The following is a 144179-nucleotide window of genomic DNA, read 5'->3' on the forward strand; positions in this document are numbered from 1 at the left end:
TGTACAATTTTGCATTCCTGTCTGAAATGTATGAGAGTTTGAGTTGCTCCACATCCTCATCAATACTTGATTTTATCTGTCTTTTTAACTTTAGCCATTTTAGTGGTGTAAAGTACAATTCCACTGTGCTTTTAGTTTGCATTTCCTTAATGTTTAGTGATAATGAACACCTTTTCTTGTTCTTTTTGCCATAAATATCTCTTCTTGAGTTAAGTATCTGTTTCAATCTTTCACTTATTTGTTAACATTTGGGTTGATTACTTTTTAATTATTTGTTTCTGAGAACTTTTTATATGTTCTGGATACAGGTTATCAGGTATAGGTTTTACAAATATTTTCTCCCAATTGGTATCATTTTGAGTTTCTTTAACAGTGCCTCTCACAGAGCAAAATATTTTACTATTGACAAAGATCCTTTAACACTTTTAATTTTAAAAATTTTATATATATATACTTTTTTGAAACAGAGTTTTGCTCTTGTTGCCCAGGCTGGAGTTCAATGGTGCGATCTTGGCTCACTGCAACCTCTGCCTCCCAGGTTCAAGCAATTCTCCTGCCTCAGCCTCCTGAGTAGCTGGCATTACAGGCATGCACCACCACGCCTGGCTAATTTTGTATTTTTATTAGAGATGGGGTTTCTCCATGTTGGTCTGGCTGGTCTCAAACTCCCGACCTCAGGTGACCTGTTCACCTCAGCCTCCCAAAGTGCTGGTATTACAGGCATAAGCCACCTTGCCCTGCAGATCTTTTATCACTTTTAAATAAATGTTTTAATGATTTATATATATTGCAGAAGTGGAAAGGTGGTGATTTTTTTTCTTCCACATTTTAAGGGTCACAGGCAATATTACTATAACAGAAGACAGGTTAACAAGAGAAAAGCCAACAAATTTATTAATGTGCGTGAGCCTGGGAGCCATGCAAAAAATACAAATACTCAAAGAAAGACCAGATGGTTGAGGTTTAAAAACCATCTTAATGGGGGAAGGAAGTAGGAATGTGGAAGTAAATTATTTTTAATGGAAATGGATGATCCCAGGGAACAATGGCCTGGGATGAAGTTTCTCTGAGCTCTGGGGAGATGGTGGTAAGGTGAGGGGTGGAAGTTTACTGTGAACAAAGATTATTTTATGATACAGATAAAATGCCCCAGGTAACCTCTTGGAGCTGTTGTCAAAAGAATAGATAAAAGTTTGTTGGGGCTTGGTGAAGTCCTCCAATCTCTTCTTGAGTGGCTAATCTTTCCTGTTTATTTGATGAGATTCCAGGGATGAGGGTTTAAGACATTTGCATTTGTTTTGAAAAGAAATTTTCTGCCAGGCATGGTGGCTCATGTCTGTAATCCCAGCAGTTTGGAAAGCCACAGGACTGCTTAAGACCAGGAGTTTGAAACCAGCGTAGGTAACATAGCTACACCCCTTCACTATAAAAATTAAAGATAAAAAAATAGCATGGTGTAGTGGTGTGCACCTGTAGTCCCAGCTTCTTGGAAGACTGAGGTGGGATGATTGCTTGAACCCAGGAATTTGGGGCTGCATTGAGCTATGATTACAACACTGTACTCCAACCTGGGCAACAGCACAAGACCCTGTCTGTCAAAAAAAAAAAGAAGAAGAAGAAAAAAAGAAGGAAAGAAAGAAAAAGGAAGAAAGAAAGAGAGAAAAAGAAAGAAAGAGAGGAAGGAAGGAAGGAAAGAGGAAGGAAGGAAGGAAAGAGAGGAAGAAAGGAAGGAAGGAAAGAGAGGAAGGAAGGAAGGAAAGAGAGGAAGGAAGGAAGGAAAGAGAGGAAGGAAGGAAGGAAAGAGGAAGGAAGGAAGGAAAAAGGAAGGAAGGAAAGAAGGAAGGAAGGAAGGATTTTCTTAGTCAAATAAGGAAATTTCAGAGAGAGTCACTCCTAGAGCTTCAGGAAAGAAAGAATATCTCAGAAACAGGGAGGTGGGAGAGGGTCAGAAGGAGACCTTGAGGCTGCTTCTTTTGTTCAGTATGTCAAAATGTCATATTTTGGGGTGTTTTTTGAGCCCAACATTATACATACAAATGCATATGTGTGTGTAGGGGGGTGTGTGTGTGTGTGTCTGTGTCTGTGTATATGTGTATAAATTTATATCCAGTATGGTAAAATATTGGATGAAGAAAAATAGTAATTGTTATCTCAGATTTAACATTATTGTAGGTTATTCTATTGTGAAAACTTTCTCAATTGTAAGAATATTTTATATTGGCTTAAAAAGGTTTTTTTTTTTTTTTTTCTTGAGACGGGGTCTCGCTCTGTTGCCCAGGCTGGAGTGCAGTGGTGTGATCTTGGCTCACTGCAAGCTCCGCCTCCCAGGTTCACACCATTCTCCTGCCTCAGCCTCCTGAGTGGCTGTGACTACAGGCGCCCACCACCACACCTGGCTAATTTTTCGTATTTTTAGTAGGACAGGGTTTCACCATGTTAGCCAGGATGTTCTCGATCTCCTGACTTTGTGATCCGCCGGCCTCGGCCTCCCAAAGTGCTGGGATTACAGGCATGAGCCACTATGCCCAGCCAAAACGTATTTTTATGAAGATATTGACTTATGTTGAAAGACCCCTACTGAAAATGGACAGTGTATACCACTTCACACCATTTCTCTAAAGAAAATGTATAAATGGCTAGTAAGTACATGGAAAGATGCTCAGCATCACTAATCATTAGAAAAGTGGAAGTGGGTGGATCACCTGAGGTCAGGAGTTCAAGACCAGCCTGGCCAACATGATGAAACCCCATCTCTACTAAAAACACAAAAAATTAGCTGGACGTTGTGGCACACGCCTGTAGTCCCAGCTACTCGGGAGGCTGAGGCAGGAGAATCTCTTGAACCCAGGAGGCGGAGGTTTCGGTGAGCTGAGATCGCACCACTGCACTCTAGCCCAGGCGACAGAGCAAGACTCCATTTCCATAAAAAAAAAAAAGGAAAGAAAAGTGGAAATTACATTTACTTCTTTTCCTCAAGTAAGATAGCTATTATTAAGAAAACAGACAGGAAATAACTTTTTGAGAGGATGTGGTGAAATTAGAATTGTGTCTTGCTGGTAGGAGCATAAAATGGTACAGCCACTAGAGAAACAGTAATACAGCTCTTGGAAAAAAATAATAATAGAATTACCATGTGATAAGCAATTATACATCCGGATATATACCCTCCCAAAATGAAAGTAGAGACTCAAACAGATATTTTTACATTTATGCTCACAGAAGTCTTATTCACAGTAGCTAAAACATGGAAGCAATCAAGTATCAATTAACAGATGAAAGGTATATACCTAAAGTAGAATATGACTGAGCCTTAAAAGAAGGAATGAAATTTTTAAATATACTGTAAGAGGGATGGACCTAGAAAACATATCCTTACGCAAATAAGCCAGACACTAAAGGAAAAATATTGTATAATTCTACTCAAATAAGGTACATAGAATAGGCAAATTCATAGAGACATAAAGTACAAGAGAAGTTACTAGGGGGAGTGGGGAGGAGTGAGGTTATTGCTTAATGGGTATGGAGTTACTGTTGCAGATAAGTTTTAGGTACAAATGGTAGTGACGGTAACACAACACTGTGGCTATATCTAATGCCACTAACAAATGGTTAAAGCACACTTAGGAGTGGTCAAAACAAGTATTGTATATATTTTACCATGATAAAAAATTTCCAAAGAAAGTATCCAACAATGAGATACTTTCTATTTGCCCATTAGATTAAAAATTAAGGAGAAAAAATGGAGAAGGAGAAAAAATGGAGAAGGAGAAACAGGAGGACAAGAAGTGGTGATGCTAAAGGGTAATGGGTATGCCCACACACTCTTAGTGTCAGTACAATTGTATATACCTTTTTTGTATAGTATTTAGAAGTATCTATCAAAATTGTAAATGTATATAACTTCTGACATAATCATTATATTGTTAAGGGTCTGTACTATAGAAATAGTCACACAGGTATGCAAATATGCACATAAATATTCAGAGAGAGAGATACTCGTTACAGAATTCTTTTAATACTGAAAACTTAATACTGAAGTAATCTAAAGTTAATTAATAGAGGACTATGAAGTAAATGTTACTATGTTCACATGGTAGAATACTAAGATAAATTGATTAGCTTTTAACTTAACCCGAATATGTATATCTAAACATTTTAGGGATAACCACGAAAAACAGAAAAAGAGTGTAAGATTTCCAAACTGGTAGCAAGAAAAAGGAAGAAAAGAAATCATTCCACAAGAGGCAAGAAAAAGAGGAAGTTTTTCAGTTAAAAATACAGAATAATATTGTTAAAGTAAATTCAAATATATCGGTAATTTTAATAAACGTTAACAATCAAAATAAAAATGGACAATGTACAAATATATTTGTATTTTAGGTAATTTTTTTACAATTTCTCTTTTGTTTTCTTTTCTTTATTTTAATTATTATTCTTTAAGTTCTAGGGTACATGTGCACAACGTGCAGTTCTGTTACATATGTATACATGTGCCATGTTGGTGTGCTGCACCCATTAACTTGTCATTTACATTAGGTATTTCTCCCAATGCTAGCCCTCCCTGCTCCCCCCACCCTACGACAGGCCCCAGTGTTTGATGTTCCCCACCCTGCATCCAAGTGTTCTCATTGTTCAACTCCCACCCATGAATGAGAACATGTGGTGTTTGTTTTTCTGTCCTTGCGATGGTTTGCTCCTAGTTCTTTCCATTCCAACACAATTACTCTCTATTGTTGTATAACTTTTGGCTAGTCTTAAAACATACCTAGTGGTATGTTTTAAGGTTTGAACCTAGTGGTATGTTTTAAGACTAGCCAAAAGTTGTACAACAACAGAGAGTAATTGTGTTGTAATGGAAAGAACTAGAGTTACTTAAAGACCAGCTATGCATTTATCATCTTACTATGTGTTCTTAGGCACAATCCATCACTTTTTAGAGCCTTCTCTTCCTACGTGTACACTAGGCGTAATATATACTTCACAGGTATTTGGGATGATTGTTTACAGAGAATGAAATGTAGCTAGCACAGTGTCTCATTTATATATTAATAGAATAAGAATATCTCTATAAAATTATGACTAAAATTTACTATTGGTATATGAACACAACCCAAATTAGTAAGTTCACTCACAGGGCTGTCCAATTTATGGAGGGTGCCCTTGGTTCTTTTTTAAGGCATAGCATGCATTTTCAAACATTGCCTTCAGTTTTATAATAGAAAAGGTTAGTATTACTTGGGTGAACATGAGATGTATTATCTTTAGCAGTTAGATTCACAAGATTCTTTGCTATTGGCATCATTCCTTGAAAATAATTAAGGTGATAAAACACCCATTTGGATGTACTAGTAATAAGTTGGGAGGATTAGATATATAGTTGAGCTGGGATTAGGGGATTTTGTCTCATTCTGTGTATATTACAGTACCTAGCATATTTTTGATACTGAATGAATATTAATAATGAGAACTTAATAATTTCAATTTAGTGTTCTATGTAGAGTACAGATGTAGCAGAAATTCCTGCTGAACTTTTTCTCCTAATGCAAATTTTGAGTATTACTCCCAATTTACCCCTGCTATTGACTGAATCTATGTTCTTCAGCAAATTATTTAATATCTCTATACCTATGATTCCATCTATAAAATGGGGATAATAATACAGACCTATTTAATTATTCAGTTCTCCAAAACGCTGATACACTTTATTCAAGTTAATTAAATAAAAGGTACTTCAAGTTCAGTCTATTATTAAATCTATTTCTATGATTTTGTGCAGTATGACCTACCAATTATACAGACACTAAATTGAACACAGAGAACAAAGATAAAATGAGTTTAAGATGGGTGTCTGTTGCAGGCTAGCAATAGAGTTATAGGTTTTTTTTTTTTAACATAATACGTAATAGATTATTCTAAGTTGCTAGATATGAGCATTTAAATATGAAAAAACTTCAAGATTGTTATCTTTTCCTTGATATAGTTTAAGTTTAGCTAAAATAAAAATAAAATGCTTTGTTTTAACGTTTACATGTTTTACATGAATATTGATATAGTTTTCATATATTACAATATTTATTAAAACTAATGTATTAATAACTAATAATGATGCCTTGATGTTTATGTTTGTTTCACTTTAAAATACTATCTTGAAGAAATAAAATGTCTACCATAGATACAAAACACAATTAATAAAAGTAACAGTGTTTTTCATCTTTAAAATGAAAATGATGATTGAACTAGTATCTATTATATGTCAGACACTGTGTTAGGCAGTTTAAACATATTACTTGTAATTCTTCGAAAAAAATGCTGTGAAGTAGGAATTTATAATTTAAATAAAGTAATTTGCCCCAAGTCACATAGCCAGTGATATAAGCCAGCTTTTTTGATCTTTGTGAATCCAGCCTAGACTCATTCTTTAAAATATTCTTCACGTAATTGACCTCACTTTTTCTTCTATTTTTTACCTAACATATCTCCTCACTAATGCAGATATCCTCTCCACGTGTTTCTTTCTCTCTTTTTGATATATATGTTTCCTTAGGGAGAAATCTTTCCCAGTATGTCCAGTTTTGTGCCACTTTGCCACTCATTGATTCCTCCCAGCCTTTTATTCTTAATTTGTATGGTAGATGTAGCAAGTTATGTCCCAGTATCCACTTTTTTCTTTGATAAGGAAACCTATAAAATTTAGCTGGTCGTTAAAGATGTTGTATCCCAGCTTCTCTTGCATTGGTTGTATTTATATGACTAAATTCTGATTTACCATAGAAGGCAGAAGAATCTTGTCACATTCATCTTAAACTCACCAAAAGAGAAAGCACTGTGTGTTCTTTACCTTCATCTGTTTTGGCATTGTGTTTCATGTGAAGTTGATACTGCACCGTTACAGTACGGCCACAGATAACGCAGCAAAAGGATAGAAGAAACTTGGGTTCCCGACACTGTGGGGCACCGTATCAGTACTGGCAAGGCTGGCTTTGCAACTTTTGGGGCCCTGTGCAAAATGAAAACGTGGGATCCTCTTGTTAAAAAGCAGGGGAAAGGGCCAGGCTTGGTGGCTCACGCCTGTAATCCCAGCACTTTGGGAGACCGAGGCCAGCGCATCACGAGGTTAGGAGATAAAGACCATCCTGGCGAACACAGGGAAACCCCGTCTCTACTTAAAACACAAAAAAATTAGCCGGGCGTGGTGGCAGGCGCCTGTAGTCCCAGCTACTGGGGAGGCTGAGGCAGGAGAATGGGGTGAACCCGGGAGGCGAAGCTTGCAGTGAGGAGAGGTCGCGCCACTGCACTCCAGCCTGGGCGACAGAGAGAGACTCCATCTCAAAAAAAAAAAAAAAAAAAAAAAGGGAAAATGTCATTAGAGGTACATAAATACGAAACTTTTTCCTTTCTTCCTTCCTCTCTCTCGAGACTTGTTATGCTGTTTTTACTTACTATTTAATGTGATTGTAAGTAAAAAAAAAAACCTAGTAAATTATTTGCATAAATTTTAGTGTCTACTTTTGTATTGTTTGGAATGCCGGTTTTAAATGAAAACATAAGAGAATTTAACTTATATGCATAATTACCGAAATTACATAACTTTTATTTAATATCTTATGCATCCTCATGCCAAAAGAGTGAAAATGCCAAATAAAACTAACACAATTATTTTTATTTCACTTCCGGATAAGTTCACACTGTGCCAACACTATCCACATTGGCTTATTGATGAGTAAGAAGGGACTGAAAGAAAGAGGAACTCTAGCTTGCCATATCTTTCCTTTTCTTCTATACCATCCTTATCAGTGTAAGTGTTAGCTAATACAGGTAAGTGACCTGTGTAAGAAAGAATTCAGTAGGGTTCCTTGGTAGTTTGCATATTTTAGAAAGTCATTGCCTTTTTTTTTTCACATTTGAAGCAAGTTCTGCTTTGAGCAGAAAGCATGACCTCTGATGCATAAGCACCTCCACCAAGTCTTAGAGATAACACTTTTATGTTCTACTTGCTTTGAGTTTCACTGAACTTAAACATACAGTGGATTTGCTTGGATTCTGTTCTTATTAGATATCATAAAGGTTATACACAAATGAGGCAAGGAATGGCAGGCAGTGCATGGATCTCCTCGGCTTATCCACATCTGCCGTTTTCCCCTTGGACTTCATGTACCAAACATAAATTCCTTGAATCCTTGAATTTATGTTTGGTACATAAAATAAGAATTTTAATATGGCTCCTGAATAGTATGAAACTAAGCAGGACCTTGTGTGACTGTCCAGGCCACACGCTTATCAAGCTGGCTGGCACTGATTCTAGTCTGCTCTCTCAGACTTTTACATTTCAGACTCTGTTTAAAGCTCTCTTATTTGAGGTCTTCTGTCAAACAGATAAAAGGTTTTAGTTAGACAAAGCACCCACCTTAGATTATAACATATAATAAAGACTCAATAACAGTTGTAGTTATTATTAATAGTAGTGGTATTAATTATTCCTATTTATAAAACATTCTCTTTCTCATGAATACCCTTTGTTTATAACTATTTTAGTGTTGTCAGCTATTTTAATTGCATACTCAAATGATGCACCAAAGTTCCATATGGATAAACTTACTTCTTGAATATAGTTAGGTTGACTGGGAAAATCCAATTCAAAACAACTGCATTGCTTTTTCATGAGATTTAGCCTAAATCTCAAGGCAAAAACAAAATCATTTGTTTTGAATCCTTGTGACCAAAAACTGTTTTCACAATAAAAATGTTTTTACTGTTCTATTCTCATCAGTTTGAACAAATTACCTCATGTAGACCAAGATTAGAAGAGTTATTGATGACATTAAATTTGTTAGGAAAATGACATGAAATTTGGTAGGAAGAGCTCACCAGCCTCTTTGCTAAGTATTAGAGTAGATGGGATTGATGGCTTTGCTTAGTTAGAATACTGGGTAGAAGACAGGGCACCAATATGCCAGCAAGCCTGGTAAGAGGGAAGTAGGTTAAAAGGAGTCACACAGACTTATTCATCCTAACATAAAAATAGTGAATTTATAATTATAGAATTAAATAATTAGTACTAAGTGGAGTAGCAGAAATTCAGAAAGGATACAAGAGAGTTAATCTAAATTGTAGCGGTCAATTTCTTAGACTCTATAAGAAATGTTGACAAATTCTATTCTCCTTTATTTGTCTGAATTCTTTAAGAGGAGAAAACAAGCATTATATTGTCCCCCTGATGCTTAGCACAGTGACTTGCACCCAGTTGGCACTTCTTAGATGTTTGTTTTATTCTTTGCATAGGAAAATGCAAGACAAGATCAGGCAAAAATGAAATGAATTGAGAACATACTGACACCCTCAAATAGCTGTCAAGGATTTAGAGGCCATGTCTTAAATGGTTTGGACATCTGGTGAAGTAATACAAAAATAGAAACCCCAGTAGGGTTTTTTGAAACTGAAGTAGAAAGCAAGAGATCTAGAAGCAGCCCTTGAAATCCCTGTAGGAACATAATAAAGAAAAGACTTTAAATAGAAGCCTTGAACAGAAAACTTCATATGCTACAGGAGTTTAAAAAGGTGGAAGGAGTTTGTACCTCTGATAATACGATGAAGGTCTTTATTCTATATAGATATAGGAATTACAAGATTCATAAGAATAACTACTCACTTGAAAATATATGCAGTAAAACCCTGACCATTTAGAAACTATTTTCTGCATCTTCCTTCAGTATTTTTACATTTGTCTATGGGTAGAATTGTCTACTTAAGTAAGACCTGTAACACTCTATTCTTTAGGCATTTCAGAAACTAAGAATTTTTTGAAAAAAATCTGAAAATACAAATAATATGTATTAACAAGTACTATGCATTATACAGATATAAATTAATTCACAAAAATTATAATTACAATGATATCTGCAGAAAGTTTTCAAACTAATAAATTTGTCACAGAATGTAAATATAATGATAATACTTATTAAGTCTCAGTCCTAATTTACCTTTTTGCAACTCTTTTGTTTTGCCACAAATCTTTTAAACAAATGTTTTAAACAAAAACTATAAATGCTATATTTTAAGGAACCAAGGTGTTCTTAGAATTCAATTCTAGTCCATTTAAAATCAAGAAGCGTAATATGCTTTAATTTCAGTGATAATAATTAGCAAAGGTGTTTTGCTTGTATTTCTCATGCCTGAAAATCTAAAGCAAAAACAAAAAACAAAAATATCTGGTGTCAACAATTTGGTTAAAAACTAAGCAAAGGACCTAAATAAACATTTCTCTACATTCCTCAGCAAATAAATGCGGAGAAAGTTTGAAACTCACTGACCCATCCAGGACGTTTCAGTTCAGAACTAATTCAGTTCTGTTTTTATTTCAGATGTTATTATTTTTTTTCTTTCTATACTTTGTCACATTTTTGGTATCTTTGAGTTCCCAGTGCCTCCCAAGCAGTGAGATGTGAAACCTTTTGAGGCTGTTTGACAATGGACTATTGAACTGAAAAGAGAAAGTTTTACTGTTTTCTCCTATGATGACATCCTCATCTTTTAGTGACTTCGTGTTCTGTTTACATAGGGGTTTTGACAAGTGTACCTTCTGAGGACAAGGAACTCAATGTGCTTTCTCAGCCATCTAACCAGCCAGGCGTCTGTACACATGAAAACGGAACTGGCATTACAGTTAATGATCAAGCTCCCTGAGGTGAAGAGTGACTAGAAGATATTTTTAAAATGACATTTATCTATTTTTTTAAAATTCTATAAATGTTTGTGGAAAATATGGGGTGAAAAGTTACCAGTCACAGGGGATAGAGTATTTTTTTTAGTTAGCTCAGGTTGCTATAACAAATAACCTTAGACAGACTGGTTTAAATGATGAACATTTTTTCTTACAGCTCTGGAGGCTGGGAAGTCCAAGATCAAGGTGCCTACAGATCTGATGTCAGGGAAGGGCACTCCCCCTGGATTGAAGTCAGCCATCTGCTTATTATATCCTCATATGGCAGAGAGTAGAGAGCCATCACCTCTCTCATATATCAACTTTATTTACTTTTAATTCATCTTATAACTGAAAATCTGTACTCTTTTGCCAACATCTTCCTATTTCCCCCACCCTTTAACACCTGGTAACCACCCTTCTACTCTCTGCTTCTATGAGTTCAATTTTTTTAGATTCCAAGCGTAAGTGAGATCGTGCAATATTTGCTTTTGTGTGTCTGGCTTATTATACATAACACAATGTCACTGAGGTTCACCCATGTTGTTGCAAATGGCAGGTTTTTCTTCTAAGGCTGAACAATATTCCATTGTGTATATATGACATTTTCTTTATCCATTCATCCATTGAAGGATCCTTAGATTGTTTCTACAATTTGTCTATTGTGAATAATGCTGCAGTGAACATGGGAGTGCAGATATCTCTTAGAGATAGTGATTTCTTTGGGTATACACCCAGAAGTGGGATTTCTGGGTCATATGGTAGTTCTATTTTTAATTTTTTGAGGAAGCTCCATATTGTTTTCCACACACCCAGAAGTGGGATTTCTGGGTCATATGGTAGTTCTATTTTTAATTTTTTGAGGAAGCTCCATATTGTTTTCCATAATAGTTGTAACCAATTGACATTCCCACTAACAGTTTTCAAAGATTCCCTTTTTTCCACATCTTTGCCAACACTTTCTATTATTAGGCTTTTTGTTAATGTCATCTAACTGTTGTAGGGTGATAGCCCATTGTTTTGATTTGTATTTCCCTGACAATTAGTAATGTTGAGCATTTTTTCATGTACCAGTTGGCTATTTGTAAGTCTTCTTGGGAAAAATGTTTCTTTAGGTTCTTTACTTATTTTTTAATTGGGTTATTTGTATGTGTGTTTCTTTATTTGATATTGAGTTTCTTAGGTATTTTGGATATTAACCCCTTATTGGATATATGGTTTCAAGATATTGTTTACTTTGCTATGCTGACACCATTCAGCTTGATATAATCCTACCTGTTTATTTGTGATTTTGTTGCCTGTGCTTTGGTGTGGTATCCAAAAACCATAGACCAGTGGCAAAGAGTTTTTCTCCTATGTTTTCTTTTGGGAGTTTTATTGGTTTCAGGTCTACATGTAAGTCTTTAATCCACTTTGAGTTGATTTTTGTATATGGTTTAAGACAAAGATAGAATTTCTCTTTCTTTTCTTTTTTGCATGTGGATATCCAGTTTTCCTAAAACAATTTATTGAAGAGAGGATTTTTTTCGTGATTGTGTATTCTTGACAGTTTTGTCAAAAAAGTGTCGATTGTATATGTGTGAGTTTATTTTGGTAATTTCTATTCTGTTTCCTTTGTCTTCATGTCTGTTTTTATGCTAGTAGCATACTGTTTTAATTATTATAGGCTTCTGATATAATTTGATATCAGGAAGTATGATGCCTTCAGTTTTGTTCTTCTTGCTCAAAATTACTTTAGCTTTTTGGAGTCTTCTATGGTGCCATATAAATTTTAGGATTGTTTTTCTATTTCTGTGAAAAATATTATTGACATTTTGATAGGGCTTGCCTTGAATCTGTAGATAGGTTTAGGTAGTGTGGACATTTTAACAATGTTAATTTTACCAGTCCATGAACAGAGGATATCTTTCCATTTATTAGTGTCTCCTTCAATTTTTTTCATCAGTGTTTTATAGTTTTCCATGTACACATCTTTCATCTCCTTGGTTAAATTGATTACTAAGGATTTTATTCATTTTGATGTTATTTGTAAATGAAATCATTTTCCTAATTTATTTTTTGTATAATTGGTTATTAGCATATGCAAATGCCCCTGATATGTTGATCTTGTATCCTGAACTTTGCTTAATTCAACTATTAGTCCGAAAAGATTTTTGGTGAAGTTCTTATGGCTTTCTAGATTATGTCATCTGCAAGAGACAATTTTACTTCTTTCTCAATTTGTATGCCTTTTGTTTCTTTTTCTTACCTGATTTTTCTGCCTATAACTTCTAGTACTATGTTGAATAGAAGTGGTGAGAGTGGGCATCTTTGTTCTGTTTCTAATCTTAGAGGCAATATTTCAGGTTTTCATTGTTGTATACGATGTTAGCTGTGGGCTTGTCATATATGGCCTTTATTGTGCTGAGGTACCCTTCTATACTTAATTTGTTGAGAGTTTTAATTATGAAAGGATGTTGAATTTCATCAAATGATTTTCTACATCTAATGAGATGATCATACACTTTTTGTCCTTCATTCTGTTAATGTGATGTATCACATTTATTTATTTGCACATGTTGAATCATAAATCTCATTTGAGCATGGTGTACAGTTTTTTAATGTGCTGTTGAATTTGATTTGCTAGTATTTTGTTGAGGATGTTTGCATCTATGTTTATCATAGATGAGCTGTAATTTTCTTTTCTTGTAGTGTCTTGTTTGGTATCGGCGTCAGGGTAATGTTGACCTTGCCAAATCAGTTTGAAATTGTTCCATGTTTTTCTACTTTTTGGAAGAGTTTAAGAATTGATGTTTGTTATTTAAATGTTTGGTAGAATTCAGCAGTGCACCCATCCCTCAGCTTTTCTTTAATGAGAGACTTTTTATTAGTGATTCAATCTCCTTACTCCTTATTAATCTGTTCAGATTTTCCGTTTCTTCACGACTCAGTTTTGGAAGGTGTTTTTTTGTTGTTGTTTTGTTTTTAAGAATACATTTCTTCTAGGCTATTCAATTTGTTAGAATATAGTTGTTCATAGTTGTCTCTTATGATCCTTTATATTTATCTGATATCAGCTGTCAGGTCTTCTGTTTCATTTAGAATTTTATTTACTTGAATTTTATTCTTTTCTTCTTTGTCTAATCAAAGGTTTGTTAATTTTGTTTATCTTTTCAAAACGAACTCTTAGTTTCATTGATCTTCTAATTGTGTTTCCCGTGTGTTTGTCATTTATTTCTGCTTTGATCTTTGTTATTTTCTTTTCTTCTACGAACTTTAGGCTTGGCTTTCTCTCTCCCTCTTTTTTTTTTTTCCAAATTCTTCAATGTGTAAAGTGAGGTTGTTTATTTGAGACCTTTTTAATTTTTTTAAAGAAGTACGTATTTATTACTATAAACTTCCCTCCTATAACTGCCTTTGCTGCATCTCAAAATTTTGGTATCTGTATTTACGTTTTCATTTGTTTCAAGATATTTTTGTTTCCCTTTCAATTTCTTCTTTGACTCATTGGTTGTCCCAGGAGTGTGTTGTTTAATTTCCACATAATTTTTCCAAAATTCACTTATTTCTGGTTTCATACTATTGTGGTTGAAAAATATACCTGATACCATTTTAATTTTCTTAAGTTTGTTAAGGCTATTTTGTGGCCTAACATATTATCTAATCTGCAGAATATTCCATGTGCACTTGTAAATAATGTACATTTTGCTGCTTTTGGATGGAATGTTCTGTGTATGTCTGTTAAGTTCATTTGACATAAAGTGTATTTTAAGACATATATTTTCCCTTGATTTTCTGCCTGGATGATCTATCCATTGCTGAAATTGGGGGTATTAAAGTCCTCTACTATTATTGTATTGCTAAAATAATAGTATTGAAGTGGGGTATTGAAGTTTCCTATTATTATTGTGTATTTCTCCCTTCAGATCTGTTCATATATGCTTTATATATTTAAATGCTTTGATGTTAGGTTCATATATATTTTCAACTGTTACATTCCCTTGATGAATTGACCCTGTTACAATTATATCATGAGACTCATTGTCTATGTTTACAAGTTTTGACTTAAAATGCATTTTGTCTAACATATTTAGCCACTTCTGCTCTCTTTTGGTTACCAATTTCATGGCATATCTTTTTCTATCACTTCACTGTCAGTCTTCACTATGTGTCCCTAAAGCTGAAGTGAGTCTTTTTAAAGCAGGACTTAGTTGGGTCTTGTTTTTTTAAGCAATCAGCCACTGTATGTTTTTAGATTGGATAATATAATCAATTTATGGGATTAATCCATTAATCTTGTGTCTCTTCTTATAAGAGCACTGATTCCATTTATGAGACCTCTGCCTTTATGACCTAGTTACTTCCCAAAAGCCCCACCTCCAAATACCATCACATTGGGTATTTAGACTCTCACATATGAATTTTGGGGGACACAAATAGTCTGTTGATAGCAGACTATTTTCATAAAAAGTATTCTATCAAGGCCTCAGATATTAGAATAAAAAACAATATATTATCTAGTCTTTAGTTCTTTAATTTTTAATCACAGTGGTCATACCCAATGTGGCCATATGCAAGCAAAAAGCAAACAAACAAACAAAAAAGAAGATTGTTTACTATTTTTTATGATGCCTTTGAACATTCCTAGTCATTCAAATATTTGAATATCTAGTTTGAGAAATAAAGGAGAAATGTTTGTCATGTTTTTTAAAGAATGAATTTATTTAACACACTCATTGAATATTTATGATGTGCAAAGTTTCCTGCTGGGTACTCCGGGGAAGGTACATTGTGAATAATGCTTACTCTCTTAGGAGTTTAATTTCAATTGGAAGAAGACAGGGCCACAACAATCCAACATACAATATAAAAGTTCACAAAAGAATATATAATTTGAGACAATGTGAATTCAGAGAAATAGAAAACTCTTAGAAATTTTAATTTATACATTTAAATACTTTACTCAGAAGAGAAGTATGGTTTTCATTTGACTGGATGGGTAAGTGAATCTGTGCTATATTCCCAGTGAAGTGAATGGTAACAGCAAAGATAAGAATGTTTGAATGGGAAGGAAATTTATTATAGCACAATGACTATGTGCACTGATTCCATTTAAATCATCTTGTATGAGGAAAGAAATTATCTTCATTCTATTACATCTTTATTGTGTGCAAACTATTGCACTAGAAAATGTAAGCACTATAAATACATGCAAGACTCAATTCATGCCCTCAAACAGCATCTTTTATTGTAACTTTTGACACTAATAAATGTTTCATTTCAAATATATTGTTTTTAATTCTTAAGGTTCTCAGAGGATACAGTCAAATTAAAAACAAAAAGGATTGAAGAGTGACAGAAGACAAGTTGTATGGAGAAATATGGATTTACGGATCTAAGACCTTCTCAGAAAGTAAAGTTGATTTAAGCTTACAGTCTCAAAGTTTGAGAGCAGTCAAAGAGGGAAAGATCCATGCCTAAGAAACTACACAGGTTTTTTTAAAGTTTTTTTTTTTCTCCCCTTCTAAGTTCTCAGCTGAAGTCTGTGTAATGTTCCTGTCTCTATTGCCCTGTATTATTAAAGCTCAGACTTTCTATCTATGAAGAATTGGCTGGTGAGGAAATTAGAAATAGAGGTGGAATTAAAGTCATCTCCCTTGGAGATCATATTGTTGGCATTAATTGGGGATTGCAGGCTAAGTACAAAGTACCTTGTAACGGCCCAGAAAAAGAAATAGAAAAAATTTTTTCCCCTGGGAGAAAAATGACACTTAAAAAAAAAAAAAAAAAAAAAAAAAAAAGAACAAGCGCATAGTGATTGTCAGTTTCCCCAAATATTTTCTTCTCTGGCAACTCTTTCAATACTGTTCTATAAAATTGTTCTCACATTTGAAACTACTAAAATGTGAACAATAGAGAAATAACTAGGCATTTACTTTTTTACTGATTAATTTAAAATAATTATATATTTATTTATAAAAATGTGCTGCTTAACTAATTTTTTTATTACACAAATCTATTCCTTCATATATATTGAAATGGTTGTTTAGAATTTTTCTATTTTTTACTTAACTTTGACATTTGCTGAACTCAGAAGTAGGTAAGGATTTGTTTGACATAATAATACATAATTAGATTATTTCCTTCAAGTTCTTAGATGCAAAAACAGAATAAAAATTCAAAGTCACCTAATCAGCCTAATTCCCTGGCACTTAGACTTGTGTCCCTCCCTTCTAGGAGAATATATTGCTATTGCCCTCTTAAACATGAGTTAAGAACTGTGAATTATTTAAATTATTCATTTGTTTACTCATTTTTTTCAATCACTCAAATAAGCAAGAAATTAAACATGAGTTTTAGTTAACTTTTTGGATTGTAGTAATTCCTTCTAGGTTGCCAGTAAATCATTTTTCTTACTCACTAACGATGGAAAAAAAGTATCATGGACATCAGAGCCCTCAGATACCATGCCATTAACCAGGGATTCTATCCTAAAACAAGGCCAAAAAGAATTAAAGCTGAAGAAAAATCTCTTCCAGAACAGAGAAATGGGTGGATAGCAGGACTGATAAGATATGGGCCAACTCCGTTCTGTCAGTGAGGACACAAGTCAGCCACTGTCCCAGTCTTCCTGCATCCAGTAGAAGTAATGAGACAAGTTCTCACTAATTGAGAGCAGAAGTGAAGCCTAGAGCAGGGGTCTGCCCAAAGTCTATTGTGTTGATTAGTAAGCTGAGAATGTTTTCTATTGTGAATGGTCAGTGAGCTGAGACTTTTTTTTTGAGACAGAGTCTCGCTCTGTCTCCCAGGCTGGAGTGCAGTGGCACAATCTCGGCTCACTGCAACCTCTGTCTCCCAGGCTCAAGCAATTCTCCTGCCTCAGCCTCCCAAGTAGCTGGGATTACAGGCATGTGCCACCACACTTGGCTAATTTTTGTAATTTTAGTAGAGACGGGGTTTCACCATGTTGGCCAGGTTGGTCTTGAACTCCTGACCTCGGTAATCTGCCCACCTTGGCCTCCCAAAGTGGTGGGATTACAGGTGTGAGCCACCGTGCCAGGACGAGAAATTTTTTCAACCCTTTTCAAAGGGTTGAAAAAATGTCTTATACATAATATATTAAATATACATACCAATATGCGTATACATATGTGTATATACACATATATACATCAGAAATAATACATAACTCACAAAGTCTAAATTTATTATTATTATTATTTTGAGACAGGGTATCACTCTGTCGCCCAGGCTGGAGTGCAGTGGTGCTATCTAGGCTCACTGCAACCTCCTCCTCCTGGGCTCAAGCGATCCTCTTGCCTCAGCCCCCTCAAGTAGCTGGGACTTCAGGTGTGAGCCACCATGCCCGGCTAATTTTTTGTATTTTTTGTAGAGATGGGGTTTCGTCATGTTGCCCAGGCTGGTCTTGAACTACTGAGGTCAAGTGATCCACCCACCTGGGCCTTCCAAAGTGCTGGGATTACTAGCATGAGCCACAGCACCAGGCCTATTAATTAATTATTTCCTATTTATCTGTACACATACACACACACAACACATGAAAAACTGTGAGTTTATATTGATACTTCTGAGTCCAAACTGATACCATGGAATTCATTTTAGCCTGCTAACTTTCTCTGATTTATATAGTTTTTCTCCAACTGCGACAATCCCTTCTCCCATTATCTACAATTGAGTTACTAATTTTCTCAAACCTAGTAAACACGTAAAATAATTTCAAAGTTGCTGGGCCGTTTTCTTGTGAGAAACACTTTGCTAAGTATCGTACAGCCTGTCTTTCATCTCCACTACTTTCTCGCTGACTTATTTTATTTTTTGTTAATGTTGTTTTCATTCTCTTGGTTTTTACCTGCCTTAGATGCTACTTACTAAATTTTTACTTGAGTTTATTCCCCCTTGTAACTTACTCTTCATTTTTGAAATGATTTTCTTTTCTTCCATTTATTTTCTGATTTCAATAAACTATTTTCATTTCTTCCTGTTTTTTGTCCATTTCAGTTATTGGTTTTCGAACTTCTGATTTAAAATGTTCTTGTTATAGTCTCAGATGTTTGAGAATATTTAATTCTGTTAGGGGTGTAGATTTATAGATTTCTTGTGCTTCATAGCTGTTTATTTTGTGGGGGCAGGGGATTCCTCAGTAATCTGTGTGAAAGTTCATTTACTCTTTTTCTGCCATTGTTCTGTGTAGATTTAATTTCTGCTTGTTCATCATTATGGTAGTATGGTGTTTTCCAAGATTCCTAGTTTAATGACATGCTTTTCTGTCAGCCTAATAAAATCCAGTACTTTTAGCAGGTTTGCTTGATTTGGGAGAGGCACATGGCCATTTATAAAATTTTCTTTGGCGTGTCAGGACCTTAAAACATTCTCTCTTTTCTTTTATTCTTTTTTCATTTTTATTTTTTGTTTATTTTTTTTTTATTATACTTTAAGTTCTAGGGTACATGTGCACAACGTGCAGGTTTGTTACATATGTATACATGTGCCATGTTGGTGTGCTGCACCCATTAACTCATCATTTACATTAGGTATAGCTCCTAAAGCTATCCCTCCCCCCTCCCCCCACCCCACAACAGGCCCCGATGTGTGATGTTCCCCTTCCTGTGTCCAAGTGTTCTTGTTGTTCAATTCCCACCTATGAATGAGAACATGCGGTGTTTGGTTTTTTGTCCTTGCAATAGTTTGCTGAGAATGATGGTTTCCAGCTTCAGGGTATTCAATTAGGAAAACAGGAAGTCAAATTGTCCCTGTTTGCAGATGAAATGATTGTATATCTAGAAAACCCCATCGTCTTTTATTCTTTTTACCACCCAATTGCGCATGGAGCCATCTTCCTTCCTTTTCCCCCTTTTTCTCTGCCAGAAGCTGCATGTTTGTATAAACGACTGTCCCTTTAAGATCATGCTTCTGCCTTTAAACAAAGTCTATCTTTTCCAGTGCTGAACTTGGCCCTTCAAGTGGCTCAGACTTTTAAATCCTTTTCAGTCGGCTGCTCCATTTGCGTGGTTACTTCTTAAGTGGTTCAGATTCAGGGTGGATTAACCTTTCTGGCGGTCGCTCCACCTCTTCCCCAGGACCCCTGGCCAGCCATCCTGCCCGGTCTACCCTGCAGATTTTCCATCTGCCTCAGTTCCCAGCAGGACAGGACAGTGGGACTCACAGTTATTTCTTGGTCTGGGCATTGCTTGAGGCCTAGGGATGCCCAGGTTGTGGGTCTGCCAAGAAATTCCATAACTGAAGTTATTTCCTATCATTTTTGGAGAAGACTTAGAAGGTTACCTACTTCACACTCCACATCCACCATTGCCTTTAGCTGCTTCACACATTATTATAATTATTTCTAGACCAACAGTCTAGTAGGAAAAGAGCAAAAGGATAAAGGCACTATTCATATAAAAACCAGTAAAACAATAATAAACCATATCCATTAATCAATAAATACAAATGAGATACCATCTCATGCCAGTTAGAATGACGATCATTAAAAAGTCAGGAAACAACAGATGCTGGAGAGTTTGTGGAGAAATAGGAACACTTTTACACTATTGATGGGAGTGTAAATTAGTTCAACCATTGTGGGAGACAGTGTGGTGATACCTCAAGGATCTAGAACCACAAATACCATTTGACCCAGCAATCCAATTACCGGGTATATACCCAAAGGATTATAAATCATTCTACTGTAAAGACACATGCACACGTATGTTTATTGCAGCACTATTTACAATGACAGGGACTTGGAACCAATCCAAATGCCCATCAATGATTCACTGGATAAAGAAAATGTGGTACATATACACCATGGAATACTATGTGGCCATAACAAAGAATGAGCTCATGTCCTTTGCGGGGACATGGATGAAGCTGGAAACCATCAGTCTCAGCAAACCATCATTCTCAGTTCCTGTGTTAGTTTTCTGAGAATGATGTTTGCTGAGAACAAACACCACATGTTCTCGCTCATAAATGGGAGCTGAACAATGAGAACACATGGACACAGGGAAGGGAACATCACACACCAGGGCCTGTTGGGGGTTGGGGGGCAAGGGGAGGGAGAGCATTAGGACAAATACCTAATGCATGCAGGGCTTAAAACCTAGATGATGGGTTGATGGGTGCAGCAAACCAACTGGCACATGTATACCTATGTAACAATCCTGCACGTTCTGCACCTGTATCCCAGAATTTGTAGCCAAATAAAAAAATAAAATAGAGATACAGTTTTTTATTCCATTATATTGAGAAACATCAACAAAGTTGATATCAAATACTAACAAGGTGTGAGGAAACCTTCATGCATTACTGATGAGAGGATAAACTGGTGCAATATTTTTAGATGACACCTCAGCTGTGACTTTGAAAATTAAAGTGACCCATAGTTTTTGGCACAACAATGGCAGGTCAAGATATTTACATTTTTTAAGTTTATTTGCATATGTGCATAAAGACAGAAATGTTAGTTTATTGCAATATAGCAAAAGTCTGAAAATAAACTCAAGTTTAACAAAGTGAACTAATGTAGTTTGGTTTGAAAAAATGGAAGCTGCCTTAGGCACTTAGAGATGTTATTCCGGTATATCCTTAGAATTAAGTGTCTTAGAAATATTTATGAAAGAAATGTAGCAGCAGAAATTTCTAGTCTGCAAGAACCAAAGGTATCAACGGTTAAGCAACATAAGATAAAGATTTTACACATTAAACTTGGTTTGGGGCTCCTTTTGTCTGTTAGGGATCATGGCATTGTTGTATGCTTAGTCTCAAGCATGAAGTGTATGAAGCAAAACAAGAATGATAAAGGCTTTGATATAATTAGATATTGTTTTTTAAAAAATCTTTAAAATATTAACATATGGTTTTATTTTAAATATCAAATGCATATTATATTAAGAAGAAAACAGAAACAGCCTTGTATGCTCATAATTTGGCGATTTTCCAGGCAGCCCTCTTTTTTCTTCTATTTTTTATACACAGTGTGTGTAATTATGTCTCGTATCACAGATACATTTTTATACTTTTCCACTTAACATTGACTGCATCATCATGACCTTTTTCCAATATCATTAAATGTTTTACAAATGAATAATTTTAAGAGCTGCTTATTTTTCAATATATATTTAACACCAAATTGTATTTTGCACTTTGGTACATGTTGGACATATGAGTTGCTTCTGGCTTTTTTTCCTTTCTACATGCTGTAGTACATGATGGAACAATATTCATCTCTGAGTATAAAGTCCCCATCTTTAAATGTTTGGTATGAATATGTGGTAAAGTCATAGGAGTCTGGTTCAAAAAGTACAAATAATATTTCTGAGAAAGATTTCCAAACTGATTCTATAAAGATGACAGCAATTTGTAGTGTGTAGATCAGTGATGTTAGAGTAAATGTTACAGTAGGTGATGTTGCTTAACAGATCATAGTGGATAGAGTTTTGATTTAAGCTAAAAACAGTGGCTGATTGTGTAGGGTAAAAACAATTGATTAGCTTTGGCATTTAGAAAGACTTGAGCTATAATCAGACTTCAGTTATTGACTGTGTAACTCAAGATAAGAAAATAAACAACCATTGTGGAAGACCGTGTGGCGATTCCTCAGGGATCTAGAACTAGAAATACCATTTGACCCAGCCATCCCATTACTGGGTACATACCCAAAGGATTATAAATCATGCTGCTATAAAGACACATGCACACGTATGTTTATTGCAGCACTATTCACAATAGCAAAGACTTGGAACCAACCCAAATGTCCATCAATGATAGACCGGATTAAGAAAATGTGGCACATATACACCATGGAATACTACGCAGCCATAGAAAACGATGAATTCATGTCCTTTGTAGGGACATGGATGAAGCTGGAAACCATCATTCTCAGCAAACTATCACAAGGACAAAAAAACAAACACCACATGTTCTCACTCATAGGTAGGAATTGAACAATAAGAACACTTGGACACAGGAAGGGGAACATCACACATCGGGGCCTGTTGTGGGGTGGGGGGAGGGGGGAGGGGGGAGGGAAAGCATTAGGAGATATACCTAATGTAAACGACGAGTTAATGGGTGCAGCACACCAACATGGCACATGTATACATATGTAACAAACCTGCACGTTGTGCACATGTACCCTAGAACTTAAAGTATAATAATTAAAAAATAAATAAATAAAATAAAATATAGACTTCTAAAAAAAAAGAAAAAAGAAACATCTTTTAGCTTCCTTATATTTACTCAAACAATGATTCTAATAATAATTACCTAAAATGTGATTGTGAGAAATAAGTAGCAAACATAACACCATTCAGTTCCTGGACCATTCTTTGTGTTTAGTAGAAGACTAATTTTATTATCATAATAGTAGGTAGGTAGGTGGAAAAATTTATGAGGAGTGAACTTATTCCAGTGTCATGTATCTATTAACTACAATTTTAAAATATATTAATTTAAAAATGTTAAAGTCTATATTAAGTCTATTCAAGGCTGGCAGCAGTGGCTCACGCCTGTAATCTCAGCATTTTGAGACGCTGAGGTGGGCAGATCACTTGAGGTCAGGAGTTCGAGACCAGCCTGGCCTGCATGGTGAAACCCCGTCTTTACTAAAAATACAAAAATTAGCTGGACCGTGGTGGTAGGTGCCTATAATTCCAGCTTCTTAGGAGGCTGAGGCAAGAGAATCACTTGAACGTGGGAGGTGGAGGTTGCAATGAGCTGAGATTGTGCCACTGCACTCCAGCCTAGATGACAGAGTGAGACTCCATCTCAAATATATATATTTGAGAATGAATAAAAATTATATATAGATAGATAGAGACAGACTATTCATTTATGTACCTGTTACTAAAATTTGCAATTTAAAATATTTTTATAAAGAAGGCATATACTATTGTGATCATGATCATCTTACTAATCAGATGTTATTGGAATACAATTTACAATTTTCCAATAAAATATATCAAGTAAGAACAAAGCAAAATTTCTTGAATAAGGTCACTTTCAGTTAATATGTACTGTGAAAGTGAACATGATCTTCATCAGAGTACTTCACACCTGTATACTATAGTCCTGCAAGATTCACAAGAAAGTTTCACTGATTATTTTATTTCCATCACAACATTGAGTGTAATTGAAATATAGTGTGGGTGAAGCTATTTTCTCACACTTTATAGATGAGGTAAGTGAGGAATGAGCAGAGGAGTGACTTATATAAGGTCATAAAGTGACATATTCACTAAAATATAATATTCTGGAGTCTCTTTCTACCATCTCATATTTTATCCTGCGTGTGTCACCATTTTTCAATAATCATGGAATTGAGCTGAGTGTCAGAATGTTCAGAAGACTCAGATAAACTCTCTTAATAACATATTTCTGATTGGAGCAATATGTCAATAAGGCAAGCAAAATCAAAGAGGGCAGGCAGAATGAATAAAAGTTAAAAATGTCCATTTGTCCATAACTGATGTTCCCCATACCTATTTCTCAAAGATAACTGAACTTATCTATCTTTTTACATACTTCCAATTCATATGCCAGACCATATGTGTATATAGATACCTACAGAATTATTTCTATAATATGTGGTGTAATATACAGTCTATTCTGTACCTGGGTTTATTCTAGTTGATGTATCTTGAAAACCTTTTATTACAAGAAAATATAGCATATTATACTTTCATATTGCCTACTCTTTTATGTAAGAGTGTGACAGAATTTATTTACCCAGTCCCCTGTGAATGGGTATTCTGGTTGTTTCCCTTTTTTTCCCCTGAGGTTTTTTTTTTTTTTTTTTTTTTTTTTTACTGTGTGCTATTGAATTAAAGAAATTTTATGAAGAAATACTTCTTAATGAAGTTTAAATTGATATATGAGTATAATTTTGAGGTAAGTGTAAAACAGAAGTAGAAAAGGAAAACTAGAATTTTGTAGGCAATGCAGATTTTTAGCCAATGTAAGAGATTGGCACATAAAACTACATTTTGATCTTTCAGTACTCATGCAACACAAAGCGCAGAAAAAAAAAAATTGCAGTGCATTGACACCTGTGTTCTCACAGGCTTTCCATGCCATAATTGTTAGAAGAACAATGATTTCTAGAATTGTGAAGAGAATCCCAAAGGCAAAGCTGTTGGCCAACACAGCAGCATCTTCTCCTATAATATCGAAAACAAACCTGGAAATGGAAACTGTAATGGAGACTGTGTCAGAGAAAGGAAAGGTCAGAGGGAAAAATCCTCCCAGAGTTGTTGCTTGGAAATGTACAGATTTGGACTGTTTAGATTGATGCATCTGAAAAGCAATAGTGCTGCATAGAAAAAGCTGCAATGGGAGTAAAGTGGCAATGCTTGGACCACTGTATGAAGCAAAATAAATTGTTACTCAGTGAGAGGAGAAAGGTCTTCTCTAATGCATCCAAGAACTTCTGCTTTCACAGTTCCTTGTATGGAAAGAGCACATTAGAGGGCTAAAAACCTTGCCAGGTTACCTGCAATTTGACAATACCAGGCTGTTTGTGGAGCTGCACTCTGAGGGGCTTTTAGCTTCCATATGAGGTTCGTGATGGCTTTTTAAAGAGAATTGTTTTAACTTTAGTCTACCAGTCCAGGTAATCCAATGGTCTTCTATTCAAGACTGAAAGTTATGGAAATACAGCACCCCTTTGGCAATCATCAAAGAAGCGCCTAACAATATAAATATACCTAAAAATAGCAAAAAATTTCCCTTCCTATTTTTTTGAAACTCTACAGTGGCTCTGATTTATGAATATCTGATATATCTTCTTGCCAGATATCACTCATGGGCTTGGATTATTATTTATTTCAGCATCTAAAAATATTCTAGGCTACAGTAATTAAGATAGAATTAAATATCAAGAATAACTTGACTAGAGCCAGAAAATTCAAAGTGAAGTAATTTTGTATCTTGGACATGTCGTTTATTTTTTTACTGTGAACTATTATAACTCATGAGGTTTTTTTCAAAGAACAATTATTGTTGATTATTGTGTTCTCTTTTGGGAATTTTAGGGTGGAATTGTTTTATATGTTGATAAATTTTTGTTGTCTTAAATTGAAGCCAGAAACTTGTCTTATTTTTATTTATTTGTTAAAAATAGCCTTTCTGTTTTGTATTCGTCCTATTAGAAACATTGCTCCAACTGAAATGGCACAAACCTGCTGCTTTTGAAATTTTGAGGGTTGCCCTCTCCTGTATTTTAGGACTGGCCCAGATTCATTCTCACTCAGCAGTTCTGTGAAAAGAAAGAAAATAATCAGAATTCTTTAAAAATGTAGAACCCAACAGATTCAGATTAGATCTAACCTATTGTCAAACAATTTTCATTTTAAATTTATTTTTAAAAAATCAAGCATGTTTTCAAAAACCAATACTTTAAGCAAGGATTTGCTATTGTATGAATTATGGACAGAGAGTGTGTCTCTCATTTCTGCTGATTGTGGTGGTATCAAATAGAAGGATGCTCTGATGAAGTCAAGATCGAAATTGTGGTATAGATTGAGATAAAATGAAACCATCTATATATTCTTTCACTTTGGAAACATTAGGGAAATACTAAAGGGTTGGTACTGAAGGAGATAACAGGGGGAATAAAAAGGAAGAGCTTTAGGAAACTGTATTGATCCAACCTGGCTGTGAGGCAACGGATTTGCCATTAGTGGCTGATTCTCCACAGCCCCTTGAGGGACCAAGGTAGGCCTCCTGACAAAGAATTACCATGGAAAAGGCTCAGAATTATCAAAGTTAGTTCTCCTCTGCCTTGCTTCATAGTCTTTTGCCTCTTTCTGTTTCCTAGACTCTGCGTTGATGAATCTTTCCTAAATTCAGTGCAGTCTTTCCTCCTACTAGGATGATTTGTACCAATTGACTATCCTAACTTTTGAACTATCACCCTATTCATTTGCTATTTTTACCAGCTTTTGGTAAAAGGATGCCTGAAGAAGACCACTTAAAAAATGGCTTTTGGTTCCCAATCCTTGAAACCTCTTACCCTTAAAAAGTGTTACGGAAACTGTCATTCACTTAGGTGAGATTAACGGTTAACACATCCTTTTCCACCCACTTTATTCTAGGGCAGCACTTTCAGGTAGTTAAAAAAAAGGAAAAAGAAACACAACTGACTTTTAAATCATCGTTATTCTGTTAACACATAAAGTTAAAGGCAATTACTTTTTCTATTTCTTTTTGTTTTCTTTTTAGAAAAATCATAGGCATTAAGATGTGCTACATTAATGTAATTGTTTCAACTTACAGTTTATCAAATCAGCAAATGCAAGCTTTAAATCAGTGTCATTTTTTAGCCTTAAAATAAATTGTTCTCTGAATTTGGGCAGCTTATTTCTGGCAGTTTGCAGATGGACAGCCTCATGGCATTACTGAATGTATGCATTAGAACATAATTAGCTACATGTAAAGATAGGTTTAGCTCTTTCTAAATGGGTTAATCAGTTCTCACTGAATTCAGGGAAATATAAGGGAAATTCAATGCTCAATGTGTTTAGATTTGTTGGCTTAGACTTTAAGTAAGCTGGATATAAATAAATACATACCCCAATGGGAACTAGTTCTGTCATGTTCAGCCTTTCTATCAAGTTATCAAAGCATGAGTATTGCTTGGTCATTTTCCAGGAAGCTTCTTTGTTTTGATTTAGTTTGTTTTCATTTGTAATCTGGAGTTTTCTGTTTGCATCATTAAATAGATGCCTTTTGTGGTGCACTGCCTTTGCAGGTGGGTTGTGAAAGGGCAGGGCTCATTTAGTTAGTTAGTAGAATACCTTCGGTAAATGAGTTGTAAAATATAACACAATTCAAAACAAGAAAACTGGGCTGCATCTCTGCCTTTCATTCCATACCCCAGGTGGCTGGGATTTTTTATTCCTTCTGCTCCAGGTGACATCTAAAGTTGCTGTTCCTCTAGGGCTCTTCCTGGGATGTCTTTGTCTCTATCTTCTCTGTTAGATGTCCTTATCTAGTTCTATACCTTTAAACACTATCTATATGTTGATGGGGTTCCTTAATGTGTATATCTAGGACTGATCTCTCCCTTGTGTTCTATCTTCATCCGGATGTGTAATAAATGTCTCAAACTGAAAATAACAGGGGAAATAAAAAGGAAGATCAAACAGAACTCCTGATTACCTCTAACCCCAAATTTTCATGTGACTATCCCTCACTTCCCAGTCTTCTCAATCTCAGTAGAAGACATCACTATCTACCTAGACATCAGAAATTCTGGGAGGTATTCTGGGTGACTCTTTTTTCTTCAACCCCAATCCAATCAATTAGAGGTACAGTTGATTCTACCGTGTCTAAATAGATCGAATCCCTTCAGTTTAACTCTTCACTGCCAGTCACCCAGTAGTCTAAACCTCTGTTCTCTCTCTCCTGCATCACTGCAGTAACCTAACCAGTCTTCCTGCTTTCACCTGTGCCTCTCTTCAAAATTTTCCAAAGGTAAGCAAGGTCTTCCCAGGTTCCTTATATCTTTTTGTCTTGCACAATGTAATTGTAAACATTTTTAAATGTTCAAAAGTTTAAAGAGAGACTAGTAAAATGAATCCCTATGTACCCATCATTTGGATTGAATAATTATCATTTACTCTAACTATATCTTCATGTGCCTTTCTCCCCAGACACACTCTTAAATACTCTCAGATGAAATCCAGACATCATATTACTTTATCGGTGAATACTTCAGTATATATTGATGAAAGATAAAAAATCCTTAACAAGTTTATAACTACAAATATCTATTATGTTCAAATTTCCATGAAAACCTTAAAATATTATTTTATAGTTTCAAGCAAGTTTCACACAGGTATTTGGCTGCTTATTTCTTAAATCTTTTTTTAATTTATATATTCCCCTTTCCTCTCTCTTCTTTTATCTTCCACCTTATCTGTTGAAGAGATCTGCCATTCAATCTGCAATCTGTTGTTCAGTTTGCTTCTGTCCTTCAATCTGCAGACCTCTTTCTGAATTTTCCCAATTGCATGCCTTCCAACATGGTGCCTTTTAACATTTTCCTCTGACCTAGTGATTTTCTGAAACCTAGTGGTTACATTAGGGACTAGATAACATTCACACTTATACTGTGGCAATAATAGTTCATAGGTGATGTTTGTATTTCTTAGCGTAACACATCAAAAGGCACGTAATTTTTGATTGCATCATTCTTTTTGAGACATTAAAACCAATTAGTAGGTTAAGGTATTGTTATCAGCTTGATGCATTCATAATAATGTTTCCATCCATAACTCAATTAGGAATTGTAGGTACTGTTCATATTTGTAGCCTGAATCTGTTTTTTGTTGTTGTTGTTGTTGAAGGTTTCAAATGCTTATATTCTAACTCTACATTCTTTCTTCACCTATTTTCTTGAAAATGTCTAAAGGGAAACACTTTCGTCATCTAGTTGTTAATACTGAGATGAGTTTGTACACGGAATACAGGATAAATGAGAAATTTTTCTCCTTATTTACAGATTTTAGAAGAACAAATTGGTTTTTTAACATCTTTCATGGAGATTGTATTTTTTATTATTATTTCATAGATTTAAATCTATGAAATCATAGATTTTAAGATACGTAAAGTATTTTAAACACTTATTCATTGCAACTATTATTACAGCTGTTCAAAATATTTTTTGTTTCTTTCTCCTTTTTTTTTTAGCCACTGAGCTACTTCAAATTGGCTTTGTTGATGTAACCCAAAGCCTTCCAACTCTCTGTTAAGATCTGTGCTCTTCTTATGTATTTCTTGTCCAACACCTGGAAGCAGCCAGTTTTCCAAAAACTCTGGCTTCTTTAAGAAGAATGTGATTTTTAAAGACCTTAATTTAAGGCTGGAGATGCTCATCTCTACTGTACTGGTCAGTGTTTCCAGACTTTTTCACTGGAAGAGCTTGGAAAAAAAGTGAAGATAAAAATATACCGTGAGTTGATATTCAGATTTGATTCCAATTTTAATTTGAGTTCATAAATACTACATTTCCATATATTCTAGGGTGAAAACCTTGGATCCTAATAACTGTATATAAGTACTTTTTACTCATCCAATGTGTGTGTGTACAAATGGTTTGCTTGCCAAATACAGACACACGTATATATACACTAGCTACAGAATAACAACATGATTAGAAAAAACAGTTTGAGATCTTTACAGTGTTTTTGTCCTTACCTTATATCCCATTGGATAAGTAAAAATTACTATATTTTAAAATCATTTGATATAATACCTGTTTGTGAGGTTTAGCCCCCTGATATGCAGTTTATTTCATTTGTTTTATTTGGCTTTTATTTCGTAAAGATTTATTTCTGCTTATATTTCATATAGTTTTTTTGTATGATTATAAGAGCATTTACATGATTCAAAAATCAAAACTATAAAATCAGGGGCAGTCAGAGAAGTCTCCCTTCTAACCCAATCCCGTTCACTTTAGTCTCCTCTTCCCCTCTAGGTTACCTAATCCTTAAATTAGCTTTTGGTTTATTCTCTATTTTCAATATAAGAATATTTGTATGCAGGGGTGTACTTTTGTGATTTATGCCCTTTTTAAAGATAGCGTACAGCATACACTTTTTGCCACCTTCCTTTTTTACTTAATGATATATACTATGTATCACTCAATAGCAGTTACAGAACTGTTTCTCATTCCTTTTTCTAGCTACATAACACTGTATTTTATGTATATGTCATAATTAATTAAACCAGTCACCTATTTATGGATCTTTGGGATGTTTCTAGTCTTTTGCTTTATGAATATTGCTCTCTTCCCACTTGAAACCTTTCTATGGCTTCCCATTGTTTTAAATAAAAATTTGAACAACTTTCCATAGCTTACATAGCCCTGCATATTGGGTTTCTCTGAATTCTCCGATCTCAACTCACACCATTTTCTGTCTAATTATATTCCAGCTTCTCTAGACTTCTTTCCATTTGTCAAATACACTCCAAGATTTATCTTTCAGAGTTTTGCATTTGCTAGTCTCACCTAATACTTTCTCAGCACCTATTTTCATGACTGACATATTACACCCTTCACATTAGGGGAATTCAAATGCTACTGGCTCAGAAATATCTTCTGGAACAGCCCTACCTTAAGTGACACTACTAGTTATTCAAGCTAGTCACCTATTTATTTTTTTCACAACACGTACCACAATCTGTAGCAGCATATGACAGATCACATTGTTTTTACTCTATAACATCCTATTGTGTTAGATTATTTGTTCATTTGATGTTTGTTCTCATCACCTAAATGTCTTTCTGACTATTGAATCTTTCACATGCTGTATAGTGTCTGACACTATATAGTATGGGCTCAAAAAGCATTTGTTGAACTAATGATTGAGTGAATCAGTTAATAATATCAAATGTAAAATATGCTACAGATGAAAAAATACCTCCTTAGCAGCTTAAAATTGAACAACCTGACTCTTTTTGTGTATTTCTGTAATGTACCCAAAATTGTATGTCTTTCCCAGTATGCCACATGTCATGGAATTAATGTTTTGCGACCTCACTTGAGTGTTGTCATACCAGACTGTAGGATCTAAATTTTTTATTGTTTTAGGGATCAAAGCAATAACACTTATCTGTGATGTGTAACTCCAGTAAGCTGTGAGGGCTTTACATTTGTTTTGAGATTCTAGCTAAAGTTTTAACCATAAACCGCAGATCGTCGCCCACAAGTGAGAGAAGATATCAGACATATGGTTGTCCTAACTAGAGAAGTAGTGTTATTTCAATTTTAGAGATGAAGACTGGACCTCAGAATTGGTAAGCAAGCTGAAAATGTGACATATTAAGTGACTTTGCTGGAATTGAATCTTACGAGTCCTTAATTCCAAATCTGATGTTTTGTGTCTGTATACACTGAATATGGAGACATAACTAAATAGGATTTTTATAATTTCTGGCCATGTAAAAATTTATAGCTTAATAAGAAACATTAAAAACTTTTATATAAAGTTATATTTGTATAGAGAAAATCATCCATTTTGGTGTATTTTCATCTACCTCTATTTACTTAGCCAGGAATGTTCTCAGACTCCATGACTCAGACACCTAAAATTTACTCATGTGATAAATTTTTGACACTCTCTACAGTGTTAAAAGTATTCATAAATACTCATAAGTTTTTGGCCTAGTTAAGCCTTATAACTAACTTAACTAGTTTTGAGATGTTTTCTTTGTTCTGTTACAAAACAGCCTACTCAGCACTACACCATCCTCACACTTGCTACATCTGTCAATTTTCTTCTACAGTTTCTTGTCAAACTGCCATTTTCCTCAACAGCCTCTATTAGACTCTCCCCACCCCATGCCTGCACTGCACAGAAATGGCCTAAAATTCTAAACTGACAGAACCTTTAAATGCTCAGGCACATGTATTTTTCATTATTGCATTTACAGCGAAAATATCCAAAGCATAAAGATTATTTTAACAAAAGACTATAACATTTACATCATTTTAAAAATCATAATCCTGTTTAGTTCTGCATAAGGGAATGATATAGCTACCATTATTTATTGACGTCATGACATCACTTATTCTTTTGCTTGGTTAGGACTTTTGGTAGAGGCAAATGTTGAAAAATGTAGTCTGTGTTTCACTTTATTTCTTAAACTTCTCTAATTGTCTATTATATGTCCACCTGGAAGATGTCATAAACATACAAATGCCCACACTTCATGCTTGGAGGAGTTGATTGGCCACAGTGGGAATGGACTCTGGGAGTCTGTATTTATAATAAAGAGCATGTGATTCTGATGCCAGGGCCAATTTGGAGTTGTCACAGGTCTAAATGCTCTACTGTTTACTTTCAGAATTCCTTGAAGGTGAGAAATACATCTTTGTCAACTAAAGAATGTCCTAATACTTAATTGTGCATATGAGTCATCTGGGAAAGGTGTTAAAATGTAGATTCTCACTCTGTAGGTCTGGGGCAGGGACTGAGAGTCTGCATTTCAGAAAAGCTCCCAGTTGATGCCAGTGTTGTTCATCTGTGGAACACAATTTGAGTGCCTCTCGCCTATATGGCTTTTAGAATAACCTTGAGACTTAAATATATATATATATATATATACAGTTCAATTAAATCAGAATCTTTAAGAGGGAGAAGTTAGGACATAAGTTTATTTAAAACACTTCTCAGGTGACTCTAAATTCACAGGTGATTCCATGTGTAACCAGAGTTCAAAACCAGTGTCCTAAATGAAAATGCAAGTGAGAAAGAAAACTAAAATTTCCCTTTTTTAGTTATCAGACTTATAAAACTCATGCCACTTAAACTCCAGTGGTAGGCAAAGAAAACTTAGGCTGCCTAAATGCATATTTTTTATGCCAAGTAAAAATTTCTGTGAGTTATTCTCTACTTTAAGTTCAGATTCCAGGATTCAGGCATCTGCCTTTGTGTGTGTGTGTGTGTGTGTGTGAAAAACTACAAACAATCAACTATAGTTATCATAATCCTCTTTTACATATCATTGGTAGGTGAGTGATAGGGCAGATGTCTAGCGGCAGAGCCTTAATATTTATTTTGTGTGACTACAAATACTCTGTGCTAATGAATTACAAAGACTTGAATTGCTGTCCATGGTCCTGGTGCTATGACCAATTTGTTTTCCTCAAATATAGTTGTTAACAGGTTGTCAAAGACTTTCATTTATTTATTTATTTTTTACCTTATTGGCTCTTTCTTCATGCCCCTTTCTTATCTATGTATGAAATAAGAGAATATTATATTGTATATATTCTTGAAAGTACCAAAAGAGAGGGAAAGAGAGCTAGAAATATCAGGATATCACGAAGGGTTCTTTAGAGTAAAAGCAAAATAGTAATACCATTTCTCCCTGTCCACAGAGCATTTCATGATGTGGAAATTTATAGTGACATAGGTAAGCTTGAACATGTCATTGTATATTTTGTTTTTCATAAGATTATTCATAAGATTATTCATAAGCTATTAACAGATATTTTTATAGCTGCCACTATTTATCAGAAAATTGCAGTTTTACTTTTTTTTCTGTTCAAAAGCAAGTTCTTAAAAAGAAATTCAGAATTCTATTTTTGGACATGAGAGTCCTGAACATGCCCTCCTACCGCAAACTAGAAAACTGTAAAATAGAAGAAAGAACCATTCTCAAACATTGGAAACAGTTTAAGGCTGTTATCCATGATTTTAAAAAAAAAGAACATGATGGGCAATATGATATTCCCAGATTTCTCCCTGGAGATGTAGTCTGGACCATGACCCGGAAAGGGGGCTCCCAAGCAGAGCACATCAGTCTTGCTAAAATGGGATGACAGCAGTCAAGAGCTTGGAGAGGCTAAGGTAGCTGGTATTTGTAGGACAGAAAATGACAAGAAGAGAGAGAAATACAGAAAAGGAGCTTCATGGATCTGTATAGGAGTCACCTTGAGTCTATTGCTGAATATTAATCTGCACAGGCTAGCACAAAATTTCATCAGGCTGGTAAAGAATTACCAAACATATATAAGCTGAACACTTATCAGAGATTACATAGGACTGGGAGATATACAAGTCACAACAAGCCAGATTGGAGACACTTTGTAAGCGTGCCTCAGGGCATTCAACAGAGATTCCTGAAGGATAATACTTTAGTATTGGAATAAAGTAACACTAGAGGAAAGACATCTCTAGAACAACCACCACAAAGCAAAAATAAATAAAGGCCTCAAAAATATGAGACTGACTCACAAATTACTTAACCGACTGCAAAATAAATTGCAATATTATTTAAAAGAAGGCAACATGCAAATATGTAATTTTACAATATCTGGCATCCAATAAATTATTAATTAAGATCCAAAGAGGCAAGAATAACATGCCGTATTTACCAGGAGAAAAATTCAACAATAAAAAGAGACTTATCAACAACAGTAATAATACTAGCAGACAATTTTAACCTAGTTATTATAAATATGCTCAATAATTTAAAAATATAAAAAATAATGTATAGATAAGTAAAAGATATGGAAAGCAAAATGAAAATTCTAGAGCTTACAAATGCAATATCTCATTTTTTAAACAAAATTCAAATTATTTCCAATATTCTTTACATCCTCTCACCATCCCACCTTGGAGACTTCAGTTGAATGTTTGAAATGGTCCCTCAGCTCACTGATGATGTTATCCACCACTTTCATAATTTCTTCTTTCTGCTTTTAATTTTGGTAGTTTCTAATGTTATGTAAGTCCACTACTTTTTCTTCTGTAATGCTAAATCTTCTGTTCATCTCATCCAGTGTACTTATCATTTCAAACATTGTAATTTTCATATATTGATGTTTGATTTGAGTCTTTTAAGTATTTTCCATGTATCTACTTAACTTTCCAATCTTTCCTTGAATATATGGAATGCAGTTATAATTACCTTTTTAATGTTCTGATATACTAATTCTATCATGTGTCATTTCTTGGTTAGTTTCAAATGAATATTTTTTTCTCCTCGTTATAGGTCATATTATTTTGTTTCTTGTCATATCTTGATTGGATGACAGACATTGTGAATTTTACCCTGTTGGTTGTTGATGCTTTTGTATTTTTTTATTTTAAAATATTTAGTTGACAAAGATTAAATATATTCAAGGTGCACAATGTGATGATAAAGTATACATACATATGTGTAAGGATTACCACAATCAAATTAATTAATACATTAACCACCACTTATGCCTTACTTTAAATTCCCCAGAACTTGTTCATCTTATACCTGAAAGTTTATACTTTTTGACCAACATCTCCCTATATCCTTTTCCTCCCATCCACTGAAAACCACCCTTCTATTGTCTGCTTCTATGAGTTCAATATTTTCAGAGTCACATATAAGTGATATCATACAGGATTTATCTTTCTATGTCTGAGTTATTTCACTTCGTATAATGTCTTCCAGGTTCAGATGTGTGTTGCAAATGGTTAGGATATCCTTCTTTTTTATTATTGAATAATATTCCATTATGAATATGTACCACAATTTCTTTATCCACTGTACCATCGATCTTTATCTCTGGATGGAAAATTAGGTTGTTTCTATATTTTGGCTATTATGAATAATGCTGCAATAAATGCCAGGGTGCATACATCTCTTTGAGATCCTGATTTCATTTCCTGTGGATACATACCCAGAAGTGAGGTTTCTAGACCATGTTGTAGTACTATTTTTATTTTTTTGAGGAAGCTCCACACTGTTTTCCAAAATGGTTGTACCAATTTACCTTTCTACCAACAGAACAGAAAAATTCCCTTTGTTCCACAACCTAATCAAAACTTGCCTTTTTCATAATAGCCAGCCTAATAGGTGTGGTGTAATATCTCACTGTGATTTTGATTTGCATTCCTCTAATGATTAGTGATATTGAGAAACATTTCATATACCTTTTTTCCATTTGTATGTCTTTGGAAATGTATCTACTGAAGTTATTTGCCCACATTTTAGTTGAATTTTGGGTTTTGGGTTTTTTTTGTTTGTTTGTTTGTTTTTTTGCTATTGAGTTGTATGAGTTCTTCATGTATTTTGGATATTAAATCCTATTAGGACATATGGTTTGCAAATATTTTCTCTGATTTAATTGATGACTTTTTATTTTGTTGATCGTTTCCTTTGCTGTGTGGAAACTGTTTTAGTTAGATGTAGTCCCACTTGTTTGTTTTGGCTTCTGTCGCCTGTGCTTCTTTTTTGTCATATCCAAAACATCATTGCCAAGGCCAAAGGCAAAGGGCTTTTTCCCTATGTTGTCTTCTAAGAGTTTTATAGTTTCAGACCTTACGTTTCTTTTATATGGTATAGGACAAAGTTCCAATTCTTTTGCATGTGGATATCCAGTTTCCTCAAAACCATTTATTGAAGAGACTTTCCTTTCCTCATTATGTATTATTGGTGCCTTGGTATTAGTTAAATATCATTTAACTCTGTTCCTGAATAGCTTAGAAACAGTTTACTTTTCAGTTGTTAGGTGGAAACGGACCTGTTCAATCGGGAGCTAATTTTGCCCCATTAATGAGGTAAATGTCTTTTGGGAACGCTCTCCAATGCCTTTTGAATTATCAGGTTGTCTGGTGTGGTTGATGAGAATGGGAACTATTTCAAGTGTGAGTTTCAGGGCTTGATCTCTTTAACCCTTCAGGTGGTTCTATCCCCAGGCTTGGATAGTTCCCTCACATTTGTGCATTCAACTGAAGACTCTAGAGGAGCCCTTTGCAGATCTCTGAGACACTCCCTCTGCACAACTGTCTCCTGTCAGGCATATGCTCTGCAAAGTTTAGCTGTCTGTGCCTTTCTGAACTCCCAACGTCATCTTCTCAACTCATAGAGAAGGGTAGGCTCCTTTTGGGAATTTCCTGCCTTTGCCAAAGACTGTAAACCCTGTGGCAAAGAGTTAAGGTGGTATGCTGGGGCAACTGCAGGCTCACCTCCTTTATTTCTCATCTCTGAGACTGCCATACTTTGTTGCCTGATAGGCATTGTCTTAAACATTGTTGTTTTATATTTTTTATTTATCTCTCTCTCTCTCTCTTTTTTTTTTTTTTTTTTGTAGTAGTAGTTTTGAGTGGAAGTGTATATCCAGCCCCTGTAGCTTCCTTAGGCTGAAAGTGGAAATTCCTTCCCCTCTAAAAAAAAATCAGATTAAAGAAAAAAATCCCACTCCTTTTTCTGTAACTTATCTTCTATCATTAATTTTACATCTTCTTTTCTCAATTTGAGAGTAACACATTATAAAAATATAGCTTCAACAGGGAGCCTTTTTCAAAGACTCTTATTGTCTATTGTTAACTATTGACATGAGTTTTCTATTCATTCACTTCCTTTTATTCTAAAACAAAGTTTTGTTAGGCTAATATACTAATGGGTCCTTATGATAAAAATATAGATAATACAGAAAGAAATTAAAAATAAATTTTAAAAATGTTTCTCTATAAATTGGTTTATAACATCTTTTCAAAATACAGCTTGGTCAAACAGAAATATTCCTAGTCACCACACAAAATAATTAATTAAAAACAGACAATAAAATGTCTAATTGGTGCCTTATTACACAAAAAGTCTATACTAAAATATAGACATTGAAGCCAAAAAAGGATTTTTAAAGAATCAAAGCAGATTAAAAACCAAAATTTCTTAGAAAATTGTATTCTACATTATCAAAAAATCCAGTTAAAATTATTCTGATGTATACAAAACTTGGTATGTTAAATAGCATTAAAAAACTGAATTTTTAGAAAATATATTTTATATATTCCACTGAAAGCAAGAAGCTGAATAGTTATTTATAATTATGAATTCAGAATCTAAGCAAAGAAGGCTGAAGGTGGAAATAAGCATGAAAAATATACTAAAAATGTCACATATGCCATGCAAGTGGTTGGATTGTTCTAAAACGATTCCCTGATTCACAGAAATCATCACTGTTGTGAAAAAATATTAGAATGCTTTCAAGCACCTCATTGTTTTGGATACTGTGTCAGAATCAACTAGTTTGGGGCCAATTTTTATTTGTCTTTATTGTTTATTTCTAAAAATGCTTCACAATGTTTATCCCCGTGAGAATCTACTTTAATCACATTAATTCATTTTTTCTTTTTAAAAGAATTATAGGCAAATTATATAATATATAAATCATATTACATACAATTTATTCAGAACATACACATTTTAGGAAAATATGATGACCATCCATTATTTACCTGCCATTCTCCCTTCATTAGTAATTTATTAAAAAATTTGTTATTGTAAATACTTATTGAATCATTATTTGCAATTTAGGTTACGCCCTTTTTGTATTTCTTAAGTAGAACTTACTGGATTCAGTTTTAAGACAGTTTTTCATCTGTTTTTCATATGTTATAAAGTGGCTTTTCAAAATGTATGGACTGGCCCCAGTGAGCACATGTTTGTTTCACTGTTCTGTCTACAGAATGTCACTTCTTCAATGAATGCTAGTAGCTATCTTAAGTGTAGTTTCCCTTTGTACAAATAGCATTACCTTTCTTTGCTGTTGACCTTATAGTTCACTTTTGTGTAAGTTACTCATACATTAGAAAAATTCCGTTATGAAGGTGACTTCATTGCTAAATCTTTCTAAATATGATCTACAAAATTTATAACACTGCAGAAAGTGATTGATAAGAGATAATCTTCTAAAGAATGTCATCCAAAGAAGGTTAGTTTGGGTATTGAAAGATAAATAGGTTGATTTTTATTTTATATGTATTTCTTCACCATACCAAAATTTGTTGACGTCTTAACTGCCCAGTGAAAAAATAATATCACTCCTGTTTTATATTTCCAGGTAAGTAGCTCAAGGAAGTGAACTAACAGAGAATGCCACACCAGAGGATATTAAATGCTCCTAGAAGTGGTTGTGGAAGAGAAATACTGAGCGTTTCTCTTATTAAAACCCTTGGTACAAATATTCTGAAAGAGAAAGCAGATAGAAGTAGATTTATTATCTTCATTTTAAAATAATTTCAGGAATTTCCTTGGAAGCTGCCTTTCGTGATGTTATTAAGGTCACTCATCGTATTTCCTGAAGTGCTTTTCTTCCTTCCTAGTTTCCTCTTTATTTCCTACTTTATGGCTTTTGTATATTGCTGGGCTACACTCTTTGGCCAAATTTTGTTTTTAAAACCGAGAATTATAAAAGCAAAAGCTCACGTGAAAGTTAGTGATGTAATGGTTTTATGAATATTAATTAATTTAACCTTTAAACATTACTATGGGATGTGTACTGATATTTTCGTTTAACAAAGAAGGAAATTTAGCTAGAAAATCTAAGTAACTTACTTAAGATTGCACATCTCTAACTGGTAGAGCCAGAAATTGAATTCATTGAGCCCTGACTCCAGAATTTATGTTCACTGCTACTATACTTTTCAGGCTTTATGATTGTTTTGATAGTTCTTAATTCCAAGAAAATAAGGGAGGGAGGGTGAAAAACAGGAATAAAGGAAATAAGAAAGGAAGAAAAGAAGAACAGACAACTGATCTACACTTGTGATGGAAAATTGCTTTTTTTTTTGCCCAACATCCCAGTTATCTATCATTTTAATGTCACAGGACACAAACTGATTCTTCAGTTTGTTAACGTATTGATTTCTTTAAATTTCTGCTGTGGTTGTTTCCAAATAAGATATTAATATTTAACAGCCATCTAAAGGAAAAGAGGTAGACAGTTTGAGAGAAATTAAACTGGTGAGTTTGGAGGTGGACTGCAGCGGCACCACAGTATTCAAACTGGTTCTTGTTTTGTTCTGTGGTTTTTTTGTGTGTTGTTGTTTGTTTTTGTTTGTTTTCTTTTTTTTAACATTGACTTTCTTATTTTATTTTAATATGCTTAGCGTAGGCTTACTGAAGAAATTTTGAAAAAAATCATACACACAGATTTTTTTTTAATTGCTGGCGTCTTCATTCCTACTTTTCTGGGGGAGAAAAACAGTGTGGAATACATATTTGGAAATAAATGTGTACACCTAGACTCAGTATGTGAGACATGGACATAATAAAGTTCCACCCAATTATTAAGCATCAAGGTTACACAGTTTCAGTTCCTAAAAGCAACGTGACATTGGAAGTAACGAATGCAGATTTCAGTAACTAACCTATTCAACCAAGGAGGAAAAATCCAGATTTTTTTGAATTATGGTGTATTCTAAGGAATGGTATTTTTAACTTTATTTTGAGATATTGTATTATTTTTCTTTCTATTAGGAAATACTCTTTTTACCTTTCCAGAGGAGCTTGTCTTCATTTAGCTTTAAAGCTAGCTAGTTTTCCATTTGATATAAGATACTATTTCATTACTATTTTCAGTGCTGTTCAATAAATAGATTGCTTAGCTAACATAATATATTCTCTGTTAAATGATACACCTCAATTTTATTAAAACCTTGATTGATAAAAAGCTGCTTTTGTGGGTTATTTTTTCCTTTAAAGTGAAAAAAACCTAATTCTGTTTTGGGAAAAGAATATAGAATTAGTAGATTCTGATTTTGTAGAATGTTGAGGGATATCATCCAGTAGCAATAATAATGTATCCTGTTAAGTATGTTTAAACAGTAGACTGTATGTTAACACTGCTCCTCTTGAAATTACAACGTTCTCTTTACATCACGTGATTTATTATGTAAACTTGAGTACACTGACCATACAGATTTTTCTTATCTCTGTAGTAATTCACAAGAATGGTTTTTCTTTAATAATGATAGTGTATAGCATGCTGTCAAATTTCTAAAGTTGATTTACAATTATTCCCATTAACCTCCAAGCTTACCAGTAAGGTAGGTGATGTGAGCTACCTAGCCACTGGAGGCAAGTGAAACAGAAACATGAAAAGTGGCTATTTCTAGTTTCTCCAGTAAGTGGCAAGAACTAGTAATGAAAATCTAAGCCTATGGAACCAGTTAGTATCTGCACCTTAACATATTCCTAACACAATAATCTTAAAGTTATTTGGAAAACACAATTTGAGGACAATGTGAAGTAATAATAGAGCAAGACTCTTCTGACCTTCGCGGGCACCTTTTGTCTATTAAATTGTTATCCTTACAGAGTTTCTCCAACCCCATCCATTTCATAAAGATCAAGTCATGGTTTTCATAAAAACCTAGCTGGGTCAAAATACTCATGATTATTTAAAACTGAAACAGTACTCACAGGCCATACTCATTTCTTACTTGATATATTTATAAATATACTTCGACATTGGTTATCTTCTGCTTCTACCACTAAACATCTGACTTGTTTAAACTCACATTTGAGCATTTGGAAGCAAGAGCAGGCATGCAAAATATGTGATAGAATGTGATGTCCAAAATAACAAATTTTGAGGCTAATTTTTTTTTTCTAAGTTATATATAACAATGCTTAACCTATTTGGGGTTAAGTATCACTGTAAGACTAATTAGAGAATAAATTTAGGTAAGATAAATTTTACCAAGAAGTAGAGAGTAATATCTATGATAGAAGAAAAATACAACTTGTATTTATTTCTTAATGGTTGAGATCAATCTTTTACCATGAAATATATTATTTCAAAATATACTCATTCAAAATATGTTGTCATAGCCTTAATTACTTCCTATTTTGTTAAAGTAACTGGGAAATAATTTTGGGTCAGAGTTACAGAATAGTATTGAAATACTCTATCAGACTTTATATCTTTTATGCAATAATTTATGGAGATTTCCTTTCGAGAGAGCAAATTAACATTCCTAAAAACAAGGGCTAGCTTTTCTTTTGTTGTTAAAACCTAACATTCACTCTTGAAATTTTATCATAGTTTTACAAGTTACAATTAATCAAACCACTTTGCCACTAACTGGCAGTTGTTGCTAAAGTTTTATGGCAAGTATTTCCATTTATTAAAGGATGTACACATTCATTTCTCTTGAATATTTATTTATTTTATAACGTTCATCTAACAGCAATTCAATGCCTGTCTGCTTCCCTTTTTTTCATAAAGTGGATTCCTGTGTAATTAGTAATTTCTAAGAGTACAAAGACTTAGGAGAGCAATGAATTCTCAAAGCTGAGGTTATTCACAGCTCGGCTAACACACTTGTACTAACTGAACAAGTTCTCCTTCCACATTTTCAAATATGTCTCTGAGTCTCTAACCACTCCTGTCCATTCACCCTCCCCCAATATTATTTATCTTTCCACTCCCGCACCCTTTCTCATTGGCATCTTATCTATTCTTACAGTTCCAACCGCCATCTGTTGATATCTTCCTAATCTGTATCTTCAAAATAGACTTCTATTTCAGACTTGTATAATTTAATGGGAAGCAGATGTCTCACAGACACCTCAAGCTCAACGTCCTGTTCCCACCCTCTCACTTTCTATTGAAACTGTCTCTGCTGTCTGTACTCCCTTCCTTGTTCTTTTGCGCGTAAGTACGATCATACAAAACCCTATTTAATAGACATGATGAGACCCTTTAATGTCTGTTACTGACCACATTTAATTAGTCACTGAATTTTGATAAATTATATAACCTGAAATGTTTCTGTTTCTACTTTTTATGTCTTTGGGTCAGTCCTTTATTTTTGTGTGTGTGGACATTAATATAGGATTTCTTGACCTCGACAATATTGACATTTTGGGCTGGATAATTCCCTGTGGCGGCAGGCTGTCCTGTGCATTGTAGTATGTTTACAGTATTACGGGCCTCTACTCAATAGATGTCAGTAGCACCCCCATCTTTTTCAGTTGTGAAAATAAAAATATCTCTAGATGTTGATAATTGACCCCTGAGGGGCAAAATCACCCTTTACTGAGAATAACTAAAATATTATAATACAATTACTTATTAACTTGTCCCTACATTTTTTCCAGTCCATCTTCCACAAAAGTTAATTTTTCGAAATTAACTCCCCTGTTTAAAACCTGTCAGTGACTCCACATGGCCTAAAGCCATTGCCCAAATGTCCTCAAGCCATTTATTGCCTCACTGATCCATTTTCTTTTGACTTGTGAATGTTACTCAAAGAGACAAGAGTTAACTCTCAAAACTTTGTATTTAATACAATACATGGTACAGACATCCTAACAAACATTCTTACAAACATTCTTAATGCTAATGTTTAACTTCTAGGTAGCTTTGACTAAATTTAGAAATATATTTAATTACCCCAACTCTTTCTTTCCTTGATTTATTGTATTATATTTCTATATAGCTGGACCAGACAGAAGACTACAGTTCAATAAGGGAACACATTCATTTTCAGTATTGTTAATAAAGAAGCTTACCTAAAAGAAGGAAATCAAAACAAGGTCTGTAAGCTGTAAATTTTAATTCCTATTCTCCTTTCCAAATTATGTTGAGAAAACAGAGAAACAAAAACAACTGCCCTACAGAAAGAACAGCATATATTTCAATGTACAATTCAGAAGCACCTGCATTAGTCAGAAATGCCATAGCAGTAACCTGCCCTATTGTTAGAAATCTAGCAAGTACATTTTTCATTGTTCCCCAGTGGGACTTTATGCCAGCCAGTATTGATTGTGAGAGTTTCAAACTTCTATTAGATTCTACTGTCACTTAGTTGATAATTATTTCAGCCCAACAATAAGATGATTTAGTATTGTGAAAATAAATGGACGGAGGCTATGCAGACTGGGTCAAACTGCTCAATACTTGGGCAAGCCTTGTCTGAGTTCTCGTTCTCATTTGATATCAGGGCATGAAATCTTCCCAATATAGATATTTCTGCAAGACTTTTGCATTCTTAACTTTTAATTAGTCATGGAAACCATTGCTTTAATTTCTTTAAAGTATGATATGTTCAGTTGCTATAAGAACTTAATGTAACTCAGTATAGTTCAGAGTGATACCTAGAGTTTGCACAAACGTAGACATAAAGTGATGTGAAGCAGGAACTAAGGTAAATGGGAAAGAATAAGTAGGCATTGGTAAAAAGGAGCATACACAGGAATAGAAATGGGATGTCACCTGGTTCCAATAAGTATATAGGATTTTACCTCTTTGAAATAGAGACTAGTAGAGATATTTTGTTTTGCTTCCTCTAACATAGCATTTCTACTAAGCTCCTGTAAGCCATCTATTTCTTCCTCAGTTGGCAAGTGCATTTACAACTTTCATCAATATAGTGTGTGGTAAAAAGGGTGGGCTTTGGAGGCAGGCTGCTTATACTCAAATTCCAACTGTACCACTTGCTAACTGTGTGGTGTTGGGTAAGCCATTTAACTTCTCTGTGCCTAGGTTTTCTTATCTGAAAATTGTGGTGGTAATAATGCTACTGATCTCATAAGATTGTGATATTGAATTAATGACCCATGTAAAATGCTTATAACATTGCCTGCTAATAAGCAGCCATTCAATAAATGCCATCTCTTACTATCCAGCACAGACTCATACAGCTAAATATTAATACAAAGACAAAGGCAGGTAGCACCTCAGTAGTCAATCTCAGATGGCCAGGGCATTCTTGACACAAATGGGAACGACTTCAAATAACTCTTCTTTCTTTCTGTTCTACCTTCTTTCAGGTGTCTGTTTCCTCTTCATGTGAAATTTGTAGTACTCAATTGTCTCCTAGTTTACCTTATGGTTTTGATGCCTTCAACACTTGGCCTAAGTTCAGAGCTTGAAATAAGAAAAAATAAAGTCAGTTACATCTTTTACTTGTAATTTTAATAGGTCCTGGATGATGGCTTTCAAATATGAATACTCCGTAATGTGTCAAGATTTTTCTAAGAAAGTTTGGCCAAGGAGAATGGATTTGTCTGCTGTGCTCACTAGCTGTTAACAGGTAATTTCATCTTTTGATTTTCCCATTCTATTTTGTTCTAAATCATCTCTTCCTCCCTTGTTTCCTAACATCTTATTCTTTTTTCACTAACTTGACATTTTGCAATGGTTATTAGATAAACGTTATTCACATAATTTGGAAGCTTTTGCCTGATATCCTATAGACTTCAGGAGAAAGGTACTACGGAAAATATTACTGTAGTTATTATTAACAATAGCAATAATAGCACACCACAGCTGTGAAAGAAATGGGAGGAAGTGCATCCAAGTGCTTTTGCAGACATTTTAAGGTTCACACAGCAGAAGCTTAGAAATAGATCTCCTCTTGTATTTTGGCCAAACCAAATCTATCTCTCGATTTATGTTAATTATAACTAAAAACCCAGTCCCCAAGGTCTTGGTCTTTTCATCTCCTCATTTAGAGCTCATTCTTTTTCACCAGCTAGTAATTACCGTCCAATGTCCTGACCACCCAGCTGTGCTCTGACAATGTTACCTAGTTTTAGCAATCCCATCTTCTGCTGAGGTGAGCACTCTTTCCTGCTGCTTAGTGACTGTTAAATCATCCCACAAAGATGCAAATACCTGGCTCCTTAGTGCAAAAAGAGATGGCAGTATAAGTCATCTATTTTTGCATGATGCAAGTAAAACTTACATATGAGGAGGAAATGAATTAGATTTTTCTGGATATTTGTTTCTCAAGATTGTATTTAAAGGTTTAGATCATATGGCCAGGGAAGGCACCTCTGTAGCTTACCACAAATGGTTCTAAATAATTTTCCAAACAAGTGCTAAATTGCTAAAGGAAGAAATTTCATGTTTCTTAAAAAAGTGTGAGAGGAAATAAAACCCTGATACATGTCACTTTAATAATCACTTAAAGTAGAGTCTGGAGTTCTGTTTTTTAATTGATAGCTTCTCTTCATTCTACCATTTGCAAATTGTACAAAAGAAGATGGTCATTACTTTTGGAGCCAACAAATCACTAACTTTCAGCATGACCCATTGACTCCAGGTAAAGCAACCCCAAAAGTGTGATTTTTAATCATGTATAAGTGAGCCCTCATAACCTTATTTCATTTTATCATATCTTTCTCATCTTCAAATTCTCCCCAAAAGAAAGTTAGTTTTCAGCTAGTCACATGATTAGGAATTTAGACACATGATTTAGCCCATAAAGAGGAAGATATAAATGACTAAAAATAAAGCTTAGGTATCCACATTTTGAGATGCGTTAGTGGAACCACTTACCATGAAATCATGTTTTGGCATTGGTAAATATTATCATTTTTGAAACACTTGATGAGAAATTTGGGGTATAAAATCTGTTAAAGGATTCTACCCTTTAAAGGAAATTTCAGAATGATCAAGCTACTTCTTGTAGCTAGAGCTTTCTCTGTTTGATGCTTCTGGAAGCCTTGTCTTTAATATGTTTATGTTAATTATAGATATCAAAGATAATTATACAAAGGTAAAAAAGTGAAATATCCGTTCATCTGAAGAATGAAAGTTACATTAAGTGGTAGTAATTTACTGTTATTTTCCAAGAAATTGTTCAGCTATTTTCAATTTATGTAAGTTATAGTCTTGATGGAAGATTGTTTTAGCAGCTACTTAGGTCAAATGGGGTTTTTGGCTCTTTAGAGCTGCATTGTCCAGTGTAGTACCAGTAGCTGTACTTGACGATTAAGCACTTGAAATATGACCAGTCTGAATGGCAATTTGATGTCAGTGTAAAATAGACACTGGATTTCAAAGACTTAATACCAAAGAAATGTAAAATATCTTATTAATAATTTCTATATTGATTTCATCTTAAAATAATTATTTGGATACAATGGGTTAAATAAAATGTATTATAATTTCATGTGTTTCTCTTCATATTCTCAAGGAAAAATTAAAATTTTAAATGCATATCTAACTCATTATATTTCTACTAAATTATTCCGCTTTGGAGAATTAAACATTGTTGACAGCAGAGATCCCAGGAGAAAGAAGAGAAAAGAATGAAGAGGACAATATGGGTTTGTGTCCAAATGCATCTCTTTATTCTGGTATCTGAACGATATATAGAGAGAGCTACCAGTAGGAGCAAAAAAAAAAAAAAACAAACAAAAAAAGAAAAAAAACAAATAAAACAAAAAAAACAGTTTTCAAGAGGAACTTTGAGGATACAATCATCTCTGCTTGGGAGCCACTGCCACAGAATACAAAAGAAATGAACATGAAGAGGTTTGTATTTTTCTTGCTGCACATTAGGCTATTAAACATCCTGCACACCTTCTGTGGCTTCTTTCAGATATTCTTCTACACTGCAACTAGGGGAGGCTATTGAATGTGATGGTCCCCTCAGATGCCTAGAGGAAGATGAACAATGGTAATCAGATATCCTAAAGTTATCTTCAGGGCACTGGCAAAATAGCAGCAATGCCCGGTGGAAGCTGACTTTGTGCATACACATGAGAGCCCACAGAAAACTTCATACTTCATGGTGGGCTGCAGAAACAATTTGGGAAGACAGTAGGAAGAGCCAAATTCCTATTGCCATTATGTCACTCCATAGGTACCTACAAACTAGGGAAACTTGGAAAAAAATTAGAGTCCCCAGATTTACTCTTCAGTGGTCAAAGTAAGAAGGAATATTGAGATTTGAATTTTAATCACTACCTTCTGTTTTCTTTCAAACAATAATTTTTCAATTATCATTAGGTTTTTTTTTTTGAGCTACTAGCTGCTATTTTAAAATAAAACATTACTTTTGGATAACTTATTTCTTTTCAACAATTGAAACTTTATTTTCATATACAATATTTGGGAAAATTCATTTCTCCCTGTGGGTTTATTTTGTTCCATTTGTTCTCCAGTGCTGGGCCTGGTTAGGAAACTTTTCTTTGACCTTTTTGGACATTTATTTCTCTCAGCTCCTCTTACAATTATTTAAGGCCCAATTCTTATTGTAAGTTCCTAATTGATGCAGGTAGTTGAATGAAAATCACCCCTTGCCACTCCCCCAATTCGCTTTCTGAATTGGAGAGAGAGGATAGCTGGAGGTGTTGTCCGTGTCTGTGGATGTGGTGGGGAGGAGTCAGAAAGTGGAAACATGGACATATTTTTGTTAGAGCTCTAAATCTAGTGATACATCATTGATTTTATCTCTGCCAGGAAATAAAACCTTCAGCTGCAGCTAAGAATTTGGAGGTTACTGAAGGAGGTTACTTTTTCAAGAGCAGAAGTAAGGATTCCACTGAATTTGCTCACCAAAGATAAGTCAGCAAAGAAAACTTACTGAAGGATACAGGTTGTCTACTGTGTTTTTCTTATTTTTTTGTGGAGGTTATTTGATCATGTTTATTTGAAAATTGACCCCTATATGACAATCCATTCTGTTGAGTTTATTGTTAAAAGAGCAGGAATGATTAATGACTATAGTGAAATTATGGATTCCTATTGTTGCTAGGCTAATATTGTAAGAACCAGCTAAGTCTTATAATGTGTGATACATTTATGTGTGGCATTCTTTGGTATAGAAATGATTGTGTAAATGCTGACGCTATGGGGTTTACCTTCTGCCTAAATCAACATCAGTGCTAAAAATACATATAAATAAGGTGAATATTTTGAATTTATTTAAGGCCCTTCTCCAAAAAAGAATAATAATTTAAATTTTTTTGTAGAACTATGAGAAAAGCTGACTAATTTGCATGAACTGAGGAGCACAATTGGAAATAGAGCAAAATTATTTATTATTTTTAAGTGAATGCAAGTTTATTAAGAAAGTAAAGGAATAAAAGAATGGCTACTCCATAGGCAGAGCAGCAAAAATTATTGAATTTTTAAGTGAATATAATCATATTGCTTTGACTTATTGTCATCTATTTATAACAAATAGCTATTCCACAATCTTCTTAATGTTTAAATATTTTGTAATAAACATATTAATATTTTATATTATGTTATTCATATATATTAATAACTAATAAATATATATTTCTTATTATGTACCTGATATTGGAGTAAGTATTGAGCCTGTGAGGTGAGTAACATTATTACCTGATTTAACAAATGAGGAAACTAAAGTCCTTAAAAATAGTGGCTTTTGTTGACATATGTTATTTTGAATGCTTTCCTTCCTGTTCCCCATCATTTGGCAGGAGTTCCTTGGGAAACGACTCCTCCACTGAATGCAACCAAGTTAACACTATCAAGCCATATACTTTTCTGCCTTCTATAAGAATAAATGATGGTCAAATGTTCTTTCTTTCAGGAATATAAATCTTAAGCAGACTTACATAAGGAAGGGAAGTGGTTGAATCTGAGGTATTTCCATAGTGGTCTTTGAAGACAGCCTTCCATGAGTTCCCAGTCCATATCCTCCAAAGGGTTTCTTGGATATCCTTTATTTATGCCTAATTTTCCAGTTTTCTCTTTAATATTGTGTGCTCTAATATTTTATTCTCTCTCTTTTTTTTGCTTCACTTAGTTAGAATTTCTTTCAGCCAATGAAGAATTCTAATGAGAAACAAGAATCTGTAATTTTGAATATTCCAGAATAGTTATGATCTAAACATTACATCCTGCTGTATCCCTAAGTACTTGAAATCGGGATATTCCAGTTTCAACAACGAGATCTTAAAATTGTAATTCCCGTACCATGTTATACATAAAGTACCAGGCGATCACTGTACTTTGTTAGCCTACTTGCAGGCTTTGAATTATTATGTTGGAAAATGTGGTCACTTTGAGTACATTGCCTTTGAATCACGAGTAGCTGGAGATTAATTATGTTCTTCCAACTTATTGGGCTTTGTGACCTTTACTTATTTATTCATTTATTTGGTACATTTCCTTTAATGATTTCAACTTCTGTTCCTGTGAACTGTACTGCAGTCTTTCCCTTTATATGCAAAGATTCTGCAATCATTGGATACTTTTGCATTAGATTTTTAAATTGAGATGCAATTCACATACCTTTGCATAATTTTTATTATTTTTAAAATGTACAATTCAGTGTTTTTTATTATAGTATATTCACAATGTTCTCTGCAACCATCATAATTGTCTAATTCCAGAATATTTTTATAACTTCAAAAAAACCCTATTCCCATTGACAATCACTTTCCATTCTCTTTTTCCCCCAGCCTCTAGAAATCACTAATTTGTTTTCAATCCAGTTACACCATTTAAATATCTTAACATTATTCCTTTTATAAGACAATTGTTCTTTTATTTCTTCAACTTAATATTAAATGCTTAGGCATTCTCTATTTTTATCCACTGACAAAAAAATCAAGACATGTTTTCCTAATAGCAATTGAAAGAGAGAAAATAACTACAAAACATTTAATCCCATATTTTTTTTTCAGACCTCCTTAATTCTCCTTTTAAAATTATTAACTTATTTCTGAGCTTGGGAAATTGTGTAACATTATAATTGAATTTTATCTGATTCTGGACAAATAAAAAATGACAACAGATTGAAAAGATATGAAAAGTCAGATTCAATAACCTTCCATATAGTCATTTGGGTTTTTTTCAGCTTCCAATCCCACACTTCCTTGACCTAAAATAGATAAGAAAAGTCTCATCTTTAATTAAACAACTTGAAGTAATTTGGATTTTTTTGAATATACACTATTTCTCATGATCTTTCTAAGGCCACTTCTGAAATAAAAATATTTTATTGCAAGCTTTGGATAAATATTCAGTTAAGAAGTATGACATAATTATGTCCATTAACCCATGTATGGTTATCAAGTAATAATTATTGTTTTCCCCTGCCTATACTAGAAAAGATTTTAAGTAGCTGTGTTTTTAAATTTAGTAATTTTTAACTTGAATCTCCACTGTTCTCAGACAGCATATCAACTCCTGCTTTCCAGACAAACTTCCTGGGTCTTGGGAAAAAGAAAGCCTCAGACTAAGAACTCTCTCTGCAATCAGACAGCCTGAATTCAAATCCCGTCTCTATTCTTACTAGTCATATGAACACAGGCAAGTCATTTAACTTCTTTGTGTCTCAGTTTTCTTATATATAAAATGGGAATAATATAACTTACCTAGAAAATTTGTTGTCAGTATATGAATTAATAAGAGTAAAGTTCTTAAAATTGTGAGCAATATATTCCAAGGGCTCATTTTATACTAGCAATTATGAATTAGAGCTATCCTTCCTTATCTCATCAACTCAATTATTGAGACAGCAACAGTTTAATTAAAATACATCTAAACCAACCCCACACCAAAAATTAGTTGTTCAACGAAATTGTTGAACAACTGTTAAGTGATGAGCATGTTGATATGTTCTTTCCTTGTTTTCTTTCGATTTCCTGACAACCCTGTAAGTTGGGTAGTATTTTCATTTTACCAATGAATAAGCCATCTTTCCGAGTGGCTAGGTAATCTGCTCATGGCTTGGATATTCTTTACATTACTTTCTTTCCAAAAATTCCCCTGTTGAAGTGATTCCTAATGACTGCGAGAATTCCAAAAGCCCAAATAAATAAACTTTCTGGTGTTTTTAAAGTCTCATTCTTAATGTGATCTCAGATTTTGGTCCTATCATTTGGTCTTGTCATATCTTCTTTTTAGCAAAGTTTAAGTAGGAGAGCACTGTAGGACCACGTGTAGAAAGCATATAAAAACCAGAAAAACAATTATATAAAATTCATTTCAGGAAGCAAGAACCTATGTTTTTAAAAATTTGTCACATGGCCAGTGTTAGGGTTCTTAAGGTATAAACTAAAGGTATCTCATTCAAAATTTTAATTCTATATTTATTTCTAAAAATGGAGAAGGTAGTGAGGAATGAAAGAGAAGCCAAATCGATCCTGCAGGTTGTGCTCACCACGGTGAAAGTCATTATTTGCAACTCCCACAGGAGAACCATATCCATTCAGCTCACTTTGGACCACCTGTGGAGCCTGATAACCAGGGAACAGAGAATCTGTTGAGATCCAAATTTGTGTGCCAGGTAATAAACTCCCCAGGATAAGCATCACACATCATCCTAAAGTAGCAATTTTACCAACTGTAAGCAATTTAGAACAGTCTTTATATTAAAATCTATTAATGTCTTAAAGGAACACATATATTGAATCACTTTAAAAAATATAACATCAGGGTCCCCGTTGGAAAGAGCTATTATACCCTGTATTAGTCCATTCTCGTGTTGCTAATAAAGCTACATCTGAGACTTGGTAATTTATAAAGGAAAGAGGTTTAATTGACTCACAGTTCCACATGGCTGGGGAAGCCTCACAATCATGGCACAAGGCAAAGGAGGAGCAAAGTCACGTCTTACATGGCAGCAGTCAAAAGAGAGCTTGTGCAAGGGAACTCCCATTTATAAAACCATCAGGTCTCATGAGACTTATTCACTAACAAAGAACAGTATAGGGGAAACTTCCCTCATGATTCAATTATCTCCACATGACCCCATGTGGAGATGGACATGTGGGGATTTTTACAACTCAAGGTGAGATTTGGGTGGGGACACAGCCAAACTATATCATACTCTAAAGTATTTAATTAAAAAATTAATGAAGAGACTGTTTACAGAAATGGGTATAGAACAACAAAGGATGGTGAAACACCCAGGAACTGTCAACAGTAGGGAAGTCATTGCCAAATTCAGAGGGATTATTTCTCACTCATCTTTACATTAGTGTCTAGCACAGTTACCATCACATGATTGCTATTGTGATCATCATTATAATTGCTATCATTTATATTAATTTTTATTAATCATTTATATTAATAATTGCATTTATTAATGCTTTCCATATCCTGGCCACTAAGCTAAACTCTACACATACCATTTCAAATGTTCTTAGCCACTTTGTGAATTGGGAACTATTGACTATATTTTATATAAGATGAACAATAAAACACAAGAACCAACTAATAGGTAGAAGGTCATATAGGTAATCTGAAACAGAGTCAAAAATCAAGCTTCACTGACTCAGAGGTCTGTACTATCCAAGTTATCATAAGTAAAATCCTGTTTTAGACATCAAATAAATGCTTTCTACTGTATTTACTGTTAAATTTTTACTATTCCAAAGACCAGTAGACCAGTAGTTTGCCATCTAAACTTCAGGAAATTGTTAATTGTCGAGTTGTTAATAATATATAACTCTGTCATTTCTCTTAGTGATTGTGAAAACACTGTTTATGTTTTGTCTCCCAAACAGATCACAAACTCATCAGAAGCAGATGCCACGTGTTATACTGTTATGTATCTCTCAGAGACTCCAGCACTTTGAAAGTACTAGGCCTTGCTTATTGAGATGAATATTTTTTTCTAGGCATGTCTCAAAGTTCTCAGCATAGCTACAACCCTGATTTTCACAGGATTTTCATTAAAATTAGGTTCTAGAGCATTACTTCCCTAATGTGCGATGCAACTTATGTTTAGTTTTCAAATCAAAATTAGTTTTGTTTTTCCACTGTCTTTATCTTTGAAAATTTTGAACTTGGGATTTCCAAAATTATAATTAGCAATTATTTTTACATATCTTTTATATACATAACTTTTACAATGGCTGCCATTATCATGTAGATTGTTAGGAAGTGTTTCTGATCCTTGTAAATAAAAATGAAAGAAGAAATCTTTACTGCTTGCTGACCCATGTGACTAACCTTGAAATCAGAGAGGAAGATTCATTTAAAACAAACTTGCAAACTGTTAAACAAAGTACTGAATCTCTGTGACTTGACCAAAAGTAATTCAGACTTGACTATTCCAGGCTCCCTTCTATCTCTGTAGCAACCCATGCATCATAGATTCCAGTTGCAAAGGATGGTCAAGGAATCTGCTGTGCCTTTTGAGTCTCTCCGTATTATATTGCCAAATTTATCTTCCTTTAATACTTCACTTCACATAAGACACTAAGATAAACAAGGATGCAACTCACTTATATTTCAAAATAGAACCTAGTGGTTAAAAGTACTTGTTCTGAAAGCAACTCTATTTTTCTAGTTCTAACATGTCTCCAACTAGTTATCTCACCTTGAGCTTGGCACATAATCACTCCATCTTACTTTTGCATCTGTGACACAAGAAAAATACCACCCACCTCAACATAGATCTTATGAAGATTAAAGTAAGATTATGAAAGTAAGATGCTCAGCACAATGTCTAACTGAAAATAAATGCTCAGCAAGTAGGAGCTACTATAATTATTATCCAGATCAAATATTTTCTCCTCTATGAAGCTTTCTTATTCTTCCCCAGCTGGAATTACTTATTTTCTTTCTTGCTTTCTATACCACACTTTAGTCACCACCATGCTGGCACTTGTCTCACTGCATTATAATTATTTATGTGCCTGTGTTCTGTAACCAGAATATGGGACTTAAGCTTCTTTATAACTCCAGCATAATTGTTTCATGTGTGCTCTTAGGTAATGGAATAAAATGGATGAATGAATGAATGGGACTATAGTACTAAATGCTCTTAGATAAAGATGTAATTATTCTTAAGTGATAAAATTGTTCTAACATGAGTAGTTCAGATAATGAGGGACTGTCATAGAATTACTTGATAAAATCTAGTCAATAAAATGGCTTGACAATATAACCTTTATGATTTCTTTAAACAATCATTCATTTCTTTCTGAAAATGAGAAGAGGAGATTCCTTCTCCCATCTTTATATTTCAACAATGATTAGAAAAGAAATTGATCTCTGGGATCAGTGCCCAATACCATTAAAGTGGTATACGTCTTACAATTCTTAATTAATTTGTGGCATACACATACCAGTCTCCACAGCCAGCTTCATCTGCATACAGCAGCATAATCACTTTTTTCCTTATAGTAAAGACATATTATGAGTCATAAAAGTCTTCTCCAGGGGGTGTGGTTATCATCTGGTAATCACACCCTTGGGAGGTTAAAAACACTTATCTTTGGATCATGACTTGCAATGCCCCAGGGGTGTGATTATCTCAGGCAACTCACACTTTCTGTTATGCCTAATTGCTTAATTATTATAGCTGTGAGTTCACACCACCATACAGGAACTCATGTTGTGTCAGCATTTCCACTATAAATTCCTTTTCCAAGAGTCTATAACTCAGCCATAAAAAAAAAAAAAAAAAAAAACCTGTAGTCCATTGAAGCACTGCAGTAAGAGTCTTATTCCAGGAAATATTTCTGTAATAGGTTAATTGTATCTTAAAAATTGGGTCCTGATTCTCCTAGTTAGTTCACCAAAGAAATAAATGATAATTAAATGTCTCTAAATTATATATTTTCTGCATGGCTGGGAAAATAATGTAAATCCTAAAGACATAAATATTATTTTTTAAATTTAAACAAGAATGGCGCATACAATTTCCAGTTTTTTGGAAATACACTTACACATATGTATAAAATATTATGTAAGTAGAATGAGCTAAACCATAGTTAGAGAACATTGTCATATGCAATCATGTGCTACATAATATTTCAGTCAACAGACAGCATGTGGCAGTGGTCACATAAGATTATAACGGAGCTGAAAAATTCCTGTTGTCTAATGACATCATGGCTGTCATAACTGTCATGGCGGTCATGGCCATCTGAACATTGTAGTGCAATGTATTCCTCATGTGTTTGTGGTGATGCTGATGTAAACAAGCATCTGCACTGCCAGTTGTATAAAAGTGTAGCACATACAATTATGTACATACAATTATGCACACACAATTATGTACAACACATAATATTTTATAATGACAATAAACAATTTCGTTACTGGTTTATGTATTCACTGTACTATACTTTTAATCATTATTTTAGAGTGTACTCTTTCTACTTATATATTAAAAAAAGTTAATTGTAAAACAGCCTCTAGCAGGTTCTTCAGGACGTATTCCAGAAGAAGGCATTGTTATCATAGGAGATGACGGTTCCATGCGTGTTATTGCCCCTGAAGACCTTCCAGTGGGTCAAGATATGGAGGTGAAAGACAGTGATGTTGATGATCCTGACCCTGCGTAGGCCAAGGTAATGTGTGTGTTTGTGTCTTAGTTTTTAACAAAAACAGTTTAAAAAGTTTTAAAAAATTAAATTTTAAAATTAGAAAAAAAGCTTATAAAATAAGGATATACAGAAAAAATATTTTTGTACAGTTATACAATGTGTGTTTTAAGCAGAGTTACTACAAAAGAGTCAAAGAGTTAAAAATTTTAAAAGTTCATAGCATAAAAAAGTTATAGTAAGCTAAGATTAATTTCTTATTGAAGAAAGGAAAATTTATAAATTTAGTGTAGCCTAAGTGTACAGTGCTTATAAAGTCTACAGTAGTGCGCAGTAATGGCTTAGACCTTCATGTTCACTCACTACTCACTGATTAACCTAGAGCAACTTCCATTCCTTCAAGCTTCATTTCATTTTCAGTGCCTTATATAGGTGTACCATTTTTATCTTTTATACAGTATTTTTTATTATCCATTTTCTATGTTTAGATATGTTTAGATACACAAATATTTACCATTGTGTTACAATTGCCTGCAGTATTCAGAACAGTAACATGCTGTATAGGTTTATAGCCTAGGAGCAATAGACTATACCATATAGCCTATGTTTGTAGTAGGCTAGACCATCTAGGTTTTGTAAATACACTCTATGATATTGGCACAATGACAAAATTGCTTAATGATGCATTTCTCAGAACATAATCCCATTGTTAAGTGATGCATGACTGTATATGTAAGTTCCAAACCTCAGCCAAATATTTTCTTAGCTCATATACTGTTAATTATCTAGAGGATTGAGTAAAGAGCACAAAACTAGATAATGGGAAAAAAATGTAGCCCAAACACTGTAGTTGTATATGACCAGGTGCCTCAGACTGTGAATGTCTCAAAGCCTGGAAGAGGCAGACTCAGGTAGATCAATTCACAAGAGCCCCAAGGTTATAAACTACTCAACTAATGCATTAATATAAGAGGCATATTTACCCTGGTAGCTGTAATTCATCCATAGTAACACCATCCCAACAACAGCATTTTTGAGATGCTAATAAAATGTTTTGCTATAAGTATGGAATCAGATCAAATAAAATGAGAATGTTGAGTGGTGTTTCATACAGATTGTGCTGAGAGCTAAATGCTCTTGTTTTTTGCACTGGGGGATACCCCTCTTCTGTTACCGAACAGTCACTAGAATTTCCAGAATTTGACCTTCAATTTTGTTATGCTACAGCCAATGTGACTCAATGTATGCATTTGAAAAACATATGACTTGGATTGAAATCTCCCAAGAAATTAAAAGAAAATAAGTTATTACTAATTCCTTAATTCCTCACTCATCCTTTCAGTTTATTTTTGTAAGTTTCTTAGTCATCGTTTTCTTTCAAGAGGTGCTGCAATTTCTTCATTAAATGCCACAGAGTTGATGAACACCTGACCCTCCAACAGAGACCATCTTTGCCAGACTATTACTTTTTATATCAGTCCTGTCTTAATCTATATTTTTTTCTTCAAAAAAACCCTGTGTAATGTTTTATAGAACTTAGAACAAAATACAAATATCACATTTTCTTTAAACAAAACTAAAATATCTCTGGATAGTAAAAGTATGTGTCCACTTTTCCTCGCGAAAAATGAAACGGTTCTCCTCATATGTAATCAGACCATCTGACATTGTTGCATCCGAGATCAATAAATGCAAGTGCATTTCATGATTTTTCTTAAAAAGTTAAAATGTTGAATCCTATCTTACTTTTCTTAACACATAAGCATATGCTCCAAATGTTTTGTTTTGTATTGTTTTTGTGATAATAAAGCACTAAGTAATCCATAGGGGAAATAGAAGAAAAAGAAAATCAAAATAGAAACTCAAAACTTTGTTCTTTTTTATTATTTGAAATATAAATTTTGCAGTAACTCCTACTTGGAAAAGTGTCTAATCACTTTACAGGTATATATGTTGGCAGCACCCACTACACAGTTATTAGTGATAAGGTAACAGCAGATGAAAACACAAAATGGAAACATTTTGTGACTGTGGAGATCAAAGACGGTTTCTTACAAGATGAAAGAATAACAGTTGCTAAATGTTAATCAGTATAGAAGCCAATGTGTATATGTGTTTATGTTAATGTTTTATTTTATGTTGTGTTATAAAACAAAAAGAAAAAAATAGATTCGCCTGTATTTGAAGATGATTTGGAAATATACAAATGAAAAAAAATGAGGTATTGAGAGGAAAAATATGTGGCAGAATATTACACAACTATTCTGAAGCAAAAAAGTTATGACTTTATCTTGTTTAGTATTCCTATATATGCACAAAAATATATCAAGAGTGTTGATGGTAGACATTTTTAAGGTTAAGTAAGAAGGAAAAATAGGTTATTTACTACTACTCTGTGAGGCTTTTAATAGGGGGAGAGACTTCCTAATAATATGTGGTTAAACATAAAATATAAAGTAGCCAGGATTTTTTAAATACAAGGAATTTATTTTTTAACGTTTTGGGAGGTCTGGAGGTCTGGCAAAAATAAGTATCTATATATGGATACATACAAAATTTAGCGTGTAATTTCAGAGGGCTCATAGATTCTTTAGCACTCATCCAGAGCCATAAGTTAAAAACCTCAACTACACAGAGAAAGCATACAATATATAGTTGTTACTGATGACTAATGTAGGCAAAATCTGTCCCCCTTGCTCCCCCACAAAGTGGTTCAGGAAGATAGTACTTACTTGAGTTTTGGTAAATGTATGCAGCTACTGAACTGCCACCACAAACATGATCTTGGACATCTTCATCACTCCAAAAAGTTTCTTCATTCCCCTTTGCAAGCAATTTCCACCCCACCACCACCCCTAGATAACCCAAGACCTACCTTCTGTTCTTGTTAATTAGATTTGGCTTTGTCTAGAGTTTCATATAAATGAATTCATACAGTTTGTACTCTTCTCTGTCAGCTTCTTTTGCTCAACATAATGTTTTTGAGATTCATTCATGTTGTTGTATATAACAGTAGTTTGCTCTTTTTGTTGATAGTAGTCCAATGTATGGATATACTATTGATGGATAATTGTGTTACTTTCAATTTTGGGCTATAACGAACAAACCTGCTATGAACATTTGTGTGTAAGTTTTTGTGTAAACAGATGTCCTCATTTTCTTGGGTAAAGATCCAGGATTACAATTGTTAGGTCATATGATAAAAGTAGATTTAACTTTAGGAGAAACTGCCAAAATGTTTTCCATAGTGGCTGTGCCATTTTACATTCCCACCAGCAATGTATGATAATTCCAGTTACTCCACATCCATGCCAATACTTGCTATTGCCGGTCTGTAAAATTCTAATGGCCAAAATTAAAAACGAAAGGGGACATACACTGCATCTCATTGTAGTTTAACTTTGTATTTCCTTGATGGCTAATGATGTTGAATGTCTTTTTATGTGCTTATTGGCCATTTGAATATTTATTTTTCATGAAGAGTCTGTTCAAATATTTTATTCATTTTAAAATTGGATTGTATGTCTTATTTTTGAGATTTTAGAGTTCTTTATTCTGGGAAAGGATCCTTGGGAGATATCTATATCTATATCTATCTATATCTATCTGTATCTATCTATATAAAATGTTATTCCAATTTGAGACTTGCATTTTCATATTGCCAATGATAAATTTTGAAGAGCAGTTTTTCGTTTTATTTTATCAATTCATAAATTAGTCTAAATATTACTAATTTTCTTTATTTTACACTCATTTTGTGTCCTTCCAATAAATTTTAGGTAACTCAAGGTCAGACAGATTTCCCCCTTTGAGAGAGATAGAGAGAGAGAGAGAAGAAGAGAGATAGGTAAGTTAAGGGTTGAAGTTCATTTTTCATCTTATAGATATCCAAATGTTCCAGATCAATTTGTTGAAAAGACAGTCATTTCCCCATTGAGTTGACTTTACTCCTTTAGCAGAAGTCAATTGACAAAATATTCATGGATCTGTACTGGCAGACTCTTGATTGTCTGCCATTAACCTGTTTGCTTGAACTTACATAAATATTATACATTTTAGTATACTCTTATCTTGATAGTAAATTTTAAAGTCTGGTAGTACATTCCTGAACTATGTTCTTTTTCAAAATTATTTGAATTTCTGTATGAACTTTAGAATTAACTCATTAGTTTATGAAAAATGCTTTTTAGAGTTTTCACTGGAATTTTATTGAATCCATAGATAAATGTGGAATTTTGTTGAATTCATGGAATTGAATGAAATTGTATTGAATCCATAGATAAACGTGAATAGAATTAACTCTGACCAACAATAGTCTTCCAATTCATGGAGAGCATACATTTCACCATGTACTTAGGTCTTGAAGTTTCTACCATAATTGTTTTATAGCTTGCAGTGTATAGGTCTTTCAAATGTTTTATTAGATCTATTCCTCAGTATTGCTTATTTTTTAAATGCTATTGTAAATAGTATTAAAGGTCCATGTCCATTTTTAATTGTTTGATACTAGTGTATAGAAATAACATTTGATTTTTGTATACAGATTTATTATCCTGTAACTTTGCTTTGCTAAACTCAGGTACTAGGTCTAGTAACTTTTGGTTTATACTTTTTTGTACTTTTTACGTATAGAATCAAGTCATCTATGAATAAGTATATTTCATTTTTTCTGTCTGCTTTTTATTTATTTTTCTTGCTTTAGTGTAGTAGCTAGGAAGTTGCATAAAATATTTAAAGGAAGTAGTGAAAGAGGACATCTTTAATGTTTCCTTGACTTTTCAGGTAGGATATTCTGTATTTTACCATTAAGTACGATATTAACTGTAGAACATATTTCATAGATGTCCTCTATTAGCTTGAGACTATTCCCTTTTTTCATAGTCTGCTGAGATTTTTCCATCAAGAGTGCTGAATTTTTCAAATGCTTTTTCTGCATCTATTGAAAAAATACATGTCTCTCCTTATTTCATTTACTATGATTAATTATGCTGATTAATTTTGAATATTAAACCAAATTTGTATTCTTAGAATAAACTTCATTTGTTCATGGCATGCTACTCTTTTCATACACTGATAATATTGATGGATTCAATTTGCTAATATTTTAGTAAGATTCTTTTCTGTGTTCAGGAAGCATAGTCTGTAGCTTATAATTTGGCTTTGTTAATTTTTTGCTGTTTAGGCGTTTTTTGGAATTTTTGGAATTTTTGCCTGGTTTTAGTATCAGGGTAATGTTGGTTTCATAAAACAGTTGGTATATGTGCTTCCATTCTCTAATTTTTAAAAGTATTTTTGTAAGAGAGTTATTATCTTTTTTGAATTTATAGAATTTATTGTGAAGTCATTTTTCTTTGTGGGAAGGTGTTTCATTAGGAATATATTTAACTGAAGTAGAAATATGCACATTCTACTTCTTCATAAATCAGTTTTTGTAATTTTTGTCTTTCAATGAATTTTCTCATTTACTCTAAATTGCTGCATTTACTGGCAATATACAAATATATTATAATGTCCCCGTCTCTTTGTCCCTGCTCCCCCTGTGCCTTTTGCCATGAGTGAAAGCTTCTTGAGGTCTCACCAGAAGCCATTTATTTGTATAAATTCTTATTATTTTACTATATGTAACAGGGCTCAGCAAACTTTTTCTATTAAAAGCCAGTTAGTATATACCTTAGGCATTGGAGGACATATGGTCTCTTACAGCTTCTTAAATCTGCTACTGTAGCATGGAAGAAGTCTTAATGAAACTGTATCTATGAAGTGGTTGATAGGACAAGATTTTGCCCATGAGCCACAAGTTTGTGATTCCTTCATCTGTAGGATCTGTCATGTGGTATATGCTTTATTCACTAATGTTGGTAATTTCTGTCTTCTCTCCCTCTTTTTTTTTTTTTTGATTACTCTAGTTAGAGGTTTATCAACTTTATTGAATTAAAGAAGCAAGCTCTAAATTTTATTCTTTAATTTTCATTAATTTCATTACATATTTGTAAATATCCATTTTATTGCATTAATTTCTGCTGTTTCTTGTTTTCTACATTCTAATTATTTTTAGTTGAATTTTCTCTTCTTTATCTAGTTTCTCAAGGTTGGTACTTAGACAAATTATCTTAAATATTTAATATTTTCTAATACAACCATTTAAAACTGTAAATTTCATTCTAAATACTGCCTTATGCAGTACTTACGCAGATTTGATGAGTTCATATTTCCCTGAATTTTCTTGATGTTTGTGGACATATGTTGATGGTCGGGCAATAAAAAATTATATATTTATTCCAATCTTTGTAACAGTCTTTATTCAGAGGGCCTTCCAGGAATTCAAAGGAGACTGACTGTTGGGTGCCTGTAGTAACTGCAGCCCTTCCAGCACAAGAGGACACCCTAAGGCCGAGTTCATCGTGACTCTGGCAGACTCTGAAGTTCCTGACCTGAATGGGCCTGGGGGAGATGAGGGAGGGTTTTCTGGGTTCCAAGGCAAAGTCTCTCATTCACTTTCCTCCCCTTTCCCCAAGGGAAAGAAGTCTGTTATTACACTGTGCTGCCTAGAGTTTGAGGAGGGGTAATGCAGTCAATGCAAGACTGTTTTTTCTGTCCTCTTTGATGTGTCTTTTACGGTTATGCTAAAACAAGGTCCTGTTTATTTAGTTCTTGTGAAGGTATTTTCTTCAGTGGTTGTTTCAAATTGATGTTTCTGTGGGGAGATGATCATTAGAGGTTTTTATTCTGCCATCTTCCAGTGGGAGAAGATCATTTGTTTAACAATTTGAGGAAATGCCAAACTGTTTTCCATAGCAGCTGCATCATTTTGCATAATTTCCAACAACATAGGATGTTTCTCATTGTTCCACATTCTTGCCGAAACTTATTTCTTTTATTGTTTTTTAATTATAGCCATCCTAGTGGGTATAAAGTGGTATCTTCTTATGATTTATGTTTGTATTTTCCTGATAAAGATGCTGAGCATCCTTGTATTAGCTATGACCATTTGTATCTCCCTTAGAGATATGTCTATTGAAGTCTTTGACTATTTTTTAAGTGGGAAGTTTGTCTTTTAGTTGTCGAGTTGTAAGAATTCTTTATACATTCTAGATACTAAACTCTTATCAAATATATGGCTTGCAAATATTTTCTCCCATTCTGTAGGTTGTTTTTTTCACTTTCTTGATAGTGTTCTTTTCTGCACAGAAGTTTTAAATTTTGATGAAGTTCAATTTAACTATTTATTTTTATTTTGTTGCATGTGTTTTTCATGACATTTCAAATAATCCACTGCCAATGCCAAGGCCATAAAATTTTACCTCTATATTTTCTTCTAAATTTTATAGTTTTAACTCTTTGATTTAGGCCTTTGATCCATTTTGAGTTCATTTCTGTATATGGTATGAGGTACAGATCCAACTTCATTCTTTTGTATGTGGATATTCAGTTGTGTCAGTACCAGTTTTATGGAGAAATAATTTTTCTCCATTAAATGATTTTGGCACCTGATATGGTTTAGATATTTGTCCCCTTCAAATCTTTTTTTTTTTTTTTTTTTGAGACAGAGTCTCACACTGTCGCCCAGGCTGGAGTGCAGTAGCGCAATCTCGGCTCACTGCCACCTCTGCCTCCCAGATTCAAACGATTCTCCTCAGCCTCAGCCTCAGCCTCAGCCTCCTGAGTAGCTGGGATTACAGGCACCCACCACCACACCTGGCTAATTTTTTTGTATTTTTAGTAGAGACAGGGTTTCACTATGTTGGCCAGGCTGCTCTCAAACTCCTGACCTTGTGATCCACCCGCCTCTGCCTCCCAAAGTGCTGGGATTACAGACGTGAGCCACTGTGTCTGGCCTTCAAATCTTATATTGAAACTTGATCCCCACTGTTGGAGGTATAGTCTGGTGGGAGCTTGGGTGGTGGGAGTGGATCCCTCATGAATGGCTTAGTGTCCTTCCCATGGTAATGAGTGACTTCTCACTCCATAGTTCACGAGAGTTTATTTTTTAAAGGATCCTGATACCTCCTCCTCTCTCTTTCTTGTTCCTGTCTCTCTGCAGAGCATGCCTGCTCCCCCTGTGCCTTCTGCCATGAGTAAAAGCTTCTTGAAACCTCACCGGAAGCCAAGCTGATGTTTGCGCCATGGTTGGACAGCCTGCAGAACAATGGGCAAATAAGACTCCTTTCTTCATGTTACTATATTAGTCTATTTGCACATTGCTATAAAGATACTACCTGAGATTGGGTAATTTATAAAGGAAAGAGGTTTAATTGACTCACAGTTCTACATGGCTCAGGAGGTCTCAGGAAACTTACAATCATGGCAGGTGAAGGAAAACAAGGCACATTTTCTCATGGCAGCAGGAGATAGAGAACCAAGAGGAAACTGCCACTTTAAAACCATCAGATCCTATGAGAACTCCTTCACTATCATGAGAACAGCATTAGGGAAACCATCTCCATGATCTAATTATCTCCCACCAGGTCCCTACCTCGATAGGTGGGGATTACAATTCCAGATGAGATTTGGGTGAAGACACAGAGCTGAACCATATCATTCTGTCTCTGGCCTCTTCCAGATCTCATGTCCTTTTCACATTTCAAAACCAATCATGCCTTCCCAACAATCCCCCAGTCTTAACGCATTTCAGCATTAACTCAAAAGTCCAAGTCCAAAGACTCATCTAAGACAAGGGAAGTCCCTTCTGCCTATGAGCCTGTAAAATCAGAAGCAAGTTAGTTACTTCCTAGATACAATGGGGTTACAGGCATTGAGTAAATGTTCCAATTCCAAATGGGAGAAATTGGCCAAAACAAAGGGGCCACAGGCCTAACGCAAGTCTGAAACCTGGCCAGGCAGGGATTGAATCTTAAAACTTCAAGTTCTCCATTCCATGTCTCACATCCAGGGCACGCTGATGCAAGGAATGGGTTCCCACAGCCTTGGGCAGCTCCATTTTGGTGGCTCTGTGGGGTACAGCCCCTATGGCTTCTTTCACAGGCTGGCATTAAGTGCCTGTGGCTTTTCTAGTCACATGGTGCAAGCTATTGGTAGACCTATCTTTGTGGAGTCTGGAGGATGGTGGCCCTCATCTTACAGCTCCATTAGGCAGTTTCCCAGTGGGGACTCTGTGTGGAGGCTCCAACCCCACATTTCCGTTCTGCACGGCCCTGGCAGATGTTCTCCATGAGGGCTCCCACCCATACATCCTGTGAAATCTAGGCAGAGGTTCTCAAAGCTCAACTCTTGTCTTCTGCACACCTCCAGGCCCAACACCATGTGGAAGCTGCCAAGACTTGGGGATTTCACTCTCTGAAGCAATGGCCCCTAGCTGCACCTTGGCCCCTTTTAGCCACTGCTGGAGCTGGAACAGCTGAAATGCAGGGAACCAAGTCCTAAGGCTGCACAGAGCAGCCGGGCCCTGGGCCCAGCCCACAAAATCATTTTTCCCTTCCGGGCCCCCAAGCCTGTGATGGGAGGGGCTGCCATCAAGATCTCTGACATGCCTTGAAGACATTTTCCCATTGTCTTGGCCATTAAAATTAGGCTACTTATTACTTCTGCAGATTTCTGCAGCCAGCTTGAATTCCTCCCCAGAAAATGGGTTTCTCTTTTCTACCGCATGGTCAGGCTGCAAAATTTCTAAGCCTTTATGCTCTGCTTCTCTTTTAAACATAAATTCCAATTTCAAAACATTTCTTTGTGAACACATATAACTGAATGCTTTCAGAATAAGCCAGGTGACATCTTGAATTTTTTGCTGCTTAAGAAATTTCCTCCGCCATTTCTCAAGTTCATCTCTCTCGAGTTCAAAGTTCCACAGATCTCTGGGGCAGGGGCAAAATGCCACAAGTCTCTTTGCTAAAGCACAGTAAGAGTGACCTTTACTCCAGTTCCCAATAAGTTCCTCATCTCCATCTGAGACCACCTCAGCCTGTACTTCATTGTCCACATCACTATTAGCATTTTGGTCAAAACCATTCAACAAGTCTCTAGGAATTTCCAAACTTTCCCACATCTTCCTGTCTTCTTCTGAGCTCTCAAAACTGTTACAACCACTGCCTGTTACCCAGTTCCAAAGTTGCTTTCACATTTTCAGGTTATTTTATAGCTGTACCCCACTCTGCTGGTACTAATTCTCTGTATTAGTCCATTTTCACACTGCTATAAAGATACTACTTGAGACTGGGTAATTTATAAAGGAAAAAATTTAATTGACTCATAGTTCCACATGGCTGAGGAGGCCTCAGGAAACTTACAATCATGGTGGAAGGCAAAGGGGAAGCAAGGCATATCTTATGGTAGGAGAAGAAACAGAGAAGATGGGGAAAATTGTCACTTTTAAACAATGAGCTCTCCCAAGAACTCCTTCACTATCCGAAGAGCCAGGGGGAATCCTTCCCCATGATCCAATTGCCTCCCACCCAGACCCTCCCTCAACACGTGGGGATTATAGTTATCCAGTCTCAGGTATTTCTTTGCAGCAAGACCAAATAGACTAACCCAGTGTCCTTAATGATAATCAACTGGTCATAGATATCTAGATTCATTTCTGTAGTTTCAATTATATTCCATTCCTTTATGTAACTATACTTATTCTAGTACTATACTATTTTGTTATCACATGGTAGCTTGGTAAAACCTTCAAATAGGAAAGTGAGTACTCTAAACTTTTCTTCAAGTTTGCTTTGACTATATGTGGCCCTTTAAAATTCCATATGAAATCAAGGATAGGCTTTTCTATTTCTGCAAAAGAAAAAAAAGATTATTTCAATTTTGATAAAGATTGTGTTGAATTGCTTTGAGTAATAGTCTATTAAAATTTTTTTTTTAACCTTTGTGGGTACACAGTGGTGTATACATTCATGGAGTACCTGAAATATTTTGGTAAAGGTATGCATGTCATGGAAAATTGGGTATACATTTCCTCAAGCATTTATCCTTTGTGTTACAAACAATTCAGTTATATATTTTTAGTTATTTTTAAATATGCTATTAAATTATTATTGACTATTCTTTCCGTGTTTGTTTTTGTCTTTTTCCCATTAACCACCCCTACTGCCATCCATGTTTCCACTAACCTTCCCAGCCTCTGGTAACCATCTTTCTACTCTCTATCTCTCTATCTTCATGAGTTCAATTGTTTTGATTTTTGGACCCCACGAATAAGTGAGAATATGTGAAGTTTGTCTTTTTCTGCCTGGCTTATTTCACTTAACATAAGGACTTCCAGTTCCATCCAGGTTGTTGCAAATGACAGAATCTCATTTTTTTTTTCCTTTATGGCTGAAGAGTACAACACCGTTTATATGTACCACATTTTCTTTATCCATTCATCTGCTGATGGACACTTAGATTCCTTCTAAACCTTGGCTATTGGGAATGGTGCTGCAGCAAATATGGCAATGCCAATGTCTCTTTGATATACTGACTTCCTTTCTTTTGGGTATATACCCAGCAGTGGGATTGCTGGATCCTATGATAGCTCTAATTTTAGCTTTTTGAGGAACCTCCAAACTTTTCTGTATAGTGGTCCTACTAATTTACATTCCCACCAACAGTGTACAAGGGCTCCCTTTTCTCCACATCCTCACCAGCATTTGTTATTTTTGTCTTTTTTATAATGAGCATTTTAACTGGGGTGAGATGATATCTCATTGTAGTTTTGATTTGCATTTCTCTGATGATCAATGATGTTGAGCACGTTTTCATATTCCTGTTTGCCATTTGTATGTCTTGTTTTGAGAAATGTCTATTCAAATCTTCTCCCTATTTTTAAATTGAATTATTAGATTTTTTTTCCTCTAGAGTTGTTTGAGCTCCTTTTATATTATAGTTATTAATCCATTGTCAGATGGGTAGTTTGCAAATATTTTTTTCTTATTCTATGGGTTGTCTCTTCACTTTGCTGATTGTTTTATTTGCTGTGCAGATGTTTTTTACTTGATGTTATCCCATTTGTCCATGTTTGCTTTGCTTGCCTGTGCTTACTGTGTATTACTCAAGAAATATTTCCCCAGATCAATGTCCTGGAGAGTTTCCCTAATGTTTTCTTGTAGTTGTTTCATAGTTTGAGGTCTTAGATTTAAGTCTTTAATCCACTTTGATTTCATTTTTGCATGTGACAAGAGATAGTGGTCTAGTTTTGTATTTCTGCATATGGATATTCAGTTTTCTCATCACCATTTATTGAAGAGACTGTCTTTTCTCCAATGTATGTTCTTGGCACCTTTGTCAAAAATGACTTCACTGTAGATGTGTGGATTTAATTCTCGGTTCTCTATTATGTTTCACTGGCTTATGTATCTGTTTTTATACCCATACCATGCTCTTTTGGTTGCTATTGCTCTGTAGTATAATTTGAAGTCAGGTAATGTGATTCCTCCAGTTTTGTTCTGTTTGCTTAAGACAGCTATGGCTATTCTGGGTCTTTTGTGGTTCTATGTAAATTTTACAATTGTTTTTTCTTTTTCTGTGAAAAATATCATTGGTATTTTGATAGGGATTGCATTGAATGTGCTCTGGGTAGTATGGACATTTAAACAATATTGATTCTTCCAATCCATGAGTGTGGGATATCTTTCCCTCTTTTATTCCTCTTCCGTTTCTTTCATCAGCATTTTATAGTTTTTATTGTAAAGATCTTTCACTTTTTTGGTTTATTTTTATGTTTTAAATTTCATTTGTGGCTATGACAAATTTTTATGAGACTTTTTACATTTCATTTTCAGATTGTTCACTGTTGGCATATAGAAATGCTACTAATTTTTGTATATTGATTTTGCATCCTGCAACTTTATTGAATTTTTTTATTAGTCCTAATAGCATTTTTGGTGGATTCTTTAGGTTTTTCTAAATATAAGATCCTATCATTTACAAACAAGGATAAATTTGACTTCTTCCTTTCCAGTTTGGATATCCTTTCTTTCTTTCTCTTGTCTGGTTGTTCTAGCTAGGACTTCCAGTACTATGTTGAATAACAGTGCTGAAAGTGGTCTTCCTTGTCATGTTCCAGATCTTAGAGAATGGTATTTTGTTTTTTTCCCATTCAGTATGATACTAGCTGTCGGCCTTTTATATATGGCTGTTATATGTTGAGGTATGTTTGTTCTGTACCCCATTTTTTTGAGGGTTTTAATCATGAAAGGATGCTGAATTTTAACAAATGTTTTTTCAGAATCAACTGAAATGATTATATGGTTTTTGTCCTTCATTCTGTTGATATGATGTAGCAAATTTATTGATTTGTATATGGTGAACCATCCTTGCATCCCCTGGATAAATTCCACTTGATCATGAGGAATGATCTTTTCAATGTATTGATTCAGTTTGCTAGTATTTTGTTGAAGATTTTTGCATCAATGTTCATTAGAGATATTGGCCTGTAGTTTTCTTTTTATGATTTGTCTTTGGTTTTGTTTTCAGGGTAATACTGGCGTCATAAAACCAGTTTGAGATTATTTCCTCCTCATCTTTTTTAGAACAGTTTGAGTAGGATTGGTGTTAGTTCTTTAAATATTTGACAGGATTAAGCAGTGAAGGCATTGAATCCTGAGCTTTTCTTTACTGGAGACTTTTTATTAAAGCTTTGATCTCGTTGCTTGTTATTGGCCTGTTTAAGTTTTGGATTTCTTCATGGTAGGTAGTAAGTGTCTAGCAATTTATCTATTTCTTCTAGATTTTCCAATTTATTGGCATATAGTTGCTCATCATAGCCGCTAATGATCCTTTACATTTCTGCAGTGTCAGTTGTAATATCTTCTGTTTCATCTTTGATTTTATTTGAGTCTTCTCTCTTTTTTCCTTCATTTTTCTGGCTGAAGGTTTGTCAGTTTGATCTTTTCAAAAAATCGACTTTTTGTTTCATTGACCTTTTTGTTGTTCTCTTCATTTCAAAGTCATTTATTTATGCTCTCATATTTATTATTATTTTTTCTACTAACTTTGGTTTTTCGCTTACTTTTCTGGTTCTTTAGGATGCATCATTAGGTTATTATTTGAAGTTTTTCTTCATTTTTGATGTAGGCACTTCTAGCTATAAGTTTCTCTCTTGGTATAGCTTTCATTACACCCCATAGGTTTTGGTATGTTGTATTTTCATTGTCATTTAGTAATGACATTTATTAATGAATAAATGTTTCAATTTATCTAATTTTTTCATTGACCCAGTAGTCCTCCAGAAGCAGATTGTGTAATTTCCATGTGTTTGTATACTTTCCCAAATTTCTCATATTATTGATTTCTAGTTTTATTCCATTATGGTAAGTGAAGATGCTTGATGTTATTTCAATATTTTTTAATATTTTAACACTTGTTTTGTGACTTAACATATGGTCTATCTTTGAGAAAGATCCATGTGCTGAGGAGAAGAATGTACATTCTGCAGCTGTTGGATGAAGTATTCTGTAAATATCTATCAGGCCCACTTGTTCCATACTACAGATTAGGCCCAGTGTTTCTTTGTTGATTTTCTGTCCGGGAGATCTGTCCGGTGCTGAAAGTGGGATAATGAAGTCTCTAGCTATTATTGCTATTAATGCATTGAGGTCTATCTCTCTCTTTAGCTCTAATAATGTTTGCTTTATATATCTGGGTGCTCCAGTGTTGGGTGTATATACATATATAATTGTTATAGCTTCTTGCTGAATTGATAACCTTTATCATTATATAATGAACTTCTTTGTCTCTTCTAACAGTTTTTGTCTTGAAATCTATTTTTTCTGATATAAATACAGCTACTCCTACTCTTTTTTGTTTCCATTGGTATGGCATATCTTTGCTCATCTCTTTATTTTCCGTCTATGTGTATCTTCGTAGATGAAATATATTTCCTGTAGGCTACAGACAATTGGGTCTTGTTTTTTCCGTCCCTTCAGCCACTCTATGTCTTCTGATCAGAGAGTTTAGTCGATTTACATTAAATGTTATTATTGGTAAGTAGGGACTTACTCCTGTAATTTTGATAGTTGTTTCCTGGTTGTTTTGTGGTCTTCTCGTCCCTCTTTTTTCCCTTCCTGTCTTTCTTTTAGTGAAGGTGATTTTCTCTGATAGTATGCTTTAACTTCTTGTTTCTCATTTTTTGTGTGTCCTTTGTTTTTTGATTTGAGGTTAGCATGACGTTTTCAAATAATATCTTTTACCCCATTATTTTAAACTGATGATGACTTAACACTGATTTCATAGACAAACACAACAAACATGCAAAAATACAACTAACAATAACTCTACAGGTTAACTTTGTCTGCCTGCTTGTTTAACCATTTTAAATTTCTCTTCATGTCTAATTGTACTGTCAATACCCTGAAAAGTGGTGGTTGTTATTATTTTTGATAGGTTCATAGTTTGGTCTTTCTACATATCCTAAGAGTAGTTTACACACCACAATTACAATGTTACACTATTCTGTGTTTTTCTTTGTGCTTACTATTACCAGTGAGGTTTGTACCTTCAGATGATTTTTTATTGATCATTGACATTGTTTTCTTCCAGATTGAAGAACTCTCTTTATCATTTCCTGTAGGACAAGCGTTGTGTTGATGGAATTCTTCAAGTTTTTGTTTGTCTGGGAAGGTCTTTATTTTTCTTTCATGCTTGAAGTATATTTTTGCCAGATATACTATTGTAAGGAGAAAGATATTTTTTCCCTTTAGCGCTTTAAATAGGTCATGCCACTCTCTCCTGGCCTGTAAGGTTTTCACTAAAAAGTCTGCTGCCAGACATATTGGTGCTTCATTGTATGTTATTTGTTTATTTTCTCTTGCTGTTTTTAGGATCCTTTCTTTTTTTTTTTCTTTTATTATTATTATACTTTAAATTTCAGGGTACATGTGCACAATGTGCAGGTTAGTTACATATGTATACATGTGCCATGCTGGTGTGCTGCACCCATTAACTCGCCATTTAGCATTAGGTATATCTCCTAATGCTATCCCTCCCCCCTCCCCCCACCCCACAACAGTCCCCAGAGTGTGATGTTCCCCTTCCTGTGTCCATGTGTTCTCATTGTTCAATTCCCATCTGTGAGTGAGAACATGCGGTGTTTTGTTTTTTGTCCTTGTGATAGTTTATTGAGAATGATGATTTCCAATTTCATCCATGTCCCTACAAAGGACATGAAGTCATCATTTTTTATGGCTGCATAGTATTCCATGGTGTATATGTGCCACATTTTCTTAATCCAGTCTGTCATTGTTGGACATTTGAGTTGGTTCCAAGTCTTTGCTATTGTGAATAGTGCCGCAATAAACATACGTGTGCATGTGTCTTTATAGCAGCATGATTTATAATCCTTTGGGTATATACCCGGTAATGGGATGGCTGGGTCAAATGGTATTTCTAGTTCTAGATCCCTGAGGAATCGCCACACTGAATTCCACAATGGTTGAACTAGTTTACAGTCCCACCAACAGTGTAAAAGTGTTCCTATTTCTCCACATCCTCTCCAGCACCTGTTGTTTCCTGACTTTTTAATGATTGCCATTCTAACTGGTGTGAGATGGTATCTCATCGTGGTTTTGATTTGCATTTCTCTGATGGCCAGTGATGATGAGCATTTTTTCATGTGTCTTTTGGCTGCATAAATGTCTTCTTTTGAGAAGTGTCTGTTCATGTCCTTCGCCCACTTTTTGATGGGGTTGATTGTTTGTTTCTTGTAAATTTGTTTGAGTTCATTGTAGATTCTGGATATTAGCCCTTTGTCAGATGAGTAGGTTGCAAAAATTTTCTCCCATTTTTTAGGTTGCCTGTTCACTCTGATGGCAGTTTCTTTTGCTGTGCAGAAGCTCTTTGGTTTAATGAGATCTCATTTGTCAATTTTGGCTTTTGTTGCCATTGCTTTTTGTGTTTTAGACAAGAAGTCCTTGCCCATGCCTATGTCCTGAATGGTAATGCCTAGGTTTTCTTCTAGGGTTTTTATGGTTTTAGGTCTGACGTTTAAGTCTTTAATCCATCTTGAATTCATTTTTGTATAAGGTGTAAGGAAGGGATCCAGTTTCAGCTTTCTACATATGGCTAGCCAGTTTTCCCAGCACCATTTATTAAATAGGGAATCCTTTCCCCATTGCTTGTTTTTCTCAGGTTTGTCAAAGATCAGATAGTTGTAGATATGCGGCGTTATTTCTGACGGCTCTGTTCTGTTCCATTGATCTATATCTCTGTTTTAGTACCAGTACCATGCTGTTTTGGTTACTGTAGCCTTGTAGTATAGTTTGAAGTCAGGTAGCGTGATGTCTCCAGCTTTGTTCTTTTGGTTTAGGATTGACTTGGCAATGCGGGCTCTTTTTTGGTTCCATATGAACTTTAAAGCAGTTTTTTCCAATTCTGTGAAGAAAGTCATTGGTAGCTTGATGGGGATGGCATTGAATCTATAAATTACCTTGGGCAGTATGGCCATTTTCACGATATTGATTCTTCCTACCCATGAGCATGGAATGTTCTTCCATTTGTTTGTATCCTGTTTCATTTCATTGAGCAGTGGTTTGTAGTTCTCCTTGAAGAGGTCCTTCACATCCCTTGTAAGTTGGATTCGTAAGTATTTTATTCTCTTTGAAGCAATTGTGAATGGGAGTTCACTCATGATTTGGCTCTCTGTTTGTCTGTGTATAAGAATGCTTGTGATTTTTGTACATTGATTTTGTATCCTGAGACTTTGCTGAAGTTGCCTATCAGCTTAAGGAGATTTTGGGCTGAGACAATGGGGTTTTCTAGATATACAATCATGTCGTCTGCAAACAGGGACAATTTGACTTCATCTTTTCCTAATCGAATACCCTTTATTTCCTTCTCCTGCCTAATTGCCCTGGCCAGAACTTCCAACACGATGTTGAATAGGAGTGGTGAGAGAGGGCATCCCTGTCTTGTGCCAGTTTTCAAAGGGAATGCTTCTAGTTTTTGCCCATTCAGTATGATATTGGCTGTGGGTTTGTCATAGATAGCTCTTATTATTTTGAGAACGTCCCATCAATACCTAATTTCTTGAGAGTTTTTAGCATGAAGGGTTGTTGAATTTTGTCAAAGGCCTTTTCTACATCTATTGAAATAATCATGTGGTTTTTGTCTTTGGTTCTGTTTATATGCTGGATTACATTTATTGATTTGCATATACTGAACCAGCCTTGCATCCCATGGATGAAGCCCACTTGATCATGTTGGATAAGCTTTTTGATGTGCTGCTGGATTTGGTTTGCCAGTATTTTATTGAGGATTTTTGCATCAATGTTCATCAAGGATATTGGTCTAAAATTCTCTTTTTTTGTTGTGTCTTTGCCAGGCTTTGGTATCAGGATGATGCTGGCCTCATAAAATGAGTTAGGGAGGATTCCCTCTTTTTCTATTGATTGGAATAGTTTCAGAAGGAATGGTACCAGTTCCTCCTTGTACCTCTGGTAGAATTCGGCTGTGAATCCATCTGGTCCTGGACCCTTTTTGGTTGGTAAGCTATTGATTATTGCCACAATTTCAGATCCTGTTATTGGTCTATTCAGAGATTCAACTTCTTCCTGGTTCAGTCTTGGGAGACTGTATGTGTCGAGGAATGTATCCATTTCTTCTAGATTTTCTAGTTTATTTGCGTAGAGGTGTTTGTAGTATTCTCTGATGGTAGTTTGTATTTCTGTGGCATCGGTGGTGATATCCCCTTTATCATTTTTTATTGCGTTTATTTGATTCTTCTCTCTCTTTTTCTTTATTAGTCTTGCTAGTGGTCTATCAATTTTGTTGATCCTTTCAAAAAATCCACTCCTGGATTCATTAATTTTTTGAAGGACTTTTTTTGTCTCTATTTCCTTCAGTTCTGTTCTGATTTTAGTTATTTCTTGCCTTCTGCTAGCTTTTGAATGTGTTTGCTCTTGCTTTTCTAGTTCTTTTAATTGTGATGATAGGGTGTCAATTTTGGATCTTTCTTCCTTTCTCTTGTGGGCATTTAGTGCTATAAATTTCACTCTACACACTGCTTTGAATGCGTCCCAGAGATTCTGGTATGTTGTGTCTTTGTTCTCATTGGTTTCAAAGAACATCTTGATTTCTGCCTTCATTTCGTTATGTACCCAGTAGTCATTCAGGAACAGGTTGTTCAGTTTCCATGTAGTTGAGCGGTTTTGAGTGAGTTTCTTAATCCTGAGTTCTAGTTTGATTGCACTGTGGTCTGAGAGACAGTTTGTTATAATTTCTGTTCTTTTACATTTGCTGAGGAGAGCTTTACTTCCAACTATGTGGTCAATTTTGGAATAGGTGTGGTGTGGTGCTGAAAAAAATGTATATTCTGTTGATTTGGGGTGGAGAGTTCTGTAGATGTCTATTAGGTCCGCTTGGTGCAGAGCTGAGTTCAATTCCTGGGTATCCTTGTTGACTTTCTGTCTCGTTGATCTGTCTAATGTTGACAGTGGGGTGTTAAAGTCTCCCATTATTAATGTGTGGGAGTCTAAGTCTCTTTGTAGGTCACTCAGGACTTGCTTTATGAATCTGGGTGCTCCTGTATTGGGTGCATATATATTTAGGATAGTTAGCTCTTCTTGTTGAATTGATCCCTTTACCATTATGTAATGGCCTTCTTTGTCTCTTTTGATCTTTGTTGGTTTAAAGTCTGTTTTATCAGAGACTAGGATTGCAACCCCTGCCTTTTTTTGTTTTCCATTTGCTTGGTAGGTCTTCCTCCATCCTTTTATTTTGAGCCTATGTGTGTCTCTGCAAGTAAGATGGATTTCCTGAATACAGCACACTGATGGGTCTTGACTCTTTATCCAATTTGCCAGTCTGTGTCTTTTAATTGGAGCATTTAGTCCATTTACATTTAAAGTTCATATTGTTATGTGTGAATTTGATCCTGTCATCATGATGTTAGCTGGTTATTTTGCTCGTTAGTTGATGCAGTCTCTTCCTAGTCTCGATGGTCTTTACATTTTGGCATGATTTTGCAGCGGCTGGTACCGGTTGTGCCTTTCCATGTTTAGTGCTTCCTTCAGGAGCTCTTTTAGGGCAGGCCTGGTGGTGACAAAATCTCTCAGCATTTGCTTGTCTGTAAAGTATTTTATTTCTCCTTCACTTATGAAGCTTAGTTTGGCTGGATATGAAATTCTGGGTTGAAAATTCTTTTCTTTAAGAATGTTGAATATTGGCCCCCACTCTCTTCTGGCTTGTAGGGTTTCTGCCGAGAGATCCGCTGTTAGTCTGATGGGCTTCCCTTTGTGGGTAACCCGACCTTTCTCTCTGGCTGCCCTTAACATTTTTTCCTTCATTTCAACTTTGGTGAATCTGACAATTATGTGTCTTGGAGTTGCTCTTCTCGAGGAGTATCTTTGTGGTGTTCTCTGTATTTCCTGAATCTGAATGTTGGCCTGCCTTGCTAGATTGGGGAACTTCTCCTGGATAATATCCTGCAGAGTGTTTTCCAACTTGGTGCCATTCTCCCCATCACTTTCAGGTACACCAATCAGACGTAGATTTGGTCTTTTCACATAGTCCCACATTTCTTGGAGGCTTTGTTCGTTTCTTTTTATTCTTTTTTCTCTAAACTTCCCTTCTCACTTCATTTCGTTCATTTCATCTTCCATCACTGATACCCTTTCTTCCATTTGATCGCATCGGCTCCTGAGGCTTCTGCATTCTTCACGTGGTTCTCGAGCCTTGGCTTTCAGCTCCATCAGCTCCTTTGTGCACTTCTCGGCATTGGTTATTCTAGTTATACATTCATCTAAAGTTTTTTCAAAGTTTTCAACTTCTTTGCCTTTTGTTTGAATTTCCTCCTGTAGCTTGGAGTAGTTTGATCGTCTGAAGCCTTCTTCTCTCAACTCATCAAACTCATTCTCTGTCCAGCTTTGTTCCGTTGCTGGTGAGGAACTGCGTTCCTTTGGAGGAGGAGAGGCGCTCTGCTTTTTAGAGTTTCCAGTTTTTCTACTCTGTTTTTTCCCCATCTTTGTGGTTTTATCTACTTTTGGCCTTTTCTTTATCCTTGACCTTTGGGAGTTTGATTATTAAATGCTTTGAGGTAGTTTTCTTTGGGTTAAATTTGCTTGGTGTCCTATAAGCTTCCTGTACTTGAATGTTAATATCTTTCTTTAGGTTTGAGAAGTTCTCTGATGTTATTTTTTTCTTTATTAAACTTTCCACCTCTGTCTCCTTCTGTACCTCCTCTCTAAGGTCAATATCTCTTAGATTTGACGTTTTGAGGCTATATGCTAGATCTTGTAAGCATGCTTTACTATTTTTATTCTTTTTTCCTGTCTCCTCTGTTTACTTTCAAGCTCACTAATTCTTCAAACTCACTAATTCTTCAAGCTCACTAATTCTTTCTTCTGCTTGATCAATTCTGCTATTAAGAGAGTGATGCATTCTTCAGCACGTCAATTGCATTTTTCAACTCCAGAATTTCTGCTTGATTCTTTTTAATTATTTTCATCTCTGTTAAATTTACCTGATAGAGTTCTAAATTCCTCCTCTGTATTATCTTAAATATCTTTGAATTTCGCCAACACAGCTATTTTGAATTCTCTATCTGACAGGTTATGTATCTCTGTTTCTCCAGAATTGGTCACTGGTGGCTTATTTAATTCATTTGGTGAGGTTCTGTTTTCTTGGATGGTGTTGATACTTATAGATAGTCATCAATGTCTGGGCATGGAAGAGTTGGGTATTTATTGTGGTCTTTACAGTTTGAACTTGTTTGTGCCTATCCTTCCTGGAAAGGCTTTCCAGGTATTCAAAGGGACTTGGGCCCTAAGCCCAATGAGGCTGTGGTTTTTGCAGACTCACAGAGGGACTACTTTAGTGGTCTTGGATAAATTTAAGAAGAATTCTCTGGATTACCAGAGAGATACTCTTGGTCTTTTCTCTTACTTTTTCCTGAACATAAGGGTCTCTCTCTCTCTCTGTGCTGAGCCATCTGGAATTGGGGATGTGGTGATGTAAGCATCCTGGGGCCACCATCACTGGGACTGCACTGGGTCAGACCTGAAGCCAGCATAGCACTGGGTGTTGCCCAATGCCATTCTCTTCAGGGTAACAAGCTTTCCCAGGTCCCAGTCATGTCTAGAAATTCTGTTTGGAAGTGAGGTATTGTGATCAAAATCCTTGGTAATTTACCTGATATTCTCTTATACTGAGGCTAAGCTGGTACTCAAACTACAATACAAAGTTCTTCCCACTCTTCCTCCCAATTTCTACAGGTACAGGATACTTTCTATGTGGCCACCACCACCATCAGTCCCCAGAGGGGTTCTGTCAGGCCACTGCCAATGTTCACTTAAAACCTAAGGGCTCTTCCACTGGTGAATGCTGCCAGGCCTGGGACTCAACCTTCAGAACAGTGGGCTCTCTTCTGTCCCAGGGCAGGTCCAGGAATGCTGCCCAAGGATCTAGTCTTGGACTTGGGGATCCCAAGAGCCTGCTTATTGCTCTACCCAACTGTGGCCAAGTTGATACTTAAGGTGCAAGACAAAAATCCCCTTTACTTTTCCCTCTGCATTTCTCAAACAGAAGAAGTATTTCATCATAGCCACCACAGCTGTGAAGGTGCTGGGTCACACCTGAAGCCAGCATTTCTCAGAGCCCAAGGCATGTGGCATACTCTCTGGGGACCACTGCTGGGCATTCATGGCCCAAGGACTCACAGATGATGAATCTTGCCAGAACTGGTTACTTTGCTTTAAGGCAGTGGGTTCCCTTTTGGCCCAAGATGTATCTAGAAATGTTTTCCAGAAGCTAGGACCTGGAAGGGGGCCCTCCAAGCTCTGCCTGCTGCCCTATCCTACTGGGGCTGAGCTGGTATCCAGGATGCAAGAAAAAGTCTTACTCTTCACTCTTCCCTCCTAATTTTTGGTTCTTGTGATGGTGCTTTCCTGTGTAAGGATAATTGTTAATATTTGGTGTTCAGTTGAGGAGAGACAAACAGTGTAGACTTCTATCCACTATCTTGCTCTGTTTCTTTGGGTAATCTTAAAATCTTGATGATAACAAGTCTTCCAAGCCATGAACATATGATGTCTTTCTATTTATTTAGTCTTCTTCGACTTCTTTCAGCAATGTTTTCTTTTTGTTTTGTTTTTCAGTGATCAAAATACAAATCTTGCACATCCTTGTTTAAATGTATGCCTATGCATTTTATTCTTTGGGGTGTTATTGTGAATATAACTGTTTTTTGTAATTTTTGATTCAGATTTTTTATTACTGCTGTATAGAAAAAACTAATTTTTTTATTGCTCTTGCACTCTGCAAATTTGCTGAATTCATTGATATGTTGTAGTAGTAAGTGCGTGTGTGTGTATGTGTGTTTGTGTGTGTGTGTTCTTTGGGTATACATATAATCATATTGTAAATTGATATATTTTTACTTCTTACTTTCCAATTTGAATGCTTTTTGTTTTTATACCTAATTTTTCTAGCTAGAATTTGTTATATAAGATTGCATAGCAACAAAAGCCAAAATTGACAAATGGGATCTAATTAAACTAAAGGGCTTCTGCACAGCAAAAGAAACTACCATCAGAGTGAACAGGCAACCTACAAAATGGGAGAAAATTTTCGCAACCTACTCATCTGACAAAGGGCTAATATCGAGAATCTACAATGAACTCAAACAAATTTACAAGAAACAAACAATCAACCCCATCAAAAAGTGGGCAAAGTACATGAACAGACAATTCTGAAAAGAAGACATTTATGCAGCCAAAAGACACATGAAAAAATGCTCATCATCACTGGCCATCAGAGAAATGCAAATCAAAACCACGATGAGATACCATCTCACACCAGTTAGAATGGCAATCATTAAAAAGTCAGGAAACAACAGGTGCTGGAGAGGATGTGGAGAAATAGGAACACTTTTACACTGTTGGTGGGACTGTAAACTAGTTCAACCATTGTGGAAGTCAGTGTGGCGATTTCTCAGAGATCTAGAACTAGAAATACCATTTGACCCAGCCATCCCATTACTGGGTATATACCCAAAGGACTATAAATCATGCTGCTATAAAGACACATGCACACGTATGTTTATTGCGGCACTATTCACAATAGCAAAGACTTGGAACCTACCCAAATGTCCAACAATGACAGACTGGATTAAGAAAATGTGGCACATATACACCATGGAATACTATGCAGCCGTAAAAATGATGACTTCATGTCCTTTGTAGGGACATGGATGAACGTGGAAATCATCATTCTCAATAAACTATCACAAGGACAAAAACCAAACACCGCATGTTCTCACTCACAGATGGGAATTGAACAATGAGAACACATGGACACAGAAAGGGGAACATCACACTCTGGGGACTGTTGTGGGGTGGGGGAAGAGGGGAGGGATAGCATTAGGATATATACCTAATGCTAAATGGCGAGTTAATGGGTGCAGCACACCAGCATGGCACATGTATACATATGTAACTAACCTGCACATTGTGCACATGTACCCTAAAACTTAAAGTATAATAATAATAAAATAAAATAAATAAATAAATAAATAAAAATAAAAAATAAAAAGATTGCATAGAAGTGGTGAAAGCAGATATATTTGACTTGTTCCTGATCTTAGGTGTAAAACTTTTGGTCTTTCACTATTAAATATAATATTACTATGGGCATTTCATAAATACATTTTATCATGTTGAAAAGTTCCCTTCTACTTCTTATTTTTCTGAGTGTTTGTTTTCTTAAAAGTGTCCAATTTTGTCATTTTTTATGCTTCTATTGACATGATCATATTTTTAAAACTCTATTAATAAACTATGTCATATTGATTGGTTTTGTTATCATTTGGTAATGGTATGCTCTTGGATTTGGTTAACTAGCATTTTGTTGAAGGTTTTTATATTTGTATTAATAAGAATTGTTGGTATATAGTTTTTGTTTTTCTTGTGTGTCTTTGTCTGGCTTTGGTATCAAAATAGTGGTTACCTTATAGAAGGAGTTAGAAAGTTTTGCCTTCCCTTCTATGTTTTGTAAGAGTTTGAGAATAATACATGTTCTTTAAAAGTTTGCAGAATTTACCATTGAAGCTATCTGCTCCATGTATTTTTTCTGTTGGGAGGTTTTTGATTGTTGATTAATCTTTTTAGTTGCTACAGATATTGTTAGAGAATCTACTTTTTTCTTCAGTCAGTTTAGGTAGTTTATGCATTTATGGAGATTTGTTCGTATCATCTAAGTAATCTAATTTGTTGGTGTACAATTATCAATAGTATTGTTTTACACTACTTTTATTTCTGTAAGATCTGTAGTAGTGTCACCACTTTCATTTCTGAATTTGATAATTTGAGCCTTTGGATCTTCTCCTTTTTTGGTCAGCCTAGATAAAAGTTTGTGAATTTTGTTGATCTTTTAAATAATAAACTTTTGTTAATCATCTATTAATTTTATTTGATCCATTTCATTAATCTCTACTAATTCTTATTATTTACTTGTTTCTACTAGCTTTAGGTTTAGTTTATTCTTTTCTATTTCTGAAAGCATAGATTTAGTTTACTTATTTTAAATCTTTATTTTTTCTAATATAGGTATTTGTAGCTGTACATTTTTCTTTGAGGAATACTTTTGTTACATCCTATAAGTGTTGGTATAATGATGTGTTTTCTTTTTTATTGATCTCAAAGTATTTTATATATTTTTTGACTTACAGGTTTGTTAAGAGTGTGTTGTTTAATTTTCACATATTCATGAACTTTCCACTTTTTCTTCTTTTATTAATTTCTAGCTTCTTTGTATGGTGGTTGAATACATTTGAAAACTATGTTTTATGATTTCAACCTTTTAAGATTTATTGAGACTTGTAACATGACCTGATGTATAATCTACCCTGGAGAATATCCCATGTGTTTTTGAGTGTGGATCTCTTTTCATTCGTATTACTTGGAGACAAATGAACGTCTTGGACTTGTGGATTCATGGGTTTCATCAAATTTGGGAAATTTTCAGCCATTATTCTGAAGCCATTATTCTGTTTACCTCTTTCTTCTCCTTCTAAGACTCCCACGGTGTGTACGTTGGTTCACTTGATGGAGTCACAGAAGTCATTTAGGTTCTGTTCATGTTCCTTTATTATTTTTTCTATCTGTTTTTCAGACTGGGTAATTTCAGTTGTTGTATTTTAAAGTTTTGTGATTCTTTATTTTTCTGTTCAAATCTACTGTTGGTGCACATTGCATTCTAGATTCCACAGTATATGTAGTGAATCTTCCACACTCTGATTCCTCCAAAAAGTATTCCTCCTCACCCTCTTCCTTTCCAGGCTTTGGGTCTGTATGCTGCTTGTCTTGCCCACCATTTCTTTTCCTGCGTGGATATAGATAGTGTACTTCTTTAAATGCTTTTAACAGATGTCACTAAGAAAGTTGCTCCTGATAGGAGTGGAAGCAAGGTCAACTTTTGTGCTTGTCCATTAGTGAATAACTCAAAAGGCCAAAACACACAACCACAATTTATTGGGAACAAGGTTTATATTCTACCCTCCACCGCCTACCCCCAGCACCAGTAAGGCACACCCTGAATGATGATCACCTTTCCAATGGCCACCACAGCACTGGAGATTGAGGGTTGGTAAGCAGCTAAGCAAAAATGCCACAATGTTTTCTTACCAAAAATTTGCAGCCTTTTTCTTCAGTAAGTACTCATTTGGTTGATATAAGTTTCTGACTAGATTTTAAAGTTTCAAAATAGTTGATTTTGTCAGTTTTTTCCATTTAATTGTTGTTTCCAAGGAGGAAATAATTCTTGGAGCATCATGCTCCAGCATTCTTATGATATCATCCCTCCTGAATTGCAAATTTTGGCACTGTATTTTCTTTTTTATTCATTAAAAATATTTTTCTAATTTTTCTTATAATTACTTTTTTTGACTTGTGGCTTATTTAGAATTGTGCTGTTTACATTTCAAATACTTTATCCACATTCTTTATACTACTAATTACTATTTAATTGTATTTTGGTAAAAAATACTCTATATTGGCCATTGTTTTAAATTTATTGGGACTTGTTTTATGGCCTTGCGTATGGTTTATCTCAGTGAATATTTCCTGTGCATTTGAAAAGAATGTGTATTCTGCTGTTTTGGGGCATTGTGTTCAATGATGCCAAATAGGTCAAGTGGGTTGAATGGGCTTTTATGTCTGTTTACTTCTAGATTTCTATCTGTTTGTTCCATCAATTACTGCAAGATGAGTGTTGAATTCTCCAAGTATAATTGTGGATTTCTCTATTTCTCTTCCTCTTTTTGTAGGTAAAATTCTCTAATCAGATGCAGACACCTTTAGAATTATCATTTCTTTTTTATAAATTGATCTTTTTATCACTATGAGTTGTCCTTTCACTCTGGTAATCATTATTATTCTGAGGTGTACTTTGTTTATTATTAATATAAATTTAATTTGGATCCTTTATAACTAGTGTTTGCATGGTATGATCTTTTCTATACTTCTACTGTTAATGTAGTTTGTGTCTTTATAATTAAAGCTTGCTTTCACAGACAATATGCTCTAATCTTTTAAATAAGGTGTTCTACAGTTTAGAGTTAATGTACTTATTGAAATGTTTGAGTTTTAGTCTACTATCTTGCTAGTTATTTTCTGTATTTTCTATCTTTTCCTTCTTTTCTTTTAAACCTTCTTCCTTTGGATTAACTGCATAACTTATAGGATGCCATTTTATTTCTATTATTGACTATGGCATAGGCAGCAAGATAGTTACAGAGAATTTACATTTTTTCTTTGTCACTTTTAAGCTTATTTATGGCAGTTGCATAATAACCTTTCTTCTAGTGATATTTTAGTCCCATTATTAAGTCATGGTACACTTCTTGGATCTCTACTGAATACTCCAGCTCATCAAAGAGAACTCTTCATTCTGGCTGGTTGGAACTCAAATGCCTCTTAGCCCTGTGTAAGCCTTTGGAATCAATCATCTTGGATTTTTAATAACTCTTTGTTAGGCCCTGTGGTGTTTTTTCTTGCACACACACTGCTCAATATTCAGCAAAGAATCAGGGTACCCAATACATATTTCTGGAGCTGATTTTCTAAATGGCTTCTTTCTTTCTAGAATCCACAACCTTCAGTCACTTCAGCCTCCCCAAATTCTGATCTCTATTTCATCAAATCAGTGAGAACCTCATCCTCCCCTTTGGGAACTTCCCTCATACTAGCTTTGTTCAGAATGTTTCTTTGAGTGAAAAGTCAAATCAATCCCAGGGCTTATCTTATTTGTTTGCTTATTTGTCTGATTTCAGGTTCTCAGACCTGTGTTTCCTCAAGTATAAAAATGCTTAACATTATATAAGGCAAAATACTTAGCCAACAACTGTTTGATTTTTAAGAATAACCACCTCATATAAGAAAGGAATAATACAAGTGACTGCAGGAGAATAGAAAATTCCAGGCAGCAGTTTCACATGACTAGAATAAGGAAACTGTTGAAATAGCTACATAAACTTGGGACTGATAAGACCCTGAAAAACCAATGTGTGGGCTAAGTTAGCTAAGACCAATTGGACCCAATATGGCACTGGATTTGACCTAGGTTTCACCCAGGACCTCTTATATGCTCATTAACATACTAAATCACAGCCCACCAGTGCTGTAACAGTTCTACAAGCACCCATATTTGGTGTAAAATGGGTGGCACAACAGTTCTAAGCAATTGCTACTATTTTCCAAGAATCTTCATGAATATTTCACTCCTTGGCTAAAGAAATCCATAAAGGTAGAAGTCCCACAGCTCCGTGTGTATGACTTTCTCTTAAGTGTGCCCATGCTCCCCTTTCTTGAGTGTACTTTTCACTTTGCAATATATTTCCATACTTTTACTATTTTCCAACTCATCCTTGAATTCCTTCTTGCAACAGTGTCAAGAGCCTAGACACCAGATGTGTCAAGATCCCACTGGCATTTGGGGACATCCCCTAGCCCACTGGTATCACATAGACTGAGAAACAATTTAATTCATTCTGTAAGATACACACACACATACACACACACTATTTTGGGGTGTAACAACATTTATTCATTTAATCTGATAGATCCTTCCTTTTTAGTTTATGGTTCATTGCTGATTTCATTAATAGAATTTTGCTCTTCTCCAGATATTCTTGGGTTTCTTTAAAATAATGGGATCACAGCTGAAAATAAAGTACCATCTATGCACTGATCACTGATAAATTTAGGGAATACCGATATACTTTTTAATATAATATGTAAAGAGGACTAAAATTGTTTTGGAATTATTTAATAGGAATTGTGAAGAGAAGTGACATCTACTGAGTGCCTATTAATACTAACAACTTCTGAACTTTTTTCAGAAATTACTATATATTAGGTACTATGCTAAGCAAGTTACATTTATTAGCTCATTTGCTTTCCACAATAATTCAAAAACGAGTTTTCTAGATTTAGAGTTGATGAGATCAAGGCTCATAAAATGAGGAGCTGAAGGGCTCAAAGAAGATGGTCTAATCCTTGAACTTATGAGAGTTAGACAGCAAATTATTCACACAGCTAGAAATGGCAAAATCTGGCAAAATATCATGTCTTTCAATTTATTTCTTTTCTTCATAACTTATTTATCTTACACTGCTAATGTCAAAATATTGATAATGTAAATATATTCTCCCTTGTGTCATAATTTTGATAATTCTTCCAGAAAATGGAATCTACAGATGGATTTTGTAACTTTGCTAAGACACTAGCTAAAGTGGAATTAGAATACATGATACATGATTCCTGATTCTCATGGGGCTTTCTCATCCCTTGACCACATAAGTTCATTTTCCAATTTTAGAAACTTGGCCAATTCAAATGAAAATATTCCAAATTGCTAATCACCCTCTGAAACAACTGTCCAAGAGAAACAATAATATATGCTGGTAACAAATTCAGCCTTGCTTCAAATGCATTTTCTTATAAACAAAACAATTTTTTGTGATGATTACAATAATTTTATTCATTATCTTCAGAACAGCTTTCCATTCACTAAGTATGTGAAAATTAATTGCTTACTTTATCAAAACTGCATGTCACTGGTACAGAGTTAACCCTGCTTTATAAACTCACTCGTCAGATGTCAGATATTTTGTAGGTTAGGTTCGATCTATGCTGAGTGTACATTGTGCAATCAAACTAATTTACATTTTAAAATGCATTTTCTGCTTATTTTAATTTTCTTCTTAATGCCATATTTCCTATGGCTAATGTACTACAGGGAATGTAGAAGTTACTAGTGTTGGTGAATGTTTAACAGAATATCTCTTCTTGGAAAATGGAGCCTCTTTTTAATATAACAGGTAAAGAATTAAATTTGTAGAAAGTTTTCTTTTGACATGTAAAGTTTCAGAGAGATGTTTCATATCTATTTTAAACATCTTAATTCTTTTTATAATAATAAATTTTTATTTTTATTTCAATATTTTTTGGGGTACTGGTGGTTTTTGGTTACATGGTTAAGTTTCTAAGATTTTGGTGCACCCATCACCAAAGCAATGTACATATTACCCAATATGTGGTCTTTTATCCCTTACACCGTTCATCCTTTCCACTGAGTCCCCAAAGTCCATTATATCATTCTTATGCCTTTGCATCCTCATAGTTTAGCTCCCACTTATAAGTGAGAACATAATGATATTTGGTTTTCCATTCCTGAGTTACTTCACTTAGATTAATGGGCTCCAGCTCCATCCAAGTTGTCATGAAAGACATGATTTCATTCCTTTTTATGGCTGAGTAGTATTCCATGGGGTATATATACCTCATTTTCTTTACCTGCTCATTGGTTGATGGGTACTTACGTTTGTTCCATATCTTTGCAATTGCAAATTGCGTAGTTATAAACAGGAGTGTGCATGTGTCTTCTTCATATAATGGCTTCTTTTCCTTTGGGTAGATACCAAGTAGTGGGATTGCTGGATCAGATGGTAGTTCAACTTTTAATTTTTTAAGGAATGTCTATACTGTTTTCCATAGTGGTCGTACTAATTTACATTCCCACCAGCAGTTTAGTAGTGTTCCCTTTTCACCACGTTCATGCCAACATCTGTTTTTTGTTTTTTGTTTTTTTACTTTTTAATTATGGCCATCCTTGCAGCAGTAAGGTGGTTATCTCATTGTGGTTTTAATTTACATTTCCCTGATAATTAGTGATGTTGAGCGTTTCTTCATCTTTGTTAGCTTTTTGTATATCTTCCTTTGAGAACTGTCTATTCATGCCCTTTGCCCACTTTTGATGAGATTGTTTGTTTTTCCTTGTTGATTTGTTTGAGTTCCTTGTAGATTCTGGATATCAGTCCTTTCTTGGATGCATAGTTTGTGAATATATTCTCTCATGCTGTGGATTGTCTGTTTAATCTGCTGATTATTATTATTTGCTGTTCAGAAGTTTGTAGTTTAATTAGGTCCCATGTATTTATTTTTGGTGGTGTTGCATTTGCTTTTGGGATCCCAGTCATGAATTATTTGCATAAGTCTATGTATAGAAGACTTTTTCCAAAGCTATCATCTAGAATTTTTGTGTTTTCAGGTCTTATATTTAAGTCTTTAATCCATCTTGAGTTGATTTTTTATAAGCCAAGAGATGAGGATCCAGTCCCATTCTTCTACATGTGGCTTGTTAGTTTTCCCAGCACCGCTTATTGAATAGGGTGTCCTTTCCCCAATTTATGTTTTTGTATGCTTCATTGAAGATCAGTTGGCTTGAAGTATTTGGCTTTATTTTGGGGTTCTCTATTCTGTTCCTTTGGTCTACATGCCTGTTTTTATACCAATACCATGCTGTTTGGGTGACTATAGCCTTGTAGTATAATTTGAAGTCAGGTAACATGATGCCTCCAAATTTGTTTCTTTTGCTTAGTATTGCTATGGTTATGTGGGCTGTGGGTTTGTCATATATCGCTTTTATTAATTTGAGGTAAGTCCTTTCTGTACCTATTTTGTTGAGGGTTTTTATCATAAAGGGATTCTGGATTTTATTAAATGCTTTTTCTGCATCTATTGAGATGGTCATATGGTTTTTCTTTTAAATTCTGTTCATATGATGTATCACATGTATTGACTTGTGTATGTTAAACTATCCCTGCATTCCTGGTATGAAACACACTTGATTATAATGTATTATATTTTTGATATAGCTGTTGGATTCCATTAGCTAGTATTTTGTTGTGGATTTTTGCATCTATGTTCATTAGAGATATTGGTCTGCATTTTCCTTTTTTCTTATGTCCTTTCCTGGTTTTGGTATTAGAATGATATTGCCTTCATAGAGTGATTTAGGGAGGATTCCTTTTTTTTTTATCTGTGTTTTGGAATAATTTCAATTGGATTGGTACCAATTTTTCTTTGAATGTCTGATAGCATTCAGCCTTGAATCCATCTGGTCCTAGACTTTCTTTGTTGTTGGCAATTTTTAAAATTACGGATTCAAATTTCAGTGCCTATTATTGGTCTGCTCAGGGTTTCTATTTTTCCTGATTTAATCTAAGAGGGTTGTATACTATCAGAAATTTATCCATCCCATCCAGATTTCCTAGTTTGTGCATGTAAAGATGTTCATAGTAGCCTTGAGTGATGTTTTGTATTTACATGGTATCAGTTGTAATATCTCCAGTTTTATTTCTAATTGTACTTAATTGGATCTTCTCTCTTCTTTTCTCAGTTAATGTTGCAATGGTTTCTCAATTTTATTTATCTTTTCGAAGAACCAACTTTTAGTTTCAGTTATCTTTTGTAATTTTTTTGTTTTAATTTTGTTTAGTTCTGTCTTGATCTTTGTTATTTATATTCTTCTGCTGGGTTTGAGTTTAGTTTGTTCTTGTTTCTCTAGTTTATTGAGGTATGACATTAGGTTGTCTATTTGTGCTCTTTCAGACTTTTTGATGTAGCCATCTAATGCTATGAACTTTCCTGTTAGCACTGCTTTTCCTGTATTCCAGAGGTTTTGATAAGTTGTGTCACTATTGTCATTCATTACAATTTTTTAAACTTCTATCTTGATTTCATTGTTAACTCAAAAATCAAGAGCAGATTATTTAATTTCCATGTATTTGTATTATTTTGAGCATTCCTTTTGGAGTTGATTTCTAGCTTTATTTCACTATGGCTTAAGAAGATACTTGATTTGATTTTAATTTTCTTAAATTTATTGAGACTTCTTTTGTCATATGTCCTATGTTGTAGAATGTTTCATGTGCTGATGAGAAGAATGTACATTGTGCAGTTGTTGGGAATAATGTTCTGTGTATATATGCTAATTCCATTTGTCCTACAGAATAGTTTATAGCCATTTTTTTTCATTGACTTTCTGTCCTGATGACCTCTCTAGTGCTTTCAGTGGAGTATTGAAGTTCCCCACTATCATTGTGTTACTGTCTGTCTCATTTTTTAGGTCTAGTAATAATTTTTTTATAAACCTGGGTACTTCAGTGTTAGGTGTGTCTAAATTTAGGATTGTGATATGTACCTGTAGGGCTAATCCTCTTATCATTATATAAAGTCTGTCTTTGTCTTTTTTTTACTGTTTTTGCTTTAAAGCCTGTTTTGTCTGATATAAGATTAGCTACTCCTGCTTGTTTTTAGTTTCTATTTGTGTGAAATACCCTTTTCCACATAAGGACTCACATAAATTTAGGTTAACGTTTTTCACGTAAACTTTACCCTAAGTTTATGTGAGTCCTTATGTGTTAAATGAGTCTCTTGAAGACAGCAGATGTTTGGTTTGGTGGTTTTTAATTCATTCTTCCATTCTGTATCTTTAAGTGGAGTATTTAGGCCATTTACATTCAATGTTAATATTGAGATGTGAGGTACTGTACTATTCATCATGTTAGTTGTTGCCTAGATACTTTGTTTTTTTTCATTGTGTTATTGTTTTAAAGACTGTGAGATTTATGGTTTAAGGAGGTTCTATTTTGATGTATTTCAAGCTCCTTTATTTCAAGATTTAGACCTCCTTTTAGCATTTCTTGTTCTGCTGGTATGGTAGTGACAAATTCCCTCATGATTCATTTGTCTGAAAGACTTTATCTCTCCAAAACTTGTGAAGCTTAGTTTTGCTGGATATAAAATTTTTGACTAAAATTATTTTATTTAAGGAGGCTAAAGATAGGATCCCAATCCCTTTGGCTTGTAAGGTTTCTGCTGAGAAATCTGCTGTTAATCTGATAGGATTTCCTTTACAGGTTACCTGATGCTTCTGTCTCACAGCACTTAAGATTCTTTCCTTCATCTTGCCTTTAGATAATAACCTGGTGAATATGTGTCTTTGTGATGATCTTTTTGCAATTAATTTCCCAGGTTTCCTTTGAGCTTCTTGTATTTGGATGTATAGATATCTAGCAAGGCCAGGGAAATTTTCCTTGATTATTCTCTCAAATAAATTTTCCAAACTACTTTTAGACTTCTCTTCTCCCTCAGGAACACCAATTATTCTTATGTTTGGCCATTTTACATAATACCATGTTTCTTGGAGACTTTGTTCATTATTTAAAATTCTTTTTTGTCTATGTCTGATTAGGTTAATTTAGAAGTCTGGTCTTTGGGCTCTGAAGTTGTGTATTCTACTTGTTCTAGTCTATTGAAACTTTCCACTGCATTTCTTATTTCCCTGAGTGTGTCTTTCATATCCAGACATTCTCATACTTTTTTTTCCTTTATGACATCTATTCTCTGGATAATTTTTATTCATATCCTGAATTTTTTTTTAAATTTCTTTAAGTTGGCTTTCACCTTTCTCTGGTATCTCCTTCAGTAGATGAATAATCAACATTCTGAGTTTTTTATCTAGCATTTCAGAGACTTCTTCTTGGTTTGAATCCATACTGGAGAGCTATCTTTTGTGGATATTACAGAAGGCTGTTTTGTCATAGTACTAGAATTGCTTTTCTGGTTCCTTCTCATTTGAGTAGACTATTTTTTCAAATTGTTTTAAAATTTATTTTTGATTGGACTGTATTTTTTGTATTTTTTTCCTCTTAAGAATTTACATTTAGTGTTTATAGTTTATTTTAGCTTAATTTGATTCTTGGTGCCTTTAGGGGTGAAGACTCTGTATGAGTTCTTTAGTTATAAAGATTTTTGGTACACTGGCTTTCCCAGATGCTGGCTGTAGTAGTTATGTACTTGATGGGTAGGCTAGTTCACTGTCTCCTATGGGGTTAGATTGGCAGGGATCTCTTGGAGCTTATTTTCTTCTCTTGTGGTGTACACTTTATTTATTTTTCTCAGTATTTTATTTACTGAGTTGAGGATTCAGGTTTTAAGCCAACAGGGGAGGTATCACTGGATTAGCACCGTTTATAACTAAGGCAGGTGAATAGATGGGCAGAGGCCCTAGCCTTGATGAAGGTGGCTGGGGGAGCTCTCAATTAGATATGCTGAGGTTTTGTCAGGGTAAAAAGTGGGAGCTACCTCAGCTCCTCTTCCAGGCCATCAGGAAAGCTATCCACCTCACAGCCTCACACCTGTCACACCCTTCCAGCTATTCAGATCAGACAGATTCATTTCATCTGTAGGAATGTTGATGTTCCAAGTAGGGAGGAATTGTGACTTTGCCTGTCATGCAGGCCTAGATCTGGGGAATGCTCCTCCTGTGGGGCTGCAATCACCCTGAATTGTTCCAAGAGGGCTGTCTGTAGGTTCCTCTGCACTGCATTCCCTTGGGAGAAACCCCAATTGTGTCTGCAATGGTGTACCGGGGGAACAAGGACCCCTTCTCCAAGGCCTTTCACAACCACAGAGGCTGCCTGCCTGTTGGGGTAGAGGTGCAGACTTTCCCTACTGTGCCCAGCACTGCAATTGTGTCTCTTCCCACCAGCAGAGAGATCTGGGACTTAAGACTTGCTCTTCAGATTTTTTTTTCCCTGCAGAGTGTTCCCTTGAGGGGTGTTCCCCCACTTCCCTAGGAATGGGACTTCCTGAGAAGTCCTATACTGCAGTGGGTATTATCTGTCTTCTGGGTCTAGCCCCACAATGGGGCTATGAGGGTCTGGGCTGGTGCTGGGAAATGTCTGCAAAGAATCCAGTGATGTGACCTGTCTTCAGGTCTCCCAGCAGTGGATACCAGCACCTGCTCTGATGGAAGTTGCAAGGGAGTGACGTATACTCTGTGAGATTCCTTGGTTGTAGGAATAGGCTTAGTGTGCTGGGTTTCTCAAGTGTTGGTTATACTGGTAGTGAACTTGTCATGTGGACAGACTCACGACTTCTGTTTAGCTAGGGTGTGGCAGGCAGTGGTGTTGGCTGAGATCACCAGCCATTTTCTTCTTCCTGGGAACAGTATTATTCTGCCAAGAGTAATTGTAATACCCTGAGTTGGTTGGCCTCCAGCCAGGATGTGGCACCTGCAAGACAGCCCCAGCTGCCATACTAGCAGTGGGATTTGAGCTTGCCCTAAGTTGTCCAGGGAAAGTATTCTGGTTCCTCACATGAATGGGCAGGGCCATAAAGCTCTCAAAAGTTTATGTCTTTTGTGTTAAGCTACCAGTGTGGGTGAAGAAATACCACCAGGTAGGGGCAGGGTTAGGAGGATCTGAGCTCAGTCTCTCCTTGGGTGGGGCCGGCCCTGGCCACTATGGGGAACCCAGTAGAGGTAGCCACTGGGGTAATGTTCCAGAGGGGAGTATGACTGTCTCTGTTGTGTAGATGAGTTCCCAAAAGGAATGGGGAGGAGTGGGCAGCAGTAACCTCACCCAACTCCCATGCAGTTGGCAAGGCCAGTCTCGTTCCTGCATTTTCCCACTAACAGCACTGTGTTTAGATTCAGGCAGCCTGTGTGCAGAACTCAGATCTGTCCCAGGCCATAAGCCTCACCACAGAGATAGAAAGCCTGGCTTTCAGGCTATGCCCCTCCCAGTCCACCTGCAAGGCCAGGCACCCAGTTTCTGCCCTCCTGTCTTTGGCACACTTCCCATTCACCCCAGTGTTCTGTTCAAGGGAATTTGTTCCCACTTGAAATTATATCACAGCATTTAATTGGGAGCTCCTTTAACCTTGTGACTCCTCCCTGAGTCTGTTGGCTGACTTCCCCCAAGGACCCCTGTGAGATACAGTTGGGAATGGCTTCTTATAGTTCATGACAGAGACTGGGAATGTCTGCGAGGCACATCCCACTGCCGCTTCTACTTCTAAATTTCACAGCACTCCCTATGTTCATTCCAGCTCTGGGTAGGGATAAGGCCTTCTCCCGTGGTCTGGATTTTCATATTTCCTGGTGGGGATGTGTGTTTGGAGGCCAGCCCTCCCACCTCACACTCTGGAAAATTACAGTTTTTCACCTACCACACAGAGTAGGCTGTGGCCTGCTGCTGCTTTCAAAGGATCTGTGGATTTTTATGGTTTTCTTAGTAAGTTCCTGCGGTTGTTCTTGAAAAAAAAAAAATCACAATGTGATTCTTTACTCACTATTCTGTCTTTCCAAGTAGGAAAGACATGCTAACACTGTCTCCTATGCACCATCTTGAAAAACAAATAAAACAAAACATCTTAATTCTGGAAAGGGCACCTCACGAGTATCCAGGTCTCTGTGGAATATAAATGGAAATATCCCATTTTTTATTGGGATAATCAAGAATCATAAAAGTTAGGTGACTACTCCAAAGATGTACAAGAAGTATTAGTGACTGTGAAGAGGGAAGAATACAGGTTTTCCATATTCTGGTATATTAATTTGTTATCTTTAAAAAAATCAGATTATCATTAGTCCCAGTTATCTGGCCCTAGTATTTCTATTTAAGATTAAAGGAAGGGAGGAATAACTTTGGCTATTTCCACATTATTTTAAGCCCATCAGCAAATAGTACATACTACATATTTAATTTTGAGACTGAATTGTTGAACACCAGATGGTTAGTATGATGTTATAATATGTATCTAAATATTATATTTTCTAATACTGAACATTTGACAAACCAAGAAAAGACATCATTCCTGTATGCCATGTGTGCTAGATGAAACAACTGGATCCCCATCTGTATCAAAATGTCTTTCTAGGGATAAAAATGATCTTAACTAAACATTGTAATCATAATTTCATGTGTCTCTAAAGCATATAAAAGGTTTTTATACAATGCATTAAAAATTCAATTTTAAGTTTTCTGTTAGGCATCTTTACAGCCATTTGGTCTTTATAAACATCCCTTTGAATAGGTAGGACAGGTATTACCATCACTCCCACTTGAATGGTGAAAAGAAAAATAGAGGACTATTTAACTTAAATCACTTCCCAAAAGTTGCATTGGAAGTGACAGATTTGGAATTCCTTCCAGGTCTTAACTCAAATTATGTTAATGAGCCACCATATTCTTACACTAAGACCCTTGTTATACTATGGCCTGCTCATAAGTCAGCTATTCATGATTAAGCCTCACTACCTGTGGCAGTAAAATAGAGGGAAATAAACTTTCCCTCAAAAACATTGATGCTGAAACTTAGTAACAGTGAGTTTACAAAAATACTGTCACTGTACAGTATTTGAGCCACCTGAACTCAAGCACATATAATTCTCAAGTAATTGTAATCATTTATATTCAGGCTGCATTAATTAAAAACAAAAATAAAAAAGAATAAATAAGCAAAACAAGTAAATGCATAAATATGTAAAAAATAGTGATGCAGTGCGCTCAACATTAAGAAAGAATTGGTAAATACTACAATTAATTCACAATCTTGGTGAAGAAAACGGTGGGTTTAAATGGTGTGGAAAATGTCTAGAGAGTTTTGATCTATATGATGTTACTTAAAATAGCATAGTTATTTGGTATAATTTTAGGACAGTTGTGTTTCTAGTATGTTATCTTCTGACATTTTATAAAGGTTAAAATGCCAATGTTGCTTTTAACTAATAATTTTGAAATTTCACTCACATGTGGTGTCACTCCAAAATACCAAGTAGTTTTTCTAATTATTTTCAACTTAGCTTTAGTTTCTTGGAAGTTAAGAAATACTGTGGTGGCTACAATAATATTTATTTCAAAAATAAATTATTACTCTATCTTCCAAGTGATTTACACACTGGCTCAGATTTTTTCACTGCAATATCAATAAAAATTTAGTGATTTGTGTTTTTGAGAAGCTTTGAAAATATTTTATTCTAAATCGAAGGGGCAATTATTGCTATATTGACACTCAGTGTCCTTGAATCTACTCTTCTTCCAAATGTAAACTGAATATCTGAATCTGTAACAGTTCTCCTTCTACTTGTTTGCTTTAGAAACACAAAGAACACATGGTGTATCACCTTAAAAGTGCCATTAATTGAGTGAAGCTAGTCTTTTCCTTCACAAAACTTGGTTTTTTACAAACTTGAACACTTCCCAGACTCTGGCAATCCATTATTTACATGCTTTGCCAGTTATGTCTAGAATAGCAGAGGTGGCCACTCCAGTGAGAAACTGTCACTATGACTATCTTATAGTGATGTGTCTCTCTTATTCTCAGTTTTCCAAACTACATTGCCATGAACTCAGTTGTGTTCCTCCAGAATTCATATGTTGAAACCCTAAATCCCAATGTAACTGTCTGTGGAAATAGAGCCTTTAAAGAGGTAATTAATCTTAAATAAGGTAATAAGGACACATACGACTCTAATCACACAAGACTAGTGTTGTTTTAGGAAGAGGAAAAGACACCGGAGAATGAACGAACTCTCTTCAATCACACAGGACAGGACCTGTGAAGACACAGTGAGGAGATGACCATTGGCAAACCAGGAAGAGAGGCCTCCTGAGAAACCAACCCTGACGGCACTTTGATCTTGGACTTACAGCCTCTAGAACTATGAGAAAATAAACTTTTTTAAGCCACCCACTCTGTGGTATTTAGTTATGGCACTTTAAGCAGACGAATCCACATGTCTATCCAACTTTTCATACCTTTTGTGACATAGACTAAGCCTTTATTTTTCTCTTTATGCCATCCTTCTCAGAAGTGCTACTTCTCTCTGCTTGGCAGTGTCTTTAGCATTTTACCTCCCACAGAAAGATGTCATCCAAACTTAAAAAATTGGAAGTAACTCTAAGTTCAAGAAACATTGTTAGAAAATAAAGAATACAATAACTATCATCAAATAATAGATTTATGCAGTACATATCAAATCTGTCTTTTTTTTTTAAGAAAGAGAAAAAGCCATCCTAAAATGTATATGAAATCTCAAGGAACCCTGAACAGCCAAAACAATATTTAAAAAGGAGAACAAAGTTAGAGGTCTCACATTTCCTTATTTCAAAACTTATAAAGTTGAAGTAATCAAAACAGTGTGTTACTAAAATAAAGAAGAAATATAGTCAGTGAAATGGAATAGAGAGTTCAAAAATACACCCTTACATATATGTTCGAAATATTTTCAACAAGGATGCCAAGGTTATTCAATGGGGAAAGGGCAGTCTTTTTAACAAACGATGCTGGGAAAACTGAATATCCACATGCAAAAGAATAAAGTTGGATCCATATCTTATACCACATACAAAAATTAACTCAAAATAGATCAAAGATCTAAATATAAGAATTAAAACTATAAAAGTCTTAGAAGAAAACCTAGGTGAAAAGCTTTATAACCTTATATTTGGCAATATATTTTTGGATATACCAAAAACACTGGCAACAAAATAGTTGAACCATACAACTTTTTAAAAAAATTGTGCATCAAAGGAGACAATTAACAGACTAAAAAGGCAGAATGAGAAAAAAAATTTTCATATCATATATATGATAAGGGGTGAATATCTAGAGAGAACTTCTACAATTCAACAACAACAACAATAACAACAACAAACAACCCAACTTAAAAAAATGGGCAAAACACTTAAATAGACTTTTCTGCAAAGTTACACAAATGTCCAACAGATAGGTAAAAAGATACTCAGCATCATCAATTATTAGAGGAATGAAAATCAAAACCACAGGCAGAAACAGCATCACACCTTTAGGGTGGCTACTATAAAAAAGGAAGTAACAAATGTTGACGATGTGGGGAAATTAGAACCTTTGTGTACTATTGGTGGTAATGAAAAGTAATTCAGCTGTTATAAAAAACCAGTGTGTTAGTCTAAAAAATTAAAAATATAATTACCAAATAATCCAGCAATTTCACTTCTGGGTATATACCTATTATGGGCTGATATGTCCCCACAAAATTCGTACGCTGAAGTGTTAGCCCTAATACCTCAGAATGTGATTGTATTTGGAGATAGTGACTTTAAGAGGTAATTAAGTTAAAATAAGGTCATTAGGTTGAGCCCTAATCCAATATGACTGGTGTCCTTTTAACGAGATGAAATTAGGACAAAGATCTACATGGAGGGAAGACTATATGAAGACACAGGGAGAAGATAGCTATCTATAAGCCAAGTAAAGAGGCCTCAGAAGACACCAATGCTGCCATTACCTTAGTCTTGGACTTTTAGCCTCCAGAATTGTGAGAAAATAAATTTATGTTGGTTAACCCACCCAGTTTGGGGTCTTTGTCATAAAAGCCCTAAAAGACTAATACAATACCCCAAAGGATTGAAAACAGGCTTTCTAATAAATATGTGTACACCAATGTTCACAGCAGCATTATTCACAATAACCTCACAATAAGTATCCACAAAGTGTCCATTAAATGATTGGATAAACAAAATATGGTATATACATGTAATGGAATATTATTCAGCCTTAAAAAGGAAGGAGATTCTACCACATGCTACAAAAATGGATTAACCTTGAGGACATTATGCTAAGCTAAGTAAACCCATCACAAAAAGACAAATACTATATTATTCCACATATATAAGGTACCTAGAGTAGTCACATTCATAGAGGCAGAAAGTAGAATTGTGGTTGCCAGGGACTGAGGGGAGGGAGAAATGGGGAGTTGTTATTTGATGGGTATGCACAACAATGTGAATATACTTATCACCACTGAAAAGGTACACTTAAAATTGGTTAAGATGGCAAAATGTGTGTTGCGTGTATTTTTCCACAATTTAAAAAATATGTTTAAAATACAGTTAGAAGGAATAAGTTCATTTAAGATTGGTGGAAAAGTCATTGCAATTTTCACCATAAAAGTAATGGCAAAATCCACAATTATTTTTGTACCAACCTAACAGTATTTGATAGTAAAATGGAGAAATTATAGTTAACAATGATTTATTGTATATGTCAAAATATAGCTGGAAAAGAAGAATTGTAATGTTCCCAACACAAAGAAAAATGTTTGAGATGATAGATATCCCAGTTGTCCTGACTTGATCATTACACATTGTAAACATGTATAAACGTAGCACGTGTACTTTCAAAATATACACAACCATGATATAACAATAAAAAATAGCAAAAATCAAAATCCAAATAAATGAAAAACAAGTTTATGCAACGTGATGATCCTGTAGCTGTTAGTGGCTGCATGCTTTTAACATCAATATGAGTATTGATTTGGCTGTACTATTAATTATCAAAATTGGAGTTCCCAGTTAGCTAAAGGATACCAGCTAAATTTGAATTTCAGATAAACAATGAATAATTGTTAGTATCAGTGTGTGCCAAATGTTATATGGCACATAATTATACTAAGATAAAATTTGTTGTTTACCCAAAATTTATGTTTGACTGAGTATCCTGTGTTTTTATTTGCTAAATGTGGCAAACTTAACACAAAGAAACATATATTTTATATTTATATATTATATTTTTCATGATACTTTACCAGAGGAAAGCTCATGTGATTCGATGTAAAAGAGATATAGTATCTTATATTTGAGTATTTGGAATTATAAAGGGAAGGATATCTGGAATGTCAAATTTCCCAGTGCCAGCCACATTTGAATGCCATAGGTGACCCTGGTAAAAAAGTACCTCCCACAAATATCTCTTTCCGGTTTTAACTATAGTATCTTATTTACTCTGCTTTGGCACTTCAAATATTTCTATATTCAAACCTCTCCTACCTCTTTTTCAAATATGATTTTTTGGTGGGGGTGATATCTTAAAAGCGTTTCTTCGGATGTAAGATAATTGTTTACACACACATACAGACATTCACAAACACACAGACACACATATACACGCCTGTATTTCTGCGATAAAATAAATCTATTAAATATTGAGTCAAAGTTTTAAAAAGGGTGTTTTCATTGACAACTAATCATTGTCACCTTAAATTAGTCAATCAAACAAAATAGTCAAATACCAAAAAGGTGACAATGGAAAGCGTATGTAACTTATAATCAGAAAGTCTTTGCTATTTTATTGGCCTGGTGATCATGGACAAGTCATATAGCCTCTTTAGTAACATTGGCATAATAATAACAATACCTACTACTCAGGATTATTGTGAAAATTGAAAATGGATGTAAAAATTATATATCAACTTGTTTCATATACAAAAATATGTACAAAGCTATTAGTTTATGAGGACTTTGAGTGGTGTAAATGAGAATGGGATTAATTAGAGTCTGAAGTGCTACTCTTGTGGGGAGGGAATAAATTGAGTTAGGGTATTCAGGAAGTGAAAAACAGAAACAGACAAAATAATAGAGAAGAGGCAGGCACAGTGGCTCATGCCTGTAATCCCAGCACTTTGGGAGGCTGAGGCAGCAGGATTGCTCGAGCCCTGGAGCTTGAGGTTACAGTCAGCTATAATCACACCACCACACTCCAGACCAGGTAACAGAGTGACACTGTTTCAAAAAAAAAAAAAAGAAAAGTTGAAAACTATTAAGGTAACAAGACAAATCACAAACTTTCTATGTATTTCTGGGTCTTTCTCACTTCGGATATGAGAAATTAACAGAGAAACAGAATCAGCTGTTTAGAGTAGAGAAATTAGAAAAGAGAAGGCAGCAGTTAGAGTATAGGAGAGATTCCGGATTATTTCCATTATCTCATTATACAGATTAATATTAATACACAGAATATACTCTGGAACAGAGAAGAAGAAGGTACTATATATTGAACAACTGGGAGCGAATTATTTCATTAAAATTTTCACATCCACACACTTACTCAATACTTAAGAAGATATGGCAATTGTTATCCCTTTATTTATGAATCCCATCTTCATGCTAACAATTTGCATTAGTACATTAGGAGATGGGCAATTTTAAATGAACAGATAATTTTTTTTAAGTTTTAAAATTTTCCAACAATGTGTTTTTGGATGCTATATTATATTGAACACGTCATCAAAATAATGAAGTTAATACAATAACTTTAGTAGATGTATTCAATGAGAAAAGGGTGACATTTTAATAAGCAGTGTATATACCTGGAAGCAATTAAAAATGGATACGCATCTTACACGATTTATAAAAGTTAATACCAGTTAAGTTAAATAATTGATTATTTTCTTGCAACAATGCCAAAAAAATCTAGGTAGCTGATGTGTAATACTAGAAACCTAGAGTATTTAAAAACTCAGAGGTAGCTAAATAAAATTTAAACCACTTTTAGAGCAAAAAAATGAGCAAAATTAATAAACACATGGTGTATCCGGAAAAAACGACAATGAAAATAACAGGCAATGAGTTTGTTTTAGTAATACACAAAAGGTTCTTATAAACTGACAAGGAAAATGACAAAATATGCAGTATAAAAATGGAAAAAAGCTATACATACTCAATGTACAAAAAGCCAATTTAAATACCTAACACTTAGAAAAGGAAAATTCACTAGTTACTAGGAAAATAGAAATGTATATAACAATGATTTAATCTGAAAAACTATATAATGTTCTAAAACCTAATGCTAGTGTGGTTATGAAGTAAAAGGATACTCTCTTAGATGGCTGGTTGAACTGTAAAGCAATTTAACTTTGTTTAGCCTCTGTTCCAGAGGGCTCAGTGAATTAATCTTTAAAATGAGAATCTGGCAGTATCTTTCCTGGAAAGCAAAATTTTTTTTAAAAAGCAATTCCTTTTTGTAGAAAGCTATTCTATAGAAGCAAATGTGCCAATTTGTAGGAGTCTGTATATAAAGGTACCTATTGCATAATTGTTTAGATTAATAAAAAATAACAAAACAATTGTATATATGTATGATTGCATATGTGCATACATAGTTTGTGTACATATACGCACATACATATATATGTATATGTAAAGAGAGAATGCTTATAAAATATTATTTAAAATATGGAGAAAAATACATATGGACAAAGCTATGTTGTTAATATTGGGATATTTGAGGGCATGGGGATCGGGACGGGCTACCGTAATCAGGAAGAAGAAAGGCAGTAAATCAGTATTTAGAAAATTCCTATGCATGATGTAAAAACTAACTAAAAATTGAATTAGTGAAACCACATTATAAATTGTTTTTTTTAAATATACCTACACGCAGAGGCAATAACCTTTTTTAAAAAAGCTCATTGAAAATAAATGTAACAATACTGAATAAAATAAATAAAATAAAGTTTTGGAGATTAAGTTGGTCATATCACCTCTAATATAGTCTTTACATTATTTAAAATATGACAAAATCCAGGAGACTCTTTCAGGCCAAATATTAGCTAATTGATAGGAAATGATCTAGAAATCTGTTTATTTAAGCTAGGCTCTTACAAGTCTTAAAGGCAAATTAGAAATATTGAGTAAAATTGCTTTCAAAGTTAAACTGCCTTTATTATTTTTTTTTCTTGGTAGTTTGCTTGACTTCACTTAATCTGCTGGAAGCTGATCCTTTTCATGTCCATGTTTAAGGAAGTGTTGAAGGTCACATCACTCAAAGCCAACATCAGCAGGCATCCTACCAAGATAATCTGTGAAGAGGTCAGAGGTGAGAATGACACAGAGAAGAGGCAAATTTTACCAGTCCAGTTCAAGGAATTTCTCACTCTTTCTTATAAGGGAACTCTTTTCAATAGAAAAGGAAAGGGTGCCAGTAAAAAGACAATGGAATTCCTTCCATTTTATGTAGATTTATTTTTTTTCATGAGAAAAAGGAATAAAGCATTTATTTTCTCAGTGTTTTAAGGAAGGATATAATGTTTTGTTGAAGGTAGGCTATTTATTTTGGGTTTACTAGTGCTGTGGACTAAATTGTATCCCCTCTCCAAACTTCACATGCTCAAACCCTAACCCCTAATGTGATCATACTTGGAAATAGGTCCTTAAGGAGGTAATAAAGGCTAAATGCATTTATAAGGGTTGGACTCTAATCCAATAGGGCTGGTACCCTTAAAGAAGAAGAAGATATACAAGAGCTTTCTTTAGGCAGTGTAAGGACACAGTAAGAAAGTGATCCATCTGCAATCAAGGAAGAGAGTCCTCCCCAGAAACCAAACCCTACTAGAATTTTTATCTTGAACTTACTGGCCTTCAGAACTGTGAGAAGATAGATCTCTGATGTTTAAGCCACCTAATCTATGTTATTTTAGTATGGCAGCCTAGAACCTACTAAGACAACTTGTAAAACAATGTGTCAATTTGCTTTCTATTTCATTTGTATTGGCCTCTATTCTTTTGATATCTAACAAGGGTTATGAATGCTCATTTGAGTTAGCAGTTCCATCATTACCATTATTTCTAATTTAATAAGTATGTTTAATTTCAAATACATTCTGTTCGAAATCTCCTATGATTTTATATTGCAATTTATTTTTTATTTGTATTATTAGGAAAATAAGAATTTGGCATTTTCTACTGCTTCTACTTAAAAATCACATTCATACCATTTATGTAATGTGGAATTTGAAATAAAATAATGATGTTTAAAGATTTGTTGATGCAAAATTCATCCTTCATATATGTTTGAAGGTGGATAATTAAAGGTTAATTTCTGGGATTCAGTATTTTAATCTTAGATGAATAAGGAGCTTTTTGAACATCAATTCCAAAATTTTAATTTTACAGACAGAAACTTTGGCTCAAGGAAATTTAAATGACTTAACCTCAGTTACACTTTTGCTAGTGTTGATAAAAGGAAAATTTGTTGGCAGAGAGGTTGTGAAAGAATAATCGAGAATTGAAACAGAAACCACACTTACTGAATCACAGAGATAAATGGTATCAGAAAAAAAAATCATTATGTTTATCACAGACTTTTCTAAACTCATTATTTTAGCACCAGCGGTTTGTTTAGACCCATGTGGTTTTGATAAGACCACACACAAACTGATTAACAGTGGTTCCACATGGTCTCATAAATTTTAAAGGTAAGGACCTCTGACAGTTCCAGCAATACACTGGCTTACACAATATGACCAATTTCTCCAGAATCATCCAATGACTCCAGCACCCAAAACTCTGTAAGCAACTTTTCTTCAGTTTTATCCTACCCCTTTTGATGCATCCCATGATCTCCCATGCTGTGTTTTTTTGTGATTTGTTTTTTGTTTTTTCTGTAAGAAGCAATAACTTACCTTTGTTCATCACAGATGTGTTCCTGGTAGTCTTTGAATGATGGGAATAGAGACTGTCCAAATCGAGAATTAGAAAATGTATAATTTTTGGATTCTTTTTGAGAAAGACACCCTCCGTTAACTCTTAGATCTTATCCTACCAAAGAAACTACGGTTTTTTTCAAATCTGATTTCTGTCTTTCCATTTCAGCCTTTACTTGTTTATTTTCATTTTGAAGACTATTAATTACGTCACTTAACGGGGGAACATCTTCAAGGATATTAGTTTCTCAATTCTGCACATATGGCAAAAATTGTAGTACAGTTGTCCCTTAGTATCCGTGGAAGATTAGTCCCAGGACCTCCTGTGGATCTCAAAATCTGCAGATCCTCAAATCCCTGATATAAAATGGCACAGTATTTATATGTAATCTATGGACACCCTGCATATACTTTAGGTCATCTCTAGATTATTTATAATACCTAGTACAATGTAAATGCTATGTAAATTGGTGTTGTACTGCATTGTTTAAGGCAGAATGACAAAAATAAAGACTATATATGTCAATATGGAAGCTTTTTTTCCCAATATTTTTGGTCCAGAATTGGTTGAATCCACAGACGCAGAACCCAGATAGAGAGGGCAGACTGTAATCACAAAGCTCTAGAAAAATTATCCTGAATTCTTAATTTAAAATAGTATATATTGTTTTGGGTAGATACACATATTTAAAATAATAAATTATGTGCCAAATATAGTTATGATATATTTATGAACCAAAATATATATAAAATGATGCACCAAATATTACACATTGTACATACACATGTTATAATTTGATAGGTCAATTTAAATAATTATTTTTATTTTTCTGTTTTTCATGAACTTCCATAGATAAGTGAAATTCACAAGCAATATACATGTATGGTAATACAATCAGGTATTCCTTAACGATGGGGATACATTCTAAGAAACGTGTCATTAGGTGATTTTATTGTTTTGTGAACATCATGGAGTGTACTTATACAAACCTGGATGGTATAGCCTACTGCACACCTAAGCTATGTGGTATAGCCTATTGCTCCCAGGCTACAAACCTGTACAGCATGTTACTGTTCTGAATAGTGTAGACAATAATGCATTAGGACAACTGTGACAGCTATAATGGCTGTGATATCACTAGGCAATAGGTATTTTTCAGCCCCGTTATATTCTTATAGAGTCACTGTTGTAAATGTGGTGCATGACTATATATATTTGTTTTATTTGAATGCATACTATTTCCTAGGCTATTTATTGCACCAATATACCCTAAAATGCTGCATTAGGAACAATTTGAATTATTTATTGAGTGGTCATGCTAAGAGGGAGTGTGGAAGATCTACAAAAGCTACAATGCTACTGTAGCTACTATCAACAACTAACCAGGTTATCCTCAAAAGACTCCAAACATGCATTTTCAAATTATCTTAGGAACACAAAATTTAGGAAGATTTAAAGTAAAATATAGAATAATACTTACAATAAAATATAGAATAATTCCATATGTGGGAGCATTAGATTTTTGTCAGAATTTAAATGTCAAAAGACCATATTAAAATATACTAGATTGTTCAGTGAAAATATGCAACAGTATAGTAGAAAAACTTTTGTTGTTTGAATCTGAAAATAGTATTTAAATTTGACTATTTCAGATACTTGCAGTATCATCATGGACAAATTACATAAAATCTATAAGATAACATTTGGTCCTCATGTTAATAGATGTCCTCTCTTCAGGATTATTGTGAGGGTCAGTGGGTATTCCAATTTTGTGAGTTATAATATACTAGGAATCTATGCTTATATTCAATTAAAATTAGAAATTGTAAACTCATAGTGTAAAGTAAGCAATATATTTCAAAACTTAAATATTTCATGATAGAAGTAACTTTTTCATGAAAATAAATATTTTATATCATGTGTTAACTGTCATGTTCAATTAAATATTGGCTGCAAAGATGTAGTGAAAAACACAGCTCTACCAGATTGCAGCTACGTGACCTTAGTAAAATCACTTATCCTTTCCGAACTTCAGTTTTCTCATTTGCAAGTTTGGGATAAAAAAGAGAAAAGTGGAAAAATTACAATAAAATGAGGCTACTAGATATAAAGACTATATGGAAAAACTGTGCCTGATCCCTTCCACCCTTTCTTCAATTCCCTGGTGTGTCAACATTTCCCCATTCTCTTTCTCAGCCTCCTGTTTCCTCCCCATGAATAGTCCCCCACCTTTCATGTCATGGCTAGAAAACAAAACAAAACAAAAAGACTATTTCCCAGGTCTCTAGGCAGATTCCCCTCACTTTTCCAAAACAGTTCAGCCTAGACATACTTATGTTTTCATATAAGAAGTTCTGTTCCACCTGATAAAGAATCATCTTCAGCCTTTTCTTCCTATGCAAACAAATTAAAGGTATAAAAAAAGAGAACATAAAGAGATGGCTTAACTTTAAAAAAAATTCTTCCCTAGGTTTTTAATACATGCCTTCTCACTAAATATTCTTGTTTATTATTTGGAAGATTATAAGGCACTACAACTATATATTTTCACAGTAAACTTTTTATCTGTTTTCATTCAAATGAGACTTCCTTGCAACTCAATGTAGTATTGACTTTTAGAAGCCAACCAAGAGCAATAAATCAAGGTTAGTGCACATTATGTTGTCCCTTAACCTGAGAGTCAAATGAATCTTCTGCATCATTGCTGATATAATAAATATCTTTGAATGTGTTTTACTCAGAAATCAGATGCATTGTTATCGCACATAACAAAATGTCTTTTGCTACACTTCAACATTCAGTATGAGCTTACAAATTATAGAAACATTTTTAAGAAGATTTTAACCTAGTATGAATTATGTTCCATTTTCTTTTATAAATGTTGACAGGAAAGACTAACAAAAAATGTCTTAATAGCCTGTCAGTTGTAATAGGAACATATACTGAATTAAATACGGATTAAGAAGCATAAGCACTGAGTTGACATAACTAAAGACAGAGAATACTCAATTATGCAATGAATTCAGATTATGTAGGCAATATAGGAAATTATGAGAGAGAAATCCCAAAATATTTTTCCCCTTTTGGCAGCAGAATTTTTAAGTTGTAAATTAATGAGATTGGATTTTATGCTTTCCTCTTCATGTTATCTTACTTTAAATCTCCATCAATCATATCTAAGTTTTTTTCTAGCCAAAATGAATGAAATGACAAAAGCTTTTAATAATTCATAAAGCAGCAAAAGAAACAACCTAAAATTATATTCAGCAAGCAAAGCAGAAATTCTATGATTTCTTTTTTTAATTTATACCAGCATTTTTATGGTAATTATAAAATAAAACATATGTCTAGTTCACGTGATTTATTTAGCTCTAAGTATTTTACAGAGACTCTGACTTTGTGCAGACAGGTAGAACTAAAGTTCGTATTTACATTGGGAAAAATCATATTATACCAAATATTTTGATTGGGATGAGTGCTTGAATTTAAATAATAGTGGCTTATTTGCATTCCATCACAAATGAATATTTCTTTGGGATTTATTTATTGCTTGGTCTTAAATGAAGCTCCATAGATGTTGGTATAAGCATTACATTTTAATCTTAACAGGCTATGACATGTTTGGCCACAGACCTGCAGGAAGGCAATCAAGATGTTCTATCAGTTTTAAAGAAAACTGCATGATTTTAGCTGTCACTTTCCTAATCCAGGTTTTTGTGTCAATGACTTCCTAGTTCTAACAGAATTAAATCCTAAATCCTCAGCCTGCATTGAACTTTTTCTACTTTGAAGACTACTGTGAACTGAATTGTATCACACCCACCCTTTCCCAGAGTCCCCGAGAATTCACATGTTGAAGCCCTCACCCGCCATGTGACTGTTTTGGGAGACAGAGCCTTAAAAGAGGTAATTAAGGTTAAATGAGGCTATAAGGATTGGGCCCTAATCCCTTAAAACTGGTGTTCTCAAAAGAAGAGGAAGAGACATGAAGAAGCTTTCTCTCAACACATGTGCACAGAGAAAGTCTTGGGTGGGCAGAGCAAGAAGGTACTGTCTGCAAGCCAAGGAGAAAGGCCTCATAATTACCAAGACTACTAGCACCTTGAGCTTGGACTTTCAGACTTCTAGCCTCTAGAATTGTGAGCAAATACATTTCTGTTGTTTAAGCCACCCCATCTGTGTGATTTTCTTATGGCAGCCTGAACTGACGTACGCATGCGCTTAGTCTCCCTTTTGAGTCTCATCTCCCTCTCTTGTAATTACATTCATTTTAGTACCTTTCACTTACAACCTTGCTGCTTCTTATTTGTCTCTCACATTTACCTGCTAGAATTCTACCTAGGCTTTAAAGCCTATGTTAGATCCACCTTTAAATAGATTTACTTCCTCTTTCCCATGTATTCTCCTCCCCCAATAGCATGCAATCTTTCCTACTTGGAACCCCTTAACACTTTTGATATTTGTTACAATATATCAACTCACATTTTAGCTATTTGTCATTTATCTTATCGCCTCTATTAGATTTGGTAAACAATACATTATATTAGTTAATTCTTTCTGCAGGCCTACCATATGCCAACTTATGATTACCTGCTTGGTGTCTTTGTTGCTATGGTTAGGTGGAAGTTAGAAAAAAATGTTATTATTATTACCATTAGGTAGAAATTAGAGAAACGCAAATCTCAAGTCAATGTGAGGAAGTTCTTTCCTGCAGCCAAAAGTGCCAGAAAGTAATCAATAGTATTTCTCCATCACTGGAGGTTTTTAGACAAGATATCAGAGATGGCAGTCAGTCTCTTATGAAGAACAATGAGATCTGATTACCTCCATGTTTCTTTTCAGTTATTGTATACACTGCTTTTAAAGAAAATATTCAGTAATATTTTGTTCTATTTACTTGAGTTGGTTGAGTAGCAGGGTAGCTAACTAGTATAATCCACATGCAATTATCAGCAAATTGCAAGATGTGTAACTAAACAAAGGTAAGCAACACACACTAATTTGTATCTCACTACACCGTATGGCTTTCTTTATGCTGGATCCTTTATGTGGAACTCACGTGAGTTCACTATTGAATTTGTGGGGATAGGAATCAATTCTCTCATTTAGAAAGAAGCTATGTAAAATTTTGCCCCAGATTCTTTACTTAAAATAGTTCCCAGTAGAGAACATTTTCTTTCTAATTTTTCTTCTCACTCCAGCTGCCTAAAAATCCTTTTTTTCCCTTGCTATCTCATTCTATGAATTATTCTGTGTCTGGCCTTAATATAAAATTTCATGAAACAATGGGGTATATAGATATCTTTAGGGATATCTCTGTCTCTATAGATGTACCTACATTTTAATGGAGATTTAGGAATGCAAAGTAAAATATTAGTAGGCTGAAAAGAACTGGCCTGAAGATAACTTTTATGATATTTATATTAAAAAATTAAGCTGATAACTAACATAAGTTTCAAGTGACCTACTTGACACATTATTTTAAGTTGATTACTAGTTATTCTAATCTTTCATAGCATGTGTGAAAAATGATACAATGGATCATAGAGCCATTACTTGGATGAGTTTTGCATCTTTAACAGAAAACATATTTTAATACAATGTTTACTAAATTAAATTCAGTTTCTTCCCAATTAATCTAGTTAGAGAATTTTATGATTATTGTAACATTCTAATTATTATGTAAAAATTTCACATTTATTTTCTCTCTTCTGAAGGAAGATTATACATCTATATACCCTTTACTATGCAATTTGTCTGCTTTCCATAAAATAAGTATATCCCTCCACCCAATTGACTTTGGGCTTGGCCATGTGACTTTGCTTGGTCAATAAAATATGAGCAAAAGGGATAGTGCGCCAGTTCTGCAGAAAAGCTTTACTAACCATTTCACATATCTGCCAGTTTCTATTTAGACTATTACCGTGAAGAATGGCATATATTGAGAGAGGCTACCCCTTCAGCCTTTGCTCCGCAATGAGAAAACATGTGGAGTGGACCTACACTCTCAATCAGAAAACCCAAGTCTGACACACAGCCTTAAGTGGAATTGTAGCTGACTTGAAGACCATCTACTAAGAGAGACAGAAGTTTACTTTTCTAAGCCTCTGAGATTTAGAATTATTTGAGTAACACAAATAATTTAGATATTCTATTTCTTATAATTAAATGTCTAACAAACATAGTCTATTATTTAAGACCTGGCAGTTGACTGGGATTCAAGAGACCTCTAAATCTAGTTTAAATTAATGAATTCATCTCTGTTTAGAATATTTAAAAATTCAACAAATTATGTTTTTAGGCTACTATCCTTTAAAATGTGCCCCAGAGACGTCCATTTCTAGGTAAATAGAGTAGATGTACTTTATTCTTTGTATTACGTACAACTACAAACCAGGACATTTTATGTAAAATAAGCATCAGAAGACTATGAAAGATATAGAGAAGAAGGCAGACTGTCCAGAGACCTGGGAAACAGAAGTAACAGTGATGACTACTCTGGGTTTTTATTTTGTCTCCTATATCTGAGACTTGAAGCTAAAGAAACTGGCAACACAGAAATACCAATGAACATAGAAAAAAGCCTGCTCTCTCTAGCCAAAGTAAAATGAAAGGGGTAACCAGGCAGAACAAAAAACTTTTAGACAATCACTACTCTAGTCTAGTCAAATATCATAGAAGAAAAATGTCACCCCACCCCTACCACAGTAGCCAAGGCCGAGTGAGGAATCTAGACTTCACTCTTGTAAGGTTGTAATGAGGGAATTCAATGTCTCCACTGGGTTTATGTCAGAGAAGCCCAAGTAGGAGTGGGAATTTCATCCCTGCTAGATAGAAACAAGGATGCTTTCCCCTTTCCCCACTAGAATGGTGTCAAAGGCAACCTAGTGGAGAGTCATAACATTTACTACTGCCCAGTTGTAATGAGGCCACTCTTGCCACCATGTCAGTGGAGACCACATGAGGACCAGGAGCTCCCAACATTCCCGGCAATAAAGGTGAACTTTCCTTACCTTTGGGTGTCAATAGAAGCTAGATTTCTACCACTTTTTGTCAATAATGGGTCAATATTTCTGTTCCCCCTTTTCCCTGCTAGAGCAATATCAGAAAAAGCCAGCTAAAAGATTTAAGGTTTAAATAAGATACAAGGTTTTGTAACACAATGTGAATATGAAAATGCCCTGCTTTTAATATAAAATTGCTCATTTTACCAAGAACTAAAAATATTGTAAAGTAAATGCAAAACTATATCAGTTGTCGCCAATGTAGAGATGACAAATAAATTAGAATTATCTGATAAAAATCTTATATCTGCCATGATAAAATATTTCAGTGAGCAACTAAAAACATACTTTAAACAAATTAAAGAAAAAGAAAGCAACATCAAATAAATAAAATTAAGCAAAAAAAGACATAAAGAAAAACCAGAAATTTTAGAGCAAAAAAAAAAAATAGAATGAAAAGCCCAGGGGATGGGCTCAACAACAGAATAGAGTGGACAATAGAAAGGATGAGTAAACTGAAAAGTAGTATAATAGAAATTATTCAATCTGAATATCAGAGAAAACATACAATGGTGGGGGGAGGAATGCAACCTCAGGAACCTATGGGACTTTAACTTTCATATCACTGGAGTCTCAGAAAAAGAAGAGAAAGAGAGCAAGGCTGAAAATGGATAGGCTGATTGAAAATAAAATGATAGGAAAATGATATGCCATGCAAACATTTATCAAAGAAAAGTAGTAGTGGCTATAATACCATCAGATAAAGTAGACTACAGGGCAAAGAAAATTACCAGAGAGGGAGAGAGAGAAGAAAGAGACAGAAAGAGAGAGAGAGAGATTATTTAATGCTAAGTCAATCCACCCCACCTAGAAGGAATAGCAGTTCTGATTGTATATACACTGAGCAACAGAGCTGCAAATTGAGACAATTGAAATAAAAAAATAAACAAATCCACATTGTAGTTTCAGACTTCAACACCACTTTCTCATCTATAACTAACAAGAAAATCAGCAATGGTTTAGAAGAACTCAATGACACCATTAATTAACAACATCTAATTGATATTTATACAACATTCCACCCAACGGCACCAAAAAACACATTGTTTTTAAGTACTCAAAAAATATATACCAAGATAAATAATATCTTGGATCATAAAATCAACAGATTTTTAAAATTTGAAATTATGCAGTGTTATCTAACCACAATGAAATTAAACTGATAATCAGTAACAGAAAAATAAAAAGAAAATTTTCAAACTCTTAAAAATTAAAGCACATATTTCTAAATAATCCATATATCAAAAAAGAAAATCTTAAGTAAATAAAAGTACGTTAAACTGAATAAAAAATATATCAAAATTTGTGGGTCATAGCTAAAGCAACAAAGAGAAGGAGATTTGTAACACTAAATACCTACATTAGAAAAGAACAAAAGTCTCATTACAATAATCTAAGTAGCCACTTCAAGAATCTAGAAAAAGAAGAACAAAATAGATGTGATGAAAACAAAGAAGGAAATAACAAAGATAAGAGAAGAAATCAATTAAATTGAAAATAGAAAAACAATAGAGATAATCAGTGAATCTAAGAGCTGGTTCTTTGTGAAGTCCAGTAAAATTGAGAAATCTTTAGCAACATTGACAAAGAAGAAAAGAGAGATGACACAAATTATAATATCAGAAACAAAGTGAAATATTACTATGGGTCCTGCAGAATAATAAGAACATACTACAAAGAACTCTATCAACATAAATATGACAACTTATGCAAAATGGACCAGTTCCTCAAATAACAAACTACTACAACTCACCCATATGTGTACCAGATAAATTGAATAGCCTAATAGCTATTAAGAATATTGAATGTATCACTTAGCAACTCCCAGAAAAGAAGTCTCGAGACCCCGATGGTTTAACTTGGAAAAGTTTACCACACGTTTAAGAAACAGTTAATGCCAATTCTACACAATCTCTTCTAGAAAACAGAAGAGGAGGAAACATTCTCTTATTGATTTTATGAAGATAGTCATAACCTGATAGTAAACTAGACAAGGAGAGCACTACCACCACCAAGAACAACAATATCAACAAAAAACAAAACTAAAGATCAATAGCTTTCACGAATATAGACACAAAAGCCCTTAGAAAATATTAACAAATAGACTTAAGCAACACACAAAAAATTATGTCATGACCAAATGTGGTTTATTTCTAGGATGCAAACTTAGTTTAATATTTGAAAATCAATGTTATTCACCATATTCATAGGCTAAAGAAGAAAAATCACATGATCATCCATTCGATCTAGGAAAAAAAATGACAAAATTCAATACCCATTCATGATCAAAGCTCTCAGAAAAGTAGAAATAAAGGAAAACATTTCTCAGTTGATCTAAAAAATAATTCAACTATCATTATACTTAATAATGACAGACAAAACATCTTTCTGCTAAGATTGGGAAGAAAGAAGGATTTGTGCTGTCATCACTCTTATCTGACATAGAGCTAGGAGTTCTAACAAATGCAATAAGGCAAGAAATGAAAATAAAAGGAATAAAAACCAAAAAGAAAGACAGACAATTGACTCTATGTGCAGATGACATGATTGTCTACATGGAAATCTTAAGGAATCTAACATTGGCCCCACATTGAACCCTTTATTGTTATTTTATTGGTCTTGTTTCCACAGATTTCATGAGAACATGGTATGAGAGTAAGTACAAGATGTGACATTTCAGAGTTTTCAATTATCTGCATCTGTTTTGTTTATCTGCATCTGTTTAGCATATTTAACTCTATTCAAGACAGGATATATAGCATTATAATGTTTTGAAGTTATAAGCAGAGATTACTTAGACCTCTCCACTGTTGCTGTTTATGATTGGGCTGCAGTCTAGCCTCAAGGTGAGTTCTCTGGCCTAAGGGTAGCCAACTAGGAGTGATTGGTAGAAGGAGGGGAAGAGGCAGGGGAGATGGCATCTGAGGGAATTTCACAGATACATGTCAGGGGCCAACTTCTTAGGAATGGAAAAGTCATCTAATGAGAAGCATAAGAAAAAGTTGTATATCTTCTGGAATCTGAGCAACTTTTAGAATCCAACCCTGTTTATGATCAGCTATAAAATTTGTCTGTTATGGATTATCTTTCCATAACCTTCTAGATGCTGGTGAGAATAATGTAAGGTTATAAAAATAGAGCTTTAAGAAATGTTGAAATGGAGGGTTAAATTTTGCTGCATCCTAACCTTTCATTTCAAAGAAATCTGTTATGCCATACCTTCAAACACTGACAACATGACTCAGCTCCTTTCCTTTTGACTAGAGCCATGGTGTTCTCTTGAAGTTGTATACCTGAAAAATGAGACTGGTGTTCTTTCTTTCACACAAGCGTGCTGGGCCAAAGACATACTGTGTAAATAAAACAAGTTTTTGCTGTTAACACTTAAAGGGGGTTTTAAACAAAACTGTTCTGCTATATCTGAAATGTCTATTTTCCTTTTACTGTACATTTGCATCCTGACATCAACTTAGATCTTTAGTATGATTTGGATATATTTACAAATAATATTATAAATCTTCAATGAAATTTATATGCCTGTTAACTTAGTGAAAGCCCAAGCTAGAGAACAAAATTTTAGTTATATCAATTATCCAAGGCAAATAAAAACATATGTTTGTGTTAGATAATTTTCAAAGTAATAGCTAAATGATTCCTTGTTAACTGAAGTCACCTTGGAGTCTTAAAAAAATCCCCTTATTAAAGAGCTATTTTGAATGATACAAACACATTTATACATGGAGAGAGAGAGAGACAGAGAGAGAGCATTTTAAATGTAAAATGTTAACATTTAAGAAATCTTAGTGAAATCTTTGGGAAGGGTTTGGAAATTCCCTTGCACTACATTTGCAACTTTTCTTTAAGTTTTAAGATTGAAATGATTTCCAAATTTTTAAGAAGAGCTATTTTGAAAATGAAACTTCATGAAAGGTCTTCCAAATTAAGATTTTTTTCAGGGGCAAAGGTGACAGTTGGTATCATCAGTGGTGTGCGGATACATAAGCAGAATAACGCTTATCTTATTAATCCTTATTAAAATTCAGAAATAGCTTTAAGAAGATTCGAATTTTCAGCATTTTAATGGTAGAAGCAGTTCTTCCATATCAGAAAACAATAGAATTACTTAGCTGAGTGGAAACAATTTCATACTTAACATGTAACATAAGATCCATGTAATAAAGCATTGCATTGGCTTTCCATCTTTTTTCCTCCATCCGAGAATAGAGGATACATGAGTCACTCTGACATAGCATCAAGTTGCTTTCTTTTCTGTGGTGACTTTCTCATGTGCACATAAGGAATACTATTTTTGAAGGGAGAAAATGGATATCCTGGTAAATAACAACAAGGTTATGAAATGTGTAATATATAACTGACGTTGATTTAAAGTAACCAGGTTTCTGTGACATACATTCTGATAATGAGAAGGCTCATTTCCTAAAACAAATAAGGCAAATTTGAAAGTTAAAAAAATGACTAATTCTGCTGGATTTTTGTCCATCTTAAAATTCAAATATAAGCCAAATAAGGAAAACTAAGATTTAAGAATTGGGTCTGCTTTGTAGCTTCTAGTTTTTAAGGAAAGTTTATGAACTAGCAAATGAACAGATTCAGATGCTGCTTTCCCAACTGAACATAAAGGCACTAACTTTGTCTTTGAACCCTGAAGAGTGATAATTTAAAAAAAAAAAGTTATTTATTTTATTTTTTTATTTTAGTTTTTACCACAATTTTTTACTGTATTCTGGATATGAAAACCATTCAACTTTGAGAAGTCTAAAAGTTATTAGAAATAAATGAATTGTTAGAATTAAATAAATGCTTTCCACAGAGCAGTTACTCCGTTATGTAAAGTTTAGACATTGAATGGAACAGATAAAAATGCAAACTAAAATCTGTAAGTAAGAATCATTTTCATAGTGTTTCAGTGTCTTATTTATGGATTGAGTTTTGGGGACTTTGGTTAGATTTTTAACAATTTTCCTCTTTTTCTAGAATTTCTCTCACTGGCTACTAAATCTGTCTTTATCTTTATCAGAAGCCATTTCCCTTTTAAACATGTTAAGTCATTTTTATTTTAGACTTTAACTCTAATATGTAGTTTTGTACCAAGCTTTAAAAATTTCCTAACCTAAAACAAACTGGACCACCACTCCAGCCTTGATTTATTTTCAGAGCTTTAAACAAAAAGTTTGCATCTGTTACCCTTAAAGTCTATAATTAGTAGTTGAACCACACAAAGAATCAACATGATGTCATGTCTAGACATGTAAATTAATATGAAAGCAATTGATTTACAAACACTATACTAATACAAATTAATCTGAATTAAGTTTAATCCCCAGTTACTAACTGATTAAGTGTGGCTGTTGGTAGCTGCAGAGTGGTGATTTCCATCTGTGATTTTTAAAGACACAACTTAATCATTGAATCTGTGTGGATACATAGTTAGAACACATACCATATACAGTGATTCTCCATGTCTGTTCTCTGTACAGAAGAGCTAGAGAAGCAAAACTGAAATATACAATTTAAAAACATATAGGAAGTTCTTCTTAAGTGTCATAATTAACTTTTGGCAAAAGTGATGTTTCAGGCATGTTGACTTTGGCTGTGACTGGCACAGCATCCTTCTTAGAAAGTGCATTCATCTGTTCAGAAGAAGAACTTACTTTTGCTTTGAGGAAACATGAAATCAAAATTGCCAATATATTCTCTCTTTTCAAGCACAATTATTACAATTTATTGTGGACAGGAAAACACATGGATGTTGAATACCAGTTCCTGTGAAAGATACTTGGGTTTCGGGGTAATAACAGTCCCAAGTCTTCAGAACAAATCAACAGGTGCGTACTCGCAAACCACAATAGGTCATTATCCTACCACCTCATATGTGCTTGAGAGTGCTAGAATAATGTTGTATTTGTCCCATTTACTAAAACTATATATTTTTTTGTAAATATTATGCGTGCCACCAATATTATGTTTGATTTGTTTTTGCCTTTTTGAGGAATGTTTGTTCAAGTAAAATTAGCTTGTATCCACTTTAGAGTGTTAAAAAACTCACCATTAATATCATCAAGATATTTTTAAAATGTTGGTTTCACTTCTATTAGCCAGTCCCCATAATTGCATTAATAATATTTTTCAGATAACTGGAAACCAAGAACAATCATACCAAATTATGAAAAATGTTTTACTCTTTTGATTTGGTAGGCATGTTCTGTTTGTCAAAAAACTCTATAGCTTATGTTGGAACAAAAATAAGGAGTGTTTTAGGAACATAATATACATAGGTTTGATAATTAAAAAGTAACTATGTGATATCAAAACGAGGGTCATTGTATTTACATGGACTCTTTTATAGACATCCTACTCATTGTCATAATAACTGAGGCTGTCATGACCATGGACTCTGCTTCGCATGAAGCCCTAAACAATTCTGACAGGCTGCAGCTCATTAAGGGACAGTCATTTTGTTGAAATGTCTATCAGCTCGCAGGGATGCACCAAGATGAATAGACCCAAAACAATAGGACCATTTGTTAGAGCAGTAGCTTCTCTAATACATGATGAGACAATCAAGCCAAGCTGCCTTCGGCACAAAGACATAATTAATCAAATGGACAAATGGTTCAAAAATTGCTCTAGTATATTCTGTAGTGGACAGAGGTTTCCATGGAAACATTGGCGTTTGCATCACAGTTAATGACCATTCTGTACAATGAAGTCTCCCCCTTCATACACACTTCTTTACTCTCTCCACTACGCCTGTTCTCTCCACTCCTCCAACTATTAAAAAACACAACCTGGAGAAAAACAAACAAAACAGGGAGAACGAGGAAACATAAAGAAGAACCTTGAGAATCTGTATTCCCTATCAGAAAATCTAATAGCTCTATTTCAGCATTTATGAAACTGATTATGAATATTTTCTTGTTTTCAATACTTAAATACAAATGGAGAAAAACAGCCTGAAATTGTTACTTTTAATGCTATTAGATATTTACAGCAATTTCATCCAAGTATTTACAGATATAGCTTAACTCATTTTAATGATTTAAAATGTATTTGGAAAAAAATTAAATGGCAACACTTAATGCCTAAAATGTTAAATGAAATTTTAGTAAAGTCCTGAGAGAAAAGGAGACTTTAAATTTGACTTAAGTTCCTAGAAAACAGTTTATAAATATTTCTTAAGTTTGATTTTTACCTTGCATTCTGAAGTGTCATTGATCAATATTTAGTCAGGCTAAAGAAAATCTCTACTTTGACCCCTAATAAAATATATTTCCCATAGGTAACCGCATCTATACTTTGAAGGATAGTTTTTTGTTACTATACAATGGTATATGAGGTCTTAATCATCGCCTTCCACCTTCCTCCCAAAGTGTAGCTTATTAAAATATTCTTTCCAATCACAAAAATAACCCTTTTTTAGAGTTGTCCTGATAAATACAATATTCTCTATCTTGATAATTTATGAACCACAAAAATGACCAAGTTTGATGCCTATTTAGGGGTCTTGTGTAATACTTGAAATAAACAGTTTGATTCTTTAAAAACTACATGGCAGGGTAGTTTAATAAAATATTTATATGTGTTTTTTTTCCTCTAACTGTATTTTCCTTTTCTACTTTCTCTACACTTTATGTGTAACTGTATAGGTAGCTGGATTGCTTTGTAGTGTCTCTTAAAGACTTCTTCCCTTCCTGGTATTCATGTCTTTATTTTTTAAAGCCTGTGTCAATAGAGTCTTTTGCGGGTGGGGGGAATGGGCAATGGAGGGAGAGAATTATAAATTGGAGACCAAAGTAGCAAGGGAGCTAATGGTATTTTCTAAGACTGGAAAGGAAGAAAGGTCTGTGAGCCCTGCACAAATAAAGAGTCCAGACCACTGGCCTGGGCAACACATGGAAAATATTTCCAAACACAGAGAAGATCAGCTACATAGTGCACTTAGGGAGTTTGGAACTCAGGCTTTCAGTCTGCACAGAATTCTTTCCTCGGAGTTCATCTTGGGAGCCTGTTTTCAAAGAGCTACACTAGCATGAACCACGAGGATGTCTGTAGTTACCAAGATGAATGGAAGGCCACAGAACACTACATCATTTTCCTTCACCAAATTTGTAGCCCATATTTGTATACCATCCTAGAGCTGAGACTGAATTTCATTACTTAAAATTTAAAGCAATGGCCTGGTTCACTCAGTTCCACAAGGGCGAGACAGACTCTAAATGGATCCGTCTTTTAATGATATTAGTTATTTATTTGAGGAAGACACAGACTCTTCAGGACTCAATTCCTTTAGTCATAGAAATAATGATAACCATCACGATGCTATTAGAAAATTAGTAAAATAACACATGTCATGAAAGCACTTTGGAAGTTTTAAGAGCCCCAAAGTGAGACCATGAGTAAATAGAGACTCTATTATATTACCGGAGGGAACAAAAAATGATCCCTTCACTGTGAAAGAGAAGGTGGAAAAAGCAACCATAAATATAGCTGTATTTTCTCTTTGACCTACCAGTCTTAATTCTGTAAATCTATCCTACAGAAACACTTGCCCATGAGTGCAATAACTTATATATAGTATACAAAATTATTCACAGAATACTATTTATATTAAGGATTAGAAGCACTCAAGAGTGCAAATATAGAGGACTGTTTGAATAAACTATGGTATATCTACACAGTAGAATTCTATGCAATTGTGAGAATAAATGATGAAGACCTCAATAGAAAATTTGCTGGGGTATATTTTGAGTGAACCGATCAGTGTGCAGGAGAGGCTAGGATAATGAGTATGCTTCTTACATGTAAGGAAGGAGATAAAGTACACATTCACATTTTTGTATTTGCATAAAGAAACACTGAAAGGATAAACATAAAGCTAATAAACATGCAGAATTGTGGGAGAATAGATGTGATGGAAATGAAGCTAAGATAAAATTTCAGGGTGTACTTTTCAAAAAATAATTTTTTATTGTTATTTTTGCAACAGTAGTATATAGAATCCTATGTATCTTTCATCAAGTTTACACTAGTCTTAACATCTTACATAACTAAAAAATTAATATGGGCAAATACTATTAATTAAACTGCAGATTTTATTGAGACTGCACCAGTTTTTCCAATAATGTTTGTTTTCTGTTTTAGAATTCAATCAAGTATTTCCTTGCACTTACTTGTTATGACTTCTTAGTCTCTCCAGTCTGTGACAGTTACTCATTTTCTCCCTGATACAAGGACTACAACAGTTTTGAAGGTGCTTGTCAGGTATGTACTATAGTTTGGATTTGTCCTATATTTTCTCACGATCAAGCTTAAGGGTATGCATTTTGGGGAAAAATATCCCAAGATGGTGTGCCCTTCTTAGGGCATCTTAGGGCATCATATTAGGGGCACATGACGATGGGTCTTATTTCTAGGGATATTAATCTTAAACACTAGGTTGAGGTACTAACTGCAGGTTGTCCATTGTAAAGTTACTATTTTTCCTTTGTAAATACTAAGTGTTTTAATGAATATAATTTGAGAAAAAAACTATGCAAAACTCTGTTTCCTCTTATCCTTTGTCAACCAATTTTGGCACTCACCAATGGATTTTGACTATAGCAGTTATTACCACTGTATTCTAATGGTGATTTTCCTATTCCCTCACTCATTCTAAATTTTTTTTTCTTCTTTTATTATTATTATTATTATTATTATTATTATTATTATTATTATTATTATTATACTTTAGGTTTTATGGTACATGTGCGCAATGTGCAGGTAAGTTACATATGTATACATGTGCCATGCTGGTGCGCTGCACCCACCAACTCGTCATCTAGCATTAGGTATATCTCTCAATGCTATCCCTCCCCCCTCCCCCCACCCCACAACAGTCCCCGAAGTGTGATGTTCCCCTTCCTGTGTCCATGTGTTCTCATTGTTCAATTCCCACCTATGAGTGAGAATATGCGGTGTTTGGTTTTTTGTTCTTGCGATAGTTTACTGAGAATGATGATTTCCAATTTCATCCATGTCCCTACAAAGGACATGAACTCATCATTTTTTATGGCTGCATAGTATTCCATGGTGTATATGTGCCACATTTTCTTAATCCAGTCTATCATTGTTGGACATTCTTTTGTTAGGAAAAATCTTTCTCAATGTTAATTTGTTTATAAAATCACTTGTTTATATCAGTATGGATGAATGGTTATTTTATAAGATTTTATTTTAGTTCTTCTCTAGTAATATCATTTCTTCTTCTTCATCTTTACCTCCTCTTCTTTTTTCCTTCTTTCCTTCCCCTTCTCCTTCCCTCTTGCTCTTCCTCTTCCTCCTTGTCTCCTTCTTTTTCCTCTTCTCCTGCTTCTGCTTGTTCTTCCCGTCTTTTTTCCTCCTGCTCCTCCTCCTCTTCTTCCTCCTCTTCCTCTTTCTTCCTCTTACTTCTGACTAAGTTACTAAAAGTGGTTTTTCTAATATCCATTTAAAAATTAACCAAGCAGGCCAGGTGTGGTGTCTCCTGCCTGTAATCCCAACACTTTGGGAGGCCAAGGCAGGAGGATTGCTTGAGCCCAGGAGTTCAAAGCTAGCCTGAGCAACATAGAGAGACTCTGTCTCTATTTAAAAAAGAAAATTACCCAAGCACATTTTCAAATAATAATACAGTGCTTTATGTGTAGAGCAAGTGTCTTTTAACCTACTACCCAATTCTTTCTCTTGTGGCATTGCTGCTATTTATTTTACATCTAAAGTATTACTATTACTGCTCCAATCAGTAGTTTTTTTAGATCAATTAAGAATAAGGAAAATAAAAGAATTTACATTACCTTTATGAACTACTTCTCTGATGCTTTCCTTTTTTCTTTATGTAGATTCAGACGAGATCGGGTGTGTTCAGGGTGGTATGGCCATAGACTCTTTATGTAGATTCAAGCATCTGATCTACACATCATTTTCCTTCTGCCTAAAGACCTTCTTTTAACATGTCTTACAGAGCAAGTCCACTGGGTGGGAATTTTTAGTTTTTGTTTGTCTAAGAAAGTTTTTATTTATTCTTTTTGAAGAAATAATAATTTAAATGGATATAGAACTCACGGTTGTAGTCTTTTTCTTTGAGCATTTTAATGATTTCATTTCATTCTCTTCTTGTTTGTTTGCATTATTTTTCATAAGAAGTCTCTGGTAATTTGTATTCTTGTACCTCAGTATGGAAAGTGTTCTCCAATCCTAGGTTCATTAAATGTGTTTTTTCTTTATCTTTGTTTTTTGCAGTTTGAATGCGATGTGTCTCTGTGTGGAGTCTTGGGTGTTTATTCTGCTGATATTCTCTAAGCTTCCTGGTTCTATGGCTTGATATCTGTTCTTAATTTGAGAACTTCTCAGTCATTATTTCTGCAAATGTTTCTTCTGCTCCATTTTCTTCTTCTTCTCTTTTTGATATTCCAATTATATACATGTTGCAACTTTTGATATAGCTCCACAGTTCTTGTGTGTCCTGTTACAGTCCTATTCTATTCTATTCTATTCTATTCTATTCTATTCTATTCTATTCTATTCTATTCTATTCTATTCTATTCTATCTCCTCCTCCTTTTTTCCTTCTTTGTATTTCATTTCAAATATTTCTATTTACCTATGCTGAAATTTACAGATTCTCCCCTCAGCCTCAGTCTATGGATTAACTCATCAAAGGTGGTCTTTATTTCTGACACTATGTTTTTTCACTTCTAGCATTTCCTTTTGATTCCTATAGTTTCTATCTCTCTACCGACATTTCATCTGGTCTTACATGTTGTTTACTTTTTCCAGGAGAGCCTTTACCATTGTAATCACAGTTATTTTAAATTTCCTATTAGATAATCCCAATATCTTTTTAATGTCTGAGTCGGATTCTGATGCTCGCTTTGTTTCTTCAGACAGTGCTTATTCTTGTCTTTTGACATACCTTGTAAATTTTGTTGAAATCAGATATGTTGTATAGGGTAATAGTTACTGAAGTAAATAGGCCTTTAGTATGAGGATTTATGTTAATCTAGCTAGGAGTTGGAGTGCATTTAATGTTTATTTTAGCTACAGACACCAGAGGCTTCCAATTATTGTAGTAAGCTTAGTTTTTTTTCTCCATACTTGGCTTTGTTTCCCTTTGTACTGCTCTTTAGAGAGAGCCTGTGTCTTGTAGCTCTTTAAGTTGTAATCCACTGCTATTATTCCTGAAAGCTTGTTAAGAGCTGTGACGGGTTGTGGAGGAGAGGGAGTCTGCTGGAATCTTCTGAATAAATCTCAGTGTTTTAATGGTCATATGTCTTGGGAATCTGGTTAATGTAGTGTTTCTGCTTCTCCTCCAGGGATAGAGCTTTTGCCCTTCTTGTTTTCTAGTCCTTCTCCAGCACTAGTGTTTCCAGTATAGTAGTCCCCCTCCCCACCACCTTATCCAAAAGGGATATATTCCAAGACCCCCATTAGATTCCTGAAACCATAGGCAATACCAAATCCTATATATACTATGTGCTTTCCTATATATACATATCCATGATAAAATTTAATTCGTATGTTAATTATAGTAAGATATTAATAACAATAATAAACTAGAACAATTATGACAATACGTCAGCATTACTATTGTGCGAGGGGGCCATCGTGAAGTAAAATAAGGGTTACTTGGATATAAACACTGCAATACCATGACAGTCCATCTGATAACTGAGATGGCTACTACTAAGTGACTAACGGGCCGGTAACCTACACAGCGTGGGTATGCTGGTTAAAGGGATGAGCACGTATTGAGCAGGAACTAGTGGAACAGTAAAGATTTCATTACGCTACTCAGAATGACTTGCAATTTAACTTATGAATTGTTTATTTCTGGAATTTTTTGTTTAATATTTTTGAACTGCAGTTTAGTGCAGTTGTCCACAGGTAACTGAAAATCAGAAAGCAAAATTGCGGAAAAAGGAAAATGACCACATATTTCCTTGAAGCCCTCTTTCTTGTTGATTGATTATGACTTTTTTCAGCTTAGGTGAGACAGAAAGACAGAAGCAGACTATAGGTGTAGTGGATTTCCTTTCACCAAACTGGGCTGAAGTTTCAGAATTGCCCCCTAGTGATGCCCTTCATCCTGGAAATTAGTCTGTGTTAGAGAGAAGGGTCTGGAAGTCTTCCTGATAGCTACTCATCCCTTCCCCCATCAGGGCCATGCAGGAACTTTTTCAGATCCTCCAATATAATGTTGATGGTGTTCATTTAGGAAAAGCTTGTGAGAATGTAGGGACGGCATTTGACGGCTGCCCTTAGGAGCTTCTCTCCCTCTGCAGTTCATAGGCAGCACCAGCAATTCTTCATCCTTACTAGCTAAGTGATGACTGACTGGCTATTTCTGCTCCAGGTAAACAGCTCTCAGGTGCTTCATATCTCTGAATGTGCCTGACTCCAGATTTTGGGAATGCAGTTTGCCCTGAGACCTCAGTTCTCTGACAGACCAAGAGAAGTCCCCAGTTTTCAGTTTGATTAGCTTTTGTCTATAGCAATGACTTTCAACCACGTCACATGTTGAAGCTGAAACCTGAGGTCCTCAGACTCATAGGTATTAATTTTATTCTTTGGGTTACACTATTTATTTTGATGCTCAAATTGTTTTAGTTTTGGTCATTGTGAGCTCTTCCTAAATCTAGCCCTTGTTTTGTTTTAACATGCCTCCCTTTTTTCTTCAACAGTGAGAAATCTGACTCTCATTATCTACAGTTTATTTATATATTTGTTCAAGTCTAGTATACATATAAAGCAGTTTGAGAATATCTGTCCCACATATATGTGAAGCAAATTTACCAGCTAGACTACAGTGTTTCTGTATGGCTCTTTGTGTCTTTCTCAAGTCTTACATTATCCAGGCAAAACACTGTTTTCCAGAGTTATTTAGGTTAACTCTTCTCCACTCACTTCAATGTGATTTCCAGTGATTTCTGTAGGCCTATTTTCAAGTGTATGGAGTCTTTCCTTGACTCTGTCTGGCTCACCACTAAGTCCTTTAAAGTCATTCTTCCTCTCTGTCACTGTGTTTTGTATTTTTAGTGTTTCTATATTTTTCCTATAATTTCTATATCTTTATTAAATGTAACTACCTGTCATGCATGTTGTTTATTTTTTCCTTTAGAGCCTTTAACATATTGATTACAGTAGTTTCAGATCCCTCTCATATAGTCTCAACGCTGTCATAACTGAGTTTAGTTCTGATAATTGCTCAGTTTCTTAGTACTGTCTTATTTTTCTTGACTTTTTTTAATGCTTCCTAATGTATTCTTAAAAGGTGAACATCTTGTATAGAACATGAGTGAAGTAAATAGTTTATATGCCTGGGAATGGGCATGGCTTTCTTCCTGCTAAGACCCTAGTGTGTGGGGATTGAGAAAAATTAATCTGTTAAACCTGGTTTGGGGTTTGTTGTTGCTTTAGTTAACTTTGGTGTCCTACAGCTTCAAAATTCTAGTGATACTTTGTGTTTAGGGTAGGGGTTCTCAGAAGGCTTTTTATTTATTTACTTTCTTTTTTTTTTTTTTTAAATCCAGATCCTTCACTAGGCTTTTTATTTTCATATCTGCTCCTTCCTTATCTTTTGGTCTTCCCTCTTTGCTTGGCCTCAGGGAGGATTTGTATTTTGCAAATTACTTATTACCTGATGCTGCTGCTGCTTTTCTTCCTCCTCCTCCTCCTCCTCCCCGTCCCCCTCCCCGTCCCGTCCCTCTCCCTCTCCCTCTCCCTCTGCCTCTCCCTCTCCCTCTCCCTCTCCCTCTCCCTCTCCCTCTCCTTCTCCTTCTTCTTCTTCCTTGAGATGGAGTTTTGCTCTTGTTGCCCAGGCTGGAGTGCAATGGCACGATCTCAGCTCACTGCAACTTCCTCCCAGGTTCAAGTGACTCTTCTGCCTCAGCCTCCCGAGTAGCTGAGATTGCAGGTGCCCACCACCAAGCATGGCTGATTTTTTGTATTTTTAGTAGAGAGAGACAAGGTTTCAACATGTTGGCCAGGCTGGTCTCGAACTCCTGACCTCAGGTGATCCACCTGCTGGCCCCACTTGATGCTTCTTATTTTGGGAAGAGAGAGAGAAGAGAAAGAAAAGAGAGAGAGAGAGAAAGAGAGAGAGAGAAAAGAGAGAGAGAGAGTTGTGTGTGTTTGGTGGGAAGGAGTAGGGTTGCTATGGGTTGCTATTGTTCTAATTAAGTCTGTGTATTAGGCATTATTTTCCTTTTTGCCAGTGATGTAGGTTGCACAGCAATTCTGAGTCCAGTACATATTTATGTTAACCCTTTCCAGAGTTGAGATTTTGTTTCTCCAGTTTTCTTCCCCTGGCTGCAGTGAGTTTTCGCCAGTGCTCTAAGAGCCCCAATGTATGCTGATATTCTTTTAACGGGTTAAGATTTCAGCTTGGTTAGGGAAAATAGAGAAGAAATGTCTCAGATGAGATTTGAGATGGCCCCTTCCCCATAATGGCTTCTGTTTTTTCTCCCAGTTTTGCATCACAGAGAAAATTCCTAGGAGTCTACCAAAATTTTCCATGCATCCTCAGTTGGCAGACTCCCCAGGTTTGGGTCCTCAGGGACTTTGCTTTCTCTTGCCAGGGTGCACATTCACTATCCATAAATTTGCTATAGCCCTGGCTGAACCCTTCTTCTTGTTTTCCAGCTGCATTTTGCCCTAGTAAAGCCCCTGCTTGTGCCATGTGTTTCCCTGCAGGCTCTAGATTTTTCTTAGATGTTTAGACCAAATGTCTGTGCTATTGCTTCAGCACTACAACTTTGAGTTCTAGAAAAGTTGTGAACTTGCCATTTTATGTTTACCTTTCCATATCACTGTGAATTTTGAACCATATAAATGTATTTCCTACTCATAAATTTTAAAAAGAAAGAAATATAGAGCAAAATGGTATCTACTAAAACTTTTGCATGTGAGAAGCATTCCGTTCAAAGAGGCATAGTAAAAATAGTTCTTGATAGGTTATTAATATATGCACCTTTTTGTTTAACTATATGGGAAAGGCTAATACTAAAATTTCCATGATTAAACTTAAACTCTAAAAGCCTTCCTTTTTCTAAAAATAAAAATAATAAATAATTGGAAGAGTGCACATTCAGATTAAAAGGGATGCAGCAATACAATTGTTTCCGAGTGCTAATGGAATTTAATGATGCCCTTTGCTTTCAAAATTTGAATTAAGCTGCACTTCTGTACTAAAACTTCATTTTTATTTATGACATAGTTATGCACTAATAGCCTTCCTACCTTTGGTAGTACTCTTATGTATCTGGCCATATAAATTGTTGTTTATTTTTCCATTTTTATTACTTCAAAGATTATTTCATTGGACTTCGTTTTTATTTATAACAACTTTTCTTTCCTTCTAGGAATTTATTCTCCTTATATACATTCGTACACACATGTGGATGCTTTTATTGAAACCAGTTTATAGGTATGTTTGTATAATATTTATACACATAAAATATATATTTTTTTGCTCGTGATACATTTTAGCCATTCTAAAATTATCCTTTATCTTTTATATATTCTACATATTTCATATATAAAACTTATGTTTTTGTGTATGTGTAATATATGCGTAGCATACCCTTTAATAAAATGTATTATGCATACAACTTCATAGTTGATCCTATAATTTGCAGATTCTCTGGTTTTATAAATAAAAAATGTAAATAAACAATGCTAGGCATAAAGGAAGTGCTTAGTTTCCCATTTACCCATTGGATTGGTTGAGAGCTAGAATTAGAATGTAAACATTCAATAACAAACTTTTCTGCAGCTTTCTTCTTCACAGGGACGAAGTCACACGTACCTTGAAAAGTATCCTCCTCTCAGATGTACCTATGACCTTCTGGCATAGACTAAAGTATTTAATTTGGAAGGAAATAATTTTTGTTAGCATTTGCCACATCCAGAATCCTTTTATGTACTGAAATAAATTTTTGCCATTACTTTTTTTTTTTTTTTAGACGGAGTCTCACTCTGTTGCTAGGCTGGAGTACAGTGGCACCATCTCGGCTCACTGCAACCTCGGCCTCCTGGGTTCAAGCGATTCTCTTGCCTCAGCCTCCCGAGTAGCTGGGACTACAGGCGCCCGCCACCACATCCAGCTAATTTTTGTATTTTTAGTAAAGACAGAGCTTCACCATGTTGGCCAGAATGATCTCGACCTCTTGACCTTGTGATCCGCCTGCGTTGGCCTCCCAAAGTGCTGGAATTACAGGTGTGAGCCACTGCGCCAGGCCTAATTTTTGCCATTACTTTTAATGACAAAAACTGCAATAACTTTTGCATCAGCCTAATAAATAAAGGCTCAGGATAGAATAATTACCAGTCCTTGTCTGCCAAGAGCTTAGTCTTCAAGAGAACCAAGCTTACAATAACAAGACTTTAATCAGACCTGTTGATGATTTCCTGAATGCCCAAATTGCCTAGAGTACTGCGAGATTCCTTTCAATGGACTGAAGACACTGTATTCTTTGGCAGTTAAGAGTTGGTGAAATTTGCATTCTTTTCACTATGAAGGGGAGCCTATCTATTTCTAGATGCCACGGATCACTCTGGTTTCATTCACCCTGGCTTTCAGACATAGACATAGACCAGTCACAGAACTCACTAAATGATGAGTAAACAGCCATCTAGAGCCTTTCAAAATGGGACGTCTTTTCTTCCAAGCTAGGAACTAATACTTAAACTTAGTGTAAAGAGAAAATTTAAAAAAATGAGCATTTAGCTTGATCGAATACTTATATTTTGTGAGGTATAATACAACGACAACAACAAAAACAGAAGGCATATTCACAGAGGGGTAGAAAGAGGACAAAACAAGCTCAAAGGTGTCAAGAAAGAAAAAATACTAGTTAGAAAACAATATTTAATATTGCAAATAGAGCAGAAGAGTTGGAATAGAAAAGAATGAAGTATTAAAAAGGGCCTCTACATTTTACCGAGTTGGTATATATTCCAAATCGTAAATGAGAGTAGAGAGGGTTTTTTTTCCAATTAAATGAAAGGGTTGAAGGTGCAGTTATCTTAGGGTGAATATGGTCAAACGTATTTGTTTTTTTCACAGTAAAAAAATATGAGAAGCATTAGAATGGAGAGGCAGTATTGGTTAGAGATACAAACTTTGAATCCATGCTGCCTGAGTTAAACATCCACAAGCTGTGTGATCTTAGGATTAGGTTATTAAGCTTCTCTGCCGTTCAGTCTTCTCATTTCTTACTTGAGAATCATAAAAATATCAAAGTAGAACTATGTAGGATTTAAAGTAGAAACATACCTATGTAAAAAGAGGAAATCATAAAGTGTAGAAAGATAGGTATAAACCAAAAACTAAGTGGTCTCCAACAAAATTTCTAAGATCCTTTAAAAAGATTTAAAAACAGCGATTCTTTAAATGAATCAAAAAGAGGAAATGGACTAGTAGTGGTGCAGAGGATACGTGCAGTACTTTCCCTTGTCTATGGTTTTGGTTTCCGTGGTTTTAGTTACCCATAGTCAACCATGGGCCAAAAATACTAAATGGAAAATTCCAGAGGTAAACAATTCATAGGTTTTAAATTGCTTGCCATTCAGAGTAGTCTGATGAAATCTCATGCCAGCCACTTTGTCCTGTGAATCATCCTTTTGTCCAACATAGCCATACTGTGATGCTCTCCTGCCGTTTAGTCACATAGTAGCCAACTCAGTTATCGGATTGCCTGTCATGGTATCTCTGTGCTTGAGTTCAAGTCACTCTTATTTTACTCAATAAGGACCCCAAAGCAAAAGAGTAGTTTGGCTATGCCAAAGAAAAGCCATAAAGTGCTTCCTTTAAATGAAAAGGAGAAAGTTCTCAAAAAGGAAAAAAAATGCTAAAATCTGCAGAAAGAACTAATCTATCTATGAAATTGTGAAGAAAAAGGAAATTCATGCTAGTTTTGCAGTCGTGCCCCAAATTGCAAAAGTTGCAACTACAGTGCGTAATGAGTGCTTGCTTAAGATAAAAAAAAGTCATTAGATTTGTGGGTGGAAGTCATAAACAGAATCATATTCTGATTGAGGGCAATTAGGGTGGTTCTACTAGTGGCTTCAGGCATCTATGGGAGTCTTAGCATGTATTCCCTGATCATAAGGGAGAACTACTGTGGTTGAGTTCAACAGACTCTAACTGTGGGTGAACTTGTGTACCCACAGTACAATAAAGACATGGTTTCTGCCTTCAAAGAGACAGGAATAAGAGTGAGACCCTGAGAAGGTCTATCATTTGTTTAAGGTTTTTCAGAGAGTAAGAGGCTGAATTGATTTGGGGACAGAATTCTCTGGTTCCAAAGTTTTTTCCAGAACTCCCACAACCCTCTGAGACTGAACAGGACTCTTCCAGATGGGCCTACTGAACCTTCATCTAAGCAATCAGCCAATTAAGGAAAGTCTACAAGGGTTTTGCAAAAGGAAATAATGCATCAGGTGTTTGGAGGGTGTAAAATATGTATATGTATAAAGCAGAAGTAGTGAGATGTTTAAAAGTCTTTTAATAGATACCATAGCAAGAAAAGAAAATGCTTTTTTTAAAACTGAATTTTTTTTATGGTAGAATTTCAACTTATAAATGTAGGAAAAATGATGGAATTAGAAAACTGCCACTTGACAACCATATGAGTGATAATTGTTTCAGGAAGAATCATCAATGGATGCTAAAACTAATTGGTGAAAATATAATGAGAAAAAGGATATTTGCACAGATCTTCCCCCACAAGATATCATAACTAATTACTATAGTGGAAAAACTTGGTATATGGCGCTTCATTCAAGGGAGTACAATTGATATCAACAGCAATGGGATAAACAGACTCCATCATGTGATGCACTGAGGATACAAAATCCCTTCTGTGATGCTCCTGCCAAACTCCATAAGCATAATGATGAGGACACAACAGGCAAAACCTAACCAAGCGACATTCTACAAAATAACATACCAGTACCTTCAAAAATGTCATCAAGGACAAGGGAAAACTGAGGAATAGGAATTGTTCCAGATTAAAAGTGACTAAAGTGACATGACAAATAAATGCAACTTGTAATAAAGGTTTGAATCCCTGGACAAGAAAAAAAACTTTTGTTTTTCTCTAGAATAATGTCAAAGGAAAAATTGACAAAATTCAAAATTCAAATAAAGTCTCTTTGTAAGGACAAAAACTGGGAATAATAATAGTATCTATATCAGTACCATTGTAAAGATTATATGATAAAACATATTATCAATAAGTGTTTGTGTTAACAGGTCATATACGTGATACCCTCAGGGTAATATGTCCCATGGAATTCACAATTTAGGTAATAGAATAATATATGATATGTTACATAATATCTCTCATGAGTTCTGGGGAAGCCCACATAAATATGAGGCAAATTAGATTAACCTTCATACAAAATACAATAAAGAATATAAATAGCTTCATATGAGTTTCATTTCAGGTGTTAGTGACAAAAAAGATCTGGTCAGGAGAGGATTTTACTTCCAACTGAAATTGCACACACATACACACACACAATTTCAGTCTTCAGAGATTTTTGGCACATGATTTGTCTATAAAAGGGGTTATGATGATGATGATGATGATGATGATAATGATGACTATTTGTCCATAAAAGATGATGATGGGCTGGGCACGGTGGCTCATGCTTGCAATCCCAGCACTTTGGGAGGGCAAGGAGGGCAGATCATGAGGTCAAGAGATCAAGACCATCCTGGCCAACATGGTGAAATCTCGTCTCTACTAAAAATACAAAAATTAGCCAGGTGTGGTGGCACGCACCTGTAGTCCCAGCTACTCGGGAGGCTGAGGCAGGAGAATCACTTGAACCCAGGAGGTGGAGGTTGCAGTGAGCCAAAATGGCACCACCGCACTCCAGCCTGATGACAGAATGAGACTGCATCTCAAAAAAAAAAAAAAAAAGGTGATGATGATGATAGTGATCATCATCATGGTCATCATCTTAAACTAGATCTGAAGGGTCAATATCAGGTGCTAAGTTTACTCTTGACAAGGGGAAGAGCTATTTCTTACTTAGACACTTGGAAGCATTTTGAGCAGTCACTGATGCACAGAACCCTTGTTTTTGTATTTTCTTATCCTGTAATAAGATCTCTCATACAAGGTTAATAATTATTTGTAATAGAAGCATCTTTTATTACAGATTTTAAAGGGAATATGTGTAAATTTCTTTGCTAGATGTATACACATAATATAGCAGTGTAATTTTCCCGTTAAAAGTACCAGAAAACTTGATGAAAATTCAGTATATTAGTTAATTTTTCTTGTATGACTCACAAAATATTCATTCAAACACCTTTTTTCTACTAGTGGCTTTATATGTTTGATAAGCTACACAAGATGTCTGTGTTTTCTGTGTAAGAAACTAAGCAAAGATTTTATAGCAGGACTTTAATGAAATACAAAATGGAAATGAATACATTGATGTATAAGTATTGTATGTGTATGTGTGTGTATTCCTCCCTGATAGTGTAAACTTTTTTAGCACCTATAAGATTAATAAAGTGCAGGAAGACATTTATTATTCATTAGCTTATTTACTCATTAATTCAACAAGTAATTGTTGAGCATCTACTCAATCTGTGTCAGGTGTAGTTTCGGTGCAGAGAATATAGCAGCAAAGAGACACAGTTACTGATTTCATAAAACTTATATTCTAGTGGAGAAGGACATAAGTAAACAGGCAAATGCATTGTGTAATTTTAGGTATGTCAAGAAACAAAATTACAACAAATTCAGTTAAAGATCGAGTTGCCTTTTATTCACAATTCATGAATTGAAGTAGCCTCCATTTTGCTAAATAGAATGAGAGCATCCACTGGGAAATGGCTGAAGCGTGGTTTTTTTGTAAGAGGTAACAAGGAAGCAAAATAGAAAAAAAAAGCTGATTAGTTAGCATCAGCTTACTTTGGCTTCCTTATAGGCATTAAACCAGAGGGAACTTCTTTATTATGCTGACTCAGGTAGAGTGGGCTCTCTGATGGGTTGTTGGGAATCTTCTATTTTCAAGAAAAATTGGTGAGTTTGGGAATCTACCTGGTAATTTAATGTTTTAATTTGATTATGTGTCACTAAGCATGAGTGCCTCCATTTTGGTTTGGTATGATCTGTTAGGGTCTAGTTCAGGAGCTCAGTCTAAAACAAATGCCTCCCATAAATTATTTTTACCAAGTGCTGATAATTTTCTGAAAAAACAAACTTTTTTCTTCTATATGCACACACTTCTATGCTTCATCTTAGATCACCAAAATGTGTGATATATTTTCCCCCACACCAGTCAATTCTCTAACACCAGTTGGTGGTCCTACAATTCAATTCAATTCTAACACTATCTTCCTGGAATTACCATCAGATCTTACAAGTAAAAGGGCTCAGTCCCACAAGACTGGACCCACTTCAGATGCCAGTCACAAGTCAGGGTCTCCTATGCTTCTGACCAACTGGCTACAAATTGGGGGTTCCCACAACCATACTTGGGGTTTAATAATCTGCTAGAATGGCTTACAGAACTCAGGAAAACACTTTACTGATGTTTGTCAGCTTATTATAAAGGATATTTTAAAGAATCCAGAGGAACAGCTCGATGAAGGGGTACATAGGGTAAGGTCTGGAGGGGTCCCCAGCACAGGGGCATCAGTCCCTGTGGAGGTGGGGAGCGCCACTCTCCAAGAATGTGGATACCTTCACCAATCCAAAAGTTCATCAAATCTCTTTGTTCAAGAATTTTATAGCTTTACCACCAGCAGCTTTCTGGGAAGTCAGTGAATAGGGATAAAAAGTATAGGATTCTGATCACTTCACTTGTCTTTCTGGTGAGCAGCCCCAACCTGATGCTCTCTATGGGCCCCATCCTAAGCCACCTCATTAGCAAAACCTCATGTGTGATCCAGAGGGCTTCATGATGAATAACAAAAGACAATCCTGTGACTCAGGAAATTCCAAGGGTTTCAGAACCTTAATGCCTGAAACTGGAGACAAAACCCAAATATATTTCTCATTATACCACAAATTTCAATGAGGAAAAATAAGTTAGGTTAAAAAAATGAGACATGAAATAAATTGTGTTAACTATGTGGTTTTGCTGTTTAGATGTCTTCTTATAAGGGGTTGAGGTGAAATTACTCAGGGTTTGCAGTAATATCTTAGAGAGTTCTATAGTGGCCTAAAAAGCCAGGTCCTGAGACAGAGGACATTGAAACATAAGGAAAAAAAGTGCTTGCGTCAAGTATATTGTCATAGTGATGAAAAAAGTCTAAGTTCTCCCATCCCTCAAAACACACGCACATACACACACACACACACACACACACAGACAGACACACACATTTTTAAAAAATTTTGATGAATCACATGTATAAGGTTACCAATAACAATATACATACCAGTGGTTAGATTCATTGAGATTTCTTCTAGAGATTTACAAAGTACTATGCATGATAAATAGGAGGTCTGGTTTTTAACTTCATTAATTAGAATTTTTAAGTTAATATATTTTCAAACTGTAAAGGTAAAAAATAAACTAATGAAAAAATAAAACCGTACAAAACTGAATGAACACCTATTGAACAACTAATTTATTTTAGATACTGAGTAAACCATGTTTTTATATGTTATCTCAGTTAATGTAAATAACAAAAAAAGAAAATAATGGTACATAGTGACAAATGTGCACTTTTATGAATCTAAACATTTCTTCCATTTTGTGGTTTTCAATAATAAAATGCAGGCAAACTCTGAATATTTGCAAGTGATCTTTATCTCCAGAAATGTGTCCTGCTGGCAGACAGACCCATGGGATACAATTCCTAGTCTCATGGCTTGCGACTGCTTTTAAGTTCTCACACACTTTTCCTTTATACTGAATCTTATTTTTCATTGAGTAAAAACAAATTTTATCTTGAAAAACCTGAGGTTAAAGAAAAAAAAAAGAGATAACATACAGTATCGATAGGAAGGGTGGAGAATGAAAACATTCATTGCAAATCTTTACTATTATCTTGGACACATTTTTGTAATCATATAAACCCCCAAGACAGACATAAAGACTGGATCAGATCAGGATATAATGTGCTGAATTTTGGTTGCAGAAATAAGGGGTAAAATATTTGTCTCCATGGGGACAGATCCATTACTGCACTTTTCAAAATGTCAAGGTTACATTTGAAAAGTAGTTGCAATTTTCTTCCATTTTATAAAGATAATTCACTGTTTGTACTTCACACATAAAAATGTGTGACTTAATGAAAATTCGTCTTCACAGTGTTAGGATAATAATCCCAACCTAACATAGCTTAAAGTATAGTGTATTTTTTCAAATCTCTGGGAAAGGAAAAACAGCACCATTAATGATTTAGTAACATTTTGTCATTTTGACCACCTCCTCACTTTTGAGAAAGGATACATTGTCGAATAAGAAATCTGTTTTGGAAAAGTGAATCCACAGGAAAAAAAAAACAGCATTTTTCCATATATTTGCCTTTAATATTACAGAAAACATGTTTTTTTGTTTTTCATTTTTTATGTCAAAATATAACCAAAAATTTGTTATCAATCTACCTCTACTAAGTTTAATTTGACTAGACAAAAAAAATACACATTTGTGTGTATTTGTAAATTCTGTTAATATATGTAATGGTAGTAGAGCTAAACATTGTAACATATCTTTAAAACTATTAAGTTACCAAACTTTCTTGTGATGCAAATGTTAAAAACACTAGCAATAATTTATTTTTTTCTCTTTTTTTTTTTTTTTTTTTGAAGATAATTTAGTAGAGACAGGGTTTCTCCATGTTGGCCAGGCTGGTCTTGAACTTCTGACCTCAAGTGATCCACCTGCCTCGGCCTCCCAAAATGCTGGGATTACAGACATGAGCCACCATGTCCAGCCTACTAGTAGCAATTTGAAGTTACATATTAGATAGTAATGTTTTAAGAGTTGAAATGGTAAATACAAAATAAAATTATCATGTGTGAAAAAAATTTTTTGATTTCAATTCATTTATTAGAAACCTTAATATAACAGATTTTTTTATAAGTTGGTCCATTTAAAGAAAGTCTAGCAGATGGTCAGTTGTAAAAACTTAAGAAGTAGAAGCATTAAACTAAAATTTTCATCACCTTGCTGGGGATTGAGAAGGTGTATGGACAAAATTTTCATCATTTTGCAGATGCCAACAAGTTATTTGTCTTACAACAGGAAACTCTTTATAGTTCACATGATATTTGCATGCAAAACAGCACGTCTAATATGGCCTTCTCTGGCAGAAATTAAGCGGTGTAGTAAATCTCCATGAAGAAATACTTACAACATAAAATCTCACTAAGAAATATTTAGAATCAACTAAATTGTACAATATATCTTCTTTATGTCAAAACCCAGGCATTTTTGCATGGGCTGTCTTATGCAATTTTCACAATAACTTTATGGAGTAGTTATTCAATTTTAAAGATGAGGAGATGAGACTTACAGAAACTAAAGAATTTACTCAGAATCACTTAGCTAGTTGAAGGTAGATGTGAACTTCAAATGAAGCTCTTTTACCCCAGCTCTAGTGCTGTTTACACTACCTATGCTGACTCAACATATAAGTTTTGCTTTATTTGGACATCTCAAGAAATCTTTTATATACTCAGTAAATATTTACTAAGTACCTAATATGGCTTAAGCTCCGTGTTACATAGTGGAAATATAACAGTTACCTAAACTGAACTTAACCATATTTTGGTCTTCTATATGTTATGTGTTGTTTTTCTCTGGCTGCTTTCAAGACTATTTATTATTGATTTTCAGCAGTTTAGTAATTAGGCGTGGTTTTCTTTGTATTTGTCATCCTTGAGTTTCAGTGAGCCTTTTAAATCTATAAATGCACGTTTTTACCAAATTAAATAAATTTTAAGCCAAATTTCTTTATATATTTTGTCCCTTTATATTTTTCTGTTGTGACTTCAATTATTCTTAATTACATACTTTTATATTGTTGCACAAGTCCTTGAGTCTCTGTTCATTTTCCCCATTGATAGAGTAGGAACATCACCATCTTGGACAAGCACTGCTATCTTAAAGTTCCTCTTGATCAAAAATAGCCCCAAAGGGCATCAGCCTAATGGCTAATGTCAGCATGACCATAAACCACAAATAACATCTCTGACAAGAAACATTCCAACCCTAAGATAAACCCCTCCCTGACCAGAGACATGCCAGCCCTGAGATAACCTCCCCTCCGGTCAGAGACATTCCAACCCCCGCAATAAACTTCTCCTCCACACAGAAACATTCCAAGCTGTGATAAGTTCTCTTGCCCTGAACCTTTAAATATTCTTAGTCTGTAAGAGAGAATGCTCCTGACCGAAATCAGCTAGAAGTCCCTCTCTGGTTTATTCTCCAAAATAAACCTGTTTTTGACTGTTGAGTGACTTTTCATGTTTTTTTCCTCTTTCTTTAACTCTTACACCCAATTTATTATCTCTGTTATTCAGTGTAGGTTATTCCTATTGATCTATTTTTAATTTCGTTCACTGTATCTTTGGTCATCTCCAATATGTTGTTAATTTTTATTTCAGATATTGTATTTTTTAGTTTTTAATTCTTATTTGTTCTTTTATAGTTTCTATTTCTTTGCTGAAGTTCACTATCTTTTCATTCATTATCAATATATTTCCATAGGTCTTTGAAGATAATTACAACAGCTGGTTTAAAATCAGTGCTGTAATTCCAACATCTTCAACACCTTCAGTTTTGCCTCCATTGATTGTTTTTCTCTTGAGTGTGGCATTTTTAGAAATTTCTAGTTTCTTAGAAATCTGAGTACTTTGGATTTATATTCCAGACATTGTGAATTACATATTGCAGAGATTCTGGATTCTATTATATTCTTTTGTTTGTAGTCTTATCCCTATATTTTGGTTAGACTTAAGCCAGGTATTTGGGTATAACGTAGTGTTTCTACCTTATCTCTCATTTTGAAGATAGCCTCACAACCCTACCCTTCTTCTGATTGTAAAATATTCTGCCTCTGCCCTCTGGTTCATCACTCCAATAAGAAAGTTTCCTCACTTCCATATTTTAGCTGCATCAGGATCTACCCTCAGGCTAAAAGTGGTGAAACCAGGGTGCCTACTCAGTACTGTTCCTTTCTACAAAGTGTTGTCACCTTTAACATCTGCCTGCTTTTGGTCAGTCTCGGATAACTTCAAATAGTTTTTTTGTTTGTTTGTTTATTTGTTTATTTTAGAGTATCTCCTGTTGTTTACAATTATCTGTGTATAAATTGGTTCAATAAGAGCTAATCAGCCATTAGCAAAGGAGGAATCCAAGAACATTGATACTAGATGCTTCTTATTTTGTCCTGTGAGAATTTCAAGCTTTAATTACATCACACGTGTTCTGTTTTGGCAGGTTTTTATATTCATTCCATTCAAAATATTTTCTAATATGTCTTGTTATTGCTTCTTGACACATCTTCGTAAGTTATTTAGAAGTATTTTGTTTAATTTTCAAATATTTGGAGATTTTACAAATATCTTCTTTTTTTTTTCAAATTTAATTTCACTGGGGTCAGGTAACCCTCTCTGATTTTAATATATTTAAATTTATTCCCAGTATGGCCCTTCTTAATAAATATTCTATGTTCAGTTAATAGTATGCATAAATTGTTGTTCTTAAGCATAATACTCTAAAATACCAATTTAGTTAGTAGTGTTGCTCAAGTCTTCAATGCTCCTAATATTTCAAAAAATTAAGAGGTGTGTTAAAACCTCATAATTATGAATTTATCTATTTTTCAAGTCCTTCAATTTTTTTAAATTAGTATCTTTTGAACCTCTCATATAAAATGCATATATTTTAGTATTATTTTTCCCTTTTTTATTTTGAAATGTTTCTGATAATATTCTTTGTACTGAAGTACTTTGATATTATCATAACCACCTCAGTTTTTGTTGTTTTTTAATATTGTTTACAGGGTATCTTTTTCCATCCTTTAGATTTTAACTTATCTCTACCTCTTCCTAGAGAGTGTATAGCTGTAAACAGCATTAACAGTTGACCCCTAAACAACATGAGATTGAACTGTGGAGGTCTGCTTATAAGTGAATATTTTTTCAACCAAATGCTGGTCTAAAACACAGTATTTATGGGACAATAAATCCATTCATAGGTAGGGCAGATTTTTTGTATACGTGGTTCCACAGGGCCTACTGTGGGACTTAAGTATGGGTGGATTTTGGTATATGCGAAAATCCTGGAACCAATCACCACATATACCAAGGGATGGTTGTAGTTGGGTTTTGTTTTTTATTTAATGATAATCTCTGCCTTTTAAAGGACAAATTTAGATAATTCACATGTAATTTATCAATAAGTTTAGATTTAAGCATTTCATTTTGTTATTGGTTTTTCTATTTTCCCTATCTCTATGTGCTCCTTTTTTTGTGTCTTTGTCAGCTTCATTTGGGCTGAGAATTTTTTTAGTTTTCCATTTCATCTCCACTATTGACACTAGTGGAAGCTGAAAGGGCTTACAAAATTTATCTTTGACTCATCACAGTCTACCTTTAAATAATATTATAAAACTTAATGAAAATATAAGACTTTTGGTACAGTATACTTTTTTTCTATTCCATTCATTGTGTTACTGTTGTCATATATTTTACTTCTTCATGTATTATAATCATCAAGTAAATAGCTATTACCTTTGCTTTAAACAAATAAGTATCTTTGAAAGAAGTGAATAAAATAATTTATATATATATATATTTACCATTTATACTTACCACTTACATTTACCATGAATAAACATTAAATGCTTTTCATTCTTCTGTGTAGGCCTGGATGTCCATTTATTATCATTTTTATTTTGCCTGAAAAACTTTCCACAACATTTCTTGTAGTGCAGTTCTCCAAAAGAGAATTAGCTCAGCTTTTATTTATTTTAAAACATCTGTATTTTCTATTGGGGGAGCTAGCTTTATTGAAGTATAATTTATATGCAATGAAATTCACCAATTTTAATTTCATAGTTTGATGAGTTTTGACAAGTGTCTACAGTTGCATAACCACCACCACAAATGTCATAGACCATATTCCCATCACTGAAAAAGTTCTTTTGTGCTCCTTTGTAGTCAATACTCTCTTCCCATCTGCTTGCCCCTGGCAACAATTAATCTTCTTTTCATCACTAAAATTTTATCTTTCCTAGTTTGTCATATAAATGGAATAATATAATATCTAGTCTTTTGTACTTGGATTTCTTTACTTAACATAATGCTTTGAAATTTATTTGCTATATTGTATAGGTCATTCCTTTATACCTTTACTTTTTTTTTTAACAGTAAATAATGGATTATTATTCATTGTATGGATACGCCACATTTGTTTATCCATTAACCAATTGATGTAGCATTTGGCTTATTTCCAGTTTTTGATTATTACAAATGAAGTTCTTAAAAATTCAGGTACAAGATGTTGGGTAGACAAGCTTTTATATTTCTTGGACTTGTTTGGTCATATTTGGAATTTGTAGTTTTATATATAACTTAAGCTGTCATAATAGTCTTCAAAGTGGTAGAACCACTTTACACTCTGACCTACAATGTTTGTGAGTTCCTGTAGACCCACATTCTCGCAGATACTTGGTACTATCAGTCTTTTTAACCTTGGTAATTCTAACGATTATATAGTATTATCACATTGTGAGTTCAGTTTGCATTTCCTTAATGACTAATGCTGGTGAACATATTTTTATATACCTATTTATCATCTGTATATCTTTCTGTTGATGTGTCGTTAAAATCTTTTGACTATTTTAAATTTGCATATCTTAATACTGTATTAGAAAGATTCTTTATATGTTCTGGATACATGTTCTTTTTGGGTTGTATGTTTTGTAAATAATTTCTCCCAGACTATGCGCTGTTTTTAATTTTAATTTTTATTTTTTTTAAGATAAGGTCTTGCTCTGTTGCCCAGGCTGGAATGCCATGGCATGATCTCAGCTCATTGCAGCCTTGACCTCCCAGGCTCAAGCAATCCTCCTGCCTCAGCCTCCTGAGGGAACTACAGGTGTGCACCACCACATCCGGCTAATTTTGTTCATTTTTTGTAGATATGAGGTCTCAATATGTTGCCCAGACTTAATTTTTCTACCAGTGTATTTTTCAGGATAACGATTTCTAATGTCATTTTTTTTGTATTTGTGGGTTTTTCAATCCAATTTACAAAATATTTACCCAACAGAAAGCAAATAAGATTCACTTGTTTTATTCTAAAAGTTTATAGTTTTGGCCTTTGTATTTAGATCTAAGATACATTTTCAGTAAGATTTGTGTATGATCTGAGGTAAAGGCTGATATTCATTTTAAATTATATGCATGTGCCTATCTCATATTTCCAGCACAGTTTGTTGAAAAGATTCTCTTTACCATCATTGAATTGCCTTGGTAATTGTGTCAAAACTCAATTGGCTATATGTATGTGTTTCTATTTCTAGACTCCCTAGTCTGTTTCATTCACTGATATGTCTACCTTTATGCCAATGCTACACTGCCATGATTATTGACCTTTATAATACATTTTGACATTAAGTGGTGCAAATCCTCCAAATTCACTCTTTTTTTTTCAAAGTTATTTTTGCTATTCTAAATTCTTTGCATTTCCACATGTATTTAGAATGTACTTTTCAGTTTCTGCAAATATCTTCTGGGAATTTGATTGAGATTGATTTAATCAGTAGAGTTTTTGGGATAAAGTACATTTTAACCTTGAATACTGTAATCCATTTGACACTTCTGTTTAAGCTTTGTTAGGGCAGATGTAGAGTAGCCTTTACTCTAGGTTAGTTCAGCCCTGCTTCTAAAACCTTTGTGTGCCTCTCCTGAATACCTCAGTTATCTGACAAGACTCTTTCACTTTGAGTGATTGGAACTCAAATGACTCCCATGCCGCTGTGATCTCTGAATTTACTCAGTTAAGAGTGCCCCAGAATTTTTTTTTAATCTTATATGTGCACAGTTTAATATGTAGCCAAAGATTCAAAGGTATCCCTATGCAGATTACTGTTGCTCATTCACTGCCTGACTCCATTCTCTGTAGTACTCTGCTGTCCATATACTAACTGGTTTAGGAAATTCCCAACACAATTTCGGTTTTCTCAATCCAGTGAGACAACTCTATTCTCCTTCGATTTATCTTCCCAGTGCCGTAATCCAGAAAGTGCTTTCAGACAAAAGATGGAGATCCCCATAGTTGTAACCTCTAGTTTTCTGGATTCAGGTATCACCATCCCATGCTGCCCCTTTTCTAATTTCTGAAAACGACTGTTTCACTTATGTTGTCCAGTTTTCAATTTGTTTATAGCTTGAGGAAGCGTCTGGTACCAGTTTCTCCAATATAGCCAGAATTTTAACCTGAAAATCTTTTTAAACAGAATTTTCTTCTCTGTTTTTTACCCTTACAATAGCACATACAAACATTGGTTTCCATGGTGGCTTTGTACAAGACTCATCTGCAGAGCATTTTTCTCATTTGCTCTGTTTCTAAAACATTTTTCTCATAGAAACAGAAATTATATTTAATCATATTCTTTATTTCATGTCACGCCATCATCACTCTGTTAGTCAGAGTGATTAGCATAAACTACTCTAACAAAACATCTCATTAGCTTAACAACCTAAATGATTAATTTTCAACCATGTCACAGACCATTGTAAACCAAGTAGGCTCTACTTGGTGACTTTTCTCTGACTGATGACTCAGGTATCCAGGATCTTTTCATCTTGTGATGCGGCTGAATTGACAATGAAAGAAAGAAAGAATGACAGAGTGATCACACATAAGGTGTACTCATCAGGCCCAAAAGTATTGTGTTTCACTTCTACCACTCTCCGTTGTCCCAAACTCACTCACGTGCCTCCAGCATACTTGCACAGAGTCTATAGTCTTCATTTGTGTCCAATAAAAGAACATGGTTTTGGTGAACTAGTCAGTCTTTACCACAAATTTAAATTCATGCAAGATTTCTCTATGTTTTATTTTATATCAGTCTTCATCTCTAATTCCCAGGCCCATTCTCAATCCATCATCACAATCACCTACTGTTATATTTATCTTGATATGAACTTTATTTAAAAATTCAGAGTTGTTTATGTATATATATTTATACTTCAGAATAAATAGTTCATTCTGTGCCTAAGATTTTATTTTGCTTAACAATTTATATTTTTACACCTATTTCTGTGGTTATATATATCTCAACAGAATACTAGAAATTCTTAACAATTTTCATGACTTAGGGTCAAAAGTAATTCTGAGATTGTGAGATTCTCATTCAGTTATTACAGGGTGAGGTAGGAACACCCAACAGAAAAAAGAAAAAGAAAAATCAAAGGAAGGCATTCAAACACTAAAACAAACAAAATTAAAACAAAAACCATTAAAAGAAAACCCAAAAAATTTTTAAAAAAGGCTTCTAATAGTAACTATGATGCATAGCCCTGGCTGAGAACCACTGATCTGTTTATCACACCTGAGTCATGGGAAACTACATAAAGAATTGTTACTGTTATTTTGTAATTTCAAAGACCCCAAATTCTGCTATTTTTTTTTCCATTTGTATTTTTCTCTTCTCTAAATTACTCTATAGATATATATCTGATCATGGTCAGAGATCAATACTTTATGTTGGAAATATAAAATGTATATTCTTAACACTTCCAGTGATGTTCTGACAATAAAAGTAAAACAAAGTGCTCATAAGCATAATTTTAGAATCATATACATTTATTGTTGAGAAATGTCTAGATATTTTCTTGTGCACACAATAAGTGCATACACATACATCAAATATTCATATTCTTGTAAAAACAGGAACATAAAATCCTTATGCAAACTGAGAAACAAACCATGAAGATAGTTTATAAATGAGGATTTAATTGTTTGAATCTTTTAAAAGTTAAAATTTTCCTGAATATTTAGTTGATCCATTAACAAATTGGAGTTTCTTTTATTGCCAGTCTTCTTCTTATAAGGCATATAAAGGCTAGCCTCAAAAAGAGAAAGACATTATCAACAGACAGAATATCATTAGTTGAGTGATGTCAATGAGTCCTGAGTTCAAAGCTTGAATAACAAACTAGAGAAATGTTCCAGATTTGGAATTCCTGACAACCTAGGGAAACAATATGGTTTGTATTTGGGTCTCCAACCCAGTCTCATGTGGAATTGTAATCCCCAGTGTTGGAAGAAGGTCTGGTGGGAGGTGACTGGATCATGGGGGTGGATTTCTCCCTTACTGTTCTCACGATAGAGAGTTCTCATGAGATCTAATTGTTTAACAGTGTGCAGCACGTCCCCCTGCTTTCGCTTCTTCCTTCTCTAGCCATGTACGACATGCCTGCTTCTCCTTTGCCTTCTGCCATGATTATGTTTCCTGAGACCTCCCCAGCCATGCTTCCTGTAGAGCCTGCATAACTGTGAGTCAATTAAACCTCTTTTTTTAGAAAAAAATAAATTACCCAATCTCAGGTAGTTCTTTGTAACAGTGTGAGAATGAACTAATACAGGAAACAAGCAAGACAAAAGAACAACTGGCAAGGGATGGAATGTCCAAAAGTTTCTCCATCACATATGATGGCTGTAGGTATGAAGGTTTTATTGTGTTAAGGAAATTGTTTCTATGCCTAGTGTTGAAAATTTGTGATCATAGAAAGTATTGAATTTCATAAATACATTTAGGACGTCTATCAACATACTGTACTGACATATTTTTTTCCATTTTTAACATT

The 144179-nt window shown here is 34.6% G+C and overlaps 1 long non-coding RNA gene across 1 annotated transcript; it reads left to right on the forward strand.

Annotated features, from left to right (window-relative positions):
- Positions 1–51825: 51825 nt before the first annotated feature.
- LOC129044282 (uncharacterized) lies at positions 51826–101654 on the forward strand. The gene is made up of 4 exons (XR_008504639.1): positions 51826–51981; positions 53204–53277; positions 55844–56002; positions 101535–101654. It is a non-coding gene; the product is annotated as an uncharacterized LOC129044282 (long non-coding RNA).
- Positions 101655–144179: the final 42525 nt, after the last annotated feature.

This window comes from Pongo pygmaeus, chromosome 13 (assembly GCF_028885625.2).
Source record: "Pongo pygmaeus isolate AG05252 chromosome 13, NHGRI_mPonPyg2-v2.0_pri, whole genome shotgun sequence".
Lineage (NCBI taxonomy): Eukaryota > Metazoa > Chordata > Mammalia > Primates > Hominidae > Pongo > Pongo pygmaeus.